The following is a 121896-nucleotide window of genomic DNA, read 5'->3' as shown; positions in this document are numbered from 1 at the left end:
TACACATAAGATCATAATTACAAACAATGATTTTTCTTCCTTTCAAAATTGGATACCTTTTCTTTTTCTTGCCTAATTGCTCTGGCTAGAAATTCCAGTGCTATATTGAATAGAAGTGATAGAAGTAGACATCCCTGCCTTGTTCCTGCTGTTAGAGGAAAAACTTTTGTCTTTCACCATTAAGAATGATGTTAGCTGTGGGTTTTTATATATGGCCTTTATTATGTTTCCTTTACAGAAACTACCTTCCCATTACATAGTTTCCTTTTATTCCTAGTTTGTTGAATTTTGTTTTAATCATAAAGAGGTGTTCAATTTTGTCAAATAATTTTCTTGCATCAATGGAGATGTTCATGTGGTTTTCTCTCTTCAATTTGTTAATGTAGTGTATTACATTGATTGATTTTTATATACTCAATTATCTTTGCATTCCAGGAATAAGTCCCACTTGGTCATGGAGTATAATCCTTTTAAATTAGATTAAATTAATTAATTAATTAATTAATTTGAGACAGGGTCTCGCTTTGTCACCCAGGCTGGAGTGCAGTGGCACGATCTTGGCTCACTGCAACCTCTGCCTTCCAGGTTCAAGTGATTCTCATACCTCAGCCTCCCAAATAGCTAGAATTATAGGCGCATGCCACCATACCCAGCTAATTTTTGTATTTTTAGTAGAGATAGGGTTTCACCATGCTGGCCAGGCTGGTCTCGAACTCCTGAGGTCAAGTGATCCGTCCGCATTGGCCTCCCAAATTCCTGGGATTACAGGCATGAGCCACTGCGCCTGGCCTAATCCTTTTTTAAAAAGAACATTTTATTGAGGTATAATTTACGTACTTTGAAATTTAACCATGGAAAGTATTCAGTTTGATGAGTTTTAGTTTATACAGTTGTGCGACGATCACCATAATTTAGTTTACAGCACTTCCTTCACTCCCAAAAGTTCACTTTGTAGTCATTCTTCATCTGACCTTCCCACCCCTAGGCAACAACTAATATGCCTTCTATTTTTAAGATTTGCCTTTCTGGAAATTTAATAAGTAAACTCATACAATTTGAGGTATTTTATGTCTGGTTTCTTTGCTTAGCATAATAGTTTCCTTTAAAGTTTTTTTTTTTTTTTTTTTTTTGAGACGGAGTCTCGCTCTGTCGCCCAGGCTGGAGTGCAGTGGCACAATCTCGGCTCACTGCAAGCTCCGCCTCCTGGGTTCACGCCATTCTCCTGCCTCAGCCTCTCGGAGTAGCTGGGACTACAGGCGCCCACCACCACGCCCGGCTAATTTTTTTGTATTTTTAGTAGAGACGGGGTTTCACCGTGGTCTCGATCTCCTGACCTCGTGATCCGCCCACCTCGGCCTCCCAAAGTGCTGGGATTACAAGCGTGAGCCACCGCGCCCGGCCCTAAAGTTTTATTGATACATAATAACGACACATATTTATGAAGTACATGTGATATTTGAATGTATACATACAATATGAAATGATTAAATCAGAGTACTCCGTCTATCCATCACCTCAAACGTTTACTGTTTTTGTGTTGGGAACATTTCAAATCTTCTCTTTTAGCTATTATGACATATACAATATATTGGTGTTAACTATAGCCATCCTACTGTGCTATCAAACACTAGAACATATTCCTTCCATCTAACTCTATGTTCCTACGCATTAACCAATGCCTTTTCATTCCCCTAGGCCTGCCCTGTTCCCAACCTGTGGTAACCATCGTTTTACTTTCTACCTCCATGAGATCAACTTTCTTGTCTCCCACATATGAGTAAGAACATGTGATGTTTGTGTTTCTGTGCCTGGCTTATTTCACTTAACATAATGACCTCCAGTTCCATCCATTTTGGTGTAGAATAACAGGATTTAATTATGTTTTTATGGCTGAATAATATTCCACTGTGTATATATAGGACATTTTATATATCGTTCATCCACTGATGGATACTTAGGTTGATTCCATGTTTTGGCTATTGTGAACAGTGCTACTACAATAAACATTAGGGTGCATGTATTCCTTTGGTATACTGATTTCCTTTTTTTTTTTTTTTTCTTGAGGATTCTTGTTCTGTCACTCAGGCTGGAGTGCAGTGGCGCGATCTTGGCTCACTGCAACCTCCGCCTCCCAGGTTCAAACGATTTTCCTGCCTCAGTCTCCCAAGTAGCTGGGATTACAGGTGTGCGCCACCACATCTGGCTAATTTTTGTATTTTTAGTAGAGAGAGGGTTTCACCATGTTGGCCAGGCTGGTCTCGAACTCTTGACCTCAAGTGTTCCACCAGCCTCAGCCTCCCAAAGTGCTGGGATTATAGGCACGAGCCACCACACCCTGCCTGATTTCCTTTCCTTTGGATAAATACCAGGTTTTAAGATTGCTTCATTGTATGGCAGTTCGATTTGTAGTTTTAAAAAGAACCTCCATATCATTTTCCACAATGGCTGTACTAATTTACTTTCCCAGCAGCAGTATATAAGAATTGCCTTTTCTCCACATTTTGCCATGATTTTTTTTTTGTCTTTTTTGATAATACCCATACTAACTGGGGTAAGGGGATCTCTCATTGTAACTCGCATTTCCCTGATGATTAGTGAGGTTGAGCATTTTTCCATATACTTGTTGCCTATTTGTATGTCTGTCTTCTTTTGAGACATGCCTATTCAGATCCCTTGCCACTTTTAAATTAGATTATTTGGTTTTTGTGTCGAGTTGTTTGAGTTCCTTGTATATTCTGTATATTATTAGTCCCTTATAAGATAAATAGTTTGCAAATATTTTCTTCTATTCTATATGTTGTCTCTTCACTCTGTTGTTTTAACTTGCTAGGCAGAAGCTTTCTAGTTTCATATAGTCCCATTTGTCAATTTTTGGTTTTGTTGCCTGTGATTTTGAAGTCTCCGTCACAAAATCTTAGCCTAGACCAATTCCTGAAGCATTTTCCCTATGTTTGCTTCTAGCAGTTTTATGATTTCAGGTCCTACACTAAGTCTTTAATCTGTTTTTAGCAGATTTTTTTGCATATGGTAAAAGATAGGGGTATAGTTTTATTCTTCTGCATATGGCTGTCCAGTTTTCCTAGTACCATTTGACAGTGTCCTTTTCCCAATGTATGTTCTTGGTGACTTTGTTAAAAATCAGTTGGCTGTAAATACATGAATGTTTTTCTGTGCTATTTATTCTCTTCATTGGTCTAGTATATATAGAAAGGATGCCTCCCACTTTGTTCTTTATGCTTACATTGCTTTGGCTATTTTGAGATTTTTTGTGGTTCCTTACAAACTTTAGGAGTGTTTTTTCTATTTTTGTGAAGAATGTCATTGGTAGTTTGATAAGGATTGCATTAAATTTGTAGATTGCTCTGGGTAGTATGGTCATCTTAACAACATTAATTCTTTTGCTCCTTAAGCGTGGCATGCCTTTCCATTTGTGTCCTCATCAATTTTTTTCATCAGTATTTTTTGGTTTTCATTGCCTAGGCCTTTTATCTCTTTGTTAAATTTTTTCCTAGGTATTTAACTTTTTTGTAGCTACTATAGTTGTGATTGCTTTTTCGATTTTTCAACTAGTTCATTATTAGTGTATAGAAATGCTACTGATTTTAGTATGTTGATTTTTGTCTCCTGCAACTTTACTGAATTTGTTTGTTCTAAGTTTTTTGGTGAAGTCTTTAGAATTTTCTATATTTAAGATCATCTTGTCTGTAAAGAGGGATAATTTGCCTTTCTGTTTTCCAATTTGGATGCCTATTTCTTTATCTTGCCTGATTCTAAGACTTCCACTACTATGTTAATAAGAGAGGTGAAAGTAGGCATTTGATTCATGTTTCAGTTCTTGGAGGAAAGGCTTTCAGCTTTCCCCTATTCATTATGATGTTAGCTGTGGGTTTGTAATATGTGGCTTATATTATGTTGAGGTATGTTTTTTCTATGCCTAATTTGTTGACAGTTTTTATCAGGACGGGATGTTAACTTACATAAAATGCTTTTCCTGCATCTATTGAGAGGATCATAGTTTTTGTCTTTCAATCTGTTGATGTGATATATCACATTTATTGATTTGCATATGTTCAACCTCCTTTGCATCCCTGAGGTAGATTCCATTAATCATGGTATATTATCTTTTTGATGTGTTGCTAGGTTCAGTTTGCTAGTACTCTTGAAGATTTTTACTGTATCTTCATTAGGGACTTTTTTTGCTGTTGTTTCCTTAGTATCAGAGTAATGCTAGTCTCATAGATCAAGTTTGAAAGAATTCCTGCCTCTTCATGTTTTTGGAATAATTTGAGAATTAATGTTAGTTGTTCTTTATAAGTTGAATGTAGCAGCAATGCCATCTGGTCCTAGATTTTTCACTGTTGGGAGACTTTTTATTATGGATTCAATCTCATTACTTATTATTAGTCTGTTCAGGTTTTGTATTCCTTTTTTTTTTCAAGATTGAAAAATTGCTATTTATTTAAAAAAACTTCTGAATTAAGTAGGGAAATGGCAATAACTGTTATATACATTAGTTCAAAATATTTTCACTGAGCACTAAATAGAATAGTTTCCAATCTTTTCACTAAGAACCCCTTTTAAAGAATGCCTAAAACTGGCCAGGTGCGGTGGCTCAGGCCTGTAATCCCAACACTTTGGGAGGCTGAGATGGGCAGATTACGAGGTCAGGAGTTCGAGACCAGCCTGGCCAACACAGTGAAACCCCATCTCTACTAAAAAATACAGAAAAAATTAGCTGGGCATGGTGGTGGGAGCCTGTAATCCCAGCTACTCGGGAGGCTGAGGCAGAATTGCTTAAACCTGGGAGGCGGAGATTGCAGTGAGCCGAGATGGCACCATTGCACTCCAGCCCGGGCAACAGTGCGAGACTCTGTCTCAAAAAAAAAAAAAAAAAAAAGCCGGGCACGGTGGCTCACGCCTGTAATCCCAGCACTTTGGGAGGCCGAGGCAGGTGGATCACGAGGTCAGGAGTTCAAGTCCAGCCTGGCCAAAATGGTGAAACCCCATCTCTACTAAAAATACAAAAAATTAGCTGGGCGTGGTGGCATGCGCCTGTAATCCCAACTACTCTGGAGGCTGAGGCAGAGAATTGCTCAAACCTGGAGGGGCGGAGGTTGCAGTGAGCTGAGATCACACCACTGCACTCCAGCCTGGGTGACAGAGTGAGACTCTGTCTCAAAAAAAAAAAAAGCCTAAAACTTAGTTTATTTAGGTCTTTAATCAAGAAATCTAAAGCTGCTAATCAGAGTTTTGAATCACCATTAGATGACTAGGCTAACAACCTTGAGGTCATATAATGTGGATTTTAAAAGCTTTGTTTGAACTATACTTTCTAACAAGAGGGGATTCATTGGTCTCAGGTGATTAATCACAGGTTCAAGTGTGAGATACTGTATATACACAAACAAAACAGAGTAATAGGTATCATTTATAAGGATAAATAACATATGGTCCTGGCATATTCAAGTGGAATAATGTCTAATTTTTATGAGTGTACAATTAGTGATGGGCAGGGAGACAGATACAAATGACTAACCCAAAAGGGAGAACCTAACAAGGGCAATAGAAGAGATAAAAGTCCTGTGCCCTAGGGATGCAGCAGAAAGGGTGCTGGGAGGCTTTAGGGACCAGGTGGCATCTAGGTCAGATCAAGATATGAATGGATGTCAATGTTTGTGGGAGGGACCTTCAAGGCTGGAGGAAACAAAGTGAGCCAAAACACTGAGCCACAGTGTTTTGAGCCACAGGGAGTACTCCCTGCTCAGATGACAGTGAAGCATTTGTTCTGAGTAAAAATATGTAATCTAATAAAAGACTGCGTAAAACACTGGAAAACCTCACGCAACAAGAGCAGGAAACAATGCTTGTGAGTATTTCTTAACAGCAATTCAAAAGAGTATCTGAGGAACGAACGAGAGAACAAAATATCTTCCTAAAGGCAGAGGCACCACATGCTCTTGGTGGAGGTTAAGTAGCCAAGGATCACACCGCAAGCCCACCTCCACTCTGAGACCCCAGTCCCTTGGAATCAAATCCACAGCAAAAATCTTCCTCAGTGGAAAATCTCTCCCTTCCCAAAATGTAAAACAAAAACAATATAAGCAAACAAAACTGAAAACAAAGAGATAATCAGAGCAAGCTTTAGCCTCTCATACTTCACCTATGCCCCAACTGCCGTGTTACTGAGAACAGGGTCTGCCCCATTACTTAAATGGATTCATTACTGCAGAACATGACAAAATTTAGCATATCACTGATCCTACTATGTCCCTCCCTATTAAAAAAAAAGTAAACAAACACCACACAAAATATAACCTTACCCTGAATAAAAGTCAGCATGGACCTAAGGATCCTACTGTAATGTGATTACCCTAACCCAGGAAACCTTAATCCTGTTCTGACCTATTCACACAAAAAATCCCCATTCTAAGAGCTTTGGAAGCAGTACAAACATTGTTGCATTAGATTCCTCTTTTGAGGTATTCTGAAGCCTTGAAACACAGCAAATTTACATATTTTTCTATACTACCACTGAAGGGTAATTATCATAAAAGGCCTACAGCCAAAATCCTCATCCCCTGATTCTCTTTCCCTCAGATCAAATAATAGGAAACACACACAAAAAGATGAAAAGTCATACAAAAATAAAAACATAGAATCTGTAAGTGTCATCACACTAACAGTCTTAACTGTGCTAAAGAGAAAAAGAATTTATTTGGTTTACTCAAGCTCTGGGCATTTTATAAAGTACTGAAGACATTAACAGCTTATAAAAATAGTGAAAAAAATTTAGGTGGGAGCATAAAACTAACTCCTTCGTTCAAAATGCTAAGTTCACAAGAAACGATTTGTGGCAAACTGCACAGGGTTGCCTCAGACACCAGCCCAATCTCGGGCTGACGGCCTTGGCCTTTGTGCTCAGGTCAGCTTCTGAGGTGCAGGGATGTTGGCAGATGCCTGCTTGAGGTACGTGGAGGAGCCCTGAGGGCTGCTGCCTGGTGTTCTGTGCTGCACGTTTGATGCCCTTCAGCACCTGTTGCCAATGCCTCAGCTTTGTCAAGTGCTTCTGGACCAGTGTGTGTTTCTGTTGTAATTCATTCCTTAGTTCTGACACATCCTCTTTGGTAACTTGCTCTGGTGTGTGGACAAATAATTGCAATCATTTTTTGTAGGAAAACATTCTGCCTGTGTTGCAGAAACTCCTAGACATACTGATCAACAGCAGTTTGAATGTTTTCCTGGTCAGTGCCATTGACATAGTCCTGACTCACCAGAGAAGCAAAGCAAGCCTCGAAAGATGACTCCCACTCATTCACCAGGTACTGTTAGAAGGTCTCAGAGTATCTGGTGCTGCCTGAAGAAGTGAAGCCTGGCCCCGGAGCTCCAATGTGGGTAGTGGGGGCCCTGGTGGCTGCCAAGAGAACATACCACCTAGTGGAGCCACCATGTCTAGAACAGCCTGTATTTCTTTATGATTCAATCTTGTTATATAAAATGCAGCTAGGAATTTATTCATTTCCTCTAGGTTTTCCACTTTGTTAGTGTATGATTGTTCATAAGAGTCTCTAATGAACCTTTGCATTTTTGTGGAATCAGTTGTAATGTTTCCTTTTTCATTTCTAATTTTATTTATTTGGGTCTTCCTCTTTTTATTGTTGGTTAGTCTAGCTACTGGTTTATTGATTTTCTTTATCTTAAAAAACAACAACAACAACTTTCCCTGTCATTGTTTCCTTGTAGATTTTGTCTCTATTTTGTTTTATTCTGCTCTGATCTTTATTATGTCTTCTTTTTACTAATTCGGGGTTTGTTTTTTCTTTCCTTGAGGTGTCTCATTAGGTTATTTGAAGTCTTTCTGCTTTTTGACTCTAGTTATTTATTGTTACAAATTTCCCTCATGGCAATGCTTTTGTTGTATCCCATAGGTTTTGAGATGTGTGTTTCCAATATTTTTTACTTGAAGAAATGTTTTTATTTCCTTCTTAATTTCTTCATTGACCATCATTCAGGAATATGTTAGTTTCCATGTATTTGTAGTCTCTAAAGTTCCTCATTATTGATTTCTAGTTTTATTCCATTGTTGTCTGAGAAGATGCTAGATGTGATTTCAATTTTTTTTTTTTTTTGAGACGGAATCTCACTCTATCGCCTAGGCTGGAGTGCAGTGGCGCAATCTCGGCTCACTGCAAGCTCACCCTCCTGGGTTCACGCCATTCTCTTGCCTCAGCCTCCTGAGTAGCTGGGACTACAAGCGCCCACCACCACGCCCAGCTAATTTTTTGTATTTTTAGTAGAGACGGGGTTTCACCGTGTTAGCCTGGACGGTCTCGAACTCCTGATCTTGTGATCCGCCCGCCTTGGTGTCCCAAAGTGCTGGGATTACAGGCATGAGCCACCACACCCAGCCTTAATTTTTAAAAAATTTGTTGAGGCCAGGCTTGGTGGCTCATGCCTGTAATCCTAGTATTTTGGAATCTGAGGATCCTTAAGTGGGAGGATTGTTTGAGGCCAAGAGTTTGAGACCAGACTGGGCAACATAGTGAGACATTGTCTCTACAAAAAGTTGAAAATTAGCTAGGCATTGTGGTGTGCACCTATAGTGCTTGTTACTTGGGAGGCTGAAGAGGGGATCATTTGAGCTCAGGAGTTCAAGGCTGCAGTGAGCTATGATCACAGCACTGCACTCCTGCCTGGATGACAGAGCGAGACTGTGTCTTAAAAAAAAAAAATGTTGAGACTTGTTTTGTGGCCTAATGTATGGTCTACCCTGGAGAATGTCCCAAGTGCTGATCAGAAGAATGTGTGTTCTACAGCTGTTGGATAAAAGATTCTGAAAATGTCTGTTAGATCCATTTGGTCTAAAGTGCAGTTTAAATCCAGTGTTTGTTGATTTTCTGTTTAGATGATCAAATGCTGACAGTGAAGTTCTCAATAGTTATTTTCTTGGAATCTTTATTTTTATAGTGAATAATATTTGCTTTATGTATCTGAGTGCTCTGTTGTTGGGTATATATATATATTTAGAGTTATCTACTCTTACACTCCGGTAGCATTTTTGCTATGAAGTGAATCTCCTGGGTTGGATGTTACATTACTTGGTATTTCATGTCTTTGGATCAGGCGTGAATAATAGTGCTGGCTGAGCCTTACAGGACTAGAAAGGCAAATCCATGTTTGGAATAAATCCAGGTATTTATCCCTGTGAGGTTGAATCACTGTACTTTAGAGAATGGCAGGTGGCTGATGTAATCAATTTGTCCCTAAGTAAGTAGTTTATTTTCTTGAGGAATAGTGTCACGTTAGGGACTCAACTTTCTGCTGATACATGCTGGGTAGTTCTTGGCAATTCTTTAGGTATCTATGTACCATTTTCCTCCTTTATCGAGACCAACACTTGCGCACTGGGTTATCCTTAGACATAATCATAATTACTGGCCTGGTGGCTGGGAGAGGAGGTTGGACCAGCTTCTGGGAGAGCAGCACCTGTTCCTTTGTGAACATAATTTGTAGGTACAGTACAAAATGAAAATATGGGGACCTTTGTTCAAAAGGTAGAGGAAAACATGCCATAAAAACAAAGTTTCTTTTTTTCTGTGGTCCTTTTCTCTTGCTTAAGTGTTTTAAATAATATATATAAGGCCACACACGGTGGCTCATGCCTGTAATCCCAGCACTTTGGGAGGCTGAGGTGGGTGGATCACGAGGTCAGGAGTTTGAGATCAGTCCGGCCAATATGGTGAAACCCCGTCTCTACTAAAAATACAAAAATTAGCCAGGCATGGTGGTGCACGCCTGTCATCCCAGCTACTTGGGAGGCTGAGGCAGGAGAATTGCTTGAATCCAGGAGGCAGATGTTGCAGTGACCTGAGATCATGCCACTGCACTCCAGCCTGGGCAACAGAGCGTGACTCCATCTCAAAAGAAAAAAAAAGTGTATATATATATGTATATATACATATAAATAAAATTATGTATAATGTATATTTATGTGTGTGTGTGGGTGTGTATATATATTTGTCGACCTTTCATGTTCATCATTATATTGTGCATTGCCCATTTAAATCAGCACAATCAGTGAAATGACACAATTTCTACTTTGTTGCTCCTATTAGGATGTTTTTTTTTAGAACGTTAGAAATGTTGCAGAAACTAATTCAGCCTTTTGTTTTTGTTTTTTTTAAGACAAGGTCTTGCTCTATTGCCCAGGCTTGAGTACAGTGGTGCAATCACAGCTCACTGCAGCCTCAACTTCCCAGGCTCAGGTGATCCTCCCATCTCAGCCTCCCAAGTAGCTTGGACTACAGCCATGTGCCACCACACCTGGCTAGTTTTTTGTAGAGATGGGATTTTGCCACTCTGGCCAGGCTGGTCTTGAATTCCTATGCTCAAGCAATCCACCCAACTTGGCATCAGAAAGGGTTGGGATTATAGACGTGAACCACTGTGTCTAATGTTTGTTTAATTCAACTGTTTTACTTCACTTCTCCATATGCACATTCTACCAGTGCACTCTAACTTCAGGTTGAGTAAGAAACAGAGAAAAAGTAGCTATGAGTTGCCTTATGTTTCCAATCCCTTCTGTGTGATCATCTTCAACATAAGTGGTTGGCTAATAAGAGGAACTTGAGCAGGAAATGCGTTGACCGGGTTCCTTGGCTGTTTATGCTAAGACATTGTCTTCTGAGTTCAAATCAAATTCTGGGTCCAAATGGACAGTGGTGTCTCTTGGGGCTGTCAGTGTCCCAGATTACTCAGATGTAAATGTGTTTAATATGGAAGAGGAGCACAGAATTCTGGTGAACCCACAATGTGCAGTGAAACTCAAAATAAGTATGAGGAAAGTTATGAAGTTGAAGGGCAAGCATCACAAATACCATTTACAAAAGGATAGGCATATTGCATGTATCTTCCCTGTGCTGGACAAGGGTTGTGTGCAGCTATGTAGGGCACATGCTCATTAAGCTGGCCTTCATTGTGAAGGTTCTGTGTTAATGAATGGTGGAAATGCTATTCATAAGGAAGGATGGGCCATCTCTACACACCCAGATGGTCTGTGGCTGGGAGCATAGCAGAGGCAATCTTGGGCATCCATGGAGATGTTCCTGTGTCATCTTTCAGGATCCCAGATTTTCCTCACAAAGGGTCCGACCTCTACAAAATAGACATGCATTAGCTGAGCATTTCAACATCTGTAGAGCTCTGCCACTCTAACTACAAGGGCTTCAGCCCACATATTTGGGCAATAATTCTGCCTTCTATCCAAGAAGATAAAGGCCTTGTAAGCACTCACCAAGGAGTCCTGGTTTACTTAACCATTAACTGTTTGCTAATGGCTGAACGAAGTCTTCAATTTCTCAAGGTCCTTCTGCAGGTGGTAATGCAGATTGGCGATAATCAGTCTACTCTGTTCTTTGTAGGCACTTTCCCTACATTTTCAAAGGCCTGCATCATCACACCTGCTGCAACATTCTCTATCATTGAGGCATTTTCTCAGGAAATCACCTGTGAAATATTTTGCAGCTAACCACCTACCTGTGCCCCACCAGCCAACCTGCGTTACTCCTGCCAGGCAGGTGAGTGGTCCCCAGATCCCTATTTTACCACCTGTTTTGTCAGACTGTTCTTGGTATCAGCTGTGTTGGAGGGAGTTCTCTGCAAAGACCAATATGGGACTGCATATACAGAGATTTTATTTCAAGATATGATTGTGAGAGAATGATGAGGGGAGCAGTTACTTAGTCTATTTGAGCTGTTATAACAAAATACCACTGACTAGGAAATGTATAAAGAGGACTTTATTTTCCCAGAGTTCTGGAAGCTGGGAAGTTCAACATCAAAACATCGGTAGGTTCAGTTGTCTGTTGAGGGCTCATGTCTGTTTCCAAGATGATGCCTTCATGCTGCATCTTTTGGAAGCGAGGAGCATTGTGTCCTCACAGAGCAGAAAATAGAAGGGCCACAGGACAAACTCCCTCTATCAAGCCTCTTCATAAGGGCACCTGATCCCATTCACAAAACTCTTATCTTCGTGACTTGACTTAATCACTTCCCAAAGGTCCCACCTCCTAATACTGTTACACTGTTTCAACAGTAAACAGTTTATGTAGAGTTTCAACATAAATTAAGGAGGGGACAAAACATCCAAACCAAGGAAGGCTGGGAGGGCAGCCAGAGGGAAGGAAAGTGCAAGAGGAGGTTTGGTGGAGGTGTCCTAGATTGCCTGCAGTCCAAGGAGGTTGGGGAGAGTGTCAGTAACAGGCCTGCCTTGCTATCCCTGCTCTGCAGTCACTGGCTAAGAGTAGTCCTTAGAAAGCACAGCCTGGCACTCAAATACAACAAGAATATGTGCTCAGTAGGAAAGAGACCACATTTCCCCAATAGCCCAGGTAATGCCCTCCCCTCAACTGGCATCTCTGTTCCCTAAACATTGACCTCTTTTCTCTGAATCTCTTGGGGACACATGGGTTGAATTCAGGTTCTCTGTAGCCCTCTGGATTCTGTCTGCCTTTGTTATATCTTCACGACCAAGTTATATAGCCTCAACTAAAGCTTGTAACAAAGCAAAGTTACTCTCCTGTGTCCTCTGATGGCTGGTGAGATATGACTTCAAGATGAAGCCTCACCCACACTCCCTGTACAAAAACGCTTCTCACGTAAGTGTCTCTTTAAGTGCTTACTGTAGTATGACTTATTGCTAAACTTTCGTCCACACTCTTGGCATTCATAAGGCCTCTCTCCTGTGTGTATTCTTTCATGCACAGTGAGGTCTGACTTACTGGTATAGCCTCGCTTACACTCCTGGCACACAAAAGGCTTCTCCTTTGAGTGTATCCGCCAGTGGTGTCTGGTGAGACTTCTCTTCCAGCTGAAGCCTTGCCCACACACATTACACACGAAGGGCTTCTCCCCTGAGTGTGTCCTCTGGTGTGTGAGGAGATTTCCCTTCCAGTTGAAGCCTCGCCCACACTCCTTGCATACAAAAGGCTGCTTGCCAGAATGTGCAAGCTGGTGTTTCACAAGGTTTGACTTCCAGATAAATCCTTGCCCACATTCACTACAGATGAAAGGCTTCTCCCCCGAGTGTGTCTTCTGGTGGAAGAAGAGAGTTGACTTTAGGATGAAGCCTCGCCCGCAATCCTTGCAATTAAATGGCCTTTCCCCTGAGTGTGTCCACTGATGTCTAAGAAGATTTGCCTTCAAACTAAAACTTTTCTCACACTGCTTGCACATGAAGGGCTTCTCTCCTGAGTGTGTCCTCTGATGTATGGTGAGATTTGGCTTCAGGGTAAAGCCTCGCCCACAATCCCTGCAGAAAAAACGTTTCTCACCCAAGTGTGCCCTCAGGTGCTTGTTATAGGAGGACTTATCCCGAAACCTTCGCCCACACTCCCGACATCCATAAGGCTTCTCCTCTGAGTGTGTCCTCTGGTGTAAAGTGAAGGTTGATTTTTGGATAAAGCCTCGTCCACAGTCCTTGCACACAAAAGGCTTCTCCTCTGAGTGTGTGATCTGATGTTTCACAAGGGTTGACTTCTGAATAAATCCTTGCCCACATTCTCTACAAACAAAAGGTTTCTCCCCTGAGTGTGTTCTCTGGTGGTAGACGAGAGTTGACTTTTGGCTAAAGCTTCGCTCACAATCCTTGCACACAAAAGGCTTCTCCCCTGAGTGTGTTCTCTGGTGTCTGAGGAGACTTCCTTTCACGCTAAAACTTTGCTCACACTGCCTGCACGCAAAGGGCTTCTCCCCTGAGTGTGTCCTCTGGTGTGTGATAAGGTGTGACTTATTGCTAAAGCCTCGGCCACACTCCTGGCATCTGTAAGGCTTCTCTCCTGAGTGTATTCTCTTGTGCACAACGAAGTATGACTTATTAGTATAGCCTCGCCCACACTCCTTGCACACAAAAGGCTTCTCCCCTGAATGCGCCTTCAAGTGCTTGTTGTATGAGGACTTATCGTTAAACCTTCGCCCACACTCCTGGCATTCATAAGGCTTCTCTCCTGTGTGTGTTCTCTCATGCACAGTGAGGTATGACTTACTGGTATAGCCTCGTCCACACACCTTGCACAGAAAAGGCTTCTCTCCTGAGTGTGTCCTCTGGTGTCTGAGGAGATTTGCCTTGAGGCTGAAGCCTCGCCCACACTCACTACACACATAGGACTTCTCGCCTGTGTGTGTGTTCTGGTGCAAGAGCAATGCTGACTCATCTCTAAAGCCCTGGTGACACTCCCTGCATGTAAAAAGTTTCTGCCTGGAATGTGCTTTTTTGTGTATGATTACTATAGTCTTCCGGCTGAAGTCTTGCCCACGCTCTGCACACTTGAATGCTCCCCATCTTGAATTTTCCATTCCTTTCAATACTTTGTCTATTTCTGTAGGATTTTCCCTCTGGCCTTGACTAGACTCTATTTCCACTACACCGTTCCTCCTCCTTGAGCTTACTGCATGTCTTAGGGGTGGGCTGGAAAATGCCATGGGCTTAGTGCTTTTTTCTTTCTCTTGACCTTCAGCTGTGTCACTCTGGAAGCTTTGATCAGAAAACTGTAGTTGCTGTTGCCTCTGATGTGCAAGTCCAAGATTCTTGGGCCGCAGGACATGTTCTGCATATATTCCTGGAGAATAGACCAACAATGAGACTGAATCAGTAACGAAAAGTCTTTTATCAAAGAAAAACCCAGGACCAGATTGCTTTACTGCTTAATTCTAGTAAACTCATAAAGAACAACAAACACCAATTCTTCTCAAACTATTCCAAAAAATTGAAGCGGGGCAGGGAGGAATTCTTCCTAACTCATTCTACAAGGCCAGCATTATCCTGATACCAAAACCAGACAAGGACACAGCAAAAACAGAGAACTACAGGCCAATATCCCTGATGATGCTAAATGGAAAAATCTTCAACAAAATACTAGCAAACCCAATGCAACAACACAGAAAAGATAATACACCATGATCAAATGAGATTTATCCCAGGTATGCAATCATGATTCAACATACACAAATCAATACTTGTGATACATCACATGAACAGAGTGAAGGACCAAAGACATATGATCATCTCAACAGATACAGAAAAAGATTTGATACGATTCAAAATCCCATTATAATAAAAACTTTTATTTTTTTGAGACAGGGTCTCACTCTGTCACCCAGGCTGGAGTACAGTGGCATGATCATGGCTCACTGCAGCCTCGACCTCCCAGGCTTACACGATCCTCCCACCTCAACTTTCCAAATAGCTGGACTACAGGTGCCTGCCTGTAGTCAAGCCACAGGTGCCATTGCCTGGCTAATTTTTGTATTTTTTGTAGAGATGGGATTTCGCCATGTTGTCCAGGCTGGTCTCAAATTCTTGAGCTCAAGCAATCTGCCCATCTTGCCCTCCCAAAGTGATGAGATTAAAGGCATAAGCCACCACACCCGGCCTATCATAAAAACTTAAATCAGGTGTACAGGAAACATATCTCAACATAATATAGACAATATGTTCCAAACCCACAGCAAACATCTTAGTGAATGGGGAAAATATAAAAGTCTTTCCTCTAAGAACTGGAAGAAGATTCGAATGTCTACTTTCACCACTCTTATCACCATAGTTCTGGGAGTCCTAGTCAGAACTATGGTAAGAGAAAAAAATAAGGCAAGAAAAGGAAATAAAAGGCATCCAAGCTGGAAAACTGAAGTCAAATTGTCTCTTTTTGCAGATGACATGATCGTACCTATAGAAAACCTAAACACTCTTCGAACTGATGAATGATGTCAATAAAGTTGCACAATATGAAATCAGAAAAAAAAAATCAGTAGTGTTTCTATATGCCAATAATAACTAGATGAAAAAGAAATCAAGAAAGCAATCCCATTTATAATTGGTACAAAAAACTATATGAATAAACTTAACCCCAAATTAAATGTTCTCTATGATAAAAACAATGAAATAAATAGACGAGGACACAAACAAATGAAAAGACATCTTATGTTCATGAAGCAAAATAATACTGCTGAGATGACCATACTGCCCAAAGCAATCTACAGATTCACTGAAATACTTATTAAAATACCAGTGACATTCTTTATAAAAATAGACAAAATACTCCTAGAATTCATAAGGAACCAAAAAGACCTCCAACAGGCAACAGTGAGCATAAAGAACAAAGTGGGAGGCATCATACTACCTCACTTCAAAATATAATACAAAGCTAGTGTCACCAAAACAGCATGGTATTGGCCTAAAAATAGACACTGGCCAGACACAGTGGCTCACACCTGTAATCCCAGTGCTTCGAGAGACTGTGGCAGGCGGATTGCTTGAGGCTAGGAGTTCGAATCCAGCCTGGGCAACACGATGAGACCCCATCATTACAGAAGATTAAAAAAAAAATTAGCTGGGCATAGTGGCACATGCCTATAGTCCTAGCTACCTGAGACAAGAGGATCACTTAAGCCCAGGAGTTAGAGGCTGCAGTGAGCTATGATGGCACCACTGCACTCCTGCCTGGGTGGACAGAGCAAGACCCTGTCCATAGAAACAAAAACAAAAATGAAATACATATAGACCAATAGAAGAGATAGATAATCTACAAATAAATCCATATATTTACAGCCAAATGATTTTTGACAAAGGCACTAAAAACATACCTTAGGGTAAGGACAGAATCTTTAATAAATGGTATTAGAAAAAGTGAATTCCAAAATGAATAAGAATGAAATTAGATGCTTGTTTCTCATACTATACAAAAATAAACTCAAAATAGATTAAAGACTTAAACATGAGTTCCACAATTATAAAACAACTTGAAGAAACACAGGAGAAGTGCTTTAGGACACTGGCCTAAACTAGCCATATTCTATGGCTAAGACTTCAAAATCACAAGCAACAAAAGCAAAAATACACACATGCGACTGCATTAAACTAAAAACTAAAAAGCTTCTGTACAGCAAAGGAAAGTATCAACAGTGAAGATACAGAATGTAGAATGGGAGGAAATATCTGCAAAGTATTTATCTTACAAGGGACTAATATACAGAATATACAAGAAGTCAAACAACAACAAAAAATCCAACTAAAAAGTGGGAAAAGGATCTGAATAGACATTTCTCAAAATAGGACATACAAATGGGCAACAGGTATATGAAAAAATGCGCATCATCACCAATCATCAGGGAAATGCAAATCACACTGAGAGATCCTCTTAACCCAATTAGGATGGCTATTATCAAAAAGACAAAAAATAACAAACAATGGCAAAGATGCAGAAAAAAGGCAATAATTATACACTCTTGGTGTATAATTAGTACAGCCATTATGGAAAATGGTATGGAGGTTCCTTAAAAAACTACAAATAGAACTATGATACAATCCAGCAATCCCACTACTTCATATTTATCCAAGGAAAAGGAAATCAGTATGGCAAAAGGATACCTGTACCCCCATGTTAACATTATTCACAATAGTCTAGATATGGAATTAACCTAAATGTCCATCAATGGTTGAATGGATAAAGAAAATGTAGTACATATATATAATGGAATGTTAGTCAACCATAAAGAAGAATAAGAATACTACTGTCACAGCAGTATCATTAGAATCATTATCATTAACTAATGATATAATCAGTATCATTAGTTTGTTATGTTAGGTGAAATAAGCCAGGCACAGAAAGCCAAATATTGCATATTGTCACTCATATGTGGGAGCACAGGCTAGGAAAGGGAGAGGGAAGGGAGAATGAAGAGCGGTTGATTATGGGTACAAAAATATAGTTAGATAGAAGAAATAAGTGTTTGATAGCACAGTAAGGTGACTATAGTTAACTGTAATTTATATTTCAAAATAGAAAAAAATTGAGTATACAGAGAAATGATAAATATTTGAGGTTATGGATCCTGATTTGATCATTACATATGGTATGCATATATCAAAAGACCACATCTACTCCATAAATAGTGTACAATTATTATGTATCAACAAATAAGAAAATAATCCCCCCAAAACTAATACAAAATAGTAGGCATCTACAAAGGGGAGATATTTATATATAAATGGAGAATAATAAAGAATTATCTTTTTTAATACATTAAAATGAATATTCATATTAAGAAAGGAAAAACTAAAGTGAAAAGAGAAATAGCAAACTGATAGAAAATACTGCTGGTACGATGACAGTCAATGTGCTTATTATTCAGGAAAAATACTCCAAAACTTGTCAGATATATGATTATATGAGCTTTCCTACATCCTCTGTATAATTTCTAATTTTTCTGATCACTCAGATAATGACAGTTAAGTTTGCTGATTCTGTATAAGTTACAGGGTAACTTACAATGGTGTTATTTTGGCACTACCCACATACATCCCACCTTCTCATAGCTGCACTGAACCAGCTTTGTCATTCTGCCAGTAACCTCACTTATGAGTTAAATAAAATCCTAACATATACTCCCATTACATTAAACATTCACACTTTCAGAAGTCAGTGGCAGACAAGAAGCCTTTTATTTTAATTAACTGGCAGACAAATCAGCAAGTAATTGATATGGGGGCGAGAGAAGGGAGTTGATAATGGACTGAACGTTAGCATCCCCTCCAAATTCATATGTTGATGCCTTAACCCCCAATGTGATGGTATTTGGAGGTGGAGTTGTTGGGTGATAAACAGGTTTAGTTGAGATCATGGGGTGAGCCCATGAGAGGACACAGCAAGAAGGTGGCAGCCTGTGAGCCAGGATGGGGACCCTCACAATGAAGCAAAGGTGCCAGCACCTTCATCTTGGAATTCCCGGATTCTAGAACTGTAAGAAATAAATGTCTGCTGTTTAAGCCTCCCAGTCTATGATATTTCGTCATTTCTACGATACTCAAGATGACTAAGAAAGGAGTCTCTTCCCACCTATGTAAACTGAGGGAGTGGCACCGATCCAAAAGCAGACCTTATGCACGTGAAAACTCAGGCCAGCTCCAAATTTCTCAGTGGATGCCCCCACATTTTTTCTGGGGTGGTGGGAAGCAAGGAATGGGAAAGAACTCCACAGTCTGTATGAACCTGCTTTTTTTGCAGACAATAGGACAAAGTCAACAATAACCATAAAAAAAAATCAACCTGCTAATTTTCTGACAGAGAGTATACTGTGTAATTCCACTTACATGAAGTTCTAAGATAGGTGAAATTAAGGCATATTGAACAAAATCCGAATAGTGATTTTCTCTAGTGGACGTGGGGGCAGGAAATGACTGGAAAAAGGCACAAAAGCACTTCTGGGGTGAGAGTAATTCTTTTGTGTTGTCATAAGGGTCCAGATTACACAAAGTTATGCATATGTCAAGGCTCACTGAATGTTACACTTAAGATTTATGCATCTTATATAAATCCTAAAAAGAACCACAAAGAAACATTATAATACTACTTATTGATATGCATGCTGAAGTGTTTATGCATAAAGGATAATGATGTCCACAATATTAAAGAACATCAAAAGGAAGATGGACTTATGGATGGAGAGAGCAATGCACAGCTGGGTAAGTAAGCAATAAAGAATATGGAGCACAAAGCTAAATGCTGACTGTAGGTGGCAGATCGACAGGTGTTCATTCTATAAGCCTTTCAACTTTTTAGTATCCACCAAAATATAATTGTTCAACATTTGCTTCACAAAAAAATGCTGGAGGAAAGGAAGTATTATAGGATGTAAACTCAAAATATATATGCCATGAAATAAGGAAAGTTAAATGAGGGTTACAGTCACCAAAAAAAATCTTAGGAACTAATATTAATATTAAACGAAATAGATTATAATACAGTAACTATTATTAGGTTTTACAGATGAAATATGATGACCAGGATTTGCTTCAAAATAATCCAGGAATGGGAGATGATGGTGAAAGTACAGAGGACACAAGATTCCCTGTGAGCCAATAAAATTGTAATAATTCTAACCCTGCATGTATTTAATAGTAGGCTAAAATATATAAAGTAAGTCCTACAAAACTTAGTAGATATGGAACAATCCACTATGAATATAGAAGATGTAAAAATCATCTTTCCAAGTATTAGTTCAAACTGCCCTCCCCCAAAAAACTATAAAGCCACAGAAGAGTTAAATAACAACAACAAAAATCTTTATATATTGGCCAAGCATGGTGGCTTATGTCTGTAATCCCAGCACTTTGGGAGGCTGAGGTGGGAGGATCACCTGAGGTCAGGAGTTCAAAACCAGCCTGGCCAACATGGTGAAACCCGTCTCCACTAAAAATACAAAAAAAATTAGCCATGCCTGGTGATGAGGACATGTAGTCCCAGCTACTCAAGAGGCTAAGACAGAATTGCTTGAACCCAGGAGGTGGAAGTTCCAAGGAGCCAAGATTGCGCCATTGCACTCCAGCCTGGGCTACAAGAGTGAAACTCCGTCTCAAAAAAAAAAAAAAACTTTGTATCTTTAGATCTTTATATCTTTATAAACTTGATCTAGGAAGGGTTTCTTAAACAAGACATAAAAGAGACTTCCAAGTACTCGAGAACTGCAGCTGCATAAGGCTAAATCTGTCCACACATTCTCCAATAGCATATAAAGGTCAATAGAAACAGATGACCCCTGAAACTGACACATAACAAGATAGAGAAAACTAAATTTATCATTGTCATAAGCAGAAAACTTAACACCACTTTTCAGCAGTCTCCTGTGGTCCCACTGTGAGGAGTGAGGGAAGCCAGTAAAACAGCATGAAAAGAGAAGAGAGGAACACAGGGCCTAACTGTGAACTAAAACTGCTCCAAAAGAGAACACGTCCACCCTAGAGGTAAGAATCATCATCATCATCATCATCATCATCATCATGAGGCCTGATGAACCACTGCAGTGACTACAGGGACTTAAGAGGGTGCACAATCCTAGACCACAGCCCCACTCAGGCAGTACATCTGGGGGAAGTAGGGGAAGGAAGAAGTGAAGTGACCTCTGGCAACAGTAGTACTGCTTAAAACATTAAACGACAAGGAAAAAAAGCTATGGAATTGAAGAAGGAGAATAACGGACTGAGGTTTTAAGAAGCTAAAATAGAACTTAAACAAATTTACAAGAAAAAAACCCCACCAAAAAATGGGCAAAGGATATGAACAGACACTTCTCAAAAGAAGACATTATGCCGCATAATGTCATCTAAGTGATGAGCACTTAGAAAAAGTGCTCATCATCACTAGTCATTAGAGAAATGCAAATCAAAACCACAATGAGATACCATCTCATGCCAGTTAGAATGGCGATCATTAAAAAGTCAGGAAACAACAGATGCTGGAGAGGATGTGGAGAAATAGGAACACTTTTACACTGTTGATGGGAGTGTAAACTAGTTCAACCATTGTGGAAGACAGTGTGGCGATTCCTCAAGGATCTAGAACTAGAAATACCATTTGACCCGGCAATCCCATTACTGGATATATACCCACAGGATTATAAATCATTCTACTATAAAGACACATGCACATGTATGTTTATTGCAGCACTTTTCACAATAGCAAAGTCTTGGGACCAACTCAAATGCCCATCAATGACAGACTGGATTAAGAAAATGTGGCACATATATACCATGGAATACTATGTGGCCATAAAAAAGGATGAGTTCATGTCCTTTGCAGGAACATGGATGAAACTAGAAACCATCATTCTCAGCAGAGTAACACAGGAAGAGAAAAATCAAACACTGTATGTTCTCACTCATAAGTGGGAGTTGAACCATGAGAACACATGGACATAGGGAGGGGAACATCACACACTGGGGGATAGGAGGCAGGGGAGGGGACAGCATTAGGAAAAATACCTAATGTAAATGACAAGTTGATGGGTGTAGCAAACCAACATGGCACATGTATACCTATGTAACAAACCTGCACGTTGTGCACATGTACCCCAGAACTTAAATTAAAAAAAAAAATCAGTATATAGAAGAATGAGATCCAAATTGTGTCAAAAAATTTATATTTACTTACACAGAAAAATAAATAATTAAAAAAACAAAACAAAAGAAAACAAAAAGAAGCTAAAATAGGAATACCCGGACAGTATCAGGAAGGGGTGATAGACTTAGGCTTGCAGTCGGGCAGTCACGAGGAAAGTCACAAATGAGGAGACCGAGTGGGAGAAAGAAGCCTAGCAAGTAGGGGGAAAGGAGGCTTCCTGGGAGAAGGAGTCCAGGGACCTCAGGAGAACCACTCACTCAGCAAGGACTGGAAGAAGGCAGGGCCAGGTGGTCTGAAGAGCAGCCAAGGAGGCCAGAACAGCTTCCAGGTCCCCTGGCCTCAGAGAAGCCTCCTCCCTCCTGAAAGGCTGAGTGCCTTGTGCTCTGTCTGCCCTGTCTATCCCCTCACCTGCACAGGGGCCCAGCCGGCGTCTTCTCTCTTCTCCCCAAGGTGCTTCCCCTTGCTCTAGCCGCCTGATGAGTTCTGGTTTAGAATGGAGAATTCCTGCTCACAGGGAAAAAAAACCATGAGGTGACTCCTGGTTGTAGGCTCCACGGGCTATTTGCTGGAGCCACTCAGGGCAGGAAGGGAGGGAGAATCAGAGGGGAAGGCTCAGGAGGACCCTGTCTACCATGATCAGAGTACAAATCCCCAGGGGGAGCCCCAGTGTGGTGAAAGAGGCCTGCAGGTGCCCAGTGGCAGTCAGTATGAAACTTTACCAAAGCCAGACCGTCCTCAGGGGAATAGAGAAAACAACATTCTTGTCTCTGAACCTAACCCTATGGCAACATCAGAGGCACTGCAGGCCAAATGTTAGGCTCGAGGGAAGCCACGCTTACCTAGTGAGACCAGGTGGCTGTAGTTCTCCAGTGTCACCTCCCTGTACAGGGCCCTCTGAGCAGGGCTCAGCAGCCTCCATTCCTTCTGGGTGAAATCCACAGTGACATCCCCAAATGCCAAGAAAGCCTGTAACACAAAACCCAGGCATGCTCACCAGGGACAGTGTTGCACTCGGGCAGTTGGAAGATTCCAGGTTCTGCCACCTGTACACAGATCACTACTTGATGAGTGACACCCACAAGCCAGTCACCTGCTGGAGGACGCCAGGAAAGACAGATCACTCCCCAGGAGCGGTGCTGGCCTTGGTCCTGTGCTAACAATGTGACTGCTAGGGCCAGTGAAGGAGATGGGTCCATCCTGTGACAGCAAGGACAGTTCTGGGAAGTCTCACCTGTCTCCTGGCTCCCTGGGGTCCCATGACTGTCTTCCTGCTCTCCATGGAGAAGGGAAGCTTGCAGATGGCCGATCTGTTGGGAGGAGAGAAGTCAGAGGGTGGCTGGGTGCAGCTGCCCTCCCCATGTGTGACACAACTGGGGATCTAGGGAGGGCGTACCTGCACAATTCCCCTGTGGGGGTCTGGCCAAAAGGTCTAGGGAGCCAGGCTCCCTGCAAATCCAGGACAAGCTCATCGGGGAGTGAAGACCCTGAGCCCCAGGAGCTGGATGAGGTTTGTTGCTTATATCACTGAGGGGCTAAAAGGATGAGGAACACCTGCAGATGAGGTCCTGCGTTTAAGATTAGGGCTCGGAGTTCCAGGTATTCTTTGCACTGGACAGGAGAACACACAAAAGCTGTCTGCCTCTTCTAGCCTCTGTCTCCCCGGGTTTGAAGTCAGGATAACCACAGGGGCAGACAAAGTTGAGAAGGCCACAGGCAGATGGCATTGGCAGTTATTCAGTACTGTACAACACCAAAGCCTTTAACAAATTAATAGCATGGGGAGTGTGAGCTGTCAGGAATAAAAGTCCTCAGACACATGGTCAATCTAAGGCAATGAGTGATCCAATGCAATTTGGATCTGATTGCAACAAAGAATATGTGAGGAGTTTTAACAGCTAGTGAAATCTGAACACTAATTGGATATTAGATTATCAAACATTAATTTTGTTGTTATAAAAAATTTGGGGTTTTAAAAACATGAGCCCTTCCTTGTATGCAAACTTTTGGAACATTCATGAGTGAAAATGATGTCTGGATGTGCTTAAACACCCCTTCTCACCCTCAAAAGTCAATTGAGCATTACTGGCCACACTTCATAATTTTTAGAACTGAATAATGTGTACTGGGTTCAATATATTATTTTCTCTGAATTTTTTGAAAAAAATTCCAGTAGAAATACAGGAAAAGAACTGTAAATTAAGGTGGTGGGTATAATGATTTCATTAGAGTATTCACTATACTTTTAAGTGAATGTTTTGATTAAAAAAAAAGTAAAAGTAAAAACACAGACATAGGGGTGAAAAGAAGGAAATGTGAAGGAACAAAGATGCTATCATGTGGTGATTATGATGAACACAACATACATCCACTAGCCAGCAACTTTGAGACAGAAGAAGTGAACAAATACTATGGTGTTATGAAAGGAAAATAAAACTAGGGATCCCAGTCCACTCTGCCAAAAGGAAAACATTAAGCTGAAAGCTGAGTCATGCAAGAAGCTGCCTTTCCTTTTGTTCCTAAGGAGATAGCTACAGATAAAACGTTAAATATCTCCACAGTAGCTACTCTATGCACACCTATCTTATGTAAAGTGCTGATTTACTGAGTGTGAGATGAATGTATAACTATTCTCCTGCCTGCTCCTTTTCTCTTGTCACAGGTGGATTACCATACCTTTCCTCTTTCCCCTCCAGCCTACTTTTCCTTTTTAAACAATGAAGCTCTCAAACTCATCTTTGGGGAAAGCCACTGACCTCTCTGTGGCATGTCCTCAACTGTGGCAAAATAAACATCTAAATTGGTACTTGACTCTGATACTTTTTGGTTTACATGTAGTTGGAGAAGAAAAACAGTGAAATTTCTTCTTCTGAGGGCAGTTGAAAGGGGATTTAAAACATTTTTGTTATTTCTTTCTAAATACTTACATAGTTTACACCTTTCATGTCCCATCTGTGCTATCTTTACCTATTCCAAAGTCAAACAGATATTCCCCTACATTTACTCTTAGAAGTTTAAATATTTTGTTTTTGATGGTAGTATAAATATGTATTTCATTTTTTAACTGTTTGCTGCTAGGTTACAGAAATACAAGTGCTTTTTAAAAATACTGACCTTATTTCCTGAAGTTCCTAAACTGTGTGTTACTAGTATCTAGTTGTTTAACTACAGATTCTTCCATGTATATACTCACATCTTCTGTGAATAAAAATTTTTTCTTTCTGTTTCAACGTTTATGCCTTTTATTCCTTTTTAATACCTTAATAGGTTAGCTAGATATTCTAGGATAATGCTAAATTAAGAGTGATAAGAATCAACATTAATGCTTGTTCCTGATCTTAGTGTGAACACACTGACAGCCAGGCTGTCACACATCACCTTTGTTTCATTAAGGGAAATTCTTTCTATTCCTCATTTGCTGAGAATGTTTACCCTGAATAGGTGTGAAATGTTATCAAGTATTTTTCTGCATTAAGATAGTCATGTAGGTTTTTCTCTTTTGCTCCCTGAAAGCAGTGAAAGGAAAATAAAAACGTTGGAACCCAAACCACTCTGCCAAAAGAAAAATATTAATCTGAAAGCCCATTCATCCAAGAAGCTGCCTTTCCTTTTGTTCCTAAGCGGAGAACTACAGAAAGAAAGTTAAGTAAGGTTAAGTATCTCCGCCCGGCGCGGTGGCTCACGCCTGTAATCCTAGCACTTTGGGAGGCCGAGGCGGGCCTCCTCCTCATGGTCAGGAGATTGAGACCATCCTGGCTAACACTGTGAAACCCCGTCTCTACTGAAAATACAAAAAAATACAAAAAATAGCCGGGAGTGGTGGCGGCGCCTGTAGTCCCAGCTACTCAGGAGTCTGAGGCAGGAGAATGGTGTGAATGCGGGAGGCGGAGCTTGCAGTGAGCGGAGATCGTGCCACTGCACTCCAGCAAAAAAAAAAAAAAAAAAAAAAAAAAAAAAAAAGTTAAATATCTCCACAGGTAGCTTACTGTATGTTCACCCTATCCTCGTTTTTTTGGGAACAAACTCTATTTGGCTAGAATATATCATCCTTTTCATGTATTGCTGGATACTACTTGTCCATATTTTGGTGAGAATTCTTGACTATTTTCCTCTGGAATGATTACATGTAAGGGCACTTGAGAACTCTGTTGAAATGTTCTATATCTTGATTGAGGTGATAAGTGACCTGTGTATACTTTAGTGAGTCAAAACTCACTATACAGTTAAAAGCAGTGCTTCTTATGGTATGCAAGTTACACCTCAACATTGATTAAAAATCCTCTCAGAGATCAAGTATATATGGGTAAAATAAGACATCTGGATTTGTTTAAAATACTTTGGCACATAAACAGGGGGAAGGGATAAATCTAACAAAACTATCCATGGTTTTAAAATGATCAAATCTGGATGAAGGCAACATGGGGATTCATATTACCATCTCCCAATTTTGCTACCCATTTCAGATTTTTCATAACAGTAGTTTACAGAAAAAGCATTAATCATATTGCTAATTCTATGCTTACCAAAAAATTGGCTAAAATAATCTTATAGGAACTAACTTCATTTGAAAATACTCAAAAGTCCCCAGCATTCAAGAAACTGCTCAATCAAGAAAAAGCCACATTAAAAAAGAAGGCAGTTGGCTGGGCACAGTGGCTTATTCCTGTAATCCCAGCACTTTGGGAGGCTGATGCGTGTGGATCGCTTGATCCCAGGAGTTCGGGACCAGCTTGGGCAACATGGCAAAGGCTCATCTCTACAAAAAATGTAAAAGCTGGATGTGGTGGCACGTGCCTGTAGTCCTAATTACTTCTGGCTTGAGCCCAAGAGGTTGAGGCTGCAATGAGCCTTGATCATACCACTCCACTCCAGCTTGGGCAACAGAGCAAGACACAGTCTCAAGAAAACAAAACAACAACAAAAACAAAACAGGAGACAGTCATATTTGCAGCCCAATACACCTTATTCCCAATGTTCTATCCTGTCCAAGTGCTGCCTAATGGAAAAATCTCATGGTGAACTTGCCTATAGATCCCTGGGGCAAAAAATTACAGGTGCAGAATACAACAGAACCTCTAAAGCAGCATCCCAGTTTCCACCTCCTTCCCTCAAACCTGAGAAAGCACAGTAGACCTTTCTTACAAGGTTCGAAGCTGTTGGAGGCTGCCTGAGGGACTGTTCTGTTTTGAGGATCTCACACCTTAGGGAGGAAAAGCACTGGATCTTGCTTGGTAAAGAAGCAGACAGACTGAAGAGCAGATGCCTGGGCAAGATATTATGGGTGGAGACATACAACAGACCATCAGAGGCCCAGAGGAGAGACTCTTGGGACAAATAAATATTTAAAAGCAGTTGCCTATGAGAAAATGGAAAAAGCCACAAGCAAAGGTAAGATCCATGCTCCAAAAAGGCCTGAGAAAATCTTAAACCTTCTCCTCAGATTGATCCCAAAGCTTAGAACGAATGCCAAGATAATAGCAAAAATCCTCCCTGGAAAAGAGTCAGTCTGCAAAAACCGGAAAAGGAGCTTGTTTTTTTCACAATGCCTAATTTCTAACAACAACAACAAAAACTCAGAAAACATGGCCCAATAAGTGGAAGAAAATAAAGTGACGGAAACCTTCCCTGGAGAAACTACGCTTCAAGCAAACTAGACAGATTTTAGACTGTCTAAAATATTTTCAAAAACTCATGTAAACACGGGTAGAGAAAAGGAAATCAGGAAAATATATACGAACGAAATATCAACAGAGATTACAAAAAGGAAGCAAACAAAAATTCTGGACCCGAAAACACAGTAATTGAAAAATTCAGTAGAGGGGTTTAACAGCAGATGAGCAGGCAGAAGAAATAATCAGTAAACATAAAGAGAAGAATTTGAAATTTCAGAGACAGAGAAGCAGGAAGAAAAAAGAACAGAGCCAAAAGAGTTATAAGGCGCCATTAACTGGACATATATATGGGTGTCTAGGAGAAGATGCTGATAGATTACTGAAGAAATAATGGCCAAAACTTCAAAATTTGAAGACAGACATGAATCTACAAGGCCAGCACACTCAACAAACTCCAGGAATAAATTCAAGGAGGTCCACACCCAAACACACTTCTCAACTACACTTACGTGAAACCAGCTTCAGGAACACAGGACTGGCAGGGGGAGAGAAGTTAAGAATAGTGTCATCGTGCCTCTCTCAGGGAAAAGCTGTCACCATAGACTGAGAACTGGAGAGGGACAGGGTTCCATCTTGTCATTTTCACAGCCCACAGTGGAGTTTCTCTCAAAGTGGACCAAAATGGGGGTGGGGAGGGTAGCAGTCTGTGTGTCAAATGTTACAGACTCTCACTGTTCTCAGGGCTCAGTTGATTTTTCTGAATAAATGTTTCTCTAAATTCCTGAGTAGTCTTAAGACAAATTCTGTGTGGTTTAAATGGTTGTTTTTGGTTTTCTAAATTACCAGTTATGGTGTTTTGCTGGAGATACAGTCCACATTGCTCCTCACTGCCATTCCAGAATCCACATTTCTGATTATAGTTGGGACCAGAACTAGGGCCAGGCAATTAGGTAAGTGGTGTGATCATTATTTATCCTCATGGGCAGAAGGAGAATTAGGAGATAAGCCTGGCAGGCAGAAGGAAGGGGAGGAAAAAGCTATGGCAGGGAAAGAATGAACAAGCCTCAGCACCTAAGCAGGCAGATGGGAAGTTTGCCAAGGTAGGGAAACTTCCTTTACCTAGATCACAAAGAGAGAAGTAAAACAGACAAGGGGCACTACTGAGCTGGTTTCTAGATATTTCTTCTCTCATGCTTCCCATCTTAATGAACCTGAGTGTGAAATCTGAATTGTAAGGAGAAATTTTTGAGACCTGGAAAATTTCTGCATAAACTGGGTAATGGGTAAAATTAATACATTGCTGATTTTGTTGAGTATGATTCTGGTACTCTAGTTATGTTAAAAGGCAAAACAATAACAACAAAAATAGTCCTCAGAGAAGTAGCTGCAGTAAATTTACAGATAAAATGGTGTCTTGGATTGGCTTCAAGATGCTCTAGCCTGAAAACAGAAAGCATGGGGTGGGGAGGGGGTTGGATGAAATAAGAAGAGCAAAGTGTTAAGGTGCAAGGGAACAGAGAGATCTGTTATATATTCTCTCTACTTTAGTTCCTACTTCAATATTTTTCATTGTAAATTTGAAAAAAATTGAATATCCCTTCTGAGATAATTTGGAGAGGAAAAATAGAGAAAACTTTCATTTCCAGGGTGTGAGTGGAGAACACTGCAAACTGTTTGGTCTCACTCCTGCCATCTGTTGACATCTGTGGGAGTTAATATCCTGTAGGAACAGAAACTGAGAGCCAGAAGAAAGTGGTTTAGTTACCAATAAATTAGATATGAATATGAGGCAAACTTGAAACATTTAGCTCCTCCACGTACATTTCACTAAAATTCTCCTAAGATAAAAAAACAGCTCCTACATTTTTGGGAGATGAAAAATGTTCATATGTTGATTTGATGATCAAGACTTCACTATATACAGTTCTCAAAACTCATCAATTAGAACTTAAAATGAGAGAGAATTTTATTGTCTCAATTATACCTCAATAAAGCTAATTCTTAACAGAAACCCCCAAAATCCCAGCTGGCTCCACTTGATCCCAGATATGTTACATAAAGTAACTTGAACCCAGTCCACTTGATCCCAGATATGTTACATAAAGTAAAAATTATTATTTTTTGAGACAGAGTCTCACTGTCCCCCAGGCTGTAGTGCAGTGGCATGTTCTCTGCTCACTGCAACCTCCATCTCCTGGATTCAAGTGATTCTCTTGCTTCAGGCTCCAGAGTAGTTGGGATTACAGGCGTGAGCCACCATGCCTGGCTAATTTCTGTATTTTTAGTAGAGATGAGGTTTCACCATGTTGGCCAGGCTGGTCTCGAACTCCTGACCTCAGGTAATCTGCCCGCCTTGGCCTCCCAAAGTGCTGGGATTACAGGTGTGAGCCCCCACGCCCAGCTGTAAAAATTATTTCAACTGATTAACACACCACTTCTTAGTCTGTGAAATGGGGATTCCAATTCCTAACTTCCACATTGGTTGAAGAGATGAATATGGCAATGACTATAAAGCCCTGTCCCTGAGACAGGACAATGGCTCAGCACATGCTGACTGAATAATTTTTTACAAGACCTGGTCTGCACCACGAATGCAGCAGCCTGAATAAAGCACTGAGAGAAGAAATGTAGGGACAATGATGGACGTGTCCTGAATGAGGGCATCAGATCTGGGGAACGTTCCCCATGAGAACTGGCTGAGAGGTTCTGGGCCTCAGACGGGACAGTGTAGGGCACAAGATGCCAGACATTAGCAAAGGAAACCCACCATGGTTTAGGGCAGAGAAGGCACTGCAGGAAGGCAATACATAAGAAGTCCCCACCTGGGGTTGGGCTGTCCTCCCTTATCCTGCAGACAGTCCTCTCATGGGTAACGTGGGAGTGCAGGAAGAGGAGCTGGGGACTAAAATAGCTCTAAAACTGGCTCTGTGATCCTCAAAGGTGGCCTTGGAAATTCCCAGTCCCAGGGTAGAGCCTCTTCTTGTTAAAAAAAAGGACCCAAAGTCTTCCAGAGAAGAAAACAACTGTACGCAGGTTCCTGGGAACAGATCCTGAGTGTGGGCATCACAACAGAGCCTGTCCTGACATGATGCTAACCCTAAACACAGCTTATCCCGTTGGTGCTTCCAGAATAAGGAAGTGTTGATATTCATTATAATTTAACACTTATTGAGAATTTAATATATGCCAGGGATGGTTCCAGGCATGGCACAAATTTTTCTGCATTCTATCTTCACAACTGTCCTATGAAGTGACTATTACCCACCAATTTCAGATGAGGAAACAGGCACAAAACATTTAAATACCTTTCTCAAAGCAACACAGCCAAGAAAGTGCTAGAGCTTGGGTTTCAACTCTCGCTGTAAAGGGCTATGTCTTAACCAGTTAGGCATGGCTATGACATTTCTCAATGAATCTGCATAGGTTAGGAGGGGATCTCGGTTAAGCTAGATTAGCTTGCAAGGTCATGAGGTATATCTTGACTGATGGGTCTCTCTACTTTGGGGTTCTGCTGACAATTTTTCCATAATGAAATGATTAAATCAGTTATTTGGATGGTCACTGCACAGCCCCAAAGGCATTTAAAAAAAACTGCAGGGCCTAATGGTTGCTGTTACTCCCACTCCAATAACCGAGGAAGCCCTGCCAACCTGGTGAGGACTAAATTCACCTTTTTTCCCTTGCCCAAATGCCTATCTATGAGGCTTGGGGAGTCCTGCCTGAGAAACCATAAAATCTCATCAGACGAGTTTTATTACTCTTATATAATGAGGCTCACTTTCCAACCTGACTCTGGTACAGCATCACATGACAGCAGATGCTGAAGGAAATTACAAAATATACTTCTTTGACATGTTTTGAAGTGGCTGCCACAGGGGCAACAGATTGAAATGGATAGCCCCGCAAAGCTGTCATGAGTGGGAAAATTTGCATCTGCAGCGAATCTCCATTAACATAGCCAGACCTCCTTCGTTCTAAGCCTTTCCTAGGTCTGGAAGAGACAGCCAGCCTGACACGCGGTGGCTCACACCTGTAATCCCAGCACTTTGGGAGGCCGAGGTGGGTGGATCACCTGAGGTCAGGAGGTCAAGACCAGCCTGAGCAACATGGTGAAACCCCATCTCTACTAAAAATACAAAAATTAGCCAGGCATGGTGGCGGGCGCCTGTAGTCCCAGCTACTCAGGAGGCTGAGGCAGCAGAACTGCTCAAATCTGGGAGGTGGAGGTTGCAGTGAGCTGAGATCATGCCACTGCACTCTAGCCTGGGCGACAAAGCAAGACTCTTTCTAAAAAACAAAAACAAAAAAACCCAAAAAACTGAAAATAGACATTTACCATCTATTCTGAGAGCTGCCACTAAGAGGCTGCATCTACATAATAAGAACTTTTATCTACGCCAATCCCCTTAACTCTGGCATGCTTCTGATTCCAGTCTTTAGGCAATAGCTTAAGTCTCTCAACCAACTGTCCACTAAATAATCCGTAAGTGTCCCCAAGAGGTATAAACCCGTTTGGAGATATACCGGCTTTTCGGGAGGAACCCGTGTATATCTTTCTCTTGTTGATTTATAATTTTCTTTTTGGAGGCGGGATCTTGCTGTGTTGCCCAGGCTAGCGTGCAGTGCAGCCAACATAGCTCGTTACAGCCTCCACCTCCCGGACTCAATTGATTGGGCCTCCCAAGTAGCTGAGACCACATGCATAGGACACCAGGCCCTGCTAATTTTTTATTTTTCTAATTTCATGTAGAGACAGGGTCTTGCTGTGCTGCCCAGGCTGCTCTGGAACTCCTGGCCTCCCAAAGTGCTGGGATTACAGGCATGAGCCACAGTGCTCAGCCTGATTTATTATTTTACCTGAAATTCCTGTCTTCCTGAATTGTATAAAATTAACCTGCAAGCCCGACCGCCTCGGGCACTTTCTCAGGACCTCTTGAGACTGAATAACCTGGGCCACAGTCACTCATACTGACTAGGAATAAACCTTTTTAAATATATTTTGGCAGAACCCGGATTTTGCCATCATTAGCAAGGTCCCAGGGAAGAGGCCACCTGGGTCCCCACAGCCACCTCACCTCCCGCGGACGCTGCCCCACGCAGAGCCCCCGCCCCCCCACACGTCTAGACGTGCCCGTGTGAGGACATTCGGTCCCGGCCTACACTCCTATCCGCGGAAGATCGTCCCAAGGCGGGGCGCCCCCAACTCAAAGCAGCGGCCCTTCCCCAAAACACGCGGGCGAAGTCCTCCCCGGTCCCGCCTCCCACAACAAAGTCTGGAGCATCAGAGTCGGAGGGAACCCGAGTCGGACCTAGCCCACCAGTCTCAGGGCTGTAACCCCCACCCCACCAGTGGACCCTGGCTGTGGCCGAGTCCCCCTCCACCTCCAGCCAAAAGACCCCCGTGGCAGCTCGCTAGGCCGCTGGCCCGTCCCCACCCGAGGAGCGGCGACCCTGGCACACGGGGACCTGGGTTGCTCGGCGCCCCTGTGAAATCTGGGCTGTTCACCGCCCGAGTCGCCACTACACGCAACCGGGGACAGAGACTCAGTGGCTGCCCAGACCCGGGGCGCTCGGCAAGCCGCAGCCCCACCGCCCACTCCAAGGCGCGGCCTGGGTCTCCGCCCCTCCCCAGAACGCGGAGACGCCGGGCCGGAGGGAGTGCGCGCTACGGCCCCAGCAGCGCCCTCGTGTCCCAGGCCTTCCCGGCCCTTCTTCCTGCGCGGGAAGGGCGCGCTGGAGAGAGGGACCCGCAGGAGCGCGGCTCACCAGGGCGGCTGAGGGCGAACCGAGGCGGTGAGGTCACCGACGGTGTACCACGCACCTCACGGCCCGCTGACGCCCAGGGATCTGGAACGCTCGGCGCCGCCCGGGACTACACTACCCAGAATCCTCAGCGCGGCCGGGACTACGCTACCCAGCATCCTCGGCGCGGCCCGGGGCTATACGACCGTCCGTGTCGCATCCCCTCGGTGGACTACACTCCCCAGAGTCCTCGGAAGTCGTCCAGATACACGCCCCAGAATGTTGGGCATAGCCGTCACCGGGGACTGCGCGACCCGGAATCCTTGGAAGGACTCCTCGGAAGGACTCCTCTCTGACGGGTGGTGCGAGCCCATGGTCTTTTGGACGCGGAGGGATCCTTTCAGATCCTGTGATTTATTTATGTAGCCCTATACATACATTAAGAATATTTTCCCATTTCTATGATATAGGTAAGTAATTTTCCCACTGTCATTTGATTATGGTTATGTCTTTTTTTTTCTTTTGTTTCTTTTTTTTTTGCTATGTAGTACTTTTGATCTCTGATTTTCCTACGGGTTTTGTGGTTTTATCATTCGCATTTAGATCTCTCAATGGTTTAATTTTTCTCCAGGTACACACTGTGAATATACGCTTATTTTTAAAATTTTCCGATATTTTATTAATTTCCCATTAAATTTATTAAAAATATAGTCTTTACCAAATAATTTAAGGTTTCAGCTACATAATTCAGTATACTCAATTTACATTTGCATTTCAATTTCTAATTGTTCCCCCATTTATCTAATTATGCATCAATGCCAGAATTCTTTGATTATGTAGGGTGTATAATATGCTGATATCTTTTGTCGCTTGCCAAACCACATAGACTTTATATTTCAGGCCTTTACTAGGTATACTTGCTGTTTGCTTTTTCTCTTTTGATTTTTAAATTTTTAATTATTCTGGATAAATATTAGTTGTACATATTTATAGGGTACATGTTATGTTTTGATACAGGCATACAGTGTTTAATGGTCAAATGAGGGTGATTGGGGTATCCATCCCCTCAAGCATTTAGCATTTCTTTGTTTTAGGAACTTTCCAGTTCTCTCTTTTATTTTTAAATATATAGTAAAATTGTTCTTTACTATAGTCACTGTATAGTGCCACCAACTACTAGATCTTATTCATTCTATCTAACTGTATTTTTGTACCCGTTAACAAGTCCCTCTTTATCCCCTCTACCCACTATCCTTCCCAGCCTCTGTTAACCATCTCATTCTATTCTCCATCTCCATGAGTTCACGTTTTTAGCCCCACAAATGAGTGAGCACATGTGATATTTGTCATGCTGTGCCTCATTTCACTTAACATAACGTCCTACATTTTCATACATGCTATTGAAAATGACAGAATTTCATTCTTTTAATGACTGGCTAATATCCCATTGTGTTTATATACCACACTTTCCTTATCCATTCATCTGTTGATAGACACTTTGATTCTATATCTTTACTATTTTGAATAGTGCTGTAGTAAACATGAGAGTGCAGATACATCCTCAAAATATTGATTTCCTTTCTTTTGGTATATACTCAGCAGTGGGATTGCGGGATCATATATATATTTATTAATTCTTTCGAGGAACCTCCATACTGCTCTCCATAGTGGTTGTACTAATTTACATTCCTAACTACAGTGTATGAGGGTGTATCCACATCCTCACCAGTATTCACTATTGCCTGTCTCTTGAATAAAAGCCATCTTGACTGGGGCGACATGATATCTCATTGCGGTTTTGATTTACATTTCTCTGATGATTAGTGACATTGAGCATTTTTTCATACACTTGTTGGCCGTTCATATGTCTTATTTTGAGAGATGTCTATTCAGATCTTTTGCCCATTTAAATTATCAGATTGTCTTTTTCCTATTGAGTTGTTTTAGCTCCTTATATATATTCTGGCAATTACTTTCTTTTCAGATGGATAGTTTGCACATTTTTTCTCCCATTCTGTGGATTGTCACTTCACTTTGTTGATTGTTTCCTTTGCTGTGCAGAAGATTTTTATTTGATGTGGTCTCATTTGTCCACTTTTGCTTTGGGTGCTTATGCTTTTGCAGTCTTACTCAAGAAATCTTTGTCCACACCAATGTCCTGGAGTATTTCCCCAATGTTTTCTTCTAGTAGTTTTATAGTTTCGGGTCTTAGATTTACCTTTAATCCATTTTGATTTGATTTGTATGTGTGGTGAGGGGTTTGCTTTAGATAGGGATTTAGTTTCATTCTTCTGCAAATGGATATCCAATTTTTGCAGTGCCATTTATTGAAATGACTGTCTTTCCCCAGTGTAAGTTCTTTGCACCTTTGTGGGATATGAGTTGAACTATAAATGTGTGGATTTATTTCTGGGCTCTCCACTCTGTTCCATTGGTCTGTGTGCCTATTTTTATGCCAGCATTTTGCAGTGTGGCTTACTATAGTTTGCATAATTTGAAGTCAGGTAATGTGATTCCTCCAGCCTTATTACTTTTGTTCAGGATGGCTTTGGCTATTTTGGATCTTTCATGGTCCCATATAAATTTTAGGATTAGTTTATCTATTTCTGTGAAGAATGTCATTGATATTTTGATTGGGATTGCATTGAATCTGTAGACTGGGTGGAATGGACATTTTAATAAGATTCTTTTCGTCCAAAAACACGGACTATCTTTCCATTTTTTGTATCCTCTTCAATTTCTCTCATCAGTGTTTTATCGTTTTTGTTGTAGAGATCGTTCACATCTTTGGTTGATTTTATTCCTAGGTATTTTATTTTATTTGTAACTGTTATAAATAGGTTACTTTCTTGATTTCTTTTTCAGATTTATTGTTGGCATATAGAAATGCCACTCATTTTTGTATGTTGATTTTGTATCCTGAAACTTTACTGAATTTCTTAATCAATTCTAATGTTTTTTGGCTGAAGTCTTTAGGTTTAACTAAATATAGGATCTATCATCTGCAAACAAGGATGACTTCACTTCTTCCTTTCCAATTTGAATACCTTTTATTTCTTTGTCTTCAGTACTTGCTCTAGCTAAGATTTCCTAGTACTACATTGAATAAAAGTGGGGAATATGGGAATCTTTATCTTCTTCCAGATCTTAGAGGAAAGGCTTTCAATTTTTCAGTATGATACTAGCTGTGGGTTTGTCACATATGGTTTTTATCATATTGAGGTGTATTCCTTTTACACCGAGGTTTTTTTTTTTGAGTGTTTATTATGAAGGGTTGTTGAATTTTACAAATACATTTTGGTATCCATTGAGATGATCATATGGTTTTTGTCTTTTTTTTTTTGATGTGATATATCACACTTACTGAATTACATATGTTGAGCCATCTTTGCATTCCTGGGATGAATTCCACTTGGTCATGATGAGTAATCTCTTTAATGTGTTGCTGAATTTGGTTTGCAAGCATTTTATTAAGGATTTTTGTGTCTCTGTTTATTGGAGATATTGCCTTATAGTTTTCTTTTTTTGTTACATCTTTGTATGGTTTTGGTGTTAGGATAATACTAACCTTATAGGATGAGTTTGGAAGTGATCCTTCTTTCTTTTTTTTTTTTTTTTTTAAATAGTTTGCATAGACTGATACTAGTTCTTTATAAAGCGTTTGGTAGAATTCAGCAATGAAACCATCAGGTCCTGGGCTTTTCTTTGGTGGGAGACTTTTTAATACTGCTTCTATCTCGTTTGTTATTAGTCTACTCATGTTTTGGATATTTTCATGGTTCAATCTTAGGTTTTATGTATCTAGGAATGTATCAGTTTCTCCTAGATTTTCTAAATTAACAGCATATAGTAGCTCATAATCATTTCTAATGATCCTTTACATTTCTATGGTATCAATTGTAATGTCTCCTTTCTTCATTTCTGATTTTATTTGTTTTGGTCTTCTGTTTTTTCTTAGTCTGGCTAAAGGTTTGTGAATTTTATCTTTTTAAAAATTATACTTTAAGTTCTGGGGTACATGTGCAGAACATTCAGGTTTGTTACATAAATATACACGTGCCATGCTGGTTTGCTGCATCCATAAACCCATCATCTACATTAGGTATTTCTCCTAATGCTGTCCCTCCCCCAGGCCCCCACCCTCCAACAGGCCCCAATGTGTGATGTTCCTCTCCCTGTGTCCATGTGTTCTCATTGTTCAACTCCCACTTATTAGTGAGAACATGTGGTATTTGGTTTTCTGTCCTTGTGTTAGTTTGCTGAGAATGATGGTTTCCAGCTTCATCCATGTCCCTGCAAAGGACACGAGCTCATCCTTTTTTATTGCTGCATGGTATTCCATGGTATATATATACCACATTTTCTTTATCCAGTCGAACATTGATGGGCATTTGGTTTGGTTCCAAATCTTTGCTATTGTGAACATTGCTGCAATAAATATACAAGTGCATGTGCCTTTGTAGTAGAATGATTTATAATCCTTTGGGTATATACCCAGTAATGGGATTGCTGGGTCAAATGGTATTTCTAGTTCTAGATCCTTGAGGAATTGCCACACTGTCTTCCACAAGGGTTGAACTAATTTACACTCCCACCATCAGTGTAAAAGTGTTCTTATTTCTCCACATCCTCTCCAGCATCTGTTGTTTCCTGACTTTTTAATGATCGCCATTCTAAATGGCATGAGATGGTATCTCATTGTAGTTTTGATTTGCATTTCTCTAATAACCAGTGATGATGAGCATTTTTTCATGTGTCTGTTGGCTGCATAAATTTCTTTTGAGAAGTTTCTGTTTATATCCTTCACCCAATTTTTTATTTTTATTTTTTGTAAATTTGTTTACCTTCTTTGTAGATTCTGGATATTAGCCCTTTGTCATATGGATAGATTGCAAAAATTTTCTCCCTTTCTGTAGGTTGCCTGTTCACTCTAATGATAGTTTATTTTGCTGTGCAGAAGCTCTTTAGTTTAATTAGATCCTATTTGTCAATTTTGGCTTTTGTTGCCATTGCTTTTGGTGTTTTAGTCATGAAGTCTTTGCCCATGCCTATGTCCCGAATGGTATTACCTAGGTTTTCTTCTAGGGTTTTTATGGTTTTATGTCTTATGTTTAAGTCTTTAATTCAACCTGAGTTAATTTTTATATAAGGTGTAAGGAAGGGATTCAGTTTTAGCTTTCTGCATATGGATAGCCAGTTTTCCCAACACCATTTATTAAATATGGAATTCTTTCTGCATTGCTTATTTTTGTCAGGATTATCAAAGATCAGATGGTTGTAGATGTGTGGTGGTATTTCTGAGGCCTCTGTTCTGTTCCACTGGTCTATCTCTCTGTTTTGGTACCAGTACCATGCTGTTTTTGTTACTGCAGCATTATAGTATACTTTGAAGTCAGATAGGGTGATGCCTTTGTCCTTTTTTCTTAGGATTATCTTGGCTATATGGGATCTTTTTTGGTTCCATATGAAATTTAAAGTAGTTTTTTCCAATTCTGTGAAGAAATCAATGGTAGCTTGATGGGGATAGCATTGAATCTATAAATTACTTTGGGCAGTATGGCCATTTTCACGATACTGATCCTTCCTATCCATGAGCATGGAATGTTTTTCCATTTGTTTTTGTCCTCTCTTACTTCCTTGAGCAGTGGTTTGTAGTTCTCCTTTAAGAGGTCCTTTACATCCCTTGTAAGTTGTATTCCTAGATATTTAATTCTCTTTGTAGCAATTGTGAATGGTAGTTCACTCATGATTTGGCTATCTGTCTGTTATTGGTGTAAAGGAATTCTTGTGATTTTTGCACATTGATTTTGTATCCTGAGACTTTGCTGAAGTTGCTTATCAGCTTAAGGAGATTTTGGGCTGGGATGATGGGGTTTTCTAAATATGCAATCATGTCATCTGCAAACAGAGACAATTTGACTTCCTTTTTTCCTAATTGAATACCCTTTATTTCTTTCTCCTGCCTGATTGAACTGGCCAGAAATTCAAATACTGTGTTTAATAGGAGTGGTAAGAGAGGGCATCCTTGTCTTGTGCCACTTTTCAAAGGGAAGGCTTCCAGCTTTTGCCCATTCAGTATGATATTGGCTGTGGGTTTGTGATAAATAGTTCTTATTATTTTGAGATACATTCAGTCAATAACCTAGTTTACTGAGAGTTTTTAGCATGAAGCGCTGTTGAATTTTGTTGAAAGTCTTTTCTGCATCTATTGAGATCATCATGTGGTTTTTGTCATTGGTTCTGTTTATGTGATGGATTACATTTGTTGATTTGTATATGTTCAACCAGCCTTGCATGCCAGGGATGAAGCTGACTTGATCATGGTGGATAAGCTTTTTAATGTCCTGCTGGACTTGGTTTGCCTGTATTTTATTGAGGATTTTCACATTGATGTTAATCAGGGATATTGGCCTGAAATTTTCTTTTTTTGTTGTGCCTCTGCCAGGTTTTGGTATGAGGATGATGCTGGTCTCATAAAATGAGTTAGGGAGGATTCCCTCTTTTTCTATTGTTTGCAATAGTTTCAGAAGGAATGGTACCAGGTCCTCTTTGTACCTCTCATAGAATTTGGCTGTGAATCTGTCTGGTCCTGGACTTTTTTAGGTTTGTAGGCTATTCGTTACTGCCTCAATTTCAGAAGTTGTTATTGGTTTATTCAGGGATTTGACTTCTTCCTGGTTTAGTCTTGGGAGGGTGTATATGTCCAGGAATTTATCCATTTTTTCTAGATTTTCTAGTTTATTTGCATAGAGATGTTTATAGTATTCTCTGATGATGGTTTGTATTTCTGTGGGATCAGTAGTGATATCCGCTTTATCATTTTTTGTTGCATCTATTTGATTCTTCTCTCTTTTCTTCTTTATTAGTCTGGCTAGCGGTCTATCTTCTTGAACTTTTCAAAAAGCCAGGTCCTGGGTTCGTTGATTTTTTGAGCGTTTTTTTTTTTTTTTTGTGTCTCTATCTCTTTCCGTTCTGCTCTGATCTTAGTTATTTTTTGCCTTCTGCTAGCTTTTGAATTTATTTGCTCTTGCTGCTCTAGTTCTTTTAGTTGTGTTGTTAGGGTGTCGATTTTAGATCTTTCTTGCTTTCTCTTGTGGGCATTCAGTGCTATAAATTTCCCTGTATACACTGCTTTAAATGTGTCCCAGGGCTCCTGGTACATTGTGTCTTTGTTCTTGTTGGTTTCAAAGAACATCTTTACTTCTGCCTTAATTTCATTATTTACCCAGTAGTCATTCAGGAGCCAGTTGTTCAGTTTCCATGTAGTTGAGCAGTTTTGAGTGAGTTTCTTAATCCTGAGTTCTAATTTGATTGCACTGTGATCTGAGTTTGTTGTGATTTCCATTGTTTTGCATTTGCTGAGTAGTGTTTTACTTCCAATTATGTGGTCAATTTTAGAGTAAGTGCGATATGATGCTGAGAATGTATATTCTGCTGATTTGGGGTGGAGAGTTCTGTAGATGTCTATTAGTTCCACTTGGTCCAGGGCTGAGTTCAAGTCCTGGATATCCTTGTTAATTTTGTCTTGTTCTGTCTAATATTGATGGTGGTGTGTTAAAGTCTCCCAGTATTATTGTGTGGGAGTCTATGTTTCTTTGTAGGTCTCTAAGAACTTGCTTTATCAATCTGGGTGCTCCTGTATTGGGGGCACCTGTATTAGGATAGTTCACTCTTCTTGATGCATTGATCCCTTTACCATTACATAATGGCCTTGTCTCTTTTGATCTTTGTTGGTTTAAACTCTGTTTTTTTTTTTATTATACTTTAGGGTTTTAGGGTACATGTGCACAATGTGCAGGTTTGTTACATATGTATCCATGTGCCATGTTGATTTCCTGCACCCATTAACTCGTCATTTAGCATTAGGTGTATCTCCTAATGCTGTCCCTCCCCCCTCCCCCCACCCCACAACAGTCCCCGGAGTGTGATGTTCCCCTTCCTGTGTCCATGAGTTCTCATTGTTCAATTCCCACCTATGAGTGAGAACATGCAGTGTTTGGTTTTTTGTCCTTGCGATAGTTTACTGAGAATGATGTTTTCCAGTTTCATCCATGTCCCTACAAAGGACACGAACTCATCATTTTTTATGGCTGCATAGTATTCCATGGTGTATATGTGCCACATTTTCTTAATCCAGTCTATCGTTGTTGGACATTTGGGTTGGTTCCAACTCTTTGCTATTGTGAATAGTGCCGCAATAAACATACGTGTGCATGTGTCTTTATAGCAGCATGATTTCTAGTCCTTTGGGTAAATACCCAGTAATGGGATGGCTGGGTCAAATGGTATTTCTAGTTCGAGATCCCTGAGGAATCGCCACACTGACTTCCACAATGGTTGGACTAGTTTACAGTCCCACCAACAGTGTAAAAGTGTTCCTATTTCTCCACATCCTCTCCAGCACCTGTTGTTTCCTGATTTTTTAATGATGGCCATTCTAACTGGTGTGAGATGGTATCTCACTGTGGTTTTGATTTGCATTTCTCTGATGGCCAGTGATGATGAGCATTTCTTCATGTGTTTTTTGGCTGCATAAATGTCTTCTTTTGAGAAGTGTCTGTTCATGTCCTCTGCCCACTTTTTGATGGGGTTGTTTGTTTTTTTCTTGTAAATTTGTTTGTGTTCATTGTAGATTCTGGATATTAGCCCTTTGTCAGATGAGTAGGTTGCAAAAATTTTCTCCCATTCTGTAGGTTGCCTGTTCACTCTGATGATAGCTTATTTTGCTGTGCAGAAGCTCTTTAGTTTAATGAGATCCCATTTGTCGACTTTGGCTTTTGTTACCATTGCTTTTGGTGTTTTAGACATGAAGTCCTTGCCCACGCCTATGTCCTGAATGGTATTGCCTAAGTTTTCTTGTAGGATTTTAATGGTTTTAGGTCTAACATATAAGTCTTTAATCCATCTTGAATTAATTTTTGTATAAGGTGTAAGGAAGGGATCCAGTTGCAGCTTTCTACATATGGCTAGCCAGTTTTCCCAGCACCATTTATTAAATAGGGAGTCTTTTCCCCATTTCTTATTTTTGTCAGGTTTGTCAAAAATCAGATAGTTGTAGCTATGCGGCATCATTTCTGAGGGCTCTGTTCTGTTCCATTGATCTATGTCTCTGTTGTGGTACCAGTACCATGCTGTTTTGGTTACTGTAGCCTTGTAGTATAGTTTAAAGTCAGGTAGCGTGATGCCTCCAGCTTTGTTCTTTTGGCTTAGGATTGACTTGGTGATGCGGGCTCTTTTTTGGTTCCATATGAATTTTAAAGTAGTTTTTTCCAATTCTGTGAAGAAAGTCATTGGTAGCTTGATGGGGATGGCATTGAATCTATCAATTACCTTGGGCAGTATGGCCATTTTCACGATATTGATTCTTCCAACCCATGAGCATGGAATGTTCTTCCATTTGTTTGTATCCTCTTTTATTTCATTGAGCAGTGGTTTGTAGTTCTCCTTGAAGAGGTCCTTCACATCCCTTGTAAGTTGGATTCCTAGGTATTTTATTCTCTTTGAAACAATTGTGAATGGGAGTTCACTCATGATTTGGCTCTCTGTTTGTCTGTTATTGGTGTACAAGAATGCTTGTGATTTTTGTACATTAATTTTGTATCCTGAGACTTTGCTGAAGTTGCTAATCAGCTTAAGGAGATTTTGGGCTGAGACAATGGGGTTTTCTAGATACACAATCATGCCACCTGCAAACAGGGACAATTTGACTTCCTCTTTTCCTAATTGAATACCCTTTATTTCCTTCTCCTGCCTGATTGCTCTGGCCAGAACTTCCAGCACTATGTTGAATAGGAGTGGTGAGAGAGGACATCCCTGTCTTGTGCCAGTTTTCAGAGGGAATGCTTCCAGTTTTTGCCCATTCAGTATGGTATTGGCTGTGGGTTTGTCATAGATAGCTCTTATTATTTTGAGATACGTCCCATCAATACCTAATTTATTGAGAGTTTTTAGCATGAAGGGTTGTTTAATTTTGTCAAAGGCCTTTTCTGCATCTATTGAGATAATCATGTGGTTTTTGTCTTTCGTTCCGTTTATATGCTGGATTACATTTATTGATTTGCGTATGTTGAACCAGCCTTGCATCCCAGGGATGAAGCCCACTTGATCATGGTGGATAAGCTTTTTGATGTGCTGCTGGATTTGGTTTGCCAGTATTTTATTGAGGATTTTTGCATCAATGTTCATCAAGGATATTGGTCTGAAATTCTCTTTTTTGGTTATGTCTCTGCCAGGTTTTGGTATCAGGACGATGCTGGCTTCGTAAAATGTGTTAGGGAGGATTCCCTCTTTTTCTATCGATTGGAATAGTTTCAGAAGGAATGGTACCAGTTCCTCCTTGTACCTCTGGTAGAATTCAGCTGTGAATCCATCAGGTCCTGGACTCTTTTTGGTTGGTAAGCTATTGATTATTGCCAGAATTTCAGAACCTGTTATTGGTCTACTCAGAGATTCAACTTCTTCCTGGTTTAGTCTTGGGAGGGTGTATTTGTCGAGGAATTTATCCATTTCTTCTAGATTTTCTAGTTTATTTGCATAGAGGTGTTTGTAGTATTCTCTGATGGTAGATTGTATTTCTGTGGGATCGGTGGTGATATCCCCTTTTTCGTTTTTTATTGCATCTATTTGATTCTTCTCTCTTTTCTTCTTTATTAGTCTTGCTAGCGGTCCATCAATTTTGTTGATCTTTTCAAAAAACCAGCTCCTGGATTCATTAATTTTTTGAAGGGTTTTTTGTGTCTCTATTTCCTTCAGTTCTGCTCTGATTTTAGTTATTTCTAGCCTTCTGCTACCTTTTGAATGTGTTTGCTCTTGCTTTTCTAGTTCTTTTAATTGTGATGTTAGGGTGTCAATTTTGGATCTTTCCTGCTTTCTCTTGTGGGCATTTAGTGCTATAAATTTCCCTCTACACACTGCTTTGAACGTGTCCCAGAGATTCTGGTATGTTGTGTCTTTGTTCTCATTGGTTTCAAAGAACATCTTTATTTCTGCCTTCATTTCATTATGTACCCAATAGTCATTCAGGAGCAGGTTGTTCAGTTTCCATGTAGTTGAGCGGTTTTGAGTGAGTTTCTTAATCCTGAGTTCTAGTTTGATTGCACTGTGGTCTGAGAGACAGTTTGTTATAATTTCTATTCTTTTACATTTGCTGAGGAGAGCTTTACTTCCAACTATGTGGTCAATTTTGGAATGGGTGTGGTGTGGTGCTGAAAAAAATGTATATTCTGTTGATTTGGGGTGGGGAGTTCTGTAGATGTCTATTAGGTCCACTTTGTGTAGAGCTGAGTTCAATTCCTGGATATCCTTGTTAACTTTCTGTCTCGTTCATCTGTCTAATGTTGACAGTGGGGTGTTAAAATCTCCCATTATTATTGTGTGGGAGTTTAAGTCCCTTTGTAGGTCACTCAGGACTTGCTTTATGAATCTGGGTGCTCCTGTGTTGGGTGCATATATATTTAGGATAGTTAGCTCTTCTTGTTGAATTGATCCCTTTACCATTATGTAATGGCCTTCTTTGTCTCTTTTGATCTTTGTTGGTTTAAAGTCTATTTTATCAGAGACTAGGATTGCAACCCCTGTCTTTTTTTGTTTTCCAGTTGCTTGATAGATCTTCCTCCATCCCTTTATTTTGAGTCTATGTGTGTCTCTGCACGTGAGATGGGTTTCCTGAATACAGCACACTGATGGGTCCTGACTCCTTATCCAGTTTGCCAGTCTGTGTCTTTTGATTGGAGCATTTAGCCCATTTACATTTAACGTTAATATTGTTATGTGTGAATCTGATCCTGTCATTATGATGTTAGTTGGTTATTTTGCTCGTTAGTTGCTATAGTTTCTTCCTAGCCTCGATGGTCTTTACAATTTGGCATGTTTTTGCAGGGGCTGGTACCGGTTGTTCCTTTCTATGTTTAGTGCTTCCTTCAGGAGCTCTTTTAGGGCAGGCCTGGTGGTGACAAAATCACTCAGCGTTTGCTTGTCTGTAAAGTATTTTATTTCTCCTTCACTTATGAAGCTTAGTTTGGTGGGATAGGAAATTCTGGGTTGAAAATTCTTTTCTTTAAGAATGTTGAATATCGGCCCCCACTCTCTTCTGGCTTGTAGAGTTTCTGCTGAGAGATCAGCTGTTAGTCTGATGGGCTTCCCTTTGTGGGTAACCCGACCTTTCTCTCTGGCTGCCCTTAACATTTTTTCCTTCATTTCAACTTTGGTGAATCTGACAATTATGTGTCTTGGAGTTGCCCTTCTCAAGGAGTATCTTTGCTCTGTATTTCCTGAATCTGAATGCTGGCCTGCCTTGCTAGATTGGGGAAGTTCTCCTGGATAATATCTTGCAGAGTGTTTTCCAACTTGGTTCCATTCTCCCCATCATTTTCAGGTACACCAATCAGACGTAGGTTTGGTCTTTTCACATAGTCCCAAATTTCTTGGAGGCTTTGTACATTTCTTTTTATTCTTTTTTCTCTAAACTTCCCTTTTCTCTTCATTTCATTCATTTCATCTTCCATCAGCGATACCCTTTCTTCCAGTTGATCGCATCTGCTACTGAGGCTTCTGCAATCTTCGCGTAGTTCTTGAAACTTGGCTTTCAGCTCCATCAACTCCTTTAAGCCCTTCTCTCCATTGGTTATTCTAGTTATCCATTCTTCTAATTTTTTTTCAAAGTTTTTAATTTCTTTGCTATTGTTTTGAATTTCCTCTCGTAGCTCAGAGTAGTTTGATCGTCTGAAGCCTTCTTCTCTCAACTCATCAAAGTCATCCTCCATCCAGCTTTGTTCCGTTGCTGGTGAGGAACTGCGTTCCTTTGGAGGAGGAGAGGTGTTCTGTTTTTTAGAGTTTCCAGTTTTTTTGCTCTGTTTTTTCCCCATCTTTGTGGTTTTATCTACTTTTTGTCTTTGATGATGGTGATGTACAGATGGGTTTTTGGTGTGAATGTCCTTTCTGTTTGTTAGTTTTCCTTCTACCAGACAGGACCCTCAGCTGCAGGTCTGTTGGAGTTTACTAGAGGTCCACTCCAGACCCTGTTTGGCTGGGTGTGAGCAGCGGTGGCTGCAGAACAGCGGATTTTCGTGAGACCACAAATTCAGCTGTCTGATCGTTCCTCTGAAAGTTTTGTCTCAGAGGAGTACCCAGTTGAATGAGGTGTCAGTCTGTCCGTGCTGGGGGGTTGCCTCCCTGTTAGGCTGCTCAGGGGTGAGGGACCCACTTTAGGAGGCAGTCTGTCCTTTCTCAGATCTCCAGCTGCGTGCTGGGAGAACCACTACTCTCTTCAAAGCTGTCAGTCAGACAGGGACATTTAAGTCTGTGGAGGTTCTTGCTAACTTTTTGTTTGTCTGTGCCCTGCCCCCAGAGGTGGAGCCTACAGAGGCAGGCAGGCCTCCTTGAGCTGTGGTGGGCTCCACCCAGTTCGAGCTTCCTGGCTGCTTTGTTTACCTAAGCAAGCCTGGGTAATGGCGGGCACCCCTCCCCCAGCCTCGCTGCCGCCTTGCAGCTTGATCTCAGACTGCTGTGCTAGCAATCAGCGAGACTCCGTGGGCATAGGACCCTCCGAGCCAGGTGCGGGGCACAATCTCCTAGTGTGCCATTTTCCAGGCCCGTTGGAAAAGCGCAGTATTAGGATGGGACTGACCGGATATTTCAGGTGCCGTCTGTTTCCCCTTTCTTTGACTAGGAAAGGGAACTCCCTGACCCCTTGCACTTCCCGAGTGAGGCAATGCCTCGCCCTGCTTCGGCTTGCGCACAGTGCGCTTCACCGACTGTCCTGCACCCACTGTTAGGCACTCCCTAGTGAGATGAAACTGGTACCTCAAGCAGAAATGCAGAAATCACCCGTCTTCTGTGTCGCTGGGGCTGGGAGCTGGAGACTGGAGCTGTTCCTATTCGGCCATCTTGGCTCCACCCTTAAACTCTGTTTTGTCAGAGACTAGGATTGCAACCCCTGCTTTTTTTTCCTTTCCATTTGCTTGGTAAATATTCCTCCATCCCTTTATTTTGAGCCTATGTGTGTCTTTGCACATGAGATGGGTCTCCTGAATACAGCACACTGATGGGTCTGGACTGTTTATTCAGTTTGCCAGTCTGTGTCTTTTAATTGGGGCATTTAGTCCATTTATATTTAAGGTTAATATTGTTATGTGTGAATTTGATCCTGTCATTATGATGCTAGCTGTTATTTTGCCAGTTAGTTGATGCAGTTTCTTCCTAACATCGAAAGTCTTTACAATGTGGTATGTTTTTGCAGTGGCTGGTACTGGTTGTTCCTTTCCATGTTTAGTGCTTCCTTCAGGAGCTCTTGTAAGGCAGGCCTGGTGATGACAAAATCTCTCAGCATTTGCTTGTCTGTAAAGGATTTTATTTCTCCTTCACTCTCCTTTGCTTATGAGGCTTAGTTTGGCTCAATATGAAATTCCGGGTAGAAAATTCTTTTCTTTAAGAATGTTGAATATTGGCCTGCACTCTATTCTGGCTTGTAGGGTTTCTGCTGGAAGATCTGCTGTTAGTCTGATGGGCTTTCCTTTGTGGGTAACCCGACTTTTCTCTTTGGCTGCCCTTAACATTTTTTCCTTCATTTCAACCTTGGTGAATCTGACGATTTTGTGTCTTGGGATTGCTCTTCTCGAGGAGTATCTTTGTGGTGTTGTCTATATTTCCTGAATTTGAGTGTTGGCCTGCCTTGTTAGGTTGGGGAAGTTCTCCTGGATAATATCCTGAAGAGTATTTTCCTACTTGATTCCATTTTCCCCATCACTTTCAGGTGCACCAATCAAATGTAGATTTATTTGGTCTTTTCACATAGTCCCATATTTCTTTGAGGCTTTATTCATTTCTTTTCACTCTTTTTTTGCTCTAATCTTGTCTTCTCACTTTATTTCATTGAGTTGATCTTCAATCTCTGATATCCTTTCTTCCACTTGATCAATTCAGCTATTGATACTTGTGTATGCTTCATGAAGTTCTCATGCTGTTTTTCAGCTCCATCAGGTCATTTATGTTCTTCTCTAAACTGGTTATTCTAGTTAGTAACTCGTCTAAGCTTTTTTCAAGGTTCTTAGCTCCCTTGCATTGGGTTAGAATATGCTCCTTTAGCTCAGAGGCATTTGTTATTACCCACCTTCTGAAGCTTCCTTTTGTCAATTGGTCAAACTCATTTTCCATCCAGTTTTGTTCCCTTGCTGGTGAGGAGTTGTGATGCTTTGGAGGAAAAGAGGCATTCTGTTTTTTGGAATTTTCAGCCTCTTTGGACTGGTTTCTCCCCATCTTCATGGATTTGTCTACCTTTGGTCTTTGCTGTTGGTGACCTTTGGATGGAGTTTTTGCATGGTTGTCCTTTTTGTTGATGTTGATAGTATTGCTTTCTGTTTGTTAATTTTCCTTCTAACAGTCAGGCTTCTCTGCTGCAAGTCCCCTGGACTTTGCTGGAGGTTCACTCTAGACCCTGTTTTTCTGGGTATCACCAGTGGAGTCTGCAGAACAGCAAAGATTGCTGCCTGTTTATTCCTCTGGAAGCTTTGTCCCAGAGGGGCACCTACCAGATGCCAGCCAGAGGTCTCCTGTATGGGGTGTCTGTTGGTCCCTACTGGAAGATGTTTCCCAGTCAGGATACACAGGGGTCAGGTACCTACTTGAGGAGGCAGTCTGTCCCTTATCAGAGCTCGAACACTGTGCTGGGAGATTTGCTGCTCTCTTCTGAGCTGTCAGGCAGGGACATTTAAGTCTGCTAGAGCTGTGCCCATAGTCACCCTTTCCCCCAAGTGCTGTGTCCCAGGGAGATGGGAGTTTTATCTCTAAGTCCCTGACTAGGGCTGCTGCCTTTTTTGTCAGAGATGCCCTGCCAAGCGAGGAGGAATCTAGAGAGGCAGTCTGGCCGCAGGGACCTTGCTGAGTTGTGGTGGGCTCACCCCAGTTCGAACTTCACGTGGCTTTGTTTACACTGTGAGGGTAAAGCCACCTACTCAAGCTTCAGCAATGGTGGACGCCCCAATCCCCACCAAGCTCAAGCGTCCCAGGTCGACCTCAGACTGCTGTGCTGGCAGTGAGAATTTCAAGCCAGTGGATCTTAGCTTGCTGGGCTCCATGGGTGTGGGACCGCCAAGCCAGACCACTTGGCTCCCTGGCTTCAGCCCCTTTTTCAGGGGAGTGAACGGTTCTGTCTCGCTGGCATTCCAGGTGCCACTGGGGTATGAAAAAAAAAGCTCCTGCAGCTAGCTCAGTGTCTGCCCAAACAGCTGCACAGTTTTATGCTTGAAACCCAGGGTCCTGGTGGTGTAGGCACTGGAGGGAATCTCCTGGTCTGCTGGTTGTGAAGACCATGAAAAAATCACAGTAACTGGGCTGGAGTGCACTATTCCTCCTGGTACAGTCTCTCATGGCTTCCTTTGGCTAGGGGAGGGAAATCCCCTGAATGCTTGCACTTCCTGGGTGAGGTGACGCCCCACCCTGCTTCGCCTCACCGTCCGTGGCCTGCACCACTGTTCAACCAGTCCCAATGAGATGAACCAGGTACCTCGGTTGGAGATGGAGAAGTCACCTTGCCTTCTGTGTCAATCTCACTGGGAGCTACAGACCAGAGCTGTTCCTATTTGGCCATCTTGCCAGCAACCTGTTTATCTTTTCAAAAAACCGTTTTTGTTGTTTCACTGGTCTTTGTTTTTTTTTTTGTCTCAATCACTGATTTCTGCTCTTATCTATATTATTTATTTTCTTCTAATTTTAGACTTCATCTGCATTTGCTTTTCTAGTTCTTTTTAAGGTGCATCATTAGGTTGTTTATTTAAAGTTTTTAAGAGCTTTTTTGATGGAGGCATCTATTGCGATAAACTTCTTTCTTAGTAGTATTTTTGCTTTATCCCATAGGTTTTGGGATGTTGCGTTTCCATTTTCATTATTTCAAGATTTTAAAATTTTCTTATTTTTTAATTGACCAAGTTGTTTTATAGGTGCATATGATGTATTTTCCACAAGTTTGTGTAGTTTCCAAAGTTCCTCTTGTTATTGATTTTCAGTTTTCCGTTTTGGTCAGAAAAGATACTTGATACCATTTAATTTTTTACTTTTTTGAGACATGTTTTGTGGCCTAACACATGGTCTTTCCTGGAGAATATTCCATGTACTGAGAAGAATGTGTATTCTGCAGCTGTTTGATGCAATATTCTTTAAAAAAAAAAAAAGTTTGTTTTTACCTTTCAGGTCTGTTGGGCTTAAAGATGAGATGTTCTTTAAATGTCTATTAGATTAATTTCTTCTATAGTGTAGATCAAGTCTGATGTTCTTTGTTGATTTTCTGTCAAATAGTCTGTCCAATAATGAAAGTGGGGTGTTATAGTCCCCAGCTATTATTATTAGGGTTCCACTCTCTTTTTAGTTCTAATAACATTTGCTTTATATATCTCAGTCCACTGGTGTGGGTTGTACATATATTTACAATTTTTATTCCTTTTGCTGAATTGACCTCTTTATCATATAACACATTATTTGCCTCTTTTTTGCCATTTATGTCTTGAAATTTATTTCTCTGATACAAATATAGCTACTCCTGTTCTTTTTTTGCTTGCATTTGCATGGAATATCTTTTTCCATCCTTTTATTTCCAGTCTTTACATGCCTTTATAGATGAAGTGAGTTTCTTTTTTTTTTTTGCATTTTTTAATATATGCTTTTATTTTTCCGTGATTACAAGCACAACTGAATATCAAATGCACAAAGTAAGAATTATATGGGGAAAAAAATCAGATACGTTCATATATATATCACCTTTTCAAGGCTATTTCCATCCAGAATAACCTTGGTTTGCCAGGGCCAATAGAAAGAAGTCACAAAATCACCTTTAGTCAAATTTGTGTGTTTGCTTTCTTCTGTAATTCCAATACCTCCACCATCAACGACTTGAGATAGCTGTCAAGGTGTTATAATCAGTGCCAGTGTCTTCATTCATTCTACAATGAAGGCTGTCACTTCACACTTGGAAGGTTGCACAGCGGCCAGGCAGAGGTGCTCCTCACTTCCCAGACGGGGTGGCTGGGCAGAGGCGCTCCTCACTTCCCAGATGGGGCGGCCGGGCAGAGGCACTCCTCACTTCCCAGATGGGGTGGCTGGGCAGAGGCGCTCCTCACATCCCAGACGATGGGCGGCCAGGCAGAGGCGCTCCTCACATCCCAGATGGGGCGGCCGGGCAGAGACGCTCCTCACTTCCCAGACGGGGTGGCCGGGCAGAGACGCTCCTCATGAAGTGAGTTTCTTGTAGGAGCATATAGTTGGGTGTTGTTTTATTACCACTCAAGGACTCTATGTCTTTTGATTGCAGAAGTTAGGCCATTTACATTCAATATTGGCATTTATAGGTAAGAACTCAATACTGCCATTTTGTTATTTGTTTACTAGTTGCTTTATCAATCCTCTCTTCTTTTCTTCCTTACTTCCTGTCTTCCTTTGTGTAAAAGTGGTTTTCTCTGGTGGTATGGTTTAATTTCCTTGTGATTTATTTATTTATTTTTTAGTTTTTAAGTTTTGGGTTTTTTATTGGCTTAATTTTTTTCAATTTCTTATTTATTTATTTATTTTTATTTTACTTTAAGTTCTGGGATACATGTGCAGAACGTACAGGTTTGTTACATAGGTATGCATGTGCCATGGTGGTTTGCTGCACCCATCAACCCATCATCTGCATTAGGTATTTCTCCTAATGACATCCCTTCCCTTGCTCCTCAACCTCTGACAGGCCCCAGTGTGTGATGTTCCTCTCTGTGTGCCCATATGTTCTCATTGTTCAACTCCAACTTCTGAGTGGGAACATGTGGTGTTTTGTTTTCTGTTCTTGTGTTAGTTTGCTGAGAATGATGGTTTCCAGCTTCATCTGTGTTCCTGCAAAGGATGTGAATTCATCCTTTTTTATTGCTGCATAGTATTCCATGATGTATATGTGTCACCGTTTCTTTATCCAGTCTAATATTGATGGGCATTTGGGTTGGTTCCAAGTCTTTGCTATTGTGAATAGTGCTGCAATAAACATAGGTGTGCATGTGTCTTTATAGAAGAATGATTTATAATCCTTTGAGTATATACTCAGTAATAGGATTGCTGGGTCAAATGTTATTTCTAGTTCTAGATCCTTGAGGAATCACCACACTGTCTTCCACAATGGTTGAACTAATTTACACTACCAACAGTGTAAAAGTGTTTCTGTTTATTCACATCCTCTCCCGCATCTGTTGCTTCCTGACTTATTAATGATCGCCGTTCTAAATAGCATGAGATGGTATCTCATTGTGGTTTTGATTTGCATTTCTCTAATGACCAGTGATGATGAGCTTTTTTTCGTGTTTGTTGGCCACATAAATGTCTTCTTTTGAAAACTGTTCATATCCTTCACCCACATTTTGATGTGTTTTCCTTTTCTTGTAAATTTGTTTAAGTTCCTTGTAGATTCTGGATACTAGCCCTTTGTGAGATGGATAGATTGCAAAAATTTTCTCTCATTCTGTAGGTCGCCTCTTCACTCTGATGATAGTTTCTTTTGCTATGTAGAAGCTCTTTAGTTTAATTAGATCCCATTTGTCAATTTTGGCTTTTATTGCAATTACTTTTGGGGTTTTGGTCATGAAGTCTTTGCCCATACTTATGTCCTGAATGGTATTGCCTACGTATTCTCCTAGAGTTTTTATGGTTTTAGGTCGTATGTTTAAATCTTTAATCCATCTTGAGTTATTTTTCATATAAGGTGTAAGGAAGGGGTTCAGTCTCAGTTTTCTGCTTGTGGCTAGCCAGTTTTCACAACACCATTTATTAAGTATGGAATCCTTTCCCCATTGCTTATTTTAGTCAGGTTTGTCAAAGATCAGATGTTTGTAGATGTGTGGTGTTATTTCTGAGGCCTCCATTCTGTTCCATTGGTCTATATGAATGTTTTGGTACCAGTACCATGCTGTTTTTGTTACTGTAGCCTTGTAGTATAGCTTGAAGTCAGGTAGTGTGATGCCTCCAGCTTTATTCTTTTTGCTTAGGATTGTCTTGTCTATACAGGCTCTGCTTTGGTTCCGTATGAAATTTAAAGTAGTTTTTTTCCAATTCTGTGAAGAAAGTCAGTGGTAGCTTGATGGGAATACCATTGAATCTATAAATTACTTTGGGCAATATGGCCACTTTCACGATACTGAGTTTTCCTATCCATGGGTGTGGAATGTTTTTCCATTTGTTTGTGTCCTCTCTTATTTCCTTGAGCAGTGGTTTGTAGTTCTCTTTGAAGAGATCCTTCACATCCCTTTTAAGTTGTATTTCTAGGTATTTAATTCTCTTTGTAGCGGTTGTGAATGGGAGTTCGCTCATTATTTAGCTCTCTGTCTATTGTGTATAGGAATGCTTGTGATTTTTGCACATTGATTTTGTATTCTGAGACTTTGCTGAAGTTGCTTATCACCTTAAGGAGTTTTGGGGCTGAGATGGAGTTTTCTAAATATACAGTGATGTCGTCTGCAAACAGACAGTTTGACTTCCTCTTTTCCTATTTGAGTACCCTTTGTTTCTTTCTCTTGCCTGATTGCCCTGGCAAGAAATTCAAATACTGTGTTTAATAGGAGTGGTGAGAGAGGGCATTTTTATCTTGTGCTGGTTTTCACAGGGAATGCTTCCGGCTTTTGCCAATTCAATATCATAGTGGTTGTAAGTTTGTCATTAATAGCTCTTATTATTTTGAGATGTATTCCATCAATATCCAGTTTATGAGTATTTTTAGCATGAAGGGGTGTTGAATTTTATCAAAGGCATGTTCTGCATCTATTGAGGTCATCATTTGGTTTTTATCATTGGTTCTGTTTATGTGATGGATTGCGTTTATTGATTTGCGTATCTTGAACCAGCCTTGCATGCTAGGGATGAAGCCAACTTGATTGTGGTGGATAAGCTTTTTGATGTGCTGCTGGATTCAGTTTGCCAGCATTTTATTGAGGATTTTCACATTGACATTCATCAGGTATATTGGCCTGAAATTTTGTTTTCTTTTATTATTATTATTATTATACTTTAAGTTTTAGGGTACATGTGCACAACGTGCAGGTTTGTTACATGTGTATACATGTGCCATGTTGGTGTGCTGCACCCATTAACTCGTCATTTAGCATTAAGTATATCCCATAATGCTGTCCCTCCCCTCACCCCACAACAGGCCCTGGTGCGTGATGTTCCCCTTCCTGTGTTCATGTGTTCACATTATTCAATTCCCACCTATGAGTGAGAACATGCAGTGTTTGGTTTTTTGTCCTTGCGATAGTTTGCTGAGAATGATGGTTTCCAGCTTCATCCATGTCCCTACAAAGGACACGAACTCATCAATTTTTATGGCTGCATAGTATTCCATGATGTATATGTGCCACATTTTCTTAATCCAGTCTATCATTGTTGGACATTTGGGTTGGTTCCAAGTCTTTGCTATTGTGAATAGTGCAGCAATAAACATACGTGTGCGTGTATCTTTATAGCAGCATGATTTATAATCCTTTGGGTATATACCCAGTAATGGGATGGCTGGGTCAAATGGTATTTCTAGTTCTAGATCCCTGAGGAATCACCACACCAACTTCCACAATGGTTGAACTGGTTTACAGTCCCACCAACAGTGTAAAAGTGTTCCTATTTCTCCACATCCTCTCCAGCACCTGTTGTTTCCTGACTTTTTAATGATCACCATTCTAACTGGTGTGAGACGGTATCTCATTGTGGTTTTGATTTGCATTTCTCTGATGGCCAGTGATGATGAGCATTTTTTTTTTTTTTTTTGAGACGGAGTCTTCCTCTGTCACCCAGGCTGGAGTGCAGAGGCGCAGTCTTGGCTCACTGCAAGCTCTGCCTCCCAGGTTCACGCCATTCTCCTGCCTCAGCCTCTCCGAGTAGCTGGGGCTACAGGCACCCGCCACCACCGTGCCTGGCTAATTTTTTGTATTTTTAGTAGAGATGGGGTTTCACTGTGGTCTCGATCTCTTGACTTCGTGATCCGCCCGCCTCGGCCTCCCAAAGTGCTGGGATTACAAGCATGAGCCACCACGCCTGGCCGATGGTGAGCATTTTTTCATGTGTCTTTTGGCTGCATAAATGTCTTCTTTTGTGATGTGTCTGTTCATATCCTTTGCCCACTTTTTGATGGGGTTGTTTGTTTTTTTCTTGTAAATTTGTTTGAGTTCATTGTAGATTCTGGATATTAGCCTTTTGTCAGATGAGTAGGTTGCAAAAGTTTTCTCCCATTCTGTAGGTTGCCTGTTCACTCTGATGGTGGTTTCTTTTGCTGTGCAGAAGCTCTTTAGTTTAATTAGATCCCATTTGTCAATTTTGGCTTTTGTTGCCATTGCTTTTGGTGTTTTACACATGAAGTCCTTGCCCATGCCTCTGTCCTGAATGGTATTGCCTATGTTTCTTCTAGGGTTTTTATGGTTTTAGGTTGAACATGTAAGTCTTTAATCCATCTTGAATTAATTTTTGTATAAGGTGTAAGGAAGGGATCCAGTTTCAGCTTTCTACATATGGCTAGCCAGTTTTCCCAGCGCCATTTATTAAATAGGGAATCCTTTCCCCATTTCTTGTTTTTGTCAGGTTTGTCAAAGATCAGATAGCTGTAGATAAGCGGCATTATTTCTGAGGGCTCTGTTCTGTTCCAGTGGTCTATATCTCTGTTTTGGTACCAGTACCGTGCTGTTTTGGTTCCTGTAGCCTTGTAGTATAGTTTGAAGTCAGGTAGCGTGATGCCTCCAGCTTTGTTCTTTTGGCTTAGGATTGACTTGGCAATGCAGGCTCTTTTTTGGTTCCATATGAACTTTAAAGTCGTTTTTTCCAATTCTGTGAAGAAAGTCATTGGTAGCTTCATGGGGATGGCATTGAATCTATAAATTACCTTGGGCAGTATGGCCATTTTCATGATGTTGATTCTTCCTACCCATGAGGATGGAATGTTTTTCCATTTGTATCCTCTTTTATTTCCTTGATCAGCGGTTTGTAGTTCTCCTTGAAGAGGTCCTTCACATCCCTTGTAAGTTGGATTCCGAGGCATATTATTCTCTTTGAAGCAATTTTGAATGGGAGTTCACTCATGATTTGGCTCTCTGTCTGTTATTGGTGTATAAGAATGCTTGCGATTTTTGCACATTGATTTTGTATCCTGAGACTTTGCTGAAGTTGCTTATCAGCTTAAGGAGATTTTGGGCTGAGACAATGGGGTTTTCTAGATATACAGTCATGTCGTCTGCAAACAGGGACAATTTGACTTCCTCTTTTCCTAATCGAATGCCCTTTATTCCCTTCTCCTGCCTGATTGCCCTGGCCAGAACTTCCAACACTATGTTGAATAGGAGTGGTGAGAGAGGGCATCCCTGTCTTGTGCCAGTTTTCAAAGGGAATGCTTCTAGTTTTTGTCCATTCAGTATGATATTGTCTGTGGGTTTGTCATTGATAGCTCTTATTATTTTGAGATATGTTCCATCAATACATTTTATTGAGAGTTTTTAGCCTGAAGTGTTGTTGAATTTTGTCAAAGGCCTTTTCTGCATCTATTGAGATAATCATGTGATTTTTGTCTTTGGTTCTGTTTATATGCTGGATTATGTTTATTGATTTTCGTATGTTGAACCAGCCTTGCATCCCAGGGTTGAAGCCCACTTGATCATGGTGGATAAGCTTTTTGATGTGTTGCTGGATTCAGTTTGCCCGTATTTTATTGAGGATTTTTGCATCAATGTTCATCAAAGATATTGGTCTAAAATTGTCTTTTTTGGTTATGTCTCTGCCAGGCTTTGGTATCAGGATAATCCTGGGCTCATAAAATGAGTTAGGGAGGATTCCCTCTTTTTCTGTTGATTGGAATAGTTTCAGAAGGAATGATACCAGCTCCTCCTTGTACCTCTGGTAGATTTCGGCTGTGAATCCATCTGGTCCTGGACTTTTTTTTGATTGGTAAGCTATTAATTATTGCCTCAATTTCAGAGCCTGTTATTGGTCTATTCAGAGATTCAGCTTCTTCCTGATTTAGTCTTGGGAGGGTGTATGTGTCTAGGAATTTATCCATTTCTTCTAGATTTTCTAGTTTATTTGCGTAGAGGTGTTTATAGTATTCTCTGATGGTAGTTTGTATTTCTGTGGTGATATCCACTTTATCGTTTTTTATTGCATCTATTTGATTCTTCTCTCTTTTCTTCTTTATTAGTCTTGCTAGTGGTCTATCAATTTTGTTGATCTTTTCAAAAAACCAGCTCCTGGATTTATTGATTTTTTGAAGAGTTTTTTGTGTCTCTATTTCTTTCATTTCTGCTGTGATCTTAGTTATTTCTTAGCTTCTGCTAGCTTTTGAATGTGTTTGCTCTTGCTTCTCTAATTCTTTTAATTGTGATGTTAGGGTGTCAATTTTAGGTCTTTCCTGCTTTCTCTTGTGGGCATTTAATGCTATAAATTTCCCTCTACACACTGCTTTGAATGTGTCCCAGAGATTCTGGTATGTTGTGTGTTTGTTCTCATTGGTTTCAAAGAACATCTTTATTTCTGGCTTCATTTTGTTATGTACCCAGTAATCATTCTGGAGCATGTTGTTCAGTTTCCATGTAGTTGAGCAGTTTCGAGTGAGTTTCTTAATCCTGAGTTCTAGTTTGATTGCACTGTGGTCTGAGAGACAGTTTGTTATAATTTCTGTTTTTTTTCATTTGCTGAGGAGTGCTTTACTTCCAAATATGTGGTCAATTTTGGAATAGGTGTGATGTGGTGCTGAAAATAATGCATATTCTGTTGATTTGGGGTGGAGAGTTCTGTAGATGTCTGTTAGGTCCTCTTGGTGCAGAGCTGAGTCCAATTCCTGGATATCCTTGTTAACTTTGTGTCTTGTTGATCTGTCTAATGTTGACAGTGGGGTGTTAAAGTCTCCCATTATTATTGTGTGGGAGTCTAAGTCTCTTTGTAGGTCACTAAGGACTTGTTTTATTAATCTGGGTGCTCCTGTATTGAGTGCATATATATTTAGGATAGTTAGTTCTTCTTGTTGAATTGATCCCTTTACCATTATGTAATGGCCTTCTTTGTCTCTTTCGATCTTTGTTGGTTTAAGGTCTGTTTTATCTGAGACTAGGATTGCAACCCCTGCCTTTTTTTGTTTTCCATTTGTTTGGTAGATCATCCTCCATCCCTTTATTTTGAGTCTGTGTGTGTCTCTGCATGTGACATGGTTTTCCTGAATACAGCACACTGATGGGTGTTGACTCTTTATCCAATCTGCTCGTCTGTGCCTTTTAATTGGAGCATTTAGCCCATTTACCTTTAAGGTTAATATTGTTTTGTGTGAATTTGATCCTGTCATTATGATGTTAGCTGGTTATTTTGTTCGTTAGTTGATGTAGTTTCTTCCTAGTCTTGATGGTCTTTACCATTTGGCATGTTTTTGCAGTGGCTGGTACTGGTTGTTCCTTTCCATGTTTAATGCTTCCTTCAGGAGCTCTTTTAGGGCAGGCCTGGTTGTGACAAAATCTCTCAGCATTTGCTTCTCTGTAAAGGGTTTTATTTCTCCTTCACTTATGAAGCTCTGGCTTCATAAGCAATGGCAACAAAAGCCAAAGTTGTCAAATGGGGTCTAATTAAACTAAAGAGCTTCTGCACAGCAAAAGAAACTACCATCAGAGTGAACAGACAACCTACAAAATGGGAGAAAATTTTCACAACCTACTCATCTGACAAAGGGCTAATATCCAGAATCTACAATGAACTCAAACAAATTTACAAGAAGAAAACAACCCCATCAAAATGTGGGCAAAGGAAATGAACAGACACTTCTCAAAAGAAGACATTTATGCAGCCAAAAGACACATGAAGAAATGCTTATCATCACTGGCCATCAGAGAAATGCAAATCAAAACCACAATGAGATACCATCTCACAGCAGTTAGAATGGCGATCATTAAAAAATCAGGAAACAACAGGTGCTGGAGAGGATGTGGAGAAATAGGAACACTTTTACAGTGTTGGTGGGACTGTAATCTAGTTCAACCATTGTGGAAGTCAGTTTGGCGATTCCTCAGGGATCTAGAACTAGAAATACCATTTGACCCAGCCATCCCATTACTGGGTATATACCCAAAGGACTATAAATCATGCTGCTGTAAAGACACATGCACACCTATGTTTATTGCGGCATTATTCACAATAGCAAAGACTTGGAACCAACCCAAATGTCCAACAATGATAGACTGGATTAAGAAAATGTGGCACATGCCGGGCGCGGTGGCTCACGCTTGTAATCCCAGCACTTTGGGGGGCCGAGGCGGGCGGATCACGAGGTCAGGAGATCGAGACCACGGTGAAACCCCGTCTCTACTAAAAATACAAAAAAAATTAGCTGGGCATGGTGGCGGGCGCCTGTAGTCCCAGCTACTCAGAGAGGCTGAGGCAGGAGAATGGTGTGAACCCGGGAGGCGGAGCTTGTAGTGAGCCAAGATTGCGCCACTGCACTCCAACCTCGGCGACAGAGCGAGACTCTGTCTCAAAAAAAAAAAAAAAAAAAAAAGAAATGTGGCACATATACCATGGAATACTATGCAGCCATAAAAAATGATGAGTTCATGTCCTTTGTAGGGACATGCGTGAAACTGGAAACCATTATTCTCAGTAAACTATCGCAAGGACAAAAAACCAAACACCGCATGTTCTCATTCATAGGTGGGAATTGAACAATGAGAACACTGGGACACAGGAAGGGGAACATCACACTCTGGTGACTGTTGTGGGGTGGGGGAAGGGGGAGGGACAGCATTAGGAGATATACCTAATGCTAAATGACGTGTTAATGTGTGCAGCACACCAACATGGCACATGGATACATATGTAACAAACTTGCACATTGTGCACATGTACCCTAAAACCTAAAGTATAATAATAAAAATAAAAAAAATAAAAAAATAAAAAAAAACAAGAAAAAATATTTTTTGCAGCAAAAAAATAAATAAATGATGAGTTAATAGGTGCAGCACACCAACATGGCACATGTATACGTATGTAACTTTTCTGTATGTTGTACACATGTACCCTAAGACTCAAAGTATAATAATAATAACAAAGAACGTTGAATATTGTTCCCCACTCTCTTCTGGCTTCCAGGCTTTCTGCAGAGAGATCCACTGTTAGTCTAATGGGCTTCCATTTGTGGGTAACCCAACCTTTATTTCTGGCTGCCCTTAACATTTTTTCCTTCATTTCAACCTTGGTGAATCTGATGATTATATGTCTTGGGGTTGCTCTTCTTGAAGAGTATCTTTGTGGTGTTCTCTGTATTTTCTGAATTTGAATGTTGGCATGTCTTGTTAGGCTGGGGATATTCTCCTGGATAATATCCTGAAGTGTGTTTTGCAATTTTGTTCCATTCTCCGCGTCACTTTCAGGTACAACAGTCAAATCTAGATTTGGTCTTTTCACATATTCCCAATTCTTGGAGGCCTTGTTCATTCCTTTTCATTCTTTTTTCTCTAATATTGTCTTCATGCTTTATTTCACTGAGTTGATATTCAACCTCTGATAATCCTTTCTTCTGCCTGATCGATTTGGCCATTGATGGTTGTGTATGCTTCATGAAGTTCTCGTACTGTGTTTTTCACTTTATGTTTTTCATTTATGTTTTTCTCTAAACTGGTTATTCTAGTTAGCAATTCCTTTAACTTTTTCAATATTCTTAGTTTCCTTGCATTGGGTTACAACATGCTTCTGTAGCTCGGAGGAGTTTATTATTACCCACCTTTTGAAGCCTACTTCTGTCAATTTGTCAAACTCATTTTCCATTCATTTTTGTTCCCTTGATAGTGAGGAGCTGTGATCCTTTGGAGGAAGAGAGGCATTCTGGTTTTTGGAATTTTCAGCCTTTTTGCACTGATTTTTTCTCATCTTCATGGATTTATCTACCTTTGGTCCTTGCTGTTGGTGATCTTCGGATGGAGTTTTTGTGTGGTTATCCTTTTTGCTGATGTTGATGGTATTGCTTTCTGTTTGTTAGTTTTCTTCTAACAGTCAGGCCTCTCTTCTGCAGGTCTGCTGGAGTTTGCTGGGGGTCCACTCCAGACCCTGTTTACCTGGGTGTCACCAGCGGAGGCTGCAGAACAGCAAAGATTATTGCCTGTTCCTTTTTCTGGAAGCTTCATCCCAGAAGGTCACCCGCCAGATGCCAGCCAGAGCTTGTTGCAGGAAGTCAGGGACCCTGAACAGAGGGACTGACTGAAGCCATGGCAGAAGAACATGAATTGTGAAGATTTCATGGACATTTATTAGTTCCCCAAATTAATTCTTTTATAATTTCCTATGCCTGTCTTTACTGCAGTCTCTAAACACAAATTGTGAAGATTTCATGGACACTTATCACTTCCCCAGTCAATACCCTTATGATTTCCTATGCCTGTCTTTACTTTAATCTCTTAATCCTGTCAGCTGAGGAGGATGTATGTCACCTCAGGACCCTGTGATAATTGCGTTAACTGCACAAATGGTAGAGCATGTGTGTTTGAACAATATGAAATCTGGGCATCTTGAAAAAAGAACAGAATAACAGCAATGTTCAGGGAATAAGAGAGATAACCTTAAACTCTGGCCGCCGGTGAGCCGGGTGGAACAGAGCCATATTTCTCTTCTTTCAAAAGCAAATGGGAGAAATATCACTGAATTCTTTTTCTCAGCAAGGAACATCCCTGAGAAACGGCATGTGCCCCAAGGATGGGTCTCTAAAATGGCCCCCTTGGGTGTGGCCATCTTCTATGGTTGAAACTGTAGGGATGAAATAAAACCCAGTCTCCCATAGCACTCCCAGGCTTATTAGGAAGAGGAAATTCCCACCTAATAAATTTTGGTCAGACTGATTGCTCTCAAATTCTGTCTCCTTATAAGATGTTATCAATGACAATGGTGCCCAAAACTTCATTAGCAATTTTAATTTTGCTGTGGTCCTGTGGTCCTGTGATCTCGCCCTGCCTCCATTTTCCTTGTGATATTCTATTACCTCGTGAAGCACATGATCTCTGTGACCCACACCCTATTCGTACACTCCCTCCCCTTTTGAAAATCCCTAAAAAAAACTTACTGGTTTTGCGGCTTGTGGGGCCTCACGGAACTTACCGTCATGTGATGTCTGCCCTGGATGCCCAGCTTTAAAATTTCTCTCTTTTGTACTCTGTCCCTTTATTTCTTAAACTGGCCGACGCTTAGGGAAAATAAGAACATTTGTGAAATATCAGGGGTGAGTTTTGCCCAATATCTGGCTGAATTTACCCTGATAAGAGCTCTCCTGTATGACATGTCTGTCAACCCCTGCTCGGAGATGTCTTCGTGTCAGGAGGCATGGGGGTGAGGGACCTACTTGAGGAGGCTGTCTTTCCCTTATCAGAGCTTGAACACTCTGCTGGGATATCCACTGTTGTCTTCAGAGCTGGCAGGCAGGAACATTTAAGTCTGCTGAAGCTGCCCCCAAAGCTGCCTCTTACCCCAGGTGCTGTGTCCTAGGGAGATGGGAGTTTTTTTTTGTTTTTTTTTTTTTTTTTTTTTTTGAGACGAAGTCTCTCTCTGTCCCCCAGGCTGGAGTGCAGTGGCGCGATCTCGGCTCACCGCAACCTCCACCTCCTGGGTTCACGCCATTCTCCTGCCTCAGCCTCCCGAGTAGCTGGGAATACAGGCGCCCGCCAACACGCCCGGCTAATTTTTTGTGTTTTTAGTAGAGATGGGGTTTCACCATGTTAGCCAGGATGGTCTCGATCTCCTGACCTCGTGATCCACCCGCCTCAGCCTCCCAAAGTGCTGGGATTACAGGCTTGAGCCACCTCGCCTGGCTGGGAGATGGGAGTTTTATCTATAAGCCCCTACTGAGGCTTCTGCCCTTCTTTCAGAGATGCCCTGCCCAGAGAGGAGGAATCTAGAGAGGCAGTCTGACTATAGGGGCTTTGTGGTGCTTCCATGGGCTCCACCAAGTTCAAACTTCCCAGGGAGTTTGTTTACACTGTGAGGGGAAAACCACCTACTCAAGCCTGAGTAATGGCAGATGCCCCTCCCCCCCCAAGCTCAAGCAACCCATGTTGAATTCAGATGCTGTGCTGGCAGCAAGAATTTCAAGCCAGTGGATTTTAGCTTGCTGGGCTCTGTGGGGGTGGGATCTGCTGAACAAGACCACTTAGCTCCCTGGCTTCAGCCCCTTTTCCAGGGGAGTGAATGGTTCTGTCTTGCTGGCATTCCAGGGGCTAATGGGGTATGAAAAAAGAAAAACTCTTGCAGCTAGCTCAGTGTCTGCCTAAATGGCTGCCCAGTTTTGTGCTTGAAACCCTGGGCCCTTGTGGTATAGGGACCCCAGGGAGTCTCCTGGTCTGCAGGTTGTGAAGACCGTGGGAAAAGTGTAGTATCTGGGCCGGATAGCACCGTCCCTCATGGCATGGTCCCTCACAGCTTCCCTTTGCTATGGGAGGGAGTTCCCGACCCCTTGCATTTCCCAGGTGAGGTGACGCCCAGCACCCACTGCCTAACCAGTCCCAGTGAGAAGAACCAGGTACCTCATTTTGAAATGCAGAAATCACCCACCTTCTGCATTGGTCTTGCTGGGAGCTGCAGACCAGAGCTGTCCCTATTTGGCCATCTTGCCTGGGAATCATGATTTCTTTTTAATGTGTCTTTTATAGGCTTTTGTTTTGTGATTACCATGAGGCTTGCAAATATAACCAATTATTTTAAGCTGATGACCACTTAACTCTAATTACAAAGAAAATTAAACAACAAACAAGTAAAAAAAATTTAAAAACTTTACATTTTAACTCCATCCCTTTGCATTTTGGCTTTTTGATGTGTCTACCTTTATCTTTGTATGCCTATCTCTTAAAAAGTTGTAGTTATTATTTTTTGTATTATAAATTTGTATTTTAGTCTTCCTACTAAATATGTGAGTGGTTTACACATTGCAATTACAGTGTTAGAGTATTCTGTATTTGTCTGTCTACTTACTATTGCTAATGAGTTTTATACATTCAGATAATTTTTGTTGTTTGTTAACTTTTTTTTTTTTAAATGAAGAACTATCTTTAGTATTTTTTGTAAGACCAGTCTGATGTTGACAAAATCCTTCAGCTTTTGTTTGGGAAAGTCTTTATTTGTCCTCAGGTTTGAAGGATATTTTTGCAGGATATAATATTCTACGTTGAATTTTTTTTCTTCACGTTTTTGAATATGTCATCCCACTCTTTCCTGGGCTGCAAGATTTCCACTGAGAAGTCTGCTGCCAGATGTATGGGAGCTCCTTTATATGTTATTTTCTTCTTTTCTCACACTGCTTTTAAAATCCTTTATCTTTGAAGTTTGAGAGTTTATTTTATGGCTTGAGATAGTTTAATTTGGGTTGAGTCATTTGGTGTCTTATGACCTTCTTATACCTGGATATTCATCTTTCTTTCTACATTTGGTAAGCTGTCTATTATTATTTCTTTGAATAACCTTTCTATCTTGCTGTCTCTTTCTCTGCATCTTCTTTAAGGCTAATAACTTTCAGATTTGTCCTTTTGGGGCTATTTTCTAGTTCTTATAGGCAAGCTTTTTTAGTCCTTTTTTTCTTCTCTGTGTATTTTCATATAACCTGTCTTCATGCTCACTAAATTTTCTACTTGATCAGTTTTGCTCTTGAGAGACTGGTGTATTTTTCAGCCAATTAATGTATTTTTTTTTGTCAATTGAATTTTTCAGCTCCAGAATTCCTGTTTTTTAAAAGTATTTCAATCTCTTTGTAAAATTTATCTGATAGAATTCTGAATTCCTTCTCTGTGTTATCTCGAAGTTCGTTGAGCTTCTCAAGACAGCTATTTTGAATTCCCTGTCTGAGAGGTCACATATCTCCATCACTTCTGGATCTCTGTCATTCCTGGATTGACTTATTTGGTTTGTTTGATGGAGTCTTGTTTTCTGGATGTTCTTGATGCTTGTGGATGTTCATCAATTTCTGCATATCAATAGATGAAGAGTTAGGTATTTATTCCAACCTTCACAGTGTAGGTTTGTTTGTATCCATCCTTTTTGAGAAGGCTTTCCACATATTCAAAGGGCATTGAGTGTTGTGACCTAAGCCTGTGGTCACTGCAGTCATATCAGCACTACCAGGTTCCCTAAGCCCATGAACACCGTGACTCTTGCTGACTCTTAGATACACTGCCTTTGTGGGCTTAGGTAAGATAAGAGAAAATTCCCTGGGTTACCAGGCAAAGTCTCTGGGTCTGTTCCCTCCTTTTCTTTGAATCGGAAGGAGTCTTTCTACATGCTAGCCTTCTTGGAGTTGGGGGGAGGGTGATATGAGCACTTCTATGACCACTATAGCTGGCACTGTGCTGGGTTGCAGCTGAAGCCTTACAAACTAGTACAGTACTGGGTCTTGCCCAAGGCCTGTGCTGACTAATGCTTGGCTACCACTGATGTTTAAGGCTCAAAAGCGCTGTAGTCAGCAGAGTTAGGTCTGTTCCACCAAGGCAGTGGATTCTCTTCTTGCCCTGAGTGGATTTGGAAATGCCATCCAGGAGCAAAAGCATGGAATCAGTAGCTTCAGGATTCTACCTGGTGCTGTATTTTCCTATGGCTGAGTTGGTACCTCAGTTATAAAACAAAGTTCTCTGTACACTTTCCTTTCCTTTCCCCAACTGGAAAGTGTCTCTATCCCAGAGCTGCACTGCCTGGAATTGGAGAGGTAAGGCAGCATTCTTTTATCTGTCACAGCTGTTGTTGCACTAAGTCACATGCACCCTAAGTCCACTCCTCTGAGACCAGTGCAGCACCAAGTCTTGCCCAAGGACTATCGTCCTTGTAATCTGACTGCTACTCAAATGTGTGGGGCCCAAGGCTACTTTAGTCAACTGGATGTGGATCTAGCCAGGACTCAGGTTCCTCTCACTGGGGCCTAGGATTCGCTTCTGGCCCAGGGCTGGTCTAAATGCTTCTTCCATGGGTACCAGCAGAATTCCTCCCTGAATTGTGTTCCACTGTGACAGAGCAGTACTGAGTTCCAATGCAAAGTCTCACACTCACTTTGCTTTTCGTGCAAGCACACAGATTTTTCTGTCTGCACCGCTCTGCCACAGGATAAGGGAGTGGTGGTGCAGGCAATGAAAGAATATTTTTCCTATGACCCATAAATGGCTTTTTCCTTGATATTATGTTAAAACCAGGTACTATGATTAATGACCTGATTTTTTTGGTATTTATGAAGGGGTTTTCTTGCATGGATAGTTCAATTTTGTGTTTCTGAGAGGAGATGATTGCTGGGGGGTTCTATTTGGCCAGTTTGCTCTGCCCTTTTGATGTTTTGTTTTTCTATGTGGACCTTATAATTAACTTGTATGGTTTCAGAAAAAGAAAGAAATCTATTGGAATTTTTGTTGGACTCCAACTAAAATTATAAATTTACGAAACTTGACATTTCAAGTAATATTGAGATTTCCAATGCAAAAACATTGTGTGTCTTTTTATCTGATTCAATCTAATTTTGTTACTATTAGGAGTAAAAAACAAGACAGTATCCTTAGAAAGATTTTAAATACTAACTAAAAGAGTAAGGATGTCAACATACCATGTCAAATACCTGAGGAAAAAATCTTAAATTGTGAACTCCAGATATTCCCAAATATTAGGGATGATGTTATAGAAATAACATGGAGGTCATAACTGATTTTTTAAACTCTGTGTATAAAATAGAACATAACTTATAAAGAATTTCAATAAATAGGTATTGAATGAAGGTCTGTAACTTATTCTCCAAGCACAGGCTATAATTGAAATCACTGGCGTAAAAATTTGTAACAGATGCAAGTTAGGATTGTCCAACCTAATCTCACACCAGAATTTTGTGCAAAAGATTCAAAGAAAATTATGGAGGATACAGCAAAGAGCTGGTCTGATTTTTAGATTGACATGGATGGAAGCATTTTATGTAATACTATAATTGGATTAACTGTGATTCATTAACATGTGGAACAGCTTGGGACAACTGTATTAATTTTACCCTTTCCACTGCCTGAGCCTCCACCTCTCCACAGTCAGTATACCCATCACCTTGATTACCCAATGTGATTTGTACCCCATCTCTATGCCATCCTCTGTTTCAATAACATGATCCATTTCATGCAAATTATTAATCCACATGAAAAATTACTTTTTGTATATATATATATGTGTGTGTGTGTGTGTGTGTATACACACACATTCACATAGAAAAGTAAGCTTCATGAAGTCAGTGATGGATGTGGGGTCAGAGAGTGCTCACTGCTTGTCTGCTGATTGGGGACTGTGGTTGCCCTTGCATGACTCCTTTAGGGTTTTCTGAGTCTTTCATTTAATAAATGCCTATTTGTTGTATTTGGTAGGTGACCACTCCTTTACTTGTAAGATAGAGCCCTGCCCTGTCTACCCATCTTTGCTGCAGAACCATTTACTGTCTTGTTCATTGGGGTCATATTTTTCCTCTTATTCCTCAGTAGTCCACTGAGAACTATTGTCTACCAGGAATGTGCAAGGCCCAGTGACACAGACAGCATAGTTTGAGTCTTGCCTTTGAAGGACTCCGAGAGCAGTGTGAACGATGGAGAAGGGAAGAGAGATGTGAACTTGAGCATATAACTTCATACAGGTTATAGGTACAGATCAAACAGATTTTCAGACAGGCTGAAGAGGGAGGAGGGCAGGCTTTGCTAACTTATCACCTGGCCTGCTGGCCTGTGAGTAGGAGATGGTTAGGAAGAAGAGAGCCACCCTTTTGGGACTGACAGGAGGATAGTCACACCTACAGCTGCTGCAAAACATTTGTTCTCCCCTCTATGTCTGCAGTGATGGAGCTTTGGCCAGATTTCCACCAGCTGCTCATGTTTCTCACACCATGTAAATGCCACACTGACTCAGGGACCTCACACCATATAAGTGCTGTAGTGGCTTGGGCACCTCACACATCTTTCTCTTGACATCTGCTTACTTTGTTGAGGGCCCAAAGACTGTTGGAGAAACAAAGGACAGTAAAGACCACTTAGGAGTATCCAGGTCTCTCATTTTACTGGAGAGAATGCCGAGATCAGAAGGAGAAGGAGCATAGTGTTGCATGGCATGTGTCAGAGACAATACTGCAGCCCAGGTGTCCTGAATCCCACACCCAGCATCTTTCTGGGGCACAACCTTTTTTTTCCAGGTGTCAGAAGGAGAACATGTGGATCAATGCTGGGCCATGCAGAAACTACATGTCTGCAATTAGATGTATCCTGGATGGATCCTGGAGACATGGACAGTGTCTATAGTCACAGAAGCTGCGAATTAGAAGGAACTCATCTTATTCAACCTCTGTCTGGCATGTACATTCCTTCCAAATCCTTGCTTTCTATTCCCAGGGACAGATAATTTACAGCTTCCTAAGCCAGCCCATTTCATTTTCAAACAATGCTATTACAATTATTCCTTATGCTATCTAATAACTCCTACCTGCCACCAGAGTCTTGAAAAAATGATGGAGAATTCGGTCAAGCACTCATGGAACATGTAACTGCTGTAGACACTTCTTGGAAGGGTTCTTGGTGAATATTCTAGAATTAATTAAATATAAAACAAGCTTCCCAAAAATCCAACAAGGGAATCATACCTGAAATATATAAGAATCTCAAATGACTCAACAGTAAAAAAAAATTCAATTTAAAAATCTGTAAAGACTTTGAATAGCATTTCTCAAAAGAAGACATGAAAATAGCCAACAGGTATCTGAAAAAATGTTCAACATCACTAATTATCAGGGAAATGCAAATCAAAACCACAATGGCATATCTCACCCCAATAAAAGAGGCAATTATAAAAAAGACAAAACAAAACATATACTGACAATGGTGCACAGAAAAAGTAACTTATACATTCTCTTTGGTAAGGTAAAATAATACGGCTACTATGGGAAACAGTATGGAATCTTCTCAAAAACTAAAAATAGAACTGCCGTATGATCCAGCAATACCACTACTGGGTATTTCGCCAAGGGGAATGGAAAGTAGTAAGTATACCAAAGACATATCTGCACTCTCACTTTATTACAGCACTATTCACAATAGCCAAGCTATGGAATCAACCAACAGATGAACAGATAAAAACATGTGGTATATAGGTTGGGCTTGGTGGCTCATGCCTGCAATTCCAGCACTTTGGGAGGATGAGGTGGGAGGGTCACTTGAGCCCAGGGGTTTGAGTACAACCTGCACAACATAGACCCTATCTCTACATAAAAGGAAAAAAAAAAAGAACGTGGTATACATACACAATTGCTTATTAGCCATAAAGAATGAAATCCTGTCATTTATTGCAATGTGGATGAACCTAGAAGACATTGTATCAGGTGAAATAAGCCAGGTACAGAAAGACAACTATTGCACGTTCTCATATGTGGAAGTTTAAAAAGTTAATCTCATAAAAGTAGAGAGTAGAATAGTAGTTACCAGAGCCTGGGGATAAGGGGGAGGGTGAGGGAGAGAGAGGTGGTTTAATGTGTACAAAATTATAGTTAGAAAGAACCAAATAAATAAAAACAGAATTGAAAAATGTTGACTTTACATCTGGTACCACAGAATATAAAGGATTATTGAGACTATTATGAACAACTTTATGCTAAGAAATTGGAAAACCCAGAGGAAAGTGATAAATTCCTGGAAACATACAACCTACAAATATTGAACCAGGAAGAAATAGAAAACTTCAATAGACCAACAAGTAACAAGATTGAAGGAGTAATAAAAACATCTCCCAACACTTAAAAGCCAAGGACCAGATGACTCTACTGTTGAATTCTACCAAACATTTCTAACACCATTTCTTCTCAAATTATTCCAAAAAGTTGAAGGGGAGGGAACTCCTTCAAACACATTCTATGAGGCCAACGTTACTCCCATTCCAAAACCCGACAAGGATACAACAACAAAAAAAGAAAACTGCAGATCAATACCCCCGATAAACACAGATACAAAAATGTTCAACAAAATACTAGCAAACCAAATTCAATAGCACATAAAAGGTAATACACCATGATCAAGTGGAATGAAAGGATGGTTCCACATATGCAAATCAATAAATATGATACATCACATGAACAGAATTAAGGACAAAACCATATGATTATCTCTAATGATGCAGAAAAAGCATTTAATAAAATTTAACATCCCAGCCTGGGTAACATAGTGAGACCCTGTCTTTAAAAAAAAAATTAGGCATGTGGCATGCACCTGTAGTCCCAGCTATTCAAGAGGCTGAGGTGGGAGGATTGCTTGAGCCCAGGAGTTTGAGGTTGTAGTGAGCTATCATCAAGCCATTGAACTACAGCCTGTGTGAAAAAAAAGAAAAGAAAGAAAAATGAAAATTAACTTGTTAGCTTGCAAGTAGGAAAAAATTTTCAACATCCTCTCACAATAAAAACTTTAACAAAATAAGTATAGAAGGGAAATACTCCAATAGAATAAAAGCCATACATGAAAAACTCACAACTAATGTCTTAGTGAATGGGGAAAAGTTGAGAGTTTACTTTAGAAAAAAAAATAAAGATTTCCACCTTCACCATTCTTATTCAGTATATTACTGGAAATCCTCACCATAGCAATCACCCAAGGGAAGAAATAAAGGGCAACTAAACTGGAAAGGGGGCATTAAATTGTCCCTCTTTGCAGGAGACATAATCTTGTATGTAGAAAGACATATAGAGTCCACCAAAAAACCTTAGAACTGATTAATGAATTCAATAAAGTCTCAGGATACAAAATAAACCCACAAAAAATCAGTATAGTTTCTATATACCAATAATAAACTATCTGAAAAAGAAATCCAGAAAGTAATCTTATTTACCATAGCCACACAAAAACAGACCTAGGAATAAATTGAACCAAGGTTGTGAACAATCTGTAAAATAAAAATTATAAAACTGTGATGAAAGGAATTGAAAAGGACACACAAAAAATGGAAAGACATTTCACGTTTATCGATTGAAAAAATTAATATTGTTAAAGCGACCATACTGCCCAAACCAAGCTATAGATTCAGTGTCATCCCTTTCAAAAAATGAAATTCTTCACAGAAATATAGAAAAAATTCTAAAATTCATAGGGAACCCAAAAAGACTGAATAGCTAAACCAATTCTGAGCAAAAGGAACAATGGTAAAGGCATCACATTCCATGACTTGAAAATATACTAGAAAGTTATAGTAGTCAAAAGAGAATAATACTAACAAAAAATCAAATACGTAGACTAATGGAAGAGAATAGAGAACCCATAAATAAATCCAGATACAGCCATGCTTTGATTAATGATGGGCATACGTTCTGTCAAATTTGTCGTTAGGCAATTTTGTCATTGTGCAAACATCATAGAGTGTACTTGCAGAAACCAAGGTGGTATAGCCTACTATACACCTAGGCTATAGGGTATAGCCTATTCCTCCTAGGCTGCAAACCTGTATAGCATGTTACTCTACTGAATAGGCAATTGCAACACAATAGTGAGTATTTGCATATGTAATCGTAGAAAAGGTACAGTAAAAATATGGTATAACATTTAAAAATGATATACCTGTACAGGTCACTTACAATGAATAGAACTTGCAGGACTGAAAGTGAGTCATGCAGCTTTGATTAAGTTGGTGAGTGAGTGGTGAGGGAATGGGAAGGACTAGGACACTACTATAGACTTCATAAACATTCTTCACTTATGTAACACTGTAATTACTGTTTTTTTAATAATGTTAGCTTACTGTAACTTTTTAACTCTGTAAGCATTTTAATTATTTTAAACTTTTTTGACTTTCGTAATAATATTTAGCTTAAAATACATACTACACAGCTCTTCAAAACATTTTCTTTATATTCTTATTCTATAAGCTTTTTTCTATTTAAAACATTTCATATTTATATTTTTTACATTCTAAACTTTTTTCTTAAAAACTGAGGCACACAAGACAAACATTAGCCTAGGCCTATACAGGGTCAGGATCATCAATATCATTGTCTTCCACCTCCACATCTTGTCCCACTGGAAGGTCTTCAAGGGCAATAACATGAATGGGGCTGTCATCGTCTATGTTAACAATGTCTTATTCTAGAATACCTTCTGTGGGACCCGAGGCTGTTTTACACTTAACTTGTTTTTATAGGTAGAAGGGGCACACTCTATTATAGCATAGTAAACACACCAACCAATAACATAGTAACTTAGTTATTTATTTTATTTATTTTTTTTTATTTCTTCTTCTTAAAAAAAGGGATACCTGTGGAGAACGTGCAGGTTTGTTCCATAGGTATACACTTGCCATGGTAGTTTGCTGCACCTATTGATCTGTCTTCTAAGTTCCCTCCCCTCACCCCTCACAACCCAACAGACCCTGGTGTGTGTTGTTCCCCTCTCTGTGTCTATGTGTTCTCAATGTTCAACTCCTACTTATGAGTGAGAACATGTGGTATTTGTTTTTCTGTTCCCGTGTTAGTTTGCTGATGACGATGGCTCCCTGTTTCATCCGTGTTCCTGTGAAGGACATGATCTCATTCTTTTTATGGCTGCATAGTATTCCTTGGTGTATATGTACCACATTTTCTTTATCCAGTCTATCATTGATGGACATTTGGGTGGGTTCCATGTCTTTGCTATTGTACGTAGTGCTGCAATAAACATATGTGTGCATGTGTCTTTATAGCAGAATGATTTATATTCCTTTGGGTATATACCCAGTAATGGGATTACTGAGTGAAATGGTATTTCTGGTTGTAGATCCTTGAAGAATCACCACACTGTCTTCCACAATGGTTGAACTAATTTATATTCCCACCAACAGTGTAAAAGCGTTCCTATTTCTCCACAGCCTCACCAGCATCTATTGTTTCCTGACTTTTTAATAATTGCCATTCTGACTGGCATAAGATGGTATCTCATTATAGTTTTGATTTGTATTTCTCTGATGATCAGTGATGTTGAGCTTTCTTTCATCTTTGTTGGCCATGTAAATGTCCTCTTTTGAGAAGTGTCTGTTCATATCCGTTGTGCCCCTTTTGATAGGGTTGTTTGTTTTTTTCTTGTAAATATGTTTAAGTTCCTTGTAAATTCTGGATATTAGACCTTTGTCAGATGGGTAGACTGCAAACATTTTCTCCCATTCTGTAGGTTACCTGTTCACTCTGGTGCTAGTTTCTTTTGCAGTGCAGAAACTCTTTAATTAGATCCCATTAGTCAATTTTGGCCTTTGTTGCAATTGCTTTTGGAGTTTTTGTCATGAAATCTTTGCCCATGCCTATGTCCTGAATGGTATTGCCTAGGTTTTCTTCTAGGGTTTTTATGGTTTTGGAATTTACATTTAAGTCTTTGATCCATCTTGAGTTATTTTTTGTGTAATGAGTAAAAAAAGGGGTCCAGTTTCAGTTTTCTGCATATGGCTAGCCAGTTTGCCCAGCACCATGTATTGAATAGGAGATCCATTACTTATTGCTTGTTTTTGTCAGGTTTGTTGAAGATCAGATGGCTGTAGATGTGTGGTGTTATTTCTGAGGTATCTGTTCTGCTCTATTGGTCTATATGTCTGTTTTGGTACCAGTATCGTGCTGTTTTTGTTATTGTAACCTTGTATTATAGTTTGAAGTCAGGTAGTGTGATGCCTCCAGCTTTGTTCTTTTTGCTTAGGATTTTCTTGGCTATGTGGATCTTCTTTGATTGCATATGAAACTTAAAATAGTTTTTTCTAATTTTGTAAGGAATGTCAATGGTAGTTTGATGGGAATAGCATTGAATGTATAAATTACTTTGGGCAGCATGGTCATTTTCACAATATTGATTCTTCCTATCCATGAACATGGAATGTTTTTCCATTTGTTTTTGTCCTTTCTTATTTCTTTGAGCGATGGTTTGTAGTTCTTGAAAAGATCCTTCACATCCCTTGGTAGCTGTATTCCTAGGTATTTTATTCTCTTTGTGGTGATTGCGAATGGGAATTCATTCGTGATTTGACTCTCTGTTTTTCTGTTGTTGGTGTAAAGGAATGCTTGTGATTTTTGCACATTGATTTTGTATCCTGAGACTTTGCTGAAGTTGTTTATCTGTTCAAGAAGTTTTTCGGCCGAAATATTGGGGTTTTCTAAATATAAAATCATGTTGTCTGCAAACAGAGACAACTTGACTTCCTCTCTTCTTATTTGAATACCCTTTATTTCTTCCTCTTGCCTGATTGTCCTGGCCAGAACTTACAATACCATGTTGGATAGGAATGGTGAGAGAGGGTGTCCTTGTCCTGTACTGGTTTTTAGACGGAATGCTTTTAGCTTTTGCCCATTCAATATGATATTGGCTGTGGGTTTGTCATAAATAACTCCTATTACTTTGAGATATGTTCCATCAGTACCTAGTTTAGTGACAGATTTTAACATGAAGGGATGTTGAATTTTATCAAAGACCTTTTCTGCATCTATTCAGATAACCATGTGGTTTTTGTCTTCAGTTCTGTTTATGTGATGGATTACATTTATTGATGGATGTATGTTGAACCAGCCTTGCATCCCAGGGATGTAGCCAACTCGATCATGGTGGGTAAGTTTTTTGATGTGCTGCTGGATTTGGTTTGCCAGTATTTTATTGAAGATTTTTTTTTTTTTTTTTGTCTTTTTTTTTTTTTTTGTCTTTTTTTTTTTTTTCTTTTTTTTTTATTATACTTTAGGGTTTTAGGGTACATGTGCACAATGTGCAGTTTTGTTACATATGTATCCATGTGCCATGTTGATTTCCTGCACCCATTAACTCGTCATTTAGCATTAGGTGTATCTCCTAATGCTGTCCCTCCCCCCTCCCTCCACCCCACAACAGTCGCCGGAGTGTGATGTTCCCCTTCCTGTGTCCATGAGTTCTCATTGTTCAATTCCCACCTATGAGTGAGAACATGCGGTGTTTGGTTTTTTGTCCTTGCGATAGTTTACTGAGAATGATGTTTTCCAGTTTCATCCATGTCCCTACAAAGGACACGAACTCATCATTTTTTATGGCTGCATAGTATTCCATGGTGTATATGTGCCACATTTTCTTAATCCAGTCTATCGTTGTTGGACATTTGGGTTGGTTCCAACTCTTTGCTATTGTGAATAGTGCCGCAATAAACATACGTGTGCATGTGTCTTTATAGCAGCATGATTTATAGTCCTTTGGGTATATACCCAGTAATGGGATGGCTGGGTCAAATGGTATTTCTAGTTCGAGATCCCTGAGGAATTGCCACACTGACTTCCACAATGGTTGAACTAGTTTACAGTCCCACCAACAGTGTAAAAGTGTTCCTATTTCTCCACATCCTCTCCAGCACCTGTTGTTTCCTGATTTTTTAATGATGGCCATTCTAACTGGTGTGAGATGGTATCTCACTGTGGTTTTGATTTGCATTTCTCTGATGGCCAGTGATGAGGAGCATTTCTTCATGTGTTTTTTGGCTGCATAAATATCTTCTTTTGAGAAGTGTCTGTTCATGTCCTCTGCCCACTTTTTGATGGGGTTGTTTGTTTTTTTCTTGTAAATTTGTTTGAGTTCATTGTAGATTCTGGATATTAGCCCTTTGTCAGATGAGTAGGTTGCAAAAATTTTCTCCCATTGTGTAGGTTGCCTGTTCACTCTGATGATAGTTTCTTTTGCTGTGCAGAAGCTCTTTAGTTTAATGAGATCCCATTTGTCGATTTTGGCTTTTGTTGCCATTGCTTTTGGTGTTTTAGACATGAAGCCCTTGCCCACGCCTATGTCCTGAATGGTATTGCCTAGGTTTTCTTGTAGGATTTTAATGGTTTTAGGTCTAACATATAAGTCTTTAATCCATCTTGAATTAATTTTTGTATAAGGTGTAAGGAAGGGATCCAGTTGCAGCTTTCTACATATGGCTAGCCAGTTTTCCCAGCACCATTTATTAAATAGGGAATCCTTTCCCCATTTCTTGTTTTTGTCAGGTTTGTCAAAGATCAGATAGTTGTAGCTATGCGGCATCATTTCTGAGGGCTCTGTTCTGTTCCATTGATCTATGTCTCTGTTGTGGTACCAGTACCATGCTGTTTTGGTTACTGTAGCCTTGTAGTATAGTTTAAAGTCAGGTAGCGTGATGCCTCCAGCTTTGTTCTTTTGGCTTAGGATTGACTTGGCGATGCGGGCTCTTTTTTGGTTCCATATGAACTTTAAAGTCGTTTTTTCCAATTCTGTGAAGAAAGTCATTGGTAGCTTCATGGGGATGGCATTGAATCTATAAATTACCTTGGGCAGTATGGCCATTTTCACAATATTGATTCTTCCAACCCATGAGCATGGAATGTTCTTCCATTTGTTTGTATCCTCTTTTATTTCATTGAGCAGTGGTTTGTAGTTCTCCTTGAAGAGGTCCTTCACATCCCTGGTAAGTTGGATTCCTAGGTATTTTATTCTCTTTGAAGCAATTGTGAATGGGAGTTCACTCATGATTTGGCTCTCTGTTTGTCTGTTATTGGTGTACAAGAATGCTTGTGATTTTTGTACATTAATTTTGTATCCTGAGACTTTGCTGAAGTTGCTAATCAGCTTAAGGAGATTTTGGGCTGAGACAATGGGGTTTTCTAGATATACAATCATGTCATCTGCAAACAGGGACAATTTGACTTCCTCTTTTCCTAATTGAATACCCTTTATTTCCTTCTCCTGCCTGATTGCTCTGGCCAGAACTTCCAGCACTATGTTGAATAGGAGTGGTGAGAGAGGACATCCCTGTCTTGTGCCAGTTTTCAGAGGGAATGCTTCCAGTTTTTGCCCATTCAGTATGGTATTGGCTGTGGGTTTGTCATAGATAGCTCTTATTATTTTGAGATACGTCCCATCAATACCTAATTTATTGAGAGTTTTTAGCATGAAGGGTTGTTTAATTTTGTCAAAGGCCTTTTCTGCATCTATTGAGATAATCATGTGGTTTTTGTCTTTGGTTCCGTTTATATGCTGGATTACATTTATTGATTTGCGTATGTTGAACCAGCCTTGCATCCCAGGGATGAAGCCCACTTGATCATGGTGGATAAGCTTTTTGATGTGCTGCTGGATTCGGTTTGCCAGTATTTTATTGAGGATTTTTGCATCAATGTTCATCAAGGATATTGGTCTGAAATTCTCTTTTTTGGTTAAGTCTCTGCCAGGTTTTGGTATCAGGACGATGCTGGCTTCGTAAAATGTGTTAGGGAGGATTCCCTCTTTTTCTATCGATTGGAATAGTTTCAGAAGGAATGGTACCAGTTCCTCCTTGTACCTCTGGTAGAATTCAGCTGTGAATCCATCAGGTCCTGGACTCTTTTTGGTTGGTAAGCTATTGATTATTGCCAGAATTTCAGAACCTGTTATTGGTCTATTCAGAGATTCAACTTCTTCCTGGTTTAGTCTTGGGAGGGTGTATTTGTCGAGGAATTTATCCATTTCTTCTAGATTTTCTAGTTTATTTGCATAGAGGTGTTTGTAGTATTCTCTGATGGTAGATTGTATTTCTGTGGGATCGGTGGTGATATCCCCTTTTTCGTTTTTTATTGCATCTATTTGATTCTTCTCTCTTTTCTTCTTTATTAGTCTTGCTAGCGGTCCATCAATTTTGTTGATCTTTTCAAAAAACCAGCTCCTGGATTCATTAATTTTTTGAAGGGTTTTTTGTGTCTCTATTTCCTTCAGTTCTGCTCTGATTTTAGTTATTTCTAGCCTTCTGCTAGCTTTTGAATGTGTTTGCTCTTGCTTTTCTAGTTCTTTTAATTGTGATGTTAGGGTGTCAGTTTTGGATCTTTCCTGCCTTCTCTTGTGGGCATTTAGTGCTATAAATTTCCCTCTACACACTGCTTTGAACGTGTCCCAGAGATTCTGGTATGTTGTGTCTTTGTTCTCGTTGGTTTCAAAGAACATCTTTATTTCTTCCTTCATTTCATTATGTACCCAATAGTCATTCAGGAGCAGGTTGTTCAGTTTCCATGTAGTTGAGCGGTTTTGAGTGAGTTTCTTAATCCTGAGTTCTAGTTTGATTGCACTGTGGTCTGAGAGACAGTTTGTTATAATCTCTGTTCTTTTACATTTGCTGAGAAGAGCTTTACTTCCAACTATGTGGTCAATTTTGGAATAGGTGCGGTGTGGTGCTGAAAAAAATGTATATTCTGTTGATTTGGGGTGGAGAGTTCTGTAGATGTCTATTAGGTCCACTTTATGTAGAGCTGAGTTCAATTCCTGGATATCCTTGTTAACTTTCTGTCTCGTTGATCTGTCTAATGCTGACAGTGGGGTGTTAAAATCTCCCATTATTATTGTGTGGGAGTTTAAGTCCCTTTGTAGGTCACTGAGGACTTGCTTTATGAATCTGGGTGCTCCTGTGTTGGGTGCATATATATTTAGGATAGTTAGCTCTTCTTGTTGAATTGATCCCTTTACCATTATGTAATGGCCTTCTTTGTCTGTTTTGATCTTTGTTGGTTTAAAGTCTATTTTATCAGAGACTAGGATTGCAACCCCTGCCTTTTTTTGTTTTCCAGTTGCTTGATAAATCTTCCTCCATCCCTTTATTTTGAGTCTATGTGTGTCTCTGCACGTGAGATGGGTTTCCTGAATACAGCACACTGATGGGTCCTGACTCCTTATCCAGTTTGCCAGTCTGTGTCTTTTGATTGGAGCATTTAGCCCATTTACATTTAACGTGAATATTGTTATGTGTGAATCTGATCCTGTCATTATGATGTTAGTTGGTTATTTTGCTCGTTAGTTGCTATAGTTTCTTCCTAGCCTCGATGGTCTTTACAATTTGGCATGTTTTTGCAGGGGCTGGTACCGGTTGTTCCTTTCCATGTTTAGTGCTTCCTTCAGGAGCTCTTTTAGGGCAGGCCTGGTGGTGACAAAATCACTCAGCGTTTGCTTGTCTGTAAAGTATTTTATTTCTCCTTCACTTATGAAGCTTAGTTTGGCGGGATAGGAAATTCTGGGCTGAAAATTCTTTTCTTTAAGAATGTTGAATATCGGCCCCCACTCTCTTCTGGCTTGTAGAGTTTCTGCTGAGAGATCAGCTGTTAGTCTGATGGGCTTCCCTTTGTGGGTAACCCGACCTTTCTCTCTGGCTGCCCTTAACATTTTTTCCTTCATTTCAACTTTGGTGAATCTGACAATTATGTGTCTTGGAGTTGCCCTTCTTGAGGAGTATCTTTGTGGCGTTCTCTGTATTTCCTGAATCTGAATGCTGGCCTGCCTTGCTAGATTGGGGAAGTTCTCCTGGATAATATCTTGCAGAGTGTTTTCCAACTTGGTTCCATTCTCCCCATCATTTTCAGGTACACCAATCAGACGTAGGTTTGGTCTTTTCACATAGTCCCAAATTTCTTGGAGGCTTTGTTCATTTCTTTTTATTCTTTTTTCTCTAAACTTCCCTTCTCTCTTCATTTCATTCATTTCATCTTCTATCAGCGATACCCTTTCTTCCAGTTGATCGCATCTGCTACTGAGGCTTCTGCATTCTTCGCGTAGTTCTCGAAACTTGGCTTTCAGCTCCATCATCTCCTTGAAGCCCTTCTCTCCATTGGTTATTCTAGTTATCCATTCTTCTAATTTTTTTTCAAAGTTTTTAACTTCTTTGCTATTGTTTTGAATTTCCTCTCGTAGCTCAGAGTAGTTTGATCGTCTGAAGCCTTCTTCTCTCAACTCATCAAAGTCATCCTCCATCCAGCTTTGTTCCGTTGCTGGTGAGGAACTGCGTTCCTTTGGAGGAGGAGAGGTGCTCTGTTTTTTAGAGCTTCCAGTTTTTTTGGTCTGTTTTTTCCCCATCTTTGTGGTTTTGTCTACTTTTTGTCTTTGATGATGGTGATGTACAGATGGGTTTTTGGTGTGGATGTCCTTTCTCTTTGTTAATTTTCCTTCTACCAGACAAGACCCTCAGCTGCAGGTCTGTTGGAGTTTACTAGAGGTCCACTCCAGACCCTGTTTGGCTGGGTGTCAGCAGCGGTGGCTGCAGAACAGCGGATTTTCGTGAGACCACAAATTCAGCTGTCTGATAGTTCCTCTGAAAGTTTTGTCTCAGAGGAGTACCCGGTTGAATGAGGTGTCAGTCTGTCCCTATTGGGGGGGTGCCTCCCAGTTAGGCTGCTCAGGGGTGAGGGACCCACTTTAGGAGGCAGTCTGTCCGTTCTCAGATCTCCAGCTGCATGCTGGGAGAACCACTACTCTCTTCAAAGCTGTCAGTCAGACAGGGACATTTAAGGCTGTGGAGGTTCTTGCTGAGTTTTTGGTTGTCTGTGCCCTGCCCCCAGAGGTGGAGCCTACAGAGGCAGGCAGGCCTCCTTGAGCTGTGGTGGGCTCCACCCAGTTCGAGCTTCCTGGCTGCTTTGTTTACCTAAGCAAGCCTGGGCAATGGTGGGCGCCCCTCCCCCAGCCTCGTTGCCGCCTTGCAGCGTGATCTCAGACTGCTGTGCTAGCAATCAGCAAGACTCTGTGGGCATAGGACCCTCCGAGCCAGGTGCGGGACACAATCTCCTAGTGTGCCGTTTTCCAGGCCCGTTGGAAAAGCGCAGTATTAGGACGGGACTGACCCGATATTCCAGGTGCTGTCTGTTTCCCCTTTCTTTGACTAGGAAAGGGAACTCCCTGGCCCCTTGCGCTTCCCGAGTGAGGCAATGCCTCTCCCTGCTTCGGCTCGCGCACAGTGCGCTTCACCGACTGTCCTGCACCCACTGTTAGGCACTCCCTAGTGAGATGAAACCGGTACCTCAAGCAGAAATGCAGAAATCACCCGTCTTCTGTGTCGCTGGGGCTGGGAGCTGGAGACCGGAGCTGTTCCTATTCGGCCATCTTGGCTCCACCAGCTTTATTGAAGATTTTTGCATTGATGTTCGTCAGGGATATTGACCTGAAATTTTCTTTTTTTGTTGTGTCTCTTCCAGGTTTTGGTATAAGCATGATGCTGGCTTCATAAAATGAGTTATGAGGAGTCCCCCCTTTTTAATTGTTTGGAATAGTTTCAGAAGGAATGGTACCAACTCCTCTTTGTATTTCTGGTAGAATTCAGCTGTGAATCCATCTGGTTTTGGGCTTTTTTTCGTTCATAGGCTATTAATTACTGCCTAAATTTCAGAGCTTGTTAATGATGTTTTCATGGATTCAACTTATTCCTGGTTTAGTCTTGGTAGGGTATATGCATCCAGGAATTTATCTATTTCTTCTAGATTTTCTAGCTTATTTGCATAGAGGCGTTTATACTATTCTTTAATGGTAGTTTGCATTTCTGTGGGGCCATTGGTGATATCCTCTTTATCATTTTTTATTGTGTCTATTTTATTCTTCTTTCTCTTCTTCTTTATTAGTCCAGCTAGCTGTCTATATATTTTGTTATTTTTTTCAAAAAATTAACTCCTGGGGTCATTGATTTTTTGGAGGGTTTTTTTGTGTTTCTATCTTCTTCAGTTCTTTTCTGATCTTAGTTATTTCTTGTCTTCTGCTAGCTTTTGAATTAGTTTGTTCTTGCCTCTCTAGCTCTTTTAATTGTGATATTAGGGTGTCTGTTTCAGATCTTTCAAGCTTTCTGATGTGGGCATTTAGTGCTATCAAATTTCCTTCTTAACACTACTTTAGCTGTGTCCCAGAGATTCTGGTGTGTTGTCTTTTTGCTCTCATTGGTTTCAAAGAACTTCTTGATTTCTGCTTTAATTTCGTTATTTACCCAGTAGTCATTCAGGAGCAGGTTGTTTAATTTCCATGAAATTATGTGGTTTTGAGTGAGTTTCTTAATCCTGAGTTCTAATTTGATTGCTCTGTGGTCTGAGACTGTTTGTTATAATTTCAGTTATTTTTCATTCATTGAGGAGCATTTTACTTCCAGTTATGTGGACAATTTTACAATAAGTGCCATGTGGCACTGAGAAGAATGTATATTCTGTTGATTTGGGTTGGAGAGTTCTGCAGACGTCTACTAGGTGCACTTGATCCAGAGCTGAGTTCAAATCCTGAATATCCTTGTTAATTTTCTGTCTCATTGATCTTTCTAACACTGACAGTGGAGTGTTAATGTCTCCCACTATTATTGTGTGGGAGTCTAAGTCTCTTTGTAGGTTCCTAAGAACTTATTTTATGAATCTGGATTCTCCTGTATTGGGTGCATATATAGTTAGAATAGTTAGCTCTTCTTGTTGAATTGTTCCCTTTACCATTATATAATGTCCTTCTTTGTCTTTTTTGATGTTTGTTATTTTAAAGTCTGTTTTGTCAGAGACTAGGATGGTAACCCCTGCTTTATTTTTGTTTTCCATTTGCTTGGTAAATTTTCCTCCCTCTCTTTATTTTGAGCTTGTGTGTATCTTTGCACATAAGTTGGGTCTCCTGAATACAGCACACCAATAGGTCTTGACTCTTTATCCAATTTGCCAGTCTGTGTCTTTTAATTGGGGGCATTTATTCCATTTACATTTAAGGTTAGTATTGTTATGTGTGAATTTGATCATTTCATCATGATGCTGCTTGGTTATTTTGCACACTAGTTGATGCAGTTTCTTCATAGTGTCATGGTCTTTATATTTCAATGTGTTTTTGCAGTGGCTGGTACCTTTTTTTTCCCTCCATATTTAGTGTTTCTTTCAGGAACTCTTGCAGGTCAGGCCTGGTGGTAATGAAATCCCTCAGCATTTCCTTGTCTGGAAAGGATTTTATTTCTCCTTCGTTTATGAAGCTTAGTTTTGGTGGATATGAAATTCTGGGTTGAAAATTCTTTTCTTCAAAAATGTTGAATATTGGCCCCCAATCTCTTCTGGCATGTAGAATTTCTGCTGAGAGGTCTGCTGTTAGTCTGATGGCCTTCCCTTTGTAGGTGACCTGGCCTTTCTCTCTATCTGCCCTTAACATTTTTTCCTTCATTTCAACCTTAGAGAATCTGATGATTATGTGTCTTGGAGGTGATCTAGTGGAATATCTTAATGGTGTTCTCTGTGTCCTGTATTTGCATGTTCTGTCTTTGTTAGGCTGGGGATGTTCTCCTGGATAATATCCTGAAGTGTGTTTTCCAGCTTGTTTCCATTCTCCTCATCTCCTTCTGGTACTACAATCAATTGTTTGTTCAGTCTTTTCATGAAGTCTCATATTTCTTGGAGATTTTGTTCATCCCTTTTCATCCTTCTTTTCTCTATTCTTCTCTGCATGTCTTATTTCAGTAAGATGGTCTTCAAACTCTGATATCCTTTCTTTCACTTGGTCAATTTGGCTGTTCATACTTGTGTATGCTTCATGAAGTTCTTATGCTGTGTTTTTCAGCTCCATCAGGTCGTTTCTGTTCCTCTCTAAACTGGTTATTCTAGTTAGCAATTCCTCTAGCCTTTTATCAAAGTTCTTAGCTTCTTTGCATTGGGTTAGAACATGCTCCTGGGTTAGAACATACTTCTTTAGCTCAGTGTAGTTTTTTATTTCCCATCTTCTGAATCCTACTTCTATCAATTTGTCCATCTGATCCTCTGTCCAGTTCTGCACCCTTGATGGAGAGACATTGCAATCATTGGACAAGAAGAGGCACTCTGTCTACTTGGGTTTTCAGCATTTTTTCATTGATTCTTTCTCATCTTCGTGAGTTTGTCTAGTTTCAGTCTTTGTGGGTGCTGATCCTTGGATGGGGTTTTTGTGGGGGCCTTTTTTGTTGCTGTTGATGCTGTTGTTGTCACTTTCTAGTTGTTTGTTTTTCTTTCAATAATCAGGTCTCTCTTCTGTAGGGCTGCTGCAGTTTGCTGGGGGTTCACTTCAGGCCCTATTCATCTTATTTGCTTCTGTGCCTGGAGATGTCACTCAAGGAGGCTGGAGAACAGCAAAGATGGGTGCCTGCTCCTTCTTCCAGGATCTCTGACCTTGAGGGGCACCAACCTGATGCCAGTAGGATTGCTCCTGTATAGGGTGTCTGACAACCCTTGTTAAAGGGTGTCAGCCAGTTCTGAGTGATCTCACTCAGGGTCTCCCCAGCTCACCCTGGGAAGCAGAAGCCATTTAGTAAAGCACTTTGTCCCTTGTTGGAGACGATGTGCTTTGCTGGGGGAAACCCACTCATCTGGGCTACTTGCATTCCTCAGAAATACCAGGAGGAGAGGACAAGTCTGCTGATCTGCCGAGACTGCAGCCACCCCTGCCCCTAGAGGCTCATGCCCAGGGAGATCTGAATTCTGTCTCTCAGGCTCTGGCTGGAATTATTGGAGATCCTGCAGGGAAGGCCCACCTGATGAGGAAGGATGGGTCAGGGTTAGGCCTGAAGAGGCATTCTGGCTGCAGATTGCCACAGCAGGTGTGTTGGGCTGTGAGGACAACTCTTGATATCAAGCCATCCAGCCTCCCTGGCTCCAGCATGGGGAAAGTGCAGCCTGGAGCTACAGAAATGTTTGCCGCCCTTCCCCCACCCAGGGAGCTTAGCCTGGTAGGCCTTTGTGAGTCCCAGTGCTGCTGCTCCCCCAAGGCGCTCAAATGGCTTAGACAGCAGGCACCTGCAGTTGGTGCTGGTTGCCCCTCCCCCCAGGAGTTTGGTGGGCTTAAGCAGATTCCAGCTAAGAGGCTGTAAGAGTCTGTACTTTTCAGGATTGGGACGCCAGGCACCCACCCACGCTAGGTGGCATGGGTTTGTGAGTGGGATCTTCCAATCCGTGAGTTGCACAGTTCTGTAGAAATAGCACAGTTTCCCCAGCTGGATAGCAAGCTCACTCACCACCTCCCATGGTTGGGGGGAGGGGAATCCCCTTCCTTGTGTGGCTCTCAGGCAGGAACACCGCCTGTTCTTCCTTCTCTCTCTGAGTCATGCCAGCCCTCTAGTCAACTTTGAAGAGAGAACCTGGATACCTTGTTTGCTGGTGAAGGAATCACAGTCTTATGGTTTTTTTCTTTTCTTTTCTTTTCTTTTCTTTTCTTTTCTTTTCTTTTCTTTTCTTTTCTTTTCTTTTAAATTATACTTTAAGTTCTAGGGTAAATGTGCACAATGTGCAGGTTTGTTAAATAGGTATACATGTGCCATGTTGGTTTGCTGCACCCATTAACTCATTATTTACATTAGGTATTTCTCCTAATGCTATCCTTCTCCCTACCCCCCCCACCCCATGACAGGCCCTGGTGTGTGATGTACCCCACCCTGTGTCCAAGTGTTCTTATTGTTCAGTTCTCACCTATGAGTGAGAACATACAGTGTTTGGTTTTCTGTACCTGTGATAGTTTGCTCAGAATGATGGTTTCCCGCTTCATGCATGTCCCTGCAAAGGACATGAACTCATCCTCTTTTATGGCTGCATAGTATTCCATGGTGTATATGTGCCACATTTTCTTAATTCAGTCTATCATTGATGGACATTTGGGTTGGTTCCAAGTTTTTGCTATTGTGAATAGTGCCACAATAAATATACGTGTGCCTGTGTCTTTATAGTAGCATGATTTATAATTCTTTGGGGATATACCCAGTAATGGGATCACTGGGTCAAGTGGTATTTCTAGTTCTAGATCCTTGAGGAATCACCACACTGTCTTCCATAATGGTTGAACTAATTTACACTCCCACCAACAGTGTAAAAGCGTTTCTATTTCTGCACATCCTCTCCAGCATCTGTTGTTTCCGGATTTTTTATTGATCGACATTCTAACTGGTGTGAGATAGTATCTCATTGTGGTTTTGATTTGCATTTCTGTAACGACCAGTGATGATGAGCATTTTTTCATGTGTCTGTTGGCTGCATAAATGTTTTCTTTTGAGAAGTGTCTGTTCATATCCTTTGCCCACTTTTTGATGGGGTTGTTTTTTTCTTGTAAATTTAAGTTCTTTGTAGATTCTGGATATTAGCCCTTTGTCAGATGGGTAGATTGCAAAATTTTTCTCCCGTTCTGTAGGCTGCCTGTTCACTCTGATGGTGGTTTCTTTTGCTGTGCAGAAGCTCTTAAGTTTAATTAGATCCCATTTGTCTATTTTGGCTTTTGTTGCCATTGCTTTTGGTGTTTTAGTCATGAATTCCTTGACCATGCCTATGTCCTGAATGTTATTGCCTAGGTTTTCTCCTAGGGTTTTTATGGTTTTAGGTCTTACATTTAAGTCTTTAATCCATCTTGAATTAATTTTCGTATAAGGTGTAAGGAAGGGATCCAGTTTCAGCTTTCTACATGTGGCTAGCCAGCTTTCCCAGCACCGTTTATTAAATAGGGAATTATTTCCCCATTTCTTGTTTTTGTCAAGATTATCAAAGATCAGATGGTTGTAGATGTGTGGTATTATTTCTGAGGCCTCCATTCTGTTCCATTTGTCTATCTCTCTGTTTTGGTACCAGTAACATGCTGTTTTGGTTACTGTCGCCTTGTAGTATAGTTTGAAGTCAGATAGCGTGATGCCTCCAGCTTTGTTCTTTTTGCTTAGGATTGTCTTGGCAATGTGGGCTCTTTTTTGGTTCCATATGAACTTTAAAGTAGGTTTTTTCAATTCTATGAAGAAAGTCATTTGTAGCTTGATGGGGATGGCATTGAATCTATAAATTACCTTGGGCAGTATGGTTATTTTCATGACACTGATTCTTCCTATCCATGAACATGGAGTGTTTTTCCATTTGTTTGTGTCCTCTCTTATTTCGTTGAGCAGTGGTTTGTAGTTCTCCTTGAAGAGGTCCTTCACATTCCTTATATGTTGGATTCCTAGATATTTTATTCTCTTTGTAGCAACTGTTAATGGGAGTTCACTCATGATTTGGCTCTCTGTCTGCTATTGGTATATAGGAATGCTTGTGATTTTTGCACATTGATTTTGAATCCTGAGACTTTGCTGAAGTTGCTTATCAGCTTAAGGAGATTTTGGGCTGAGACGATGGGGTTCTCTAAATGTACAATCATGTCAGCAAACAGGGACAATTTGACTTCCTCTTTTCCTAACTGAATACCCTTTATTTCTTTCTCCTGCCTGATTGCCCTGGCCAGAACTTCCAACACCATATTGAATAGGAGTGGTGAGGGAGGGCATCCCTGTCTTGTGCCAGTTTTCAAAGGGAATGCTTCCAGTTTTTGCCCATCAGTATGATATTGCCTGTGGGTTTGTGATAAATGGTTCTTATTATTTTGAGATATGTCCCATCAATACCTAGTTTATTGAGAGTTTTTAGCATGAAGGGCTGCTGAATTTTGTCAAAGGCCTTTTCTGCATCTATTGAGATAATCATGTGGTTTTTGTCATTGGTTCTGTTTATATGATGGATTATGTTTATTGATTTGCATATGTTGAACCCGCCTTGCATCCCAGGGTTGAAGCCAACTTGATCGTGGTGGATAAGCTTTTTGATGTGTTGCTGGATTCAGTTTGCCAGTATTTTATTGAGGATATTGGCATCGGTGTTCATCAGGTTTATTGGTCTAAAATTCTTTTTTTGTCATGTCTCTGCCAGGCTTTGGTATCAGGGTGATGCTGGCCTCATATAATGAGTTAAGGAGGATTCCCTCTTTTTTTCATTGGAATAGTTTCAGAAGTAATGGTACCAGCTCCTTTTTGTACCTATGGTAGAATTCGTCTGTGAATCCCTCTGGTCCTGGACTTGTTTTTGTTGGTAGGTTATTAATTATTGCCTCAATTTTAGAGCCTGTTATTGGTCTATTCAGAGATTTAACTTCTTCCTGGTTTAGTCTTGGGAGGATGTATGTGTTCAGAAATTTATCCATTTCTTCTACATTTTTTAGTTTATTTGCATAGAGGTGTTTATAGTTTTCTCTGATTGTAGTTTGTATTTCTGTGGTATCGGTGGTGATATCCCCTTTATCATTTTTTATTGCATCTATTTGATTCTTTTCTCTTTTCTTCTTTATTAGTCTTGTTAGCAGTCTACCAATTTTGTTGATCTTTTCAAAAACCAGCTCCTGGATTCATTGATTTTTTGAAGTTTTTTTTTTTTTTGGTCTCTCTTTCAGTTCTGCTCTGATCTTAGTTATTTCTTGTCTTCTGCTAGCTTTTGAATTTGTTTGCTCTTTCTTCGCTAGTTCTTTTAATACTGATGTTAGGTTGTTGATTTTAGATCTTTCCTGCTTTCTCTTCTGGACATTTAGTGCTATAAATTTCTCTCTACACACTGCTTTGAATGTGTCCCAGAGATTCTGATACGTTGTTCTCATTGGTTTGAAAGAACATCTTTATTTCTGCCTTCATTTCGCTATTTACCCAATAGTCATTCAGGAGCAGGTTGTTCAGTTTCCATGTAGTTGTGCAGTTTTGAGTGAGTTTCTTAATCCTGAGCTCTAATTTGATTGCACTGTGGTCTTAGAGACAGTTTGTTCTGATTTCTTTTCTTTTACATTTGCTGAGAAGTGCTTTACTTTCAACTATGTGGTGAATGTTGGAATAAGTGTGATGTGCTGCTGAGAAGAATGTATATTCTGTTGATTTGGGGTGGAGAGTTCTGTAGATGTCTATTAGGTCTGCTTGGTGCAGAGCTGAGTTCAAGTCCTGGATATCCTTCTTAACCTTCTGTCTCGTTGATCTGTCTAATACTGACGGTGGTATGTTAGTCTCCCATTATTATTGTGTGGGAGTCTGAGTCTCTTTGTAGGTCTCTAAGGACTTGCTTTATGAATCTGGATGCTCCTGTATTGGGTGCATATATATTTAGGATAGTTAGCTCTTTTTGATGCATTGATCCCTTTACCATTATGTAATGGCCTTATTCGTCAATGGCCTTCTGTGTTTCTTTTGATTTTTGTTGGTTTAACGTCTGTTTTATCAGAGACTAGGATTGCAACCTCTGTTTTTTTTGCTTTCCATTTGCTTGGTAGGTCTTCCTCCTTCTTTTTACTTTGAGCCTATGTGTGTCTCTGCACAAGAGATGGGTCTCCTGAATACGGCACACTGATGGTTCTTGACTCTATCCAATTTGCCAGTCTGTGCCTTTTAATTGGAGCATTTAGCCCATTTACATTTAAGGTTAATATTGTTATGTGTGAATTTGATCCTGTCATTATGATGTTAGCTGGTTATTTTGCTCGTTAGTTGATGCAATTTCTTCCTAGTTGCAATGGTCTTTACAATTTTGCATGTTTTTGCAGTGGTTGGTACTGGTTGTTCCTTTCCATGTTTAGTGTTTCCTTCAGGAGCCCTTGTAAGGCAGGCCTGGTGGTGACAAAATCTCTCAGCATTTGCTTGTTTGTAAAGGATTTTATTTCTCCTTCACTTATGCAGCTTAGTTTGGTTGGATATGAAATTCTGGGTTGAAAATTCTTTTCTTTAAGAGTGTTGAATATTGGCCCCACTCTCTTCTGGCTTGTAGAGTTTCTGCTGAGAGATCCACTGTTAGTCTGATGGGCTTCCTTTTGTGGGCAACCCTACCTTTCTCTGTGGTGGCCCTAACATTTTTTCCTTCATTTCAACCTTGGTGAATCTGATAATTATACATCTTGGGGTTGCTCTTCTCGAAGATCATCTGTTGTGTTCTCTGTATTTCCTGAATTTGAATGTTGGCCTGCCTTGCTAGATAGGGGAAGTTCTCCTGGATAATATCCTGCAGAGTGTTTTCCAACTTGGTTCCATTCTCCCCCTCACTTTCAGGTACACCAATCTAACGTAGATTTGGTCTTTTCCCATAGTCCCATATTTCGTGGAGGCTTTGTTCATTTCTTTTTACTTTTTTCTCTAAACTTCTCCTCTTGCTTTATTTCATTAATTTGATCTTCAATCACTGATACCCTTTCTTCCACTTGATTGAATTGGCTATTGAAGCTTGTGCATGCATCACGTAGTCCTTGTGCCATGGTGTTCAGCTCCATCAGGTCATTTAATGTCTTCTCTACACTGTTTATTCTCGTTAGCCATTCATCTAATCTTTTTTCAAGGTTTTTAGCTTCCTTGCAATGGGTTTGAACATCCTCCTTTAGCTTAGAGAAGTTTGTTATTACCGACCTTCTGAAGTCTACTTCTGTCAGCTCGTCAAAGTCATTCTCCATCCAGTTTTGTTCTGTTGCTGGCAAGGAGCTGCGATCCTTTGGAGGAGAAGAGGTGGTCTGGTTTTTAGAATTTTCAGCTTTTCTGCCATGGTTTCTCCCCATCTTTGTGGTTTTATCTACCTTTGGTCTTTGATGCTGGTAACCAACAGATGGGGTTTTGCTGTGGAAGTCCCTTTTGTTGATGTTGATGCTATTCCTTTCTATTTGTCAGTTTTCCTTCTAAGTGTCAGGTCCCTCAGCTGCAGGTCTGTTGGAGTTTGCCACAGGTCCACTCCAGACCCCATTTGCCTGGATATCATCAGTGGAGGCTGCAGAACAGCAAATATTGCAGAACAGCAAATATTGCTGCCTTATCCTTCCTCTGGAAGCTTTGTCCCAGAGGGGCACCCTCCTGTATGAGGTGTCAGTTGGCCCCTACTGGGAGGTGTCTCCCAGTTAGGCTACATGCGTGTCAGGGACCCACTTGAGGAGGCAGTCTATCCATTCTCAGAGCTCAAACACCATGCTGGGAGAACCACTGCTCTCTTCAGAGCTGTCAGACAGGGATATTTAAGTGTGCAGAAATTTCTGCTGTCTTTTGTTTAGCTATTCCCCACCCCCTGAGATGGGGTCTACAGAGGCAGCAGGCTTTGCAGAGCTGCGGTGGGCTCTGCCCTGTTCAAGCTTCCCAGGCCACTTTGTTTACCTACTCACATCTCAGCAATGGTGGACACCTCTCCCACTGCCAAACTGCTGCCTCACAGGTTGACCTCAGACTGCTGCAGTAGCAGTGAGCAAGGCTCTGTGGGTGTGGGACCTGCCAAGCCAGGTGTGAGATATAATCTCCGGGTGTGCCATTTGCTAAGACTGTAGGAAAAGCACAGTATTTGGGTGAGAGTGTCCCGATTTTCTAGGTTCAGTCTGTCTTGGCTTCCCTTGGCTGGGAAAGGGAAATCCCCTGACCCCTTGCACTTCCCAGGTGAGGTGATTCACCACCCTGCTTTGGCTCACCATCCATGGGCTGCATCCACTGCCCAACCAGTCCCAATGAGATGAACCAGGTACCTCAGTTGGTAACGCAGACATCGCCATCTTCTGCGTCAATCACTCTGGGAGCTGCAGACCAGAGCTGTTCCTATTCGGCCGTCTTGGAGCAGAATCCTGGCTTGTGTTTTTTTTTTCAATGGGAGCCTCCAATCACCATGAAATATTATGTACCTTACATAGTTGTACTTTTTATACTTTTTAATTTTTATTTTTCATTTCTTTAGTAGGTACAAGTGCAGATTTCTTACATGCATATATTGTGTACTGTTGGGTAGACTGGGCTTTTAGTGTACCCATCACCTTAATAGTGATCACTGTACCCAATAGATAAATTTTCAACGATCACCTCTCTCCCACCCTCCTCTTTTGTAGTCTCCAATGGGTATTATTTCACTCTGTATGTCCATATGTATCAATTGTTTAGCTCTCATTTACAAGTGATGGCATGCAGTATTTGACTTTCTGTTTCTGAGTTTTTCACTTAAGATAATGGGCTTCAATACCATCAGTGTTGCTGCAAAAGACATGATTTTATGGCTGAGTAGTATTTTCTGTATCCAGTTCTCCGTTGATGGACATTTAGGTTTATTTCTTTTTTTGCAATTGTGAAGAGTTCTGTGATAAACATGAGTGCAGGTATATTTTTGATATACTGATTTCTTTTCCTTTGGGTATATACCCAGTGATGGAATTGGATCAAATGGTAGTTCTGTTTTTAGTTCTTTGAGAAATCTCCTTATTGTTTTCCATAGAGGTTGTACTTATTTACATTTCTACCAACAGTATATAAGCATTCCCTTTTCTTCACATCCTCACCAACATCTGTTTTTTTTTTTTTTTGACTTTTTAATAGTAGCCATTCTGACTGGTATAAAGTTATATTGTACTATTTTAATTTTTATTTCTCTGATGATTAGAAATATTGAGCATTTTTCATGTTTGTTGACTGCTTGTAGGTACTCTTTTGAAAAATGTCTGTTTGTATCCTTTGCCCACTTTTTAATGGGGTTGTTTCTTGTTGTTTTGTTGTTAGAGTTCCTTGTAGATTCTGGATGTAAGCCCTCTGTTGGATGCATAGTTTGCAAATATATTTTCCCACTTTGTAGGTTGTCTGTTTACTTTATTGATTATTTCTTTTGCTGTGCAGAAACTTTTTAGTTAAATTGTCTCATTTGTTTATTTTTATTGCCTTTGCTTTTGAAGACTTGGTCATAAATTCTTTGCCTAGACCAATGTCCAGTAGAGTTCTTCCTAAGTTTTCTTCTAGGATTTCTGTGGTTTCAGGTCTTACACTTTGGTCTTTGATCCATATTGAGTTTATTTTTGTATATGTTGAGAGGTATGGGTCCAGTTTTATTATCCCACATGTGGTTATCCAATTTTACTGGCACCACTTATTTATAGGGTGTCATTTCCCCAGAATATATTTTTGTCGATTTTTTAAAAGATAAGTTGGTTGTAGGTATGGGGCTTTATTTCTGAGTTGTCTATTCTGCTCCATTGATCTATGTGTCTATGTTATGCCAGTACAATGTTGTTTTGGTTTCTATAGTTTTGTAGTATAATTTGAAGACAGCTAATGTGATGCCTCCAGCTTTTTTCTTCTTCCTTAGAATTGCTTTGGCTATTCAGGCCTTTTTTTTGGTTCCATATTAATTTTAGGATTTTTTCTCCAATTCCGTGAAAAATGACATTGGTAATTTGATAGGGATTGTGTTGAATCTGTAGTTTGCCTTGAACAGTATGGTCATTTTAATGATATTGCATATTCTAACTTATAAGTGTGGGGGTTTTTCATTTGTTTATGTCATCTAGGATTTTTTTCATCAATGTTTTGTAGTTCTCCTTCTAGAAGTCTTTCAGCTTCTAGGTTAAAGATATTCCTCAGTATTTTTTTGTAGCTATTGTAAATGGGATTGTTTTCTTGATTTGGCCTTTGGCTGGCTTATTATTGGTGTATATAAACACTACTGATATTTGTATGTTAATTTTGTATCCTGAAGCTTACTGCTTCCTTTGTGAAATTTAAGAATTTTTGGTGGCATCTTTAGGGCTCTTCAGGAATAATATTGTATCATCAGCAAACAGGGGTAACTTGACTTCCTCTTTTCCAATTTGGATGCATTTTATTTCTTTCTTCTGCCTGATTGCTCTGGCAAGAAATTCCAGTACTGTATTGAATAAAAATAGTAAAAGCTGGCATCCTTGTCTTGTTCTAGTTCTTACAGGAAATGCTTTCAACTTTCCCATATTAGATTTGATGTTGTTGGGTACACATGGACACAAAGATGGGAAGAGTAGACATGGGACACTCTAAATTAGGGGAGGAAGGATGGAGAGCAAGGGTTGGGAGATTACCTATTGGGTACTATGTTTGCTACTTGGGCAACAGATCATTAGAAGCCCAAACCTCAGCATCACAAAATATACCTATATAAAAAACCTGCACAGGTACCCCCTGAATCTAAAATTTTAAAAAACGAGATAAATTATTGGGTTAGGTAATGCATATTTTAGCCTTAGGATTGAGGTCTTTGCAAAAAGTGGGGAAAAAGTCTTCTTACTCATTTCCTTATGCACAAAACATGTCCTCAGAAATATTTCTACCAGCATCGTTAAATGTATTTTCAAATTTCTCTATTTAGGGCCCTGTGCTAGTTGCTAAGGATGTAGATAAAACAAGTGAACAAGAAAATCCTGTTTTGAAAGGTCTTCTGATTCTAGTGGGAGAAAGAAAAAGAGTTTGATATTAATCAGCTGCCCTCTTGGAATAAGCAGAAATACTACAACATTCTTATAGACGAATGATACACAGGAGGATCTGAAAGGTTTCTATTTTTTAAAAAGTATGATGTTGGCTGTGGGCCTGTTGTATATAATCTTTATTATGTTGAGGTATATTTCTTCTGTGCCTAGTTTGTTGAGGATTTTTTTTTTTTTCTTTTTTTTTTTTTTTTTTTTTTTTTATTATACTTTAGGGTTTTAGGGTACATGTGCACAATGTGCAGGTTTGTTACATATGTATCCATGTGCCATGTTGATTTCCTGCACCCATTAACTCGTCATTTAGCATTAGGTGTATCTCCTAATGCTGTCCCTCCCCCCTCCCCCCACCGCACAACAGTCCCCGGAGCGTGATGTTCCCCTTCCTGTGTCCATGAGTTCTCATTGTTCAATTCCCACCTATGAGTGAGAACATGCGGTGTTTGGTTTTTTGTCCTTGCGATAGTTTACTGAGAATGATGTTTTCCAGTTTCATCCATTTGTTGAGGATTTTTATCATGAAGTGATGCTGAGTTTTATTGGATGCCTTTTCTGCATCTTTTGAGATGATCATATGGTTTTTGTTTCTAATTCTGTTGATGTGATATATCACACTTACTGATTTCCATATGTTGAACCATCCTTCTGCCCTTGGGATAAATTCCACCTGATCATGGTGTAGTATCTTTTTGATGTGCTGCTGGATTCCATTTTTTAGTGTTTTGTTGAGGATTCCCTGCTTGTCTATGTTTTAGAATAGTTTCAAAAGAATAGGTATTATTTTTTTTTGTATGTTTGGTGTAATTTGGCTGTGAATCCTCCTGATTCTGGGATTTTTTTGTTGAGAGATTTTTTATTACTGATTTCAATCTCACTACCAATTGTTTGTCTGTTTGGGAATCCTCTTTTTTTCGTGGTTTAATCTTGGGAAATTGTGGGGTTTTGGGAATTTATCCATTTACTCTAGGTTATCTAAGTTGTGAATACTTGTTTGTAATAGTCTTTAGTGACCTTTTGTACTTCTGTGGTATCAGTTGTAATGTCTCCTTTGTCATTTCTGATTGTGTTTATTTAGGTCTTTATTTTTTTCTTAGTCTAGCTAGTGGTTTATCAGTTTTGTATATCTTTTCAAAGATCTAATTTTTTTGTTTCATTGATCCTTTGTATTTTGGGGGGGTTCTATTTTATTTATTTTTGTTCTGTTCCTTGTTATTTATTTTCTTCTGCTAACTTTGGGTTTGGTTTGTTCTTTTTCTAGTTGCTTGAGGTGTGACATTAGCTTGTAAATTTGTGGTCCTTCTACTTTTTTGATATAGGCATTTAATGTTAAGACTTCCCTCTTGGCACTGCTATTGCTGTATACCATAGGTTTTGGTATGTTGTGTTTTTATTTTCACTTGTTTTAGAAAATGTTTAATTTCTATCTTAATTTCTTTATTGACCTAGTGACTGTTCAGGAGCATGCTATTTAATTCCCATGTATTTATATAGTTTCCAAAGTTCCTCTTGCTGTTGATTTCTAGCTTTATTCCACTGCAGCCTGAGAAGATACTCGATATGATTTTGATTTTTAAAAATTTAAGACTTGTTTTGTGACCTAACATGTAGTCTATCTTAGAGAGTGTTCCATGTGCTGATGAAAAGAATATATATTGGGTAGAATGTTTTGTAAATGTCTGTTATGTCCATTTGGTCTCAAGTCTAATTTAAGACCAAAGTTTGTTAATTTTTTTCTTGATGATCTATCTGGTGCTGTGAGCAGGATGTTGAATTCCCCCACTATTATTGTATTGCTGTCTATCTCTTTTTTCAAGTCTAGGAATATTGGAATTCTGAATTTGGGTGCTCCAATGTTGGATGTATATGTATTTAGGATTGTTATATCCTCTTGCTAAGTTGATCTCTTTATCATTATATAATGACCTTTTTTGTCTTTTTTAAAACCATTTTTATTGTACAGTGTTTATCTTGCTTACTGTTGATTTTCATTTGTGTGGAATATCTTTTTCCACCTCTTTATTTTTAGTTTATATGTGTCTTTATGGGTTAGATGAGTATCTTACAGGCAGCATATAGTTGGGTTATGGTTTTTAAAAATTCATTCTGCCAATCTTTATCTTTTAAGTAGAGCATTTATTCTATTTACATTCAAGGTTAACATTGATATATGAGATTTTGTTCCTGTTACATTGTTGTTTTCAAATTATTTTATATCTTCTTTTTTTCTTTATTTTTCTCTGTCTTTGTGGTTTGATGAAATCTGTCATGTTGTCATTTTATATTTTTCTCTTGCTCTTTGTGTGATTGTTTTATACGAACTGTGAATTTTATATGTTTTTGTATATTTTTGTGACTATCAACCTTTTGTTTCCATGTTTAAGACCCTTTTGAGCATTTCCTGTAGGACTAGATTAGTGGTGACAAAGTCTCTTAGCATTTGCTTGTCTAGGGAAAACTTTAATTCTCCTTCATTTAAGAAGCTTATCAAAAGGATACCAACTTCTGGCTGACAGTGTTTTACTTTAAGCACTTTGTGAAGATACCATCTCGTTCACTTCAGGCCTGCAAGGTTTCTGTTGGAAAGTCTGCTGTTAGTTTGATGCAGTTTCCTTTATAGGTGACTAGATACTTTACTCTTGCTAATTTTAAAATACTTTCACTTTTACTTTAGACATTCTGAATATAATATGCCATGGTGAAATCCTTTGTGCAACTATTTGCCAGGGGATCACTGGGCCTCCTGTATCTGGATGTCTGACTCTCTTGATAAACTTGGGAAGTTTTCATTGATTATTTCCTTACATATATTTTCTAAATTTTTGTTCTATCTACATCTGAGGGTAATGTGGTTTGAATCTGTGTTCCCACTCAAATCTCATGTTGAAGGTGAGGCCCCAATGTTGGAGGTGGGGCCTAGTGGAAAATGATTGGATCATTGGGTCAGTTTCTCATAAATGGCTTAGTACCATTCCCTTGGTGCTGTTCTTGTAACAGTGAGTGAGTGAGTTATTGTGAGATGTGGTTGATCTAAAGTGTGTAGTGTGCACCTTCCTTGTCTCTTTCTCTTACTCCAGCCATGTGATGTGTCTCACTTCCCCTTTCCTTTCTGCTATGATTGGAGGCTCCTAAAGCCTCCCCAGAAGCAGAAGCCACTATGCTTTCTATATATCCTGCAGAATTGTGAGCCGATTAAACCTCTTCTCTTTATAAATTATCCAGTCTCAGGTATTTCTTTATAGCAGTGCAAAAATGGAATAATAGAGGGTGATCTCAGGAATACTGATAATTCCTAAGTTCCATCACTCTGTGTGGTCCCAGACATGTTAAAGATGTTGTTCATTCTTATTTTTTTTTTTTTGTCTGACTGGATAATTTCAAAAGACCTGTCTTCAATTTCTGAGATTTGTTTTTCTGATTATTCTATTATTAATGATTTCAATGTATTTTGTATTTCTTTCAATGAATTTTTTAGTTCCAGATTTTCTGCTTGCTTTTTCTTTAAAATATTGATCTCTTTGGTAAATTTCTCAGTTCTTATCCTGAATTGATTTTCTGATCTCTTTGTATTTGTTTCTAGATTTCTCTTGTATCTCATTGAGCTTCTTTCAAATCAATATTTTGTATTCCTCTTGTGGCATTTTGAGCAATTCTTTTTGTATTAGGGTCTGTTGATGAATGTATTAGCATGTTCGTGCATTGCTAATATCTGAAACTGGGTAAGGAAAAGAAGTTTAATTGGCTCACAGTTTTACAGACATTACAAGAAGCACAGTGACGTCTGCTTCTGGAGGAGCCTCAGGAAACCTCTAATCATGGCAGAAGGCCAAGGGTGGGGGACACACATCACGTGGTGAAAGCAGGAGCAAGAGAACAAAGGGGAGGTGTTACACACTTTTAAATGAACGGAACTCATGAGAACTCACTCACTATTATGAGGACAGTACCAAGAGGGATTGTGCTAAATTATTCATGAGAAATCCACTCCCACGATCCAGTCACCTCCCACCAGTCCCCACTTCCAACCTTGGGAATTACATTTCAATATGAAATTTGGGCAAGGACACACATCCAAACTATATCACTGGACAATTGTTGTGGTCTTTTGGTGGTGTCATATTTCCCTGCTTTTTTATGTTTCCTGTGTCATTCTATTGATATGTACACATCTGGTTTTCCAATTTTTAAAATTTGCTTTTGTAGAAAAATATGTTTCCCTAAGGATATATGTATGTTGTTGACTGCAGAAATTACTCTGGCTTTGATTTTTTGTGCCTGTTGTAGTGTGATCTTTTTATGACTTCTTTGGCAGTACATAGGGTCAGTGGTTTCTGTGGTTTCCTCAGTGGCTTAGGGTGCAGATACTAGTTGAAGTTGTGCTGAAGTTTAGCTGGGGACTTGGACACCAATGAACCAGTCTTTGGGCCCTGGCAGTGTCAGTAGTGGGGCAAGTGTGCCTGTTTTTAGGCCAGCAGCCTAAACTGAGGTCAAAAATTAATGATCAATGAAGGCATAGAATTCTCCAGAAAAGTTAAAAGCACAAAATCATTATGTCTGTGAATATTAAATAAATTAATTAAAGCATTTTAAATGTTCTGTCTGCATTTTATGCACTGAGGGAGGATAATATCAGAAAGAAGTTCAATTGCTTTTAATTAGCGTACACAGAAAAGAATGCATTCCTTCACATTTCAATTTCCCACTTGGAAATATCCCTCCAAATTTAATATTTGACACAGTTAATAGCGATGACTTGCAATCTCTTTGCTGTAATACACATGGATATAATGGGTAAAAATAAAATTTTCAAGTCTTTAGTAAAGACGGGTGTCTACTAATTGATGTCTTCTTGGTTGGGATGGTCAGAAAAAATAAACAAAATAGAAACTAAAAATTTTCCTGTAGTATTTTTAGGGTTTTTCAAAATTGGTAGCACACAATTTGTGATCAAGTCTCTCCAGGTATTTTTCTGCCTCCTAATTCAGCAGTGATACTTTCCCTGCCTATGCTTTCCCCCAGGGCAGCTGAGAATTAAATGTCTCAGAATTAGCAATATGCTTGTCAGCAAGAGTTGTACTTTCAGCTGCACCCCACACTAAGTTTAATTTCTAGAGAATTGTTGATGCACTGCAGTAAATCAGTAACATCTGATGCTTATCTAGTTATTCTTTCAGCATTTGTATATTTTAAAAAGATATGTTTATGAAACTAATTTTAGTGAAAAATGAGTTTTTATTTTCTTAATGTCATCTGACTTTCTGAGGTTGCCACTTATTGTCATTTGTCAATCAACCCCCCTCAAGTTGACACCCAAAATGCTCATAATTACTTTTGTTTTTATGACCAATCATAGGTCTTACAAGGTTCCTCAACTAATATGGAAAAAATGTATGTTTAAAATGACATTTTGATTAATATAATAAAACAAAACAGTTTTTAAAAATAGATTTTATTCCTAAAACTACAGAAGGCAAAGTGAAAAGATTACTCACTATTCAAGTAATATTATTTATAAAATAAAACCACTTTAAAAGTTAAATCTTGTGATGAAGGTAAAAAAATAAATTTTACCAGACGACTTTTTTCCCCTCAATGGAACATATTCATTCTATACAAATAGTTCTTGGGTTCTTATAAATGACTTCTGTCTTTCATTATATGCCTTATCTCTTCTTCAGATGTCTGATCTAACCCCACATATGTTATGATCAGTCTTTTTTTGCCTAGTGCATTTAATGGTGTTATTTTCCCCATCATTATCCATGATCTTGTCTACACTTTGGGACTTATGATGTTGAGAACAGCCTAAAATTAAAGTCAGTAAAATGAGAGTGAACTTAATTTGCATTGTCTGTTCTCTGAGAATAGCTTTACCCTTAGCCCTAGCAACCTCTGGTTGTCACTTCTCATAGTCTGAGCTAAAATGTGTTCAGATTTTATATTTTTGATGTATCAAATAAAACTCAATTATTTTTTGCACTCTGACCAAAGTGTAAGTAACTTCTATGGATTTTTTATTTTATTTCTCCCAGTTTGTCATCCTGTTATTGCAAATTCCATGATTTTTTTCATAATTAATTTGCCAGAATCATTAGAAGAAATTAACAATGCACAGTTTAAAATTTGCACAAAATAAAGCACTTTTGATATATTGAAGACAACAGTCAGTTCAGTTTTGTCAATTGAGATATATTTTTTAAATATACAACAAAAATAATTTATTATTAACAGTAATTATTTGTACACCTGTTCCATGGGGATCATGGTTCTTTCCTGTCCAGGCTCAGTAGCAATGCCCTCCAGGTTCTCATGGAGAAATACACCATTTGATAATTCAGAAAGTCAAGTCCTTTTCAGTGTATGATGGCCACTTACAGAGGGAAGGGCATGAATTACAGAGGGTGAGCTCAATATCTGTTGGTAGTGAGAGAAGAAAATACTAACATTATCAATGTTATTTTATCTCACTATGTCATCTTTTTGATATATGGTTTATAACGTGGAATATACCAATAAAATTACATAAATATAGTTAATAAATCATTGTACACATATTATTAATCCATGCCCAACTATTCTGTTACTGGTAATGGAATGTAATCCTAATATTTAGAGAACATTAAGCCATTAATTTAATATGATCCTACTATTTCTGGCTCCAAATTGCTAGTAGAACCAAACTGTGCCAAGGGTGCCACTGTATGCTGGTAGGAGCTCTCTGTTGTTTGCTTCTTGCAGCTAAAATAAATGTGTTCTCTTACTAGATTAAGCCTTTAAAAAAGTAACAATTATTTAATTAACTATACAATGTATGTCTTATAAAATTATATATATGTATCAGGTGGCTTTAAGGCAATTTTCTACCTCAGTCATTAATCAGCCTAGCCTGATTATTAGCCAAGAATGCTGCAACATTTCTACTTTGCCTTACATATTTATATTTATGGGACAGTACAGTAATAAGTGTCCTTGAATATAGAGATGGACACACCTTCATCTCATAAGAATCTGAGTGAAGGTGGTGGTTTTCTATTTCTCCATGTCACGAAGCTAAACTGTTCTTAGATCTGGATTAAATTCAACTGATAAAATAATGATGCCTGAACCCAAGCTAAATAACATGAGACAGTAACTGCATCATTATTCTGTGAAACTTTACAAGATATTCTGGTATTGGAGATATTTGGAGAAAACTTTAGGGGAATTAACTTTACTATTGGACAGCATGTTTTTCTAGGCATTTGAGAGTATCCCTGCAGTAAGTGATGTCTCAGGAAAAGAATCAACATGTGATTATTTAGAAGCAAGTTCATGGTTGTCATGTAGTGACTAAAGTGGCAATTTTTTTCTTGATAACTGAGAGATGGCAGTCCTGTACTGAGAGGAAGAGAGTCTCATAAAATATTTCTGGGATGAAAAATAAACTTGGAGAAAATCAGCATCATTTTTAGGTAAAAGAATTAGTAGATTACTGGTAAACACAATATAATCTTTAAGGGGCAATAATGCCCCTTAAGTATGTTCATTTTAATTCTCAGATACTGAGAATATTTCACAGTTCATGGCAAAGGAAATATAAGGTTTCAGATGAAATCAAGATTGAGAATCAGCTGATTGAAAATAAGGATATTATCATTAATTATTATAGTGCATTCAGTAGAATTACTGTGTCCAAACTCACAGGAGAGTGATGAAGAATGAGATGTATCAAAGTGATGGGATGTGAGAAAGAGTCAACTGGATATTAGCGTTTGTTTATTAGTGATTCTTTCCTATTAGAATGAATTTTCATTTAATTTAACTGAGCAAATACCATTGAGCAATTTTATATGTTCCTTACCATTCTAGATGCTTAATATAGAATGCAGGAATATTAAACAACAAGGATATGATTTCTAAAAAGAGAGGCACAGGTATAATAGAAATTTAGAAATTGTGCATCTACACAGGCATAATTATGAATGTGTTGATGTTTTACATATGTAAGTTATTTGGTGTAGAAAATAGTGCAGAGACTGGATTATGCAGAATTTATATGAGATAGAGTTAACCAAGAAGTGGGTAAAATTTAAATAATGATCTAATCATTTTGGACACTAAAGAACAAACATTGATAATGTGAGATCCATTGTTTTGTTCCCAGATATATGAAGTATGTTTGTCATTAATACGAACACACTTTTCACTTCAGTTATGCTTAAAAATGTTTTTTTTTCTTCTGAATCTGCCATTGGACTTTCAGACAACACCTTTTTGCTTTTCTTCCACATCTTCACACTCCTTCAGGATCAAAACCTAAGCCACATGACTGGATCAGCCGTCACTTGGCCTTCATTCGGGTAGTAATGATCCTCACTGTAGTGGATGTTTTGCCTCCAGATATGCTTGAGTCACGCATTTTGGGAATAACTTCAAATGCAAGTCCTTGATCTACATAAACAGAGTGACGAGGGGCCTATACCACCTGTCTCCTGAGTATACACACCAGGCCAGCACAATCAGCCTCAGCAACTTCTGGTTGGCAAGCTTTAAACATAAATTTACAAATAACATTGTCAGTGTCCTCTTTTTTCTTTTTTGTTCCCTCAATTTTTCTTTCAGTAGTGACATAATATTCTTCACTGTGGCTTCTTCCATTGTGACCCAGACCAATCTACTTAAGGTCCGCAAATACTGCTCACCTTCTCCCATGAAGTCCATCACGTGGGGAGTGTTTTCCTTGTAGGATTACGCTGCTCTCAAGTGCATACATGGTGATCTTTGTGTCCAAGCATCAGAGGTGATCCCAGCATCTTTGTAGTATGAGCCTCTCCCCAAGATCCTTGCCAGAGAAAAGTTACCCAGATCATCCTGCCACTGGTGAGTTGCTTTGTGGTCATGTACTGGGTGGACCTTATCTCATCCTCTTCAGCCCTGTTATGGACGTATAACTCAGTCATCTTGAGCATCCAGAACCTTGTAGCCTGTGTCTATGCCACTCTTGTTCCATTGGTACAAATCCGCTCTGATAAAAGAATAGTTAATATTCTCCAAAAAATGGAATTAAAGTGCTGTAAATTTTTAATGTGTTGGTGATGAAAAATATTTCTAAAAAGTAGTCTCATTCTATAGTTAAATTGTTCAAGTAGCCCCAGATTTAGCTTATTGAATTTAAATAAAATGCATAGAATTACACTTTTATTATATTTTTATACTTCTGAAACTGAGGCATCTAAGGACTATGTAGTTTCTTCAGTTCAATGTCCACCATAGATTGACATTTCAAATATCAAGTCTTTTATTTGTATGTTAACTTTGTACAAGAAAATGTTTCTCTCTTTTTGAAGTATACTCTTTAAAAATCTTCTTTTGGTAATCAAATCTCTCAATGTTTTTACTTTTGAAAATATTTTACTTACTCTGTTTATGAATGATACTTTAGCTAAATATTCAATTCTAGCTTTTAAGCCATGCTTGCTCATTGTAACCTCCCTGACTAAAAAAAATTATGTCAATTTGGATTTTAAATTTAATCTGGAATTTATTTTAAAGGATTTTAAATGAAATTTATATGTGGCTAGATACTGTTTTGGTAATACTTGATAGTTTCCTGCCTCTATTGGGATATTATTGACAAAAATTTTATATATTTATGGTGCACAATATGATGTTTTGAGGTATAGACACGTGCACGCAGACACACAAACACACACACACACACACATTGTAAAATTACCAAAATCAAGCTTAATAACGTGTCAATTACTTCTCATACTTATGAGGGTTTTTTTGGTGTATGGTGAGAACATTCGAGGTCTACTTCATTAATATAATTTACTTATACATTATTATTAATATAGCCTCCATGCTGTATGCATATATTTATATTAACTTCTCTTTTGTTATTGTTGGAGACAGTTGTCTGTCTTTGTTCCCCAGGCTGGAGTGCAGTGGCATTATCATAGCTCACTGAAACCTCAAACTCCTGGGTTCAAATCATTCTCCCACTTCAGCCTCAAAAGTAGCTAGAACTACAGGGGTGCACCACTATGCCAAGCTAATTTGTAGTAACAGAGTCTTGCTATGTTATCCAAGCTGGTCTTGAACTCCTGGCCTCAAGCAATCCTTCTGCCTTAGCCTCCCAAAATACAGGGATTATAGGCATGAGCCACATGCCTAGCTTTATAACATTTTCTTTATTCATTTATGTGTTGATGGACATTTATGTTGTTTTCATATCTCGTCTATTGTGAACAATGCTTCAAGAAACACAGGAGTGAAGATATCTCTTCAATATGTGATTTTATGTTCTTTGGATATTTAACCAGAGGTAGGATTCCTGAATCATATGACAGTTTTATTTTTAATTTTTTGATGAATCCTCATGCTGTTTTCCATAACAGCTTTACCAATTTTCATTCCCAGTGACAGTGTACAAGGTCCCTTTTCTCTCCATCATTGATAACATTTGTTTTCTTTTGAATTTTTAAAAAACGTTACCCTAACATGTGCTTGAGGTGCTATCTCATTTTGGTTTTGATTTGCATTTTCCTGATGATTACTAATGGCTTCTTTGAAAAAGGATCTATTTAGATTATTTGGCTACTTTTAAAAAGAATGTGTTATTTTTATTGTTATTTTTATTTAGAGGGGGTTATATTTTATGAATTTCTTACAGATTTTGAATGCTAACCCTTTATCTGATATTTGGCTTACAAATATTTTTCTCTGGTTCTGTGGATTGCCTTTTAAATTGATTGACTGTCTTTTGCTATGCAGTAGAAACTTTTTAGTTTGATGTAGTTTCATTTTTTTCTCCCTGGGCTTTTAGTGTCAAATACAAAAAATAATTATTGCCGCAAACAATGCCAAATGATTTTCCCCAATGTTGTTTTCTAAAAGTTTTATGGTTTCAGGTCCAATACTGAAGTCTTTAATCCCTTTTAAGTTAATTTTTGTGTATTCTGTAAAAGATGGGTTAAATTTTTTTTGCATGTGTATATCCAGTTTTCCCATCACCATTTATTGAACAGTTTATTCTTTCTTCACTGTGTATTTGTATATCTTTGTTGAAAATTAGTTGACTGTATTCAGATGGATATTTCTGAGCTTTCTATTCAGTTTCATTGGTCTATGTGTCTGTGTTAATGCCAGTATCATGCTGTTTTGATGACTGTAGCTTTGTTATATTATTTGAAATTAAGAAGTTTGATGCCTTCAGCTTTGTTCTTGCTCAAAATTCTTTGGTTATTTTGGGTCCTTTCTAATTCCATACAAACTTTAGAAATTTTTTATTTTTCTGGAAAATGATATTCTAATTTTGATAGAGATTGCTTTAAAAATTTTTTTTTTTTTTTTGAGATGGAGTCTCACTCTGTCGCCCAGGGCCCAGGCTGGAGTGCAGTGAGGTGATCTCAGCTCACTGCAACCTCCACCTTCCTGGTTCAAGCAATTCCCCTGACTCAGCCTCCTGAGTAGCTGGGATTACAGGTGCACGCCACCATGCCTGGCTAATTTTTTTGTATTTTTAGTAGAGACGGGGTTTCGCCATGTTGGCCAGACTGGTCACGAACTCCTGACCTCAAGCAATCCACCTGCCTCAGCCTCCCAAAGTGCTAGGATTACAGGCGTGAGCCACTGCACCCAGTGAGATTGCTTTAAATCTTTATATCACTTTTAGTAGTATGAATGTTTTAATATTAATTTATCCAATCCATGAACACTAAGTTTTTTTCTCTCTTCTATAATTGCCTTAGCCACTATTTTAGAGTTTTTATTGTACAAATCTTTTACCGTCTTAGTTATAAGTATTATTTTTGATGTTATGGCAAATGGAATTTTCTTAATTTTTCCCATATATTTTGTTGTAAGTGTATAGAAATGCAATTTATTGTTTTGTACATTCATATAGTATCCTGCAACATTACTGAATTAGTTTATTAGTTTTAAAAGTTTTTTTCCTGTAATGATGAGCACACGGGACTGTGTTTACACATACATTAATATTCTGTTAACATATCACAGTGCCTAAAAATGTGCTCTGTTGTATTTCTGCAGTGACAAATTTAATGGCATCTTTTAGTCCTAATTTTTTTTTCTTTTAAAATACTTTTGTCTGGTATTTTATAATAGTGTGTCCTTTGGTTACTTTTCAGTTGTGCTACACATTTATTTCCAGGCAGAGTTAGTCAAGCTTTCTAATAAAGTTATTTAATACCTTTATGTGTATTTAGTTGTGGTAAGCCAAAACAGTAGATTTTAATGATAGTTTTAAAGTTACCAAGTAAGATTGAAATATGTCAATTCATCACTGCTCAATAATTTGTGGATTCCTCATTTTAAACGCTTATGTATGATGTCTATATATATGTGTGTGTGTGTGTGTGTGTGTGTGTGTATGTATAATGGCTTAGAATCTTACCTAACATATTGTATGCACTAACCAAGTAGTAAAAGATATGATTCATTAAATTATCATCTTTATACCATTCTTCAAATAGAATGTTATTTTCTATTTGTTCTAATTAAAAATTATGTTTCTGTCTTATTTAAATATCAATGAAAATTAAAAGGTCTACTCAGTCTGCCGTCTTGATAAAAGCCAAAGCTAAATGGCAGTTTCACTATTATTTTAAATTCAATACCTTATTTGCATCACATGATAAATATAAACAGTAAGGATAAAATTATATTTTAATTACCCATCCTACAATAAAGAGACTTTGAGTCATTCATTAATAGGGCTGAAGCCTTGCTCTATATTATTTCTGATTTTTCTATGTTTCTGATTTTTCTATGTTAACAGCCTAGAAAAATTTTTTACACATAGAATACTACAAATTAGAAATTAATATCTTGAAATGTACAAATTATTAAAAAACTGAGTAAGTAGAATAGATGAATATATGTTTATATATTATGAATTGTTATATAACATTCAAAATTATTAATTAAAAATATTTTCACAAAGAAAATTCCAGGGCAAAATAACCTTTATGGAAAACTCTCCCTATATTCAATAAATAATTAATACTAATTCTTCACCCAAAAATATTTTCAAAAATTGAAAAAGCGGGAACATTTTCCAATTTATTCTAGGAGGCCAGTATTTCTGTGATACTAAGGGCAGACCCAAATATATGACAGAGAAGGACTATGGACCAATGTGGCATATTTATGGTATATACAAACATCCCCAGAAAATATTAGCAAACCAAATCCAGCCACATAAAATATGCATATACACGAAGACCATATGATATTGTTTTATAAATGCAGTTGGGACTTAATATCTAAAATTTAATCAAGATAATGCTCAATACTAGTAAAGAAAAAAAGATGATAATTTAAATAGGCACAGAGAAAATTTCAAAAATCGAATATCCATCCCTGAGAAAACCCCTAGCAAACTACTAATAGAAGGAAATTTTGAGACCTACTAAAATGTATCTATTTTTTAAATCTATAGCTAACATCGTACTTAATGGTGACAAACTAGTGTTTTTTTTACCTGAAAGTTTGGGGAGAAGACAAGAATTTTCACTTTAATATTCCAGATTGTAAAATATAAAAGTAGAACTGTATTTATTGTAAGTGATACAATTTTCTGTTAAAAAATATAAAAAGAATTCACTAAAATACCACTGAGGCAGACAAATCCAGTTTGTCAGTAGAGGGTGATTTATTGGGGGGACACAGAGAATGAAGCATGATCTTTGGCAGCTGCAATACAGGTAGATCTCTGCACTGTAACCCTCCAGACCCAGGGCTTATACACTATAGAAAAGGGCATATGACCAATGTGCCAGACAATTAAAGTGGACCTTCCAGGAAATGATGAGATTGCTATCTATGTGTGTCATATCCTGTAATTTGTGCAGTAACATCAAGGTTTCTGTTGACCTAGGGGCAGGATGTGGTCTTATATAAAGAGCAGTAGATAAAGTGGATATCCTAAAGGCATTCCTGGAACTGGGGGGTAATCAAAGTCAAATGGCAAATTATAATTCAGGGTGGAGTTACTTTAGTCTTTACACTCCACCCATCTTATCCACCTGTTACTATCTCAGCATTCTGCTCTTCTGTGATGGTCCGTTAGTTTTTGTGGAGAGACTGTAGGTGACATGTTTTATCACTGTGTTTTTTGCTTATAAGCAGATACAGCAGTAACAATACAGACAAGAGGCAATGACACTTATGACATGTATCAGACACAGAATTAATAACACGTTCTGCCACCATGTTCCTCAGGATCCAAACCAGGAGGAGAACCATTGGGAGAAAGGTTAGAGTCAGACATTTTGGTTATTTGTTTATGCATGTCTTGTAGGGCTAGAGTTATACTGCTAGAATGATCAGGAATAAATACAAAACATTCCGTCTTAATCATGGCAAAAGCTTTTCCTTGTGCAGCAGTTAATACATCGAATACCATGTAATTTTGTAGAATAGCCTTCGGTATGGGGGTCATCTCAGAGTTCATTTAAAAATATCTTGGAGGCTGTCATTGAGAAAAAGCTGAGTATAGTTAGTGTGTTTTCAATGCCCACAAATGGCACAGAGATTGAAGCTAAATAATCATACCAATAAAAGAAAGCCCTTATCCACCTACTAGTCACATATGGGAAATTAACAGATTTATCAGTTGGCTTTTTCCATCATCCTTGAACCAATAGAAAACCTAACATGTAGTGTCCTAGCCATCCCAATGGTGACCAAGGCCAGAGATTGAATCCACACAATCATTCAGTACCATTTGGAGCTGCCAGTTTATTCCAGGTTGTTGAGATGAGTCTGTAGTAACCCAGTCCACGGCTTGCAGTATTACAACATGTTGGCATTGTTCCTGGGACATCCAGCCCTTTCTATGGGTATAATTGAGCCATGAGGCATGGTTTCATTGCTCACAACATAGGGGCACTAACTGACTTAAAAGCCGTATAGCTAGTGTCAGACAAATGAAACCATCACAAATTTAAAAAGACCTTCTTTACAGTGAGAATGTCAAGGTCTTATAATAAGTCTCATTCCTTAGAATCCTTTGGTTGTGGCGTAGCTCTAGTCACTACATGTTTTTGTGTGGCATTTATTGAAAAGGGCTTTCCATGTCCATAACTGTTAAGTGTCTTGTTAATAGGCTAACTAATTACATCACTTCTTGTCACATCTTCTAAAGGTGTATTCCACTGTTGAAGAGCCTTGATGAATATCTGTAAATTCTGCAAGTCATTTTTCTGCATAGGTGATACATACCAAGGCATACCAGAGGTGCTGGAATAAAATAACCACAATGCTAGTAGGCATCCTTTTATGAACTGTCAGCATAATGTTGAGCCCATTGTAGAGAAAATACAGCAGAGCAGCAACAGGAACAGAAGACCATGGGCGTAAATACAAGTGTTTAGCAGTAGTTGAAAGGGCAGTTCTTTCCCATCAAGCAGAATGATTGTAGTGACTTTGTCCCCGTTAGTTAGGACATGGGCAGCCAAAAGATTATGGGCTGGGAGTGCACACCAAACATGGGGCCTAAGGGGTAAATGTGCCAGTATTATCTGTAAAGTTACAGGGACAGCAAAAGACCATGTTAAACCACTGATCAAAGTGTTCTTTAAAAGAAGTTGTGTTCCAGTGTATTGGTATTTGGCACATTTTTGCCCAGACTCCAACAGGATCAACAGAGACCACTTTAGTTGACTGGGGAAGTTCTCACTCTCTAGCAAGAAATACCCTATCAACCAGGGGAAATTTGCCAGTCCAACAGTATTCAAGGGCCCCCTTTCTTGGCTGGAGGTCTTGGGGAGTCCTAAATAATACATGCCATTGGCCTTTTATCAGCTACAGTAGAAATGGATCTGGTTGGATTTTCTTTACAATGATGGTTAATAGACCCTCCTTTATGGGGATCCTGAATCATTGGTATAGTGCCAACCCTATATTTGTTTCAACTGAATTAAGGTTTCTAATGGTTGGAGGCAAAACCTTCACCCAGCCATGCAAAATATTAGATTTTAAGAGTGCTCACAGTTGTGTCTAGTGCTATTTTTCCTTTCAGTCAAACCTGCCACTTGAGGATTACATAGTAAATGGAATCCCCAGTCTATATCCTTTTCATGTGCCCAACCTTGGACATCATGTTCAGTGAAATGTGTGCCTCAGTCACTATCAATGTGTTGAGGATATCCATATATGACACTGAGTTGCTTCAAGCCCTTGATGGTGGCTGTCTGGTTTGCCCTTTTGCAAGTGAAGTCCTGAAATACTACTGTAAGAGTATCCACATATTTTAGTGCATACTTTTGTCTCAAGTTTACTGGCAGGGATTCGATGTAGTCTCTTTACCAGCTTATCAGAGGGGTAGCTGTCTTATGAATGAGTCCCTATGTATGTGGTATGTGGTGAGGACTCAGGTGAGAGCAAACTAAGCAGACTGTTATTGCCACCACTAAATCTGCATAGTGGAGGGCAATCATCCTCCCTTTGCTATTTGCCAGCCCACTCGTGCACTGTGATGCTCACTATGTTTATGTACCCAATCAGCTAGCTCAGATGACTGCGAGGAAGCCAATGTTCTAATTTTCGCTAGGGTATCTGCATCCACATTACCAGGAAGGAAATCTGACCAGTGTGCTGAAACACGGTACATGATTAGGCTCACAGTGGGTTCTTGTAGCCTCTCCCAAATGTCGTTTCACATGGCAGCTGGCCATAAGGGTTTTTAAAGCACATAGCAACCATCTCAGGACCATTAGGAAGCCAAGTTGTAAGACCCTTAAGACTCTATAGTTCTCCGTACAGACAGGCCCACCTGGATAGGCCATAACTCATGGATACCAACCAATTATGCAGCTTGAAGCTCTGCCCATTGATGGCTTTGTTGCATTCCCTCCTCAATCCAGATAGCATCTTCTAGTTGTACAGCTACAGCCATCCACACGCATGTTACTGTGTGTGGCTTGATCTGAATACCAATCATTTTCAAGAATGGGGCCATGCCTTCATGGACACTGGAAGCATCTCCTGTGGCGGATCTGCAATGGGGGCAGCCCTTGTCTCATAGTGCACTGGCCCTAACATAGCAGGCAGTTCATTCCCCAAGGGACTCATGGAGAGGACATTATGTTGTTGCAGATCTGCATGCCATTTTTGTACAGTGGAGGCTTGAGCAATGGCTAATTCAGGCCTGGCAAACAAGCCTTTCATCCAGCCATTCATAGGGAGACCTGTTCCTGCTCTTGCTGGCAAAGCAGCAAATGGGTTCCATTTGCTGCAAGCCTTGTATACCTGTTCAATCAAAACAGTGGATTTCACCACTCTTCCACAAACATCCTAGGGGAACTGTTTATTTTTATTCTGGACTTGCCAGAGAGCCCAAGTGTTCCCCTCAGGACTTATGGTCACATCCAAAGACATTGCTACTGTTGAAGGGGCTCTGGACTGGCCAAATATAGCACACTGTGGGGAAGAAAGGTGTACAGATTTTCATTTTACTTTCCCTCTTAACATAGCTTTTACTACCCAAATCCATAGGCATAATTCTCCAACAGATGTTTGTAAAGTGTGCCTTAAGAGGACATTTATACCCAAGATGTTTTCTGGACTAGATGAGATACAGTAAAGCAAGCAGGAGGTTCTAACCAGAAACAAGGAGTAAAGAAGTTTGTTTAACTCAGATTGTTCATCCCCCATAGCCATCTATAGCTCCCCACTTATCAGGATGTCTTTCTGCATTTCCATGAATTAAGGTGCATTTGACACCTGTGCCTACCACTGCTAAGGTCCTCTGCTTGTTTCCTGGACTTAAATGAATTGTGAACTCCACGTAGACCTCTGGTCACCTGCAATTGCTCATACATGAAGGCAACCTTGGCCTTAACCCTATTCTCTAGGCTGGGAAGGACGCCACTCATTGAACACAGATTGGAGTTCTTTTCTGCAAAGTTCTTTTCTTCTTTCTACTCTTTTGCTGGGGCAATAGGCAGGGCACTAGGCAGGGCACTAGCAGAAGTCAACTCGTTCCAAATGCCCACAAATATGGCCTTTTCTTTGTCTACCCCAGCTGAGATTAGATTATACATTAGTTTTTCTAGTAACCCTGAGTCTTTATACCTGAAAGACTTGGCATGTCCTTCTTTTCCTTTTCCTTTGGTAACCAGTCAGACCTTACTTCTTCCCTCTTCACTTTCTCCAAGATTAGCTACAGTTCTCCCACATCACACTTATCTTTTCCCATGAGGGAACTCAAGATGTATATGAGGGCACCATGCCAATCCCAAGGGACATTTTGTTAACTACTGATTTTTCATGACCACGGTAAACACAGCTTTATCTGATCCTTCAAATTATTGGATATATATGGCCTGCCACATACCCAACTTGCTTAAATTGATGTATGTTTCCTCCAGCGATGGCCATGCCAGGGTCTGACCTGAGAAGTCTCCTTCATTTGGCCCGGCCTCACTCATGGCCATGATAATCCAGTCCATAACACTATGATTGCCCTAACAGTTCTAGCTTTGTGCAAACACTGTCTCAAAGCAGGATGGGTAGTTATTTGTTCATTGTTTTAGCTTCACTGTCAGCTAGGGAGATGCCATTTCTATCAGAGTCCTAGTCACACAACCATGTGGCTAACCTTTCTCTCAGCAACTATTTAAATATTCTTGCTATGTCTAATAGTTCTACTAAGGTGTCCTCTCAGACAGTTCAGTTTTATTGCAAAGACTGTCCATTATTGCCCAGCTCCATGCGTTGGGCTTTTGCTTTCTGCTGCATGAGTGGATTGCTCTAAAATGGGGAAGGTAATCCTACACCTCCTCTGTGATAAACTGTCTTCACCTGACTCACTAGTTGCTTTCTGATGATTCCAGACCTTAGCGTCCCAGTCAGGTTTAGCAAGGCAGTCCTCCACTTTCAGCTGGTGCAACTTCCACCCTCCCAGCTGCACAAATGACAGCTAGAGCTTCCAACTGTGCCTCCTGTGTTTTGAACTCATCCCCCAAGGCAGTCACTAACACAGACATGTATGTCCTCATACTCATGCTTAACAGTAATTTTTCTTGTAGCCAGATGGCCCTGGTAATGGAATGTGGTGATGGCAGCTGGGCTGTTGAGCAGGGTGATGAGTGGCAGAATTAGCAGGGCTCTGGCTCCCATGCTGGTCCATCCTGCTGGCATGGAGCTTTTTCCAGGCTGTGGGCTGGATGTGGTAGGTGGGGCTTCCTTTCTTCCCCAGACTAGCTCAGCAATTCCCCAGGAAGCCAGGCCTCTGTGGCTAATTCTGTCTTGCACCTCAACACGGCAGGAAACAGACCCAAAGCAGGCGGTAACTTGCCTAGATCCCCAGAGGAGAGACGAACTCCTCCTCCCACCTGGAGGCCCTGTCTCAGCTACCTTCACCCCATACCCCAGCACCACTACTGACCAGGGTTCCATCTTCTGGACTCTATGGGCATCTCCATTCCGGGCTCAGCCATGGTGGAAGTAAGAATGTGGTGTCTTGGGAGACCTGGTTGAGCAGGTCTCTGTTTCCTCATCTGGAAAATGTACAAATAATGAACCTGTTGTGCAGGCCTTACAGGGTCCTGATGAGGTTCAAGGGAGAAAGGGAATTTGAGGGTCCTTGCATCTGGCTCTTCTTGATAAATATAATGGTGAGAACAATGATGATAGTGAAATTCAACTGAGTCCTCAGGAGGCCCTGAGGTAGGCGTGGTTTCCACTGCCCTTTCCTGATGAGAAAGCAGCCTCTGGGAGGCCCGGCTTCATGCCCAGGTGGCAAAGCAGTGAGTGCTGGAGCTGGGAGTGAGTCTAGAATCAGGACTCACTGGAGGTAGTGGGGGTATTGCATCAGCTGACCAAGGCCAGTTAACCAGGGTTTGAGGTTAGCGTGGCTGGGGTGCAAAATGGTTGATGGAGGATAATCTCACTGACCTTGCCCCTGACCCTCACAGTAGGGGGGGACCTCCAAGTTGGTCACCCTGGAGAGGAACCCAGCAAATCTGGGGCAGCAGCAGGTGAGTGTGCCTGTGGTGGGGAGGGGCTGCAGGGAGTCAGAGGACAGGGACCGTCCCTCCCAGCTGGAGACCTCTACATCAAGCAAGCAGGGACCTTTCTCCCCCAGCTCTTCCCTCCTGTGACCACAGTGCCTGAAATGCCTCCATTAGAGAGACCAGAAAAAGGGCCTAGGAGACCTTGGCTCACTGTGGATTTTGGGAAGGGTGGAGCAGGGGACCACATGATCTTATTACTTGCTAATATCCCACCAGAAAAAAAAAAAAAACAAAAAAAAACAAAAACAAAAAAAAAACAAACTGGGGATGCTCATGGCTTTGGACGCCAGCTAGGGGAAAAAGAAGGTGAGAATTGGGGGAAGACAGCTGGGGGTCCTTAGTTACTCCAAGTGAAAGACCTGGGTAAGGGAATACAGAAGACAGCAGTGGTGAGATTTCATGAGACAGACCTTGGACAGGCACCTAAAAGCGGGTGCTCATCATCTCTAGCACTCTGATGGCCCAGGCTGTGTGCTGTCTCTGGGCATGTTCCTCACTGATGCTGGACACTGTCATGAAGGACTGTGTGGATGGGAGTGAGCCTAGGGCAGGCAGGTCAGGGACTGGGATCCTGAGGCCTGGGAGGAGAGAGCTGAGGATTGAGCCCTTAGATCTCAGCACTCAGCAGACCTCCTCTCATGAGAGCCTCACAGCTGCCCCTGTGAGCTGGGGTGTCAGGCCCATGTCACCTATGAGTGGTGGAGGTTCCATAGCAGCTGCCAGCCTCTGCTTCCTGAGTAGTGATGCTTCAGGGCTGTCTGACTGCAAAGTTGTGTGAGGTTTGGGCTGAGCTGAACTTAGCCTGTCCCTCAGGTGGTGCCCATGAGAAGAGAGAGAAATTGCACCCATGAAAGATCAGACTGGTCCTAAATGGCTGAGCACTTTCTCTTTATGCAAGGCCTCAGTTCCCCTGTCTGTCATGAGAGAGGGTTGAGGCAGAAGGTTCCCAAGCCTCAGTGCCCATGCTGTCTCCTCTGGAGCCCAGAGCCTAACACAGGTCTCAGTTCTGCTCGGTGCACAACCCCTGACCCTCATAGCCTTGGCAGTAGCACAGCATGAGGGCAGGTGAGGAGCGGGGCTAGCCATGGGCTGGAGTGCCTTTCTGATGAACCTTGGCTGTCTGCCTTCCAGGGATATTAGGTCAGCACTCAAAAGAGGAAGATGAGCAGTTGGGGCCCTCACTGTGGGGGACGTTGGGAATGTGGAAGTCAGAGACCCTCCTGGGCAGGACGCCCCCTGGCTCCACCCTCTGCCTCTTAGATTTATTGGGAGGGTTTGATGCACAGAGAAGGAAGAAACCCACCCCAGTGGAGGGTGTGGGTAGGGGACTGCAATCAATGACAAATTCCTAGACAAGGGGCTGTTTATATCCAACTCTGAAAACAGGTTGAAGCTGAACGGCATTGAAGAAGAGGGGGCCCCTTAAGAGAAAAGCCCTAGAGACCAGCCCCTGCTCCTCCCACCCCAACAAGTCCCTTTCAGAATCTTCCATCCAGGCCCTGTCAGCATCCTGTCCTTCCCTCTGGGTCCAGGAAATCAAAGTCCTCCAAGAAATGCAGCCGCTTCTGTAACAAGAGAGAACTGTCATCTTCAGACTGAGGAGGAATTTGGGGTTTGGTTCAGGTCCATTGAAAAGCACAGTTGGAATAAAACTTGGGGGTAGCAGATATTCAGAGGGTAGGAGGAGACTCTCTCTTACGGCCAGCTTCAGACATCCTGTGGCCATGGCTCCCTGGTCAGCAGGAGACCATGTTACATGGGGACCCCTGGGCAGGCACTGGGAGGGAGGCCTGAGGTGTGGCTCCTGCAGTGTCATAGCTACTGCTCTTTCCTGCAGTGACAACCTGTCCTGCCCACTGAGCCTCCATCCCAGTAGGCCAGCAACACGCTCAAGGCTAAGAAGATCAGGCCATGAAGAATCTCAGGGCCAATGAGTGCCCAGGTGGTAGGCGCAGAGTGCCTCAGGGCTCAGTGAAGTTTGGGCTGAGCATGGGCTCTGGGCTTCCAACTCCACTGTGACTAGCACTGTGATTGGAGCAGCCTCACTGCTCTGGAACTTGAGGCACCATTGTCACAAATATAAAACACCCTTCCAATCTTTTTCTTTTTTATCTTCCTCTGTAATCACTATGTACTACTGCTCTGTTAGTGTTTTTTATTCAAATTAATAAACATATGTATATCATTGTTCCTCATGATTTCTACACCATACTGTATGATTCCAGTCATATGAGGTACTTATGGTAGTTCCATTCATAGAAACACAAGGTAGAAGAGTGGTTCCCAGGGGCTATAGGGAGGGTAAAAGGGAGGTATTGTTCAATGGGCACAGTTTGCGTTATGCACAATGAAAAATATAACATTTCCTATGAATGTGGATGATGGTTGCAAAACAATGTAAATGTACTTAATTTTTTTGAACTGCACACTTAAAAATTGTTAAAATGGTTAATTTTATATATATTTTACCACGATATAAAAATACTTAAAAAATAAACAGGCTATAGCTATATGCAACAGCATGAATGAATATCACAAATATAATGTCTCATAAAAGAAAGTTGATGTAAAAGCATACATACTATATAATTTCATTCATATTAAATCCAAAAATCAAAACTGAGGTTCTGGCTTCTACTTATTGTGGAGTAGCTTGGTGAACTAACACTCTTACAAATAACAAACATGAAACCAGGATAAAAATACTATATATTATTATAGAAATCCATCTACATATAATATAAACGTGATATATGTGTGAATAAGAACTAAATAAGGATTTCACCTGTGCCCACTGTAGGGGAGATAGGTAATAAAGTTTCAGTTCAGCCCAGTAACACCTTAAAAAAAAAAAACACTCTTCAAATAAACACAACCAAATCCAGAGTCTCTATAAATATCCTTTTTAGTTTGTAGTACACAATTTTGCAATTAATGAGACCTGTGAAGAAACATGAAAATGTAATCCATACAGAAGATAAAATGCTGGCAGTAGAAACTACACCAATATATCCAAGATATTGTAATCAGAAGACAGGGATTTAAAGGCAGCTATTATATACGCGTTCATGGGGATAAAGGAAAATAGTCACATTACAAATGAACAGATGTGAAACTTCAGCAGAGAAATGGAAATTATGTATATAAAAAAGAACCACATAGAAAGATAAGGAGATGAAAAAATATTTTGAGCTTATCCAAAGATTAGAAACAGAAGACACAACAATAGAAATGATTCAATCTGAAGAAAAGAATTTAAAGAAAATAGACAGAGCCTTAGAGACCTGTGGGATAATTGAGTCTGAGAAAGAGGAGAGAGAGACAAATCAAATGAGGTTCAAAATAAATCACCAACTGGTAAGTGAATACTTGCAAAAAATTTTCCAAGACCTTAATTTTTATATACAAAAGGTCAACAACCCCCCCAAAATAAATACAAATAAATACAAATAAAATCATACCAAGGCCACATTGTGACCGTGGAAACTGGGAAGGCAGGGCTTTCAACTGACTTGTTATAATTTCTAATATTTACTATTTATAATAATGGAAAGCAGAGTTTTTTTTTTTTTTTTTCTTGGAGAGTCTGACTTAGGCACAGATGACTGACAGATATTAAAGGCAGATGACTTTCCAGTCTTCTCTTACATTTTCAATTTCTTACCTTGGAAATTATTTGTTTCTTCAAAATCCTGCAGTAAAATTAATGCTCCAGAAAGATGTCCCAGGGAGAATCTGCTCTGGTGCATCCACCCTGCATGGAGCTGAGGCTGCGCCTACACTAGTTTCAGAAGTGTGTAGTTGTGGAGTACTTAGAGTTAATCTGAAAAAGTAAATGGAAAAATGGATCCAGATAAGTATCACTGTTAAGTTCCACCAGCAAAGTATTGAAAGTGGTTATAAAGGGATATTTAAAAAGCAAAATTAAAAGATTTTCTAAGGGAGCCCTATTCACAGCAGAAATGCAGACACTGAATAAGACCTCACCAAACAAACTTCCCTTATGTGTTGGGAGGGACCAAGGGGCCTTCTGGTCTTGCTGGCCTGCGTTAATTATGGCAGAGAAGTCCATACTAGTGAAACGGGAAAAGTTCACTTGTCCCTTTTGCAGGGCGTGCGATGGGGGTGTGACTTGCTTCTTCAGTGCCCTGCTGCTCAAACCTCTAGGGGAGCATACAGAGGGGCAGGCTATGGGGCTCTGATCCCATGGCAGTGATCTAGGGGTGAATGTTTACAGCTGAAGCCCCAGTGGACGTGTGTTACAGCTCTTAGTTTAGCTGTCTGTAGGCGACTTGTGTTAGCTCAATTAGACCTCTGCTTTATTGGAAGGACGGAGGGCTTTATGTATCCTGGGATTCTTGCCTTGGTGTACTGGAAGAATTGGATCACGTGGGCTTGGAGAATAAGCCCAAGGTTTTACTGAGTGGAAGTAGCTCTCAGCAGATGGGGGAGGCAGAAGGGAGATGATATTCCCCTGGAATTGGGCGCCCGGGGGGCCTGGCTCTCTGGCCAAACTTCACCTCCTTCTGCTGGTGGATAGCCTGCTGGCCTGCTGGAGTCTATCCTGTGCTCTTCCACAGAGTACTCCCCTCCATGCCCAGAGGACGTCCAGCCACCTGTGTGTCTGCCTGTTAGGGCCTCAGGGCTTTTAGAGGCACAAGATGGGGGCGTGGCAGGCCACGGTGGTCTTGGGAAATGCAACATTTGGGCAAGAAAACAAAAATGCCTGTCCTCACCTAGGTCCGTGGGGGTGGGGCCCTAGCCAGGGACCATGCCCTCCTCTAACCCATACTTCCCTTCCCCCTTCCGTATCATTTAAAGGGACAACGCTCTTCCCTTCCCAGCAGTTCCCTTCCTTATCACCAGGGCCCCAAGACCTGGGAACCAGCCTGGGTGGGGGTCAGTGGTGGATGTGGCCCCAAAAGCAGCTTAGGGGGTCCCTTCCTTGTGGCTGTTTCTTGCCTGCATGGAGCAGTGTTCAGGCCTTTCCCCTGTGACGTTTTCTCCTAATAACGTCACAGGCCTTTCTCATGTGACTTTATTACAGCGGCTGGAGCGTCCCTGTGAGAGGCCTGACCCAGGTGTGGGGGGTGCAGCCAGACCGGGATGCTCCTGGGGTGCAGAGGATTCGTGGCATCACGGAGAGTCCGAGGGAAAAGTGACTTTGGAAAGGCAAGTGCCAGGTTACTAGGACCGTGTATATTCACTTCTGGCAGTGAAATGACGGTTTCAGACACTACGAGGGAGCTTCCCGAGTAGGATACAAAGAAAACCTGCAGCTGCTAGATCCACGGGCTGATAGCCCCACCTCTACGGAGGAGGCTACGCAGCGCATGCCCGAAGGGCGTGACAAGGGGCGGGGCGAGAAAGAAGGGGCGGGGCTGGGGGGGGTGGGGCAGACGAAAGGCGCCGTGTGCCCCCACCTACTGGAGGATCAACATTATCATGGCAACCCTGAGGAGGCCGTGAGAGTCTCTGGGGTCCTTGCCGGCCTGCAGAAAATCAAGCTTTGAGCGGGAAGCTTCGAGGAGACACAGTGTCACAATTACAAGGTGAGACCAGATGCCCTGGCCCCGCTGTCTCCTCGCAGGCAGGAGAGGTTTGGGAACACCCACGCTTGCCTCAGCAAGGCAGAGCTGCACTGGACGCATTGAAGCGTGATTTGGAAGCGGGACCTTCGTATGGAATGTTGGGAGTTGTAGTATCTGTTCTACTCCCAGCCTGTTGGTTCTAGGGCTGCGGACTATAATCCCAGCATGCATTGGGTTTGGGTAAGAGACTGAAGCATCCAGGTGAAGAACTGGCATTGCTTCTACCTGTGGAGAGAGGACACCTGTAGGCTGCACGATTTACTGTGAATTTAGGAGGAGGATTAAAAGTTACCTGGCAAACAGTAGGCACCCTACAAATACTGATCTTTTCCTCCTCCTTTAAAAAGTTTGATCTCTTGTTAGATGGTGTTGAGTAATACAGAAATGGCAGGTATGCATGTGATTGGTGCTTAAATGCACACAGTTCCCCATACCACAAGAGGAAACACAACCACAGCCTGATCATTAGGACCAACCGCAAAATAAGTTTGCCTTTAATCTATTCACTCCATATCTAAACTTTGATCAAGCCCATGGACATACCTGAAGACATGGGGTTTCCTTCTGGGCACCATCATCCTTTGATCAGTGTCTGCTCTGTAAAACAGGATTCCCTCTAACTCCACCAACCAGCAGATGGGAAGTAGTAATCTACCCGTGGACACTTCCTGATTGCAGCCCACTGCTCTCTCAGGTTACCATTTTCACATGTTGCAAGGATGGGGTACTCCCTTGCCTCTGAAAGCGAATGGCGGGTGGGGGGTGTGGTTCAGCACTCAGAGCTTCACTTCAATGCGGCAGCCACTGACCATTGAGACCACTGAGCCCCTGGAATGTGGGTGGTCTGTATGTGCCGGAAGTTTAAAATACAGAGTTTTATGTTTTTTTCTTTGTGTGTGTGTGTGTGTGTGCGTGTGTGTGTGTTTAAAAATGGCTTTTATTTGTATGTCATTGCACATTCCTAATACAGTGATTTCTTGAAATCACAGTATTTTGTAAACATAAGATTTATACTTTAACCATACCCAAAGTCTACTTTTATTTCTTGACAGAATTGCTTTTCTTCCAAAAATTAGTCAAGTGCAATTTTGCCCAATATTTAATGCGTACTAGAATTAAAGCCTATGAAACTAAGTAGTAGTAGCAGATGCAATTATCAAACCTTCCATTTGAACATACTCACTTTCAAATTTAACTTCTTATTTCACCCCATTTAACAACATTACTTTCTTTGAAAAATTACCTAGTTAAGCAGTTAACAGTTTTCCATAATATGGTACAGGCCAGTAACATTAACTAGGCAGTTGCCAAGATATCAAGATGCCTGCAGTCTAACGAGATCGAGAAATCTACAGATGCCCACAGCAAACCCTGCAAACTTCTAGGTTTGCTCGTGTTTCAGCGGAAAGCTTTGCAGCAGTTCCTCTTATCTCATTGTTTGCTTTCTGTATAGGCTGAGGCTTTCTTTAGCGATGCATACAGCTTTGCAGTAATGTAAGAGTATCAGGAAAATGTCCTAATCTGGCTTGCCCGGCCTCTCACCTCTGTGGTGCTCTGCATCATGGTGCTTTCTTGTCACCTTGTATTGCCAAATGAGACTGCCCACTCAGAGCACTAGGCAGCGCAAGAAGGCCAGCACTGCCCGCGAGGAGCGAGATTCCAGGAGGCTGAAGTCTCGAAGAGTGAGGAGTAAGGGGAACGGGGATCTGTGGCCATGAAAGATGCTGAGTCTGCAGCTGTTGCTGCCCGATGATGGCATTCAAACAGGTGCCATGGTAACCTGTTTGGCACGTTCGACAGCCTGGGCCATCAGTCGTTGATGTTCCCATCCCAGAAATGGGATGACTTGTGCACAAATCGTATTCAATCTCTTGGCGATTAGAGTCCGTTTATGCATTTCAATGATTAATCCAAGCCGGGAGCAGTGGCTCACACCTGTAATCCCATCACTTTGGGAGGCCGAGGCGAGTGGATTACCTGAGGTCAGCAGTTCGAGACAAGCCTGGACAACATGGTGAAACACCGTCTCTACTAAAAATATAAAAGTTAGCCGGGCGTGGTGGCGGTCGCCTGTAATTCCAGCTACTCAGGAGGCTGAGGCAGGAGAATCACTTGAACCTGGGAGGTGGAGGTTGCAGTGAGCCGAGATCGCACCATTGCACTCCAGCTGGGTGACAAGAGTGAAACTCTATCTAAAAAAAAAATCCCTCCAACATCAATGTTTAATCCATATGACATTTTATAATACATCACATAGCGCCTCTGCATTTGACTTTTCACTTGCCAGTTTCTCACAT

At 40.3% G+C, this 121896-nt stretch overlaps 1 protein-coding gene, 2 long non-coding RNA genes and 1 pseudogene across 11 annotated transcripts in view; 2 read left to right on the top strand and 2 right to left on the bottom strand.

The window, feature by feature from the left end:
• Positions 1–4903: 4903 nt before the first annotated feature.
• Positions 4904–8541, bottom strand: LOC129474355 (mediator of RNA polymerase II transcription subunit 28-like; annotated as a pseudogene).
• A 3239-nt stretch (positions 8542–11780) lies between these two features.
• ZNF337 (zinc finger protein 337) lies at positions 11781–33448 on the bottom strand. Of its 8 annotated transcripts, none has more exons than XM_063633866.1 (6): positions 33323–33439; positions 23341–23555; positions 23179–23254; positions 22787–22913; positions 22356–22451; positions 11781–14612 (listed from the first exon to the last, which is right to left on the bottom strand). In XM_063633866.1, the coding sequence occupies exons 3-6, from the start codon at positions 23224–23226 to the stop codon at positions 12607–12609; spliced, it is 2277 nt and encodes a 758-aa protein (XP_063489936.1). In that variant the 5' UTR covers positions 23227–23254; positions 23341–23555; positions 33323–33439; the 3' UTR covers positions 11781–12606. The 8 variants fall into 8 exon arrangements, with proteins under 8 accessions (XP_063489936.1, XP_063489934.1, XP_063489937.1 ...); XM_063633864.1 differs by lacking the exon at positions 23341–23555 and adding an exon at positions 28066–29291 and having other exon boundaries at positions 33323–33438; XM_063633867.1 differs by having other exon boundaries at positions 33378–33414.
• LOC134735879 (uncharacterized) lies at positions 33430–62442 on the top strand. Its single transcript, XR_010119443.1, has 2 exons — positions 33430–33768; positions 61314–62442. It is a non-coding gene; the product is annotated as an uncharacterized lncRNA (long non-coding RNA).
• A 56955-nt stretch (positions 62443–119397) lies between these two features.
• Positions 119398–121896, top strand: part of LOC134735880 (uncharacterized) — an 11025-nt gene continuing 8526 nt past the window's right edge. For both annotated transcript variants that reach the window (XR_010119444.1, XR_010119445.1), the window contains exon 1: positions 119398–119560. This is a non-coding gene — a long non-coding RNA (uncharacterized lncRNA). The remainder of the gene's footprint in view (positions 119561–121896) is intronic.

Source organism: Symphalangus syndactylus, chromosome 24 (genome assembly GCF_028878055.3).
Source record: "Symphalangus syndactylus isolate Jambi chromosome 24, NHGRI_mSymSyn1-v2.1_pri, whole genome shotgun sequence".
Lineage (NCBI taxonomy): Eukaryota > Metazoa > Chordata > Mammalia > Primates > Hylobatidae > Symphalangus > Symphalangus syndactylus.
The sequence above is the reverse complement of the archived record's forward strand: the minus strand, read 5'-3'. Positions and strand labels throughout refer to the sequence as shown.

Excerpts from the sequence above, each read along its gene's own strand:
- ZNF337 (XM_055265616.2), bottom strand. The coding sequence starts at position 23,226 with ATGGAGAGCAGGAAGACAGTCATGGGACCCCAGGGAGCCAGGAGACAG. Across the intron at positions 22,914-23,178 it reads CCCAGGGAGCCAGGAGACAG|GCTTTCTTGGCATTTGGGGA; the intron begins GTGAGACTTCCC and ends TTTGTGTTACAG. Across the intron at positions 22,452-22,786 it reads CAGCCACCTGGTCTCACTAG|GAATTCTCCATTCTAAACCA; the intron begins GTAAGCGTGGCT and ends CCCTGTGAGCAG.